Source organism: Bufo bufo, chromosome 5 (genome assembly GCF_905171765.1).
Source record: "Bufo bufo chromosome 5, aBufBuf1.1, whole genome shotgun sequence".
Lineage (NCBI taxonomy): Eukaryota > Metazoa > Chordata > Amphibia > Anura > Bufonidae > Bufo > Bufo bufo.
Genome location: NC_053393.1, coordinates 109,792,251 through 109,936,429, shown reverse-complemented (window position 1 = coordinate 109,936,429; position 144,179 = coordinate 109,792,251).

The following is a 144,179-nucleotide window of genomic DNA, read 5'->3' as shown; positions in this document are numbered from 1 at the left end:
TATGACGCTTGCTGATTGGCTGCTTTGCAGCCTTTCAAAAAGCGCCAAGAAAGCGCCGAACACCGAACCCGAACCTGGACTTTTATGAAAATGTTCGGATTCGGGTCCGTGTCACGGACACCCCAAAATTCGGTACAAACCCGAACTATACAGTTCGGGTTCGCTCATCCCTAGTAGTGAATATTGACAATAACTGATTGACTTGTGTCCAAACAACTGCAAAGCTAAATGCAACAGGTAATTGATGATTAGATGCTCTGTCTGCCTATGAGTATCGTCCAGGCTATTCCAACATTGATGCTGATGCGTTGTCCCACTTACCTGACAGAAACATAATATTGAAGAGGAAGAATGGATTGAAGTGCCTGCTGCAGGGATTTGGGGACTATGCCACGAAAACAGAGTAACCAAGCTTTTGAAAAGACAAAATGTGTCAGTTCATTAGGTGCATAGAAGAGACCATGCCCCCCATTACACTACTGGATGACTCAGATAGACATGGACTATAATCAATCAGGGTACTCCTATGTGTTTTCCACTTCTGGCTGACTTAGAGTCTCACTTTGACTCAGATACTCAGACTTCATGTACAATTCAGCCATATAACATTTTGAATATTTGTTGTTAGATGAGGATACTACTTACGCTTCAAAAGACCTCATGGTGCTTTCTTTACTTTATTTTTCACAACTAAAAAGTGTTGCATGGCTTTCAGGCCTGAGAGCCATGCAACACTTTTTAATTGTGAAAAATAAAGTAAAGAAAGTACCATGAGGTCTTCTGAAGCGTGAGTAGTATCCTTCTCATCTAACAACAAAATATTCAAAATGTTATATGGCTGAATTGTATATGAAGTCAGATGGACATGGACCAGCTTCCCAAACTTAGCTCACATGAGTTGTGAAATGCCCAGAAGGAGGACCCAGCCATTGTAAAAAGTGCAACAGGGTTTTGAGAGAGGCCACTGCCCACAGGTAAGGTACCACTCATCTCCACTACAAATAGGAAAAAGAGACTACAATTTGCACGAGCTCACCAAAATTGGACTGTTGAAGACTGGAAAAATGTTGCCTGGTCTGATGAGTCTCGATTTCTGTTGAGACATTCAAATGGTAGAGTCCAAATTTGGCGTAAACAGAATGAGAACATGTATCCATCCTCTGATGGCTACTTCCAGCAGGATAATGCACCATGTCACAAAGCTCGAATCATTTCAAATTGGTTTCTTGAACATGACAATGAGTTCACTGTACTAAAATGGCCCCCACAGTCACCAGATCTCAACCCAATAGAGCATCTTTGGGATGTGGTGGAACGGGAGCTTCGTGCCCTGGATGTGCATCCCTCATATCTCCATCAACTGCAAGATGCTATCCTATCAATATGGGCCAACATTTCTAAAGAATGCTATCAGCACCTTGTTGAATCAATGCCACGTAGAATTAAGGCACTTCTGAATGCAAAAGGGGGTCCAACACCGTATTAGTATGGTGTTCCTAATAATTCTTTAGGTGAGTGTATATAAATGCACAGGTCTTCTAATGTGTATTAAAAACATATAAGTATAACCCCTGTCCACCCAGTGGCGGATCCAGAGCCTGGTCTCGGGAGGGGCACTTCCTGATTATTTTCTGTCCGCCACCACAAAACAAAGGTGCTTCTAGAACAGACTACACAGTGTAGCGGTATACTGTATATTGTGTGGCACATTGTATGCTATGTGTGTATAACAAATATATTCTACATGAAAATGTACAATTACTTGGCCCTTGGGGATCTCGGACGCCACTTCGACACTTTGTTGTGCTTTATCCTAATGAGAAAGATTTCATAATAAGGATTTGGAGAAGGGGCAGAGGGATAGCAGAGAGGCTGGTGCTGCTAGGGGGTCATACCATGGGGGAGTAATAAAGCCCACCATAATGCCCCCCCAGTAGAAATAATTCTCCTTAAAATGTGACAGTGCAAAAAATACCCCCTTGTAATGCCCCAGTTGAGCTAATGTCCCCATAGTGCCCCCATAATGTGCAAGTATAAAATGCCCCATATATAGTGCCCCAGTAAATGCCCTCAGTGTCCCACATAATTTGCAAGTATAAAATACACCTTCTTAGTGCCCCCCGTAGATGACCCCATAGTACTCCTCTCCCCCCTTCCCCATAGTACCCACCATAATGTGTACCAGTTTAAAATGCTACTGTACAGAGCCCCCCATATAAAATACCCCTTCTTTGTGGCCTCAGTAGATGCCCCTATAGTGCCCATCAATAATGTGCCAGTAATAAGAGCCCCCCATCATGTGCCAGTAATAAGAGCCCCCCATCACGTGCCAGTAATAAGAGCCCCCCATCACATGCCAGTAATAAGAGCCCCCCATCACGTGCCAGTAACAAGAGCCCCCATCACGTGCCAGTAACAAAAGCCCCCCCATCATGTGCCAGTAATAAGAGCCCCCCATCACATGCCAGTAATAAGAACCCCCCATCACGTGCCAGTAACAAGAGCCCCCATCACGTGCCTGTAACAAGAGCCCCCATCACGTGCCAGTAACAAGAGCCCCCCATCATGTGCCAGTAGCAAGAGCCCCCCATCACGTGCCAGTAATAAGAGCCCCCCAATGTGCCAGTAATAAGAGCCCAGCCCCCCCATCACGTGCCAGTAATAAGAGCCCCCCATATACTGCCATCTCCTCCTGTCTCCTGACTCCTTTCCAGGCAATGGTCAGTGCCATTTGTCACACAGTCACACACTGCTGTGCCCACTGAAGGGTAAGTAAGGTATTTGATTTGAGATTGACCCTTTTGAATAATTAATTATTAAATTTTTGACACACATATAGTACTCATCACTTACTTACTAATACTGCCGGACCGGTACTACTGACTGACTGTCACCAGAGTCTACTCACAGTCTCAACTGACTCTCTCTCTCAAGTAACTTCAACTGACTCACGAGTCACTACAACTCATCTATCATCTAGTATAGACTGGCTTCTCCCACTCTCTGCTCCTCCCACTTTACTAATGAAGCAGGAGGTGCTTACGTGACGAAGTGAGTGACGTAGGTAGCTTACTCTTACACAGCCGCTCCCGGCCAGAGTCAGACCTGCCTGCTGCGCTGCAGCGCTAGTACTACTGAAATGAATGAATGAGTGAGAGTGAGTCTGAGTCAGTCGTGAGTAGTTAGTACAGACAGACGCACAGACTCCCATGACAGTACAGTGAAGTAGAGACCCGGCGCGGCCGGCGGAGGGGATTCTCGGGGGGGGGGGGGGGGGCAATTGCCCGTTGCCCCCCCCCTGGATCCGCCAATGTGTCCACCTTATAAATACAGCAAACTCATGTTTCATAACCCGATGTAATCGCTCTTCTTTCTGCCCAAGGGGCAGCGTTTCAGCTTCACTTGTGCCCAGCCAGCCGCGCCCCAACCGCCGTTTTGAAGCACCCCCCAGCTCATCAATATTCACTTCGCTGGGCGACTTCTGCTGTCCCCGATGTTCCGAGATCCCGTCATGCCCAGTAGAAAGCTATGTTTCACCGCCAGGGGGATCCCAAACCAGAGAGGTTCAATAGTGTAGTGTCCCACTAGGTAAAGGTGGGCACTGCACAAAAGGGGTTAATGTGTTTTTATTACCTGTAATGTTATGTGTATGCATTTTCCCTGTGTTAACTGGTGTCAGGCCTATTAGGGTGCAGTTTAGCCTCCCAGACGTTAGAGGGAGCCAGAGAGCCCTGGTCATATATAGGTAGGCCCAGACAGGGGAAGTTAGTTCATTCCAGGGGACTAGAGGAGTTACTTCGTCCACCTGAAGCTCCTGAGGCTAGGCTTAGCTCAGTAGAGACACCCCAGTTGCAGGACAGCACCTCCTGGGAGAAACCTGCAGCTTCCCAACCAAGCAAGGATAATACAGGCAAAGATAAGTAACACTGATAGGCAGATGCTTTAGGAAGAAAAGCAAGGATTTAATACGAGAGGAAGATATATATATACCAAGGATATAAGCCACCATTTAGGCATTTGGGCCTTGGGATTGAAACCAGACAGGAGTTCTAGAAAGGAACAGTGTACGCTATTCCTGAGGAAAGGTACAACCTGATTCTGAGTGCATTGTGGATTTACCCTCTGAGTATCTTGCATAACTTATACCTGCCATCTTGTGGAATAAGCCTGCTTGCAAGCTGTAATACAAAGGACTGTATAACTACCTTACTGTATAAAGTTGGACTGTTCAGTAAAGAAACGTTTGGTTCACTATACCATCTGTGTACCTCAATTATTCCCACTACAAATCGGTGTGCCACCGTTACAGGCACTGGCGTCACGAATCCAAAAGGGACCTTGCCCCAGGCACTCAAAATACCTGTAACATCCAGGGCACCTCATCCACCATCAGGCCTGGTCCCTACATACAGAGTGTGCCCCAGAGGAACTGTGTCTACCTCTCCTTCACTGCCGCATGCCTGCCCAGGGTTCTCCAATACAGTGAGCAACCCTCGATTGCCCAAAACCGTGACCTCACATCGCAATACCCTGCAGGTCTGGCGTGCTGCATAAATTGGCGTCACGAACAGGATTTACGGAACATTCCTGCGCCATTGCGGATATAAAACTGTGTGCTAAAGATTGCCTTAAAGTGACCAAGCCCTATTGTTTTATTCAAAATTGCTGGGCCAAAGAATTGAAAAGAATTAGCGGTGTGAAGATAACGTTTTTTGGACTGTTTGCTGCTTGTTTAAGCCACCGCTTGCTGTCAGTGAATAGACAGCCATTTTGCCACTTAAACCTGAGGTGGATTACAAGTGCGCCCGGTGAACTGTTTGGCGCGAAAAAGAGGACTTTGGCGCGAAAAGAACCAGGCGGAGTCATCACCCAGCCGGCGAGCAGGAAGAACGCCGCCCTGTCTGGAGAAAAAGGTGCCGCCTACCTGGGTCCCGGAGCTACGAGAGGCCGCGCCCACCTGCTGACGCTGTACGCAGGACGTCCGACGCTCGTAGCCGCGCATCTCGCGAGACTCGGAGCGAGCACCACCGGAGTGAGTACCAACTTAAAACTGTTGCCGGCTCTGCTATTTACCTTACCGGAACGTTCCCGACATCTGTCAGGGCACCGGAGGGAGCCCCGTTAGCGACAAAAGACTTTTCTGTGAAAAAAAAAAAAAAGTTATTATCATTGCCGCTCCGGCCCGCTCTGCTACATTTAAAGGGCCATACCCACCTAGCAACGCCATGTCCACACCTGAGGAAATCGGACAGGTGGCCCCAGTCGTGCCTTCTGGAGTATCCCCAGCCGACCCTAGGGCCCCTGCCGCCGCGGCACCTCCAAGCATGATGCCGCTAACTATGCCGTACTATTTTGGGGCCCCCTGGTTCCCACGTTATTCAGGGGAAGCCCATAAGTTAAAGGACTTTAGGGAACAGATACTGGCCTTGTTCCGGCTTTACCCCATAAATGCCGAACAGCAAATGGAGATCCTCCTAGCTCAGTTGGAAGGGGCCGCCCGCAGGGAAGTCATGTCGTGGCCCCGCTCTGAGAAAAGTAGCCTGGAACAGATCTTTGATCGCTTGGGCACCACATTTGAGGCCAGAACGGTGTCCGAAGTTAAAATGCGTTTCTTCAGCAGAAAGCAGCAGCCTGGAGAGTCGCTCCGCGATTTTGCCCTGTCCTTACAAGAGACACTGAGAGCTGTAGTCCAAGTGGATCCCAAAGAAGCTGAGGACCAGGACCGGACTCTTAGGGAGCAATTCATTGCGGGCGTAAGTAATGAGCATTTAAAGGGCCAGCTACGCATGTTGTCAGCTCAACACCCCCACTGTGCATTTCTGGACTTTAAAGAATTGGCCATCAGTATATTGGGCCAGAACCCTGCTCCAGGGCCGGCAGCCTCCTATGAACCCCAGGCTTGCCAACCAAAGACTGTTAATGTGGGACCTGCAGGAGTCAGTCAGGCGACCCAAGCTCCAGTTACAGACGTAGTGGCAGCCCTCATGGAGCAAGTGAACCATCTTACTCTAAGTCTAGAGAAGATGTGCAAAAAGATAGAGGAATGGGAGAGACCATTATTACTAGAAGATGAAAGTCCTCTTCCTCCAAGGCTCCCACCTGCATATGGAGACGTATATCCAAAAGAGCCTGATGGGCGACCAAGGTACCGGCCCAGAAGCAGAAAACAGCCTGTCTGTCACCACTGCAAGAAATATGGACATACTGAATCAATGTGCTGGCAGTTAAACGGGCAACCCCTGAGGCAGAGGACCGCCCCTCGGGAGGTAGAACAGTAGGTCCAAAGGATCCAAGCTGGATGCCTAAGTATGTAGGATCCCGTCCAAAAATTAATATATGCATCAACGGAGTACCCTTTGAAGCCCTCTTGGATACTGGGTCACAGGTCACCACCATTCAACGGCCTGCCTTTGACAAGTTCTGGGATCCAAGTCTTCTCACCCAGCCACCAGAGTCCTGGCTAGATATCATCGCCAGCAACGGTAAGCCAGTGGAAGTGCATGGGTATTGGGAACCTACCCTTCAAGTGGGAGAAGCCACCCTGCCACATCAAGGCGTGATTGTGGTACAAGCGGGAGATAAAGGAGGACACCCTGTGATATTAGGGACTAACGTCCTGAAAAATTGTTACTCTGAAGTGCTTGACGCATTAGATCAAACTTTATCTTCAGCCTCACCTGCTTCCAGAAGAGTTATCCAAAAGACTATTAGTGTGCTGTGTGCTCAACAAAAGTTCGCCAACAAGAAAGGAGAAATCTGCACTGTCCGGATCCGGGATAACCGACCGGTAATTCTGCCTCCAAATTCCCAGATCATCCTGTGGTGCCGTGCGGTGTTAGGGATCCAGGGCCAGGACTATCAAGCCCTAGTGGAACCTATTCCCTTTGAAAATCATCCCTTCATACGGACAGCCAAGAGCATGGTGACTGTGTCTCAAGGTAAAGTGCCTGTCCGCTTAATTAACTTTGGTGATCATCCCGTTACTCTCCTTAAACACTGCCCCGTTGCTCAGCTTTTTCAAGTGTCTTTCCAGGATGTGATCCGTCTGCCTGCCACGGAGGCGTTCCAGACCACACAGAGCAGCAGCACCCCTACGACATCCTGGTGGGAAGAACTACATGTGGGGAACGAATCCACCCCAAAAGAGCAAATAGAGGGAGTCCTGAAGCTGGTGAAGGAGCACCACCAGGCTTTCAGCAAGCACTCCACGGACTATGGAGAGGTCAGTGTAATCAAACACACCATACCCACCGGCTCTCATCCTCCTATTAAGGAGAGGCACAGACCCATACCACCTACTACCTATCAGTCTGTGAAAGAGATGATAAAAGAGATGAAAGACTCTAATATAATCCGGGACAGCCATAGTCCCTGGGCTGCGCCCCTAGTTCTTGCCCGAAAAAAAGATGGCAGCATAAGGTTCTGCGTGGATTACAGAAAAATTAATCAAATCACCCACAAAGATGCATATCCATTGCCACGCATTGAAGAGTCCTTGACTGCTCTGGGGTCATCAGCCTATTTCTCTACCTTGGACTTAACCAGTGGGTACTGGCAAGTACCCATGGCCCCAGAAGATCGAGAAAAGACTGCTTTCACTACACCTATGGGCCTGTTTGAATTCAATTATATGCCGTTTGGACTGTGTAACGCTCCAGGAACGTTCCAGAGGCTGATGGAACGTTGTTTAGGCCATAGGAATTTTGAGACTGTACTCTTGTATCTGGATGACGTCATTGTATACTCCAAAACGTATGAGGACCATCTAAAGCACCTGGGTGAGGTGTTTCAAGTTCTTGCTAAATATGGCCTCAAGATCAAGCCATCCAAGTGCCACCTACTGAAACCAGCAGTCAAATACCTTGGGCACGTTGTCAGTGCCGACGGAATACAGCCTGATCCTGATAAACTTGCTGCTGTCCGCAACTGGCCTACTCCAACGACTGTGAAAGAGGTGAGAAGCTTTCTCAGTTTTGCAGGGTACTACAGGCGTTTCATCCCGCACTTCGCACAAATTGCGGATCCCATCCAGGAACTGTTGAGGGGGCATCCAAAAAAGAGCCCGAAAACCCCTATTCCTGTTGAATGGAACCAAGAACGAGAAATTGCCTTTCAAATCCTAAAGAAGAAGTTGACTGAACCCCCTGTTCTGGGTTACCCAGATTATCAGAAGCCGTTCCTCCTCTACACGGATGCCAGTAAAAGAGGCCTGGGGGCCGTGTTGGCTCAAGTGCAAGACAACAAAGAAAGGGTAATTGCCTACGCCAGCAGATCCCTGAAGGGAGCCGAAAAGAATGATCAGAATTACAGTTCTTTCAAGCTGGAGTTTCTTGCCTTAGTGTGGGCTGTGACTGAAAAGTTCAAAGACTATCTCGCTGCCACACCGTTTGTTGCCTTCACGGACAATAATCCCCTGGCGCATCTGAACACGGCCAAGTTAGGGGCACTGGAGCAAAGATGGGCCTCCCGCCTTGCCAACTATGACTTTACTGTGAAGTACCGGGCAGGCCGCTCCAATGATAATGCTGATGCCCTGTCGCGGCTTCCCACTACAGAGGCCCCAGATGATCTAAAAGATGCCTGGGAAGAAGTGGAGATGCCTGCGTTCTACAATAAATTCGCCCAGCAGGATAATATCCGTACTGAAAATCTCCCTGCTGCTGATCCTCCCTCATCAGATGATCCTGAGTCTAGAGGTGATCAAGAAAGATGGATTAAGCTCCAGTCCGAAAGTAGAGTCCTCGGTGAACTGCTCGACTTCCTTACCAGTGGGAAAATCCCTGAGAGAATCCGCAGGAAGAGTGCAGACCCAGAACTAGTAAGACTGTGGAGACATCGCCACCAACTATTCCTTCAAAGAGGCCTGTTGCTCAGAAGGAGTCTGGATCCAGTGTCCTGTGATAGAGTCTACCAGATACTCCTGCCACGTCGGGATGCCAGCCTGGTACTGGACATGTACCACAACCAGTCCGGACACTTCGGGGTGCAAAAGACTGAGGCCACTATACGGAGGAGATTCTATTGGATTGGGATGAGAGAAGATATCGAGAAATGGTGCCGAGAATGCACTGCCTGTGCTGTGGGGCGGACGGAACGCCATGACCAGAGGGCGCCTCTCCATCCTATTGTAAGTACAGCTCCTCTAGAATTGGTCGCGATTGATCATGTGAAGTTGGAGCCAAGTCGCTCTGGATATACATATGCCATGACTATAATTGACCACTTCACCAAGTTTGTCGTAGCAGTGCCTGTGAAAGACCTGACAGCCAAGACTACAGCGGAGGCGTTCTGGAAACATTTCCTTCTGCCCTACGGCTGTCCGGAAAGGATCCTCACCGATCAAGGGTCTGCGTTTGAGTCACAGCTGTTCCATGAGATGTGCCTGCTGCACAACTGCCAGAAAGTCCGGACCACCGCCTATCATCCGCAAGGTAACGGACTCTGTGAAAAGATGAATAAGACTCTCATTGAAATGTTGAGAGCAGTACCCCCTGAGACAAGGGGTGATTGGCCTACTCTGTTGCCGCAGCTCATGTACACTTACAACAACACCATCCATTGTTCCACCGGTTACACCCCGTTCTATCTGATGTTTGGGCGACAAGGGAGATTACCTGCGGATCACTCCCTGGGGGTACAAGTGCCGGATGTGATCAACCCACTGCCCAGGACTGATTGGGTAGTGGAGCATCAAAGGCGTCTCCTCAATGCTAAGGAGATTGTCCAAGAACGGATGGAGATTGTTCGTGAGAGGCAGCAGAAGGACTATGACCAGACTGCCCATGCGGGACCCCTGGCTCTGGGAGACAAGGTATGGTTGAGAAACAACCACCGGACCAGCAAGTTGGACAGCAAATGGGAAAGGATTCCCTACCTGGTTACTGCCATACCTAATGCTGCAGCCCACATTTACCAGGTCCCCAGACGTTAGAGGGAGCCAGAGAGCCCTGGTCATATATAGGTAGGCCCAGACAGGGGAAGTTAGTTCATTCCAGGGGACTAGAGGAGTTACTTCGTCCACCTGAAGCTCCTGAGGCTAGGCTTAGCTCAGTAGAGACACCCCAGTTGCAGGACAGCACCTCCTGGGAGAAACCTGCAGCTTCCCAACCAAGCAAGGATAATACAGGCAAAGATAAGTAACACTGATAGGCAGATGCTTTAGGAAGAAAAGCAAGGATTTAATACGAGAGGAAGATATATATATACCAAGGATATAAGCCACCATTTAGGCATTTGGGCCTTGGGATTGAAACCAGACAGGAGTTCTAGAAAGGAACAGTGTACGCTATTCCTGAGGAAAGGTACAACCTGATTCTGAGTGCATTGTGGATTTACCCTCTGAGTATCTTGCATAACTTATACCTGCCATCTTGTGGAATAAGCCTGCTTGCAAGCTGTAATACAAAGGACTGTATAACTACCTTACTGTATAAAGTTGGACTGTTCAGTAAAGAAACGTTTGGTTCACTATACCATCTGTGTACCTCAATTATTCCCACTACAAATCGGTGTGCCACCGTTACAGGCACTGGCGTCACAAATCCAAAAGGGACCTTGCCCCAGGCACTCAAAATACCTGTAACATCCAGGGCACCTCATCCACCATCAGGCCTGGTCCCTACATACAGAGTGTGCCCCAGAGGAACTGTGTCTACCTCTCCTTCACTGCAGCATGCCTGCCCAGGGTTCTCCAATACAGTGAGCAACCCTCGATTGCCCAAAACCGTGACCTCACATCGCAATACCCTGCAGGTCTGGCGTGCTGCAATAGAACCCTGCTCAACATGATCGGCTCTTTGGACCCCAAAAAGAAAGGGCAGTGGAGAAAACATATAAGTTTGATTGTTTATGCCTATATTTGCATGAAGAATGAATCAACTGAGTTCTCACCCTACTACCTGATGTTTGGCAGAGAAGCTCGGCCTCCAGTGGATCTCGGTTTTGGGGTCAACTTTGATGACCAACAGGAGAGACCGTTTCTTCAGTATGTAGCTAAACTGAAGAAGGAACTAAAAGAAGCATACTGCTTTGTCGAAACAGCTGCAAAATCTGGAGCTAGAAATAAGACTCCATACGATGGATGATTTAGGGAACTCATTCTTGAGTGCGGTGATAGAGTACTGATTAGTGATGAGCGGCAGGGGCACTATTTGAATTTGCGATATTTCACAATTATTTCGTAGAAAATTTGTCATACATTCGCGAATTCGAGATTATATTCTTGATTGCAAAAATGGAGAAAATGGTTGGCACGGCAGAACATTAGAATAGATTTATATGCAGATAGAGTGCTCCAATATATTTGCACTTGCGAATTTTTGCCAATTAATGATGCACATATTTTTTCGCAATACTTGTGATATCACAGCACTATATCTGTAGCATGTATGTATGGACAGCAGGACCTATTACACTGCCTAACACCCTGCACTGGAACCTATCAGCTACACTATAGATCAATCTAACCTACACTGACTATCTCCCTCTAACAATCTGAATTATATATATAAGTTAACTGTCTAATGTAATACAACAAAGCTCAGTGCACAGCAATGACACTGCTGTCTCTTTCATAACTGCAATACATTTTAGAAAATAGCTGCAGGGGAGGTTTTTATATAGTAAGGGTTAGGCAACTTTTCTATTGGTTGCTAGGGCTGTTGCTAAGCTGTGACAAAGCCTTCTCATTGGCCCACAACCTAGAAGAAGAGAGGGATGATCACCTGATGTGTACTGTGTAAAAAATAAAAATATAAAAATATAAAAGAATATTCGTCATTACGAATATATAGCACTATATTCTAAATATTCGCAAATTCTCGCGATAAAAACTCGCTCTTTGAATATTTGCGCTCAACACTAGTACTGATCATGCAAATGGGTCTCCCTAGAAAACATAAGCTTGGTGTCCAGAAATTTTTGTTGGAATAAACAAGCTACCCAGTCTTGCAGTCTACTGTGTTAAACCAGAGTCGGGGATGGGACCATCCAAAACTACTACTTGATCCCTGAGACAGTCCTCTGTAACCACTCTCAAACTGGTTTTTGCCCAGTTAATTGATTAGCTTATTCATGGTTGAGAGGAAAGGATCACTCTGACTGGAAGGGATTCCTTTTGATCGCTGAAACAAAATAGGCGTCCTAACAACGCTTGGAGTAAGGGCAGTGCAACGGGCCTCCTCCCCCCAGGGCCCTTATATCGTGTCCCAGGTGTCGGAAATGGCAAGTGGTGTAGTGTGGTGTCAGGAAGACGGGGACGTCATCTTTTCCCGGGGTCGGAGGGTACGGCGTAGGGTACGAACCTCCCATCAGCCTGGCATGTCCACAGGCGTCCCAGCCGATAATGCGCTCATTTAGTCCTCAGCTGTGGACCTTGCTGGAGGAGGTTTCCCAGCCCACACACACACGCCTTCACCTGCTATTGGGCCACAGGAGAGGAAGCTTACTGGTGACATTGGAGACCAGGGGCAGACACACACACTCTCTGGCTATAAAAACCTGATCAAAGCCCTGGCTCAGTGCTGAGTTATTCCACCTCTTGGTGAGACATACTAAGCTCCCTAGATACCTTCCTTGTTGTTTCCTTCTGGCTTCCTGCCTCGACCTGGGATTTACCTGACTATTTTTGTTAAAGTGTCCTTGGTGCCTTGTTTACTGGCTGCTACCTGCCAGTGTGCTCCCTCCTTGTTGTTCTCTTTTAAGGCTCATGTGTCAGAGCTTGACATAATAACTCAGCCGTGACCATGGAACCCGCAGGAGCAGCAGACGCCATCATGGCCCTCTCTCAACAGATGAGACTGATGACACAAGCATTCCATGAGATACAGGAGAGTCACGAGCATCTAATCCAAAGGGTGGTCGCACAAGAGCAATGCAGCGCAGAAGTCATCGCGCTGCCACCCTCACCTCCGCCTACTCCAGCCCATGCTGTAGAAATGGTTGCCAGTAAACCCTCTCAGAGCGATCCGAAGAAGTACCGCTCATTTATCATCTCCTGTGCACTCCTCTTTGCCCTGAAGTCACGCATGTATCCCACTGATTATATCAAGGTACGCATGGCTATCTCTCTACTTTCAGGGCCTCCTCAGACCTGGGCACACCAGTTACTTCAGGCCGATGACCCGGTGCTCTCTACTTGGGAGTCCGTTGTCACTGCCATGCAGAGGCTATATTATGATCCACTACGGGCCTCCACCGCCAGGAGTACTCTGCGCAATCTCCGCCAAGGCAAACGTCCAAGGCAAAAGTGGAGGCCTATATTACCGAGGTCCATGAAATCGCCCCGGATACCAGACTAAACGAGATAGCTCTCACAGACCAGTTCTGGATTGTACTGTCGGAGCCCTTGAAGGATGAACTTGCTGCGTTGGAGTACCCGATATCCTAGAGGCCCTGATGCAGCAGGTCACCCACCTGGACCGACATTTCCGCGAGAGTAGTCAGGAGAGGCAACTGACACAACACCCACCGGTACGACGACCGGACCCCCTGCCTCTCCCAGTGCCAGTTCCTGCCCCCACAATCAGAGACTTCACCCGGGAAGAACCCATGCAGGGGTTGTTCGTGGCCCTCTTTCTGAGGTGGAAAAGATCAGACGGCGGGTACTGTGTCTGTGCCTATACTGCGCCAAGCTAGGCCACTTCTTGAAGGACTGCCCCACCAAAGCTCCGGAAGGTAGGCCAGACATATCTCCACCTTGTGTCACCCTGTCAGGGTCCAATCAGTCATCTCACCTAACCATCCCTGTTTTTCTACAGTTGGACAAGAATGGCATTGACCTCTCCGCCACTATCGACTCGGGCGCCAGCAGCTGTTTCATGGACGAGGACCTGGCCCTGCAGTTGGGAATTCCATTGCGCCTGAAGAGTAATCCATCCCAGCTACACATGGTGGATGGCAGCACCATCCAAACCGGTCCTATCGCCATGGAATCCCATCGATTGGTCCTTCGTATCCGCGAACACCACTCTGCAAAGGTCACTTGGGATATCGTGCCTCCTCCATTGTTCCCTGTTATCCTGGGTATCCCCTGGCTCCGGAGACACAATCCTCTGATTGACTGGGCCGCTGGATCCGGCACCTTCCGTTCCCCTCTCAGCTCAGTGGAGAGCGTTCTTTCCATCAACAAACCTTCTACGGCCCTGGGTACCCTTGAACACACCCTACCAGACAAATACCAGGAGTTTACGGATGTGTTTGAGAAAAAGGGTGCGGATACCTTGCCGCCCCACAGGCCTTATGATTGCCCTATAGACCTGCTCCCTGGGGCCCCGTTTCCATTTGGATGCCTGTATAATCTCTCAGAATCAGAGTCCAAGACCCTGAAGGAATGTATAGATGAGAACCTGGGAAAGGGGTTTATTCGCCCCTCTACTTCACCCGTCGGGGCCAGTATTTTTTTTGTGGGGAAAAAAGATGGGGGACTCCACCCCTGTGTGGATTACAGAGCTCTCAACGATATCACCAAAAAGAACCGGTACCCGCTCCCTCTCATTCCATACTTATTGGATAGGGTGAAGTACGCCAGGTCCTTCACCAAAATTGATCTCTGAGGGGCCTACAATCTTGTTCACATTCGGCAGGGCAATGAATGGAAGACGGCCTTTCGCTCACGATTTGGGCACTACGAGTATCTCGTAATGCCCTTTGGACTCTGTAATGCCCCAGCCACGTTTCAGCACTTCATCAAAGAAGTGTTACGTGACCTTCTTGACTCCCATGTGATGGTATATCTAGACGACATCATCATCTTCTCCCAGACATTTCCGCAACACGAAAAACACGCTAAGTCGGTCCTCCACCGCCTCCGGAGACACCAGCTCTACGGGAAACTAGAAAAAAGCACCTTTGAGGCAATGTCTATTGAGTTCCTTGGCTACATTCTATCCCCAGGACGGGTGGAAAGGGACCCTAAGAAGATCCAGGCTGTCCTGGAGTGGCCTGTCCCCCGTAACCGTCGGATGGTTCAACAATTCATTGGCTTTGCCAATTTCTATAGATGGTTCATCCGGGGATATTCGGCCATCTGTGCCCCCATCACCGCGACACCACGTTTAATGGACCCCGGAGGCCCACCAGGTGTTCCAATGTCTTAAACACCTGTTTACACAAGTTCCTATCTTGGCTCAGCCAGACACTGTTCACCCATTCTTTTTGGAGACAGATGCCTCCAAGGGGGCGGTCGGAGCAGTGCTCTCCCAGTGCCAAGGGGAGAAACAATTATTACACCCCATGGCCTTTTACTCCTGCAAACTCACCAGGGCTGAACGCAATTATGACGTCGGCGAACGGGAACTAGCGCTAAAGCGGTTCAGCTCTCGACAGGCCCGGTATGCCCTCTTTTTCTCTCGCTTCCCTCTTCAGATTATCTACAGGCCTGGGTCCAAAAACGGCAAGGCTGACGCCCTATCCCGAATGCATTGCTCCGAGACCAGGACTGTGCCTCCAGAGACTATCCTGCCAGCGACTTTCTTTCTAGCTACTCGCCATTCCCTAATTGAGGGAATCAGAAGGGCCAGTTCACCAGTTCCAGAGGAGGCTGCCCACCTACCACTCAAACAAGGACTGCGCTACCACCTCCAATGGATCTATGTCCCTGCATCCCAACGGGTACCTGTACTGCAACACTGCCACAACCACCTTACAGCAGGCCACAGGGGCCAGCGTAACACTCAGGAATATGTCCTACGCCACTTCTGGTGGCTATCCCTGGCAGCGGATGTATGCTCCTTTGTAGAAACCTGTCCTATTTGTGCAATCCACAAGCGTCCTACTACCCGACCTGTCGGCCTATTACATCCCTTGCCAATACCATCGGCACCTTGGAGGAATATTGCAATGGACTTTATCGTGGAGTTACCCTCTTCGCAATCTTGTACCACCACTTCATCCCACTTCATCCCAACCTCTAACCTCCCCACTGCCCAGGAGACTTCTAACCTCTTGCTACAACATGTGTTCCGGCTCCATGGGCTTCCAGATAACATCGTCTCTGATAGGGGTTCCCAATTCAAGTCCCGATTCTGGACCCATTTCTGCCGGAGTCTCCACTTAACCCACAGTCTATCTTCTGCATATCACCCACAGACCAATGGATAAACTGAGAGGACCAATCAATCACTGGAGCAATACCTCAGCTGTTACTCCTCATATCTGTAGGATGATTGGGTGAGTCATCTCCCCTTGGCTGAATTTAAATACAATAACCAATAACATTCATCCACGGGCCTCTCTCCATTTTTTGCCAACTACGACTATTATCCTATAACCCTTCCGGATCTACCTATTGACACCCCAGTACCAGAGGTGACCCAGTGGCTCCGGCACCTCCGAGAACTACAGCCGGCGCTCCTACGGCAGCTCCAAGTTACCCAACGGCACCAGAAGATACAAGCCGACCGCAGGAGGGTAGGATTCCTGCAGTACAAGAAGGGGGACAAAGTGTGGTTGTCCACCCACCACCTCTGGCTCTCCTGCCCTTCCAAGAAGTTGGGTCCCCATTACCTTGGTCCTTTTCCCATCATGGACATGGTCATCGAGGTTACTGCTAAGCTCCAGATACCCACATCCCTGGGCATCCAACCTGTGTTCCATGTATCCTTATTGAAGCCACACCATGCCAATCTGTTCCCAGACCGAGTACCCGCTCCTCCTCCTCCCATTCAGGTGAATAACGATGATGAATACAAAGTCCAGGAGATTGTAGACTCCTTCCGCCGGTGGGGGGTCCTTGAGTATCTCAACCACTGGAAGGGGTACGGTCCCGAGGAGCGTTCCTGGGAGCCCTCGGAAGGGGTTCATGTAGATGCCAAGGTACGGGCGTTCCATCAGGCCCATCTCAAAATATCTTTCCAAGGTCGCGTCCGGAGGCCACTCCTTGGTGGGGGGGCTCTGTCAGGAAGACAGGGACGTCATCTTTCCCTGGGGTCGGAGGGTATGGCATAGAGTACGACGCTACCATCAGCCTGGCAGATCAAAAGGCGTCCTAGCTGCTAATGCGCTCTCTTAGTCCTCAGCCATGGACCTTGCTGGAGGAGATTTCCCAGCCCACACACACACGCCTTTACCTGCTACTGGGCCATAGGAGAGGAAGCTTCCTGGTCACTTTGGAGACCAGGGACAGACAAAAACACCCTCTGGCTATAAAAACCTGATCGGAGCCCTGGCTCAGTGTTGATTTATTCCACCTCTTGGTGAGACATACTAAGCTCCCCAGATACCTTCCTTGTTGTTTCCATCTGGCTTCGTGCCTCGACCTGGGATTTACCTGACTATTTTTGTTGAAATGTCTTTGGTGCCTTGGTTACTGGCTGCTACTCGCCAGTGGGTTCCCTCCTTGCTGTTCTCATTTAAGGCTCATGTGTCAGAGCTTGAAGTGCGGCGTAAATGTCTCTTTATGTGTGTCACGGTGCTCTTACCTGGATACTGCTGGACCCCAAGCTTTGGCACCGAAGCAATAAAAAGGGAGAATAATTGAGGGATGGAGGAAAAATAACCTGAGTCCAGACCTTGAGATGAAGTTCAGTGGCAGCTTTACTTGAATAAACGTTTCTCCAAAACCGTTTTCAGGCTTTGTCTTGGTTCTAGCAGGCTTTAGCATAAACTGGCAGGCAAACTCAACTCTGCTTTATCTCTTTCTCTCTGCTGTACTGACAGGCTAGCTTAGTAACTTTGATTCCGTTGTTATGCTGCACTCCACTCTTTAGACTCACTTAGTTTCATCCGCGAAATAGGTTAGTCTCCTGTCAGCTCCAACATGGAGTCTAAACCGGAACAAACTAGAACTGCCACCCCTCCTTCTGGTAGCAAGCAGGACTCGCCAACTTCTGCCCCACAAGGGGGAGAATGGAATGGTGAGTATAGCTCTGCCAGAAACGCTGCCACCTGCTGTTGTACCAGGCATATTACATGTATAACAGTTGCATAACAATATTATAGATGCACATTGTGGTAAACCTGGAACAAAATTACACAGATGACATTTATGTTAGACCATTAAAGACAGCAGCAGGGTGCAGGAGTGGTAACACCACTCTGGGGTGTTACAGCAGCATCTGAGGCATCCTTCTGAGGGTTGGTTTCAAAGACAACTTCCTCTTGAGGCAAAGCAATATTCCATCGCCTTCCCTATTCCAGGGGCACAGAAATCACACCAGGAACACAGTCTTTATCTGGGGGACTATCAGCATTTATCAGCAAAGCTGTGTATCTTCTTAGTAGTTGAGTCTTCCGGTAAATTAACTTTGGGCTCATCACATCATATTGTTCCTGCATGATGTGTAGTATATCCTCATCAGATACAGCTAAGCATCTTTCAGTAGATACCCTTTTCCCCTCACACCAAGATAGCGCTTTTCCCCTATACAGTGTCATGCTATTATGAAAATGTTGTTCTGCTCATAATCTCGGCAATGTGTCACAGCCAGACAGCTGAGAAGCGCTCACAGGAGCTTCTCAGATCCTCCTCCTTGAATTTCTTTGTTTTGGTTTAGTTTCTCATCTCGTTAGTCTATCTCAGCTGTCATGCAGTTGGACTGATTGCTACCCTTTAAGTTCCTCCCCATAATGCAGTAGTGTGCGGCTGATACAACTTCCTGGAGTGTGTGTGCATGCAGTTCCCAGTTCCCAGTTCCCAGTCGTCAGTCGTCAGTCGTCAGTCGTCAGCAAGATAAGTGCTGTTTATGTATTTATGATTTTGTCTTTTCTGGATCCAGGTGACCCTGACTCACTCCGTGTCAGTGTAGGGAGCCGGTGGTCGTGTCCCTTCACTATTGTAGGGTCTTCAGGTAATAGATAGCCGAGGAACGTGGATATGCGGCCATCCACCTTTGGGGTGTTCGCATAGGCTGAGCAGTGAGGGAGAGCGGCAGGTCTATTGCAGGGGTCTCCCTTTGTTCCTTAGTTGTGGATCCAGAGAGACATTGTTTATATGGTATTGTCTTGTTTCCTGTACACCATCCGTGACATTATGCCTCCACTGTAACACTTGGATTCCTCAGTGCCCGTGTGTGTTTGGAAAATTTTACTTATTGTTTGTTGATACACTGCCTCCCCCAGAGTCTTGCTTGTAAGATGGGTAGTGGGAGATTCTTTCACCAGGGGTGACTCAGGGAACCCCTGACCAGCACTCTCTAAATAGTAATAACATAATATATTTATAGGTAAGTATCATAAAATAAAGAGACTTTTATTGCCATAGCACAGGTAGGAAGTACTGGTGGGCCTAGTGGACAGCACAAGTGCAAAGCACAAAAGGAAAGAAAATTAATCTACTAGACAGTAGATGAATTATAATAATAGTTGACTAACATGTAGTAAACAAAGTACAAGACTAATACAGTGTGTTTCGACAAACAAAGTAACAACAAAAATGTCACCTACCTTCACACCATGCTCATATGTCCACACACACCAGTAGCCTCAATCGACCAAACTAGCTCACTATCTCTGAGGTCTAAAGTTAAACACATAATAGTCCCCAATGTTGGCAGCTGCTGGTACCATTGGTTCACTTAATTTGGAGGGTAATTGTACAATGCCAAGTCCAGTCCACACAGCGGCTGAGAGTAGTCATAATACTACAGGTTTCTATTTACTCAGTGCTCGCCTCTTATCCACAGGCTGATGGTAGAGCAAAGGAATGTGGTCAGCCTATTGGGATCTAAGTCTCTCACAAAAAAGGGGCGGATTGAGTTCCCTTGCAGAGCACTCCTCTCTGCTGTCACAGACCTTTACCTCACGTGTGCCCCCCAATAGACTCTGGTAGTTTTGTCCCAGTTGCTGTAGAAATGCTAAGCACAGGGACTCAGAGGTTTCCCAGACCTGGATATGTAGTAGATAGTGTTGAGCGAACAGTTCGAGCATAGTTCGGGTCCGTACCGAATTTTGGGGTGTTCGTGACACGGACCCGAACCCGAACTTTTTCGTAAAAGTTCGGGTTCGGGTTCGTCGTTCGGCATGTATTTTGGCGCATTTTGAAAGGCTGCAAAGCAGCCAATCAACATGCATCATACTACTTGCCCTAAGATGCCATTGCAGCCATGCCTACTATTGGCAAGGCTGTGATTGGCCAAGTGCAGCATGTGACTCAGCCTCTTTATAAGCTTGTGCGCACGTCGGGACGTGCTCACTCCCGATGTGAATAGAACAGGGATAGACGCAGCTGATGCTAGGGCGAGAATAGGCAGGGATAATTGAATAACTGGAAGCAAATTTCTCTCCTCCACCTGTGATTCATCTGAACAACTGCAGCTGAGCTGCTTTTTTGATAGGGATTGGCTATTTTTAGAGTGGCCAGAGTGATTTTTCCATCCACATGTACCTGGGCTGACCGCCGGCCGCCATTTTGCGACTTGTAGTGCTGCAGCAGAAGCTGCCACAGTGTGCATTCCAAAGCTCCAAACAAGTCAGACATCTACACCTGGGATTCAGACCAATAGCGATTTAGCAGCACAGTCCAAGGCTATTTTTTTTAAAGGTTGTGCAGACCATTTTGTGGCACATGTTACTGGGCTGATAGGCGGCGGGCATCTTGGGACTAGTGCTGCAGCACAATCTCTCCCAACGTCCATTAATCACTTGTAATAGTGGTCTGTGCCATAGAAATCCTACATCAGGGACTTGGGTGTGCTTGTGTCACCCCTACTAATACCAGTCCACCTGTAATCCATACAGTGAAAAGCCATAAAGTATTCCAGTGAGGGAATTTTTTATTTATTTAAAAAAGGCCAAGTTAGTTTATCTGGCGTTCAATATACTAGATACAGTTAGGCCTGCGTTTCATACATCTGGAATTAGCAAACTAATGTGCTGGGGTTGGGAAAACATATATGTACCCATACTAGAATCTGTCAAAGAAAGCGGTACTCACATATAACAGTCATTCCATCTGTAATCCATACAGTCAAAAGACTGAAAGTATTCCAGTGAGGGAATTTTTTTTATTTAAAAAAGGCCAAGTTAGTTTATCTGGCGTTCAATATACTAGATACAGTTAGGCCTGCGTTTCATACATCTGGAAGTAGCAAACTAATGTGCTGGGGTTGGGAAAACATATATGTACCCATACTAGAATCTGTCAAAGAAAGCGGTACTCACATATAACAGTCATTCCATCTGTAATCCATACAGTCAAAAGACTGAAAGTATTCCAGTGAGGGGATTTTTTTTTTATTTAAAAAAGGCCAAGTTAGTTTATCTGGCGTTCAATATACTAGATACAGTTAGGCCTGCGTTTCATACATCTGGAATTAGCAAACTAATGTGCTGGGGTTGGGAAAACATATATGTACCCATACTAGAATCTGTCAAAGAAAGCGGTACTCACATATAACAGTCATTCCATCTGTAATCCATACAGTCAAAAGACTGAAAGTATTCCAGTGAGGGAATTTTTTTTTTATTTAAAAAAGGCCAAGTTAGTTTATCTGGCGTTCAATATACTAGATACAGTTAGGCCTGCGTTTCATACATCTGGAATTAGCAAACTAATGTGCTGGGGTTGGGAAAACATATATGTACCCATACTAGAATCTGTCAAAGAAAGCGGTACTCACATATAACAGTCATTCCATCTGTAATCCATACAGTCAAAAGACTGAAAGTATTCCAGTGAGGGAATTTTTTTTATTTAAAAAAGGCCAAGTTAGTTTATCTGGCGTTCAATATACTAGATACAGTTAGGCCTGCGTTTCATACATCTGGAATTAGCAAACTAATGTGCTGGGGTTGGGAAAACATATATGTACCCATACTAGAATCTGTCAAAGAAAGCGGTACTCACATATAACAGTCATTCCATCTGTAATCCATACAGTCAAAAGACTGAAAGTATTCCAGTGAGGGAATTTTTTTTATTTAAAAAAGGCCAAGTTAGTTTATCTGGCGTTCAATATACTAGATACAGTTAGGCCTGCGTTTCATACATCTGGAATTAGCAAACTAATGTGCTGGGGTTGGGAAAACATATATGTACCCATACTAGAATCTGTCAAAGAAAGCGGTACTCACATATAACAGTCATTCCATCTGTAATCCATACAGTCAAAAGACTGAAAGTATTCCAGTGAGGGAATTTTTTTTATTTAAAAAAGGCCAAGTTAGTTTATCTGGCGTTCAATATACTAGATACAGTTAGGCCTGCGTTTCATACATCTGGAATTAGCAAACTAATGTGCTGGGGTTGGGAAAACATATATGTACCCATACTAGAATCTGTCAAAGAAAGCGGTACTCACATATAACAGTCATTCCATCTGTAATCCATACAGTCAAAAGACTGAAAGTATTCCAGTGAGGGAATTTTTTTTATTTAAAAAAGGCCAAGTTAGTTTATCTGGCGTTCAATATACTAGATACAGTTAGGCCTGCGTTTCATACATCTGGAATTAGCAAACTAATGTGCTGGGGTTGGGAAAACATATATGTACCCATACTAGAATCTGTCAAAGAAAGCAGTACTCACATATAACAGTCATTCCATCTGTAATCCATACAGTCAAAAGACTGAAAGTATTCCAGTGAGGGAATTTTTTTTATTTAAAAAAGGCCAAGTTAGTTTATCTGGCGTTCAATATACTAGATACAGTTAGGCCTGCGTTTCATACATCTGGAATTAGCAAACTAATGTGCTGGGGTTGGGAAAACATATATGTACCCATACTAGAATCTGTCAAAGAAAGCGGTACTCACATATAACAGTCATTCCATCTGTAATCCATACAGTCAAAAGACTGAAAGTATTCCAGTGAGGGAATTTTTTTTATTTAAAAAAGGCCAAGTTAGTTTATCTGGCGTTCAATATACTAGATACAGTTAGGCCTGCGTTTGATACATCTGGAATTAGCAAACTAATGTGCTGGGGTTGGGAAAACATATATGTACCCATACTAGAATCTGTCAAAGAAAGCGGTACTCACATATAACAGTCATTCCATCTGTAATCCATACAGTCAAAAGACTGAAAGTATTCCAGTGAGGGAATTTTTTTTATTTAAAAAAGGCCAAGTTAGTTTATCTGGCGTTCAATATACTAGATACAGTTAGGCCTGCGTTTCATACATCTGGAATTAGCAAACTAATGTGATGGGGTTGGGAAAACATATATGTACCCATACTAGAATCTGTCAAAGAAAGCGGTACTCACATATAACAGTCATTCCATCTGTAATCCATACAGTCAAAAGACTGAAAGTATTCCAGTGAGGGGATTTTGCTTATAAAAAATAATATATTTCATTGTGGTGCGAGTTGAATCGCAACAATGAAGAAAAATACTATTAAGGGACGAGGACGCGGTCGTGGTGGTGTCCGTGGAGCCTCTGTTGCTGGTAGAGGACGTGGCCGTTCGGCCCCAGGCGCACACAGTAGGGAACGAACTCCCTCAACTAGCCGGCAGAATGTACCGCAATATCTCGTGGGGCCCAATGCCGCTCTTAGGATGGTAAGGCCTGAGCAGGTACAGGCATTAATCGATTGGGTGGCCGACAGTGCTTCCAGCACGTTCACCACATGGTCTTCCACCCAGTCTTCTGCGGAAAGCGCACAGGTGGCACCTGAAAACCAAGCCCATCAGTCTGTCACATCACCCCCAAGCATATCAGGGAAACGGTCTGAGCCACAAGTTATGCAGCAGTCTCTTCTTCTGTTTGAAGACTCTGCTTCCAGGGTTTCCCAGGGGCGTCCACCTAGCCCTTCCCCAGTGGAGGAAGACATACCATGCACTGACGCACAACCACTTATGTCTCCAGATGAAGAGGACATGGGAATACCACCACAGCAGAGTCACCGACTCTCTGATGATGACGAAACACAGGTGCCCACTGCCGCGTCTTTTTGCAGTGTGCAAACTGAACAGGAGGAGGTCAGGGAGGGAGACTGGGTGGAAGACGATGCAGAGGACGATGAGGTCTTAGACCCCACATGGACTGAAGGTCGTGGCGATGACTTTCACAGTTCAGAGGAAGAGGTAGTGGTGAGACCGAGACAACAGCGAAGCCAAAGAGGGAGCAGGGGGCCAAAGCAGACGAGCCGCCGCCCCCAGAGTTCGCCTGCTACTGGACATCGCCAACAGGGACCCAGCCCCACAAAGGCAGCTTCAAAGAGTTCCCTGGCATGGCACTTCTTTAAACAATGTCCTACCGACAAGACCCGAGTGACTTGCACGCTCTGCCATCAGAGCCTGAGGCGAGGCATTAACGTTCTGAACCTCAGCACAACCTGCATGACCAGGCATCTACATGCAAAGCATGAACTGCAGTGGGGTACACACCTTAAAAACCTGGCACTCGCTGAGGCTCCCCCTGCTCCCTCTACCGCTGCTGCCTCGGCTTCCGCCTCGAGAGGAATGTTGCCACCTGCCGAGCAGCAAACAGAGGATGTGCCACCGACACCACCACCACCGCCACCGTCAACTAGCGTCTCCACTATATCACACAGCAGCGTTCAGCTCTCAATATCTCAAACCTTAGAGAGGAAGCGCAAATTCCCCCCGAGTCACCCTCGAGCCCTTGGCCTGAACGCCAGCATTTCTAAACTGCTGGCCTTTGAAATGCTGTCATTCCGGCTGGTGGACACAGACAGCTTCAAACAGCTGATGGCCATGGCTGTCCCGCAGTATGTGGTTCCCAGCCGCCACTACTTCTCCAAGACAGCCGTGCCTTCCCTGCACATGCAAGTGTCCGATAAAATCAAGTGTGCACTGCGCAACGCCATTTGTGGCAAGGTCCACCTAACCACAGATACGTGGACCAGTAAGCACGGCCAGGGACGCTATATCTCACTAACTGCACACTGGATGAATGTAGTGGCGGCTGAACCCCCGGCGGACAGTTCCTTGGCGCACGTCCTTCCGCCCCCTAGGATCGCAGGGCATCATTCTCTGCCTCCTGTAGCCTCCTCCTCCTACTCGGCTTCCTCCTCCACTGCTTCCACCAGCTCATCCGGTCAGCCACACACCTTCACCACCAACTTCAGCACAGCCCGGGGTAAACGTCAGCAGGCCATTCTGAAACTCATATGTTTGGGGGACAGGCCCCACAGCGCAAAGGAGTTGTGGCGGGGTATTGAACAACAGACCGACGAGTGGTTTCTGCCGGTGGGCCTCAAGCCAGGCCTGGTGGTATGCGATAATGGGCGAAATCTCGTGGCAGCTCTGGGACTAGCCGGTTTGACGCACATCCCTTGCCTGGCGCATGTGCTGAACTTGGTGGTGCAGAGGTTCATTCACCACTACCCCAACATGTCAGAGCTGCTGCATAAAGTGCGGGCCGTCTGTGCGCGCTTCCGCCGTTCACATCCTGCCGCTGCTCGCCTGTCTGCGCTACAGCGGAACTTCGGCCTTCCCGCTCACCGCCTCATATGCGACGTGCCCACCCGGTGGAACTCCACCTTGCACATGCTGGAGAGACTGTGCGAGCAGCAGCAGGCCATAGTGGAGTTTCAGCTGCAGCACGCTCGCGTCAGTCGTACTGCTGAACAGCACCACTTCACCACCAATGATTGGGCCTCCATGCGAGACCTGTGTGCCCTGCTGCGCTGTTTCGAGTACTCCACCAACATGGCCAGTGGCGATGACACTGTTATCAGCGTTACAATACCACTTCTATGTCTCCTTGAGAAAACACTTAGGGCAATGATGTTAGAGGAGGTGGCCCAGGTGGAGGAGGAGGAGGAAGATGAGGGCTCGTTTCTAACACTTTCGGGCCAGTCTGTTCGAAGTGGCTCAGAGGGAGGTTTGTTTAAGCAGCAGAGGACAGGTTCACAAGTCGCCAGCCAAGGCACTGTACTGGAGGATGAGGAGGAGGAGGAGGTGGAGGGGGACGAGGATGACACAAGTTCACAGCGGGGTGGCAGCCCAGGCCCATCACTGGTGCGTGGCTGGGGGGATACGGTGGACGATGACGATACGCCCCCCACAGAGGACAGCTTGTCCTTACCCAAGGGTAGCCTGGCCCACATGAGCGAATATATGCTCCAATGCCTGCGCAACGACAGCAGAGTTGCCCACGTTTTAACGTGTGCAGACTACTGGGTGGCCACCCTGCTGGATCCCCGGTATAAAGACAATGTGCCCACTTTAATTCCTGAACTGGAGCGCGACCGTAAGATGCGCGAGTACAAGCGCACGCTGATAGAGGCGCTCTTGAGAGCATTCCCACATGTCACAGGGGAACAGGTGGAAGGTGAAGGCAGAGGAGTGGCAAGAGGTCGCCAACGCAGCTGTGTCACGGCCAGCTCATCTGAGGGCAGGGTTAGCATGGCAGAAATGTGGAAAAGTTTTGTCTCCACGCCACAGCTATCTGCACCGACACCTGATACGGAACGTGTTAGCAGGAGGCAGCATTTCACTAACATGGTTGAACAGTATGTCTGCACACCCCTCCACATCCTGACGGATGGTTCGGCCCCATTCAACTACTGGGTTTCGAAATTGTCCACGTGGCCAGAGTTAGCATGTTATGCCTTGGAGGTGCTTTCCTGCCCGGCGGCCAGCGTTTTATCTGAACGCGTATTCAGCACGGCAGGGGGCGTCATTACTGACAAGCGCAGCCGCCTGTCCACAGCCAACGTGGACAAGCTGACCTTCATAAAGATGAACCAGGCATGGATCCCACAGGACCTGTCCCTCCCTTGTGCAGAGTAGTCCTTATTAACTGCCTAAAACATGTCTTGTTGTGCTACGGGCCACTTCTTTATTTGATACAAATTTTATGAAACCCACAGTTGAATGAAACTCTTCTCTGTCTGGGCGCCGGGGCCTAACCAGATGAAAGTGGCCGGTTAAACTAACGGGTGACATGAAGCCATAACCTCTGCCATGCTACCTCTGTCTTCTGTCTGGGTGCTGAGGCCTAAGTCAAATAAAGCGGTCTTCTGCTGTGCTGGGGGATATGAAGCTAATCTCTGACCTCTCTCCTCTGTCTGGGTCCAAAGGCCTAAATCACTGAAAGAGGCCTTCTCCTGTGGTGTGTGATATGATGCCAGAATATGTGCTGTGGGGCCTCTCTCCTCTTCCTGGGTGCAGGGGTCAAATAAACTAAATTGTGGCCTACTCCTGTGGTGGTTGATATGATGCCTGATTCTCTGATGTGGAACCTCTCTCCTCTGTTTGGGTGAAGGGGTCAAAGTAACTAAATGGTGGCTTCTCCTGTGGTGGCTGATATGATGCCAGAATATGTGCTGTGGTGCCTCTCTCCTCTTCCTGGGTGCAGGGGTCAAAGTAACTAAATGGTGGCTTCTCCTGTGGTGGCTGATATGATGCCAGAATATGTGCTGTGGGGCCTCTCTCCTCTTCCTGGGTGCAGGGGTCAAAGTAACTCAATGGTGGCTTCTCCTGTGGTGGCTGATATGATGCCAGAATATGTGCTGTGGTGCCTCTCTCCTCTGTCTGGGTCCAAAGGCCTAAATCACTGAAAGAGGCCTTCTCCTGTGGTGTGTGATATGATGCCTGAATATGTGCTGTGGTGCCTCTCTCCTCTTCCTGGGTGCGGGGGTCAAAGTAACTCAATGGTGGCTTCTCCTGTGGTGGCTGATATGATGCCAGAATATGTGCTGTGGTGCCTCTCTCCTCTTCCTGGGTGCGGGGGTCAAAGTAACTCAATGGTGGCTTCTCCTGTGGTGGCTGATATGATGCCAGAATATGTGCTGTGGGGCCTCTCTCCTCTTCCTGGGTGCAGGGGTCAAAGTAACTCAATGGTGGCTTCTCCTGTGGTGGTTAGTATGATGCCAGAATATGTGCTGTGGGGCCTCTCTCCTCTTTCTGGGTGCAGGGGTCAAAGTAACTCAATGGTGGCTTCTCCTGTGGTGGTTAGTATGATGCCAGAATATGTGCTGTGGGGCCTCTCTCCTCTTCCTGGGTGCAGGGGTCAAAGTAACTCAATGGTGGCTTCTCCTGTGGTGGCTGATATGATGCCAGAATATGTGCTGTGGTGCCTCTCTCCTCTTCCTGGGTGCGGGGGTCAAAGTAACTCAATGGTGGCTTCTCCTGTGGTGGCTGATATGATGCCAGAATATGTGCTGTGGGGCCTCTCTCCTCTTCCTGGGTGCAGGGGTCAAAGTAACTCAATGGTGGCTTCTCCTGTGGTGGTTAGTATGATGCCAGAATATGTGCTGTGGGGCCTCTCTCCTCTTCCTGGGTGCAGGGGTCAAAGTAACTCAATGGTGGCTTCTCCTGTGGTGGCTGATATGATGCCAGAATATGTGCTGTGGTGCCTCTCTCCTCTTCCTGGGTGCAGGGGTCAAAGTAACTAAATGGTGGCTTCTCCTGTGGTGGTTGATATGATGCCTGATTCTCTGCTGTGAAACCTCTCTCCTCCATCTGGGTGTAGGGGTCAAAGTCTTTCAAAGTCGCCTTCTCCTGTGCTGATTGATATAAAGCTGATGGTTGTGCCATCTGACATGGTTGCCAGGGTCTGATTCAATGGGGGCCTACTCCTGTGGTGGGTGATCTAAATGCCTGATTCTCTGCTGTGAAACCTCTCTCCTCCGTCTGGGTGTAGGGGTCAAAGTCTTTCAAAGTCGCCTTCTCCTGTGCTGATTGATATGAAGCTGATGGTTGTGCCATCTGACATGGTTGCCGGGGTCCCATTAAATTGTGGCCTACTCCTGTGGTGGTTGATATGATGCCTGATTCTCTGATGTGGAACCTCTCTCCTCTGTTTGGGTGAAGGGGTCAAAGTAACTAAATGGTGGCTTCTCCTGTGGTGGCTGATATGATGCCAGAATATGTGCTGTGGGGCCTCTCTCCTCTTCCTGGGTGCAGGGGTCAAAGTAACTTAATGGTGGCTTCTCCTGTGGTGGCTGATATGATGCCAGAATATGTGCTGTGGTGCCTCTCTCCTCTTCCTGGGTGCGGGGGTCAAAGTAACTCAATGGTGGCTTCTCCTGTGGTGGCTGATATGATGCCAGAATATGTGCTGTGGTGCCTCTCTCCTCTTCCTGGGTGCGGGGGTCAAAGTAACTCAATGGTGGCTTCTCCTGTGGTGGCTGATATGATGCCAGAATATGTGCTGTGGTGCCTCTCTCCTCTTCCTGGGTGCAGGGGTCAAAGTAACTCAATGGTGGCTTCTCCTGTGGTGGTTGATATGATGCCTGATTCTCTGCTGTGAAACCTCTCTCCTCCATCTGGGTGTAGGGGTCAAAGTCTTTCAAAGTCGCCTTCTCCTGTGCTGATTGATATAAAGCTGATGGTTGTGCCATCTGACATGGTTGCCAGGGTCTGATTCAATGGGGGCCTACTCCTGTGGTGGGTGATCTAAATGCCTGATTCTCTGCTGTGAAACCTCTCTCCTCCGTCTGGGTGTAGGGGTCAAAGTCTTTCAAAGTCGCCTTCTCCTGTGCTGATTGATATGAAGCTGATGGTTGTGCCATCTGACATGGTTGCCGGGGTCCCATTAAATTGTGGCCTACTCCTGTGGTGGTTGATATGATGCCTGATTCTCTGATGTGGAACCTCTCTCCTCTGTTTGGGTGAAGGGGTCAAAGTAACTAAATGGTGGCTTCTCCTGTGGTGGCTGATATGATGCCAGAATATGTGCTGTGGGGCCTCTCTCCTCTTCCTGGGTGCAGGGGTCAAAGTAACTCAATGGTGGCTTCTCCTGTGGTGGCTGATATGATGCCAGAATATGTGCTGTGGTGCCTCTCTCCTCTTCCTGGGTGCGGGGGTCAAAGTAACTCAATGGTGGCTTCTCCTGTGGTGGCTGATATGATGCCAGAATATGTGCTGTGGTGCCTCTCTCCTCTTCCTGGGTGCGGGGGTCAAAGTAACTCAATGGTGGCTTCTCCTGTGGTGGCTGATATGATGCCAGAATATGTGCTGTGGTGCCTCTCTCCTCTTCCTGGGTGCAGGGGTCAAAGTAACTAAATGGTGGCTTCTCCTGTGGTGGTTGATATGATGCCTGATTCTCTGCTGTGAAACCTCTCTCCTCCATCTGGGTGTAGGGGTCAAAGTCTTTCAAAGTCGCCTTCTCCTGTGCTGATTGATATAAAGCTGATGGTTGTGCCATCTGACATGGTTGCCAGGGTCTGATTCAAGGGGGGCCTACTCCTGTGGTGGGTGATCTAAATGCCTGATTCTCTGCTGTGAAACCTCTCTCCTCCGTCTGGGTGTAGGGGTCAAAGTCTTTCAAAGTCGCCTTCTCCTGTGCTGATTGATATGAAGCTGATGGTTGTGCCATCTGACATGGTTGCCGGGGTCCCATTAAATTGGGGCCTACTCCTGTGGTGGGTGATCTAAATGCCTGATTCTCTGCTTTGAAACCTCTCTCCTCCGTCCGGGTGTAGGGGTCAAAGTCTGTCAAAGTCGCCTTCTCCTGTGCTGATTGATATAAAGCTTATGCTTGTGCCATCTGACATGGTTGCCGGGGTCTGATTCAATGGTGGCCTACTCCTGTGGTGGGTGATCTAAATGCCTGATTCTCTGCTGTGTAACCTCTCTCCTCCGTCTGGGTGTAGGGGTCAAAGTAACTAAATGGTGGCCTACTCCTGTGGTGGGTGATATGATGCCTGGTTCTCTGCTGTGGGACCTCTCTCCTTTGTCTGGGTGCTGTGGTCAAAATAATAGTAAGTGACCTTCTCCATTGGTGGGTGACTTGAAGCCTGATTCTGTGCTATGGGACCTCACTCCAATTAATATTGTTTAATTTTTATTTATTTTATGTTAACTCATCATTTCCCTATCTACATTTGTTTGCAGGGGATTTAACTACATTTTGCTGCCTTTTGCAGCCCTCTAGCCCTTTCCGGGTGTGTTTTACAGCCTTTTTAGTGCCCAAAAGTTCGGGTCCCCATTGACTTCTATGGGGTTCGGGTTCGGGATGAAGTTCGGGTCGAGTTCGGATCCCGAACCCGAACATTTTTCGAAAGTTCGGCCGAACTCGTCGAACCCGAACATCCAGGTGTTCGCTCAACTCTAGTAGTAGAGAGTCAGAGATTATGGACTCTCAGGCAGCCATGTCTCTAGTTGCCCTTCTTTATGTTGTATGTCTGTCTGGACAGACTGAATTTTGCACCTGGGCTAAGTAGTTCCCCTGACAGACTGTAGCTGGGTTCTCCCTCTCTCTCTCCCTCTTTCTCCCTCTGCCCCTGCCCTCAGTTCCCTGCTGCCCCACCCTCAGATCCCTGCTCCCCCCATTTTCTCTCCCTTTTCCCATATCTGGGTTCATCAGCTCCTTCCTTGTTTTATGTTGTGATGTGATCAGGAGTTTTTCTGGTCATGCCATTTACTCATATTCTCTCACAGTCTCCTGTTGTGTGGGAAAGCATCTATTCATGCTCCCAACATCAGCAGGCATTACACCTAATTGGTATCACTGTGTCTGTGACAACCTGAACTATAAAATTATGACATCATTTAACCTGCATGGTAAATGGTAATAATAATAATAATAATAATAATAATAATAATAATAATAATAATAATAATAAAAAAATAATGCCACAATTTATTTTATTAGTTCCACCTGTTGCTTAAAAAAAAAAATTATTAAAAAGCAATGAAAAAGTTAGGTGCTTCAAAATGGCACCAAATATATCTTGCAAAAAAAGAAAAAAAGGGGCTCAGACAGCTCTGACAAATAAAAAAAGCTTTAGCTCTCAGAATATGGTGACATAATAACATTTATTTAAGAAAGTGGCCACTAGGAGTCTCACTTTCATCTAATTTGCAGTCCACTGCCTGCTGTCAGACAAGATCTGTGCCTAGTCACAGAGACACAGAAGGTAAGTGCTAGCGTGTCAGAGATCCTGAGCTTGCTAAAAAGAACTACTTTCTACACTGCTTCTGAAGATCACAGTGTCCTGCTTTTCTTTAAATGTGATGGGCATCGCAGTGCGCATGCCCCGGCCAAGCAATGGATAGCACAGGCGCGGGATCTCGCTGCAGAGAAGGAGGACGCAAAGGAAGAGCGGGGCGGGCAGAGGAAGAGGCTGGGGCGGGGATATGACGAAAAGAGGCAGAACAGCCTGGGCTCCAAAGAGGTGAGCGCCGCCCTGGGCACTTGCGAGCCCAATTTACATATGAATAAAAGTCCGTTTTTGCCTTGGGGGAACTTCACAAGCAAACATCAAAGGTACCATTAGAATCATAGACCGCTATGCTAGAGCGCTATGTAAGTGGTCTATAGGGTCAAAATCTGGTGACAGACTCCCTTTAAGTAAGCTGAGAATGACTATAAACTAAGTATAAACTACAAATGAACCATGGGTTCAAGCTGAATATGCTTGGAAAGACATACCACAAGAGGATATCCAGAGTGGCAGCTTGCATGGCTGTAAGGGGAGAGGCCACCCTGCCTCAACATATATAGTGGATATAAAAAGTCTACACACCCCTGTTAAAATATCAGGTTTCTGTGATGTAAAAAAATGAGACAAAGATAAATCATTTCAGAACTTTTTCCACCTTTAATGTGACCTATAAACTGTACAACTCAATTGAAAAACAAACTGAAATCTTTTAGGTGGAGGGAAGAAAAAATATAAAAATAAAATAATATGGTTGCGTAAGTCTGCACACCCTTAAACTAATACTTTGTTAAAGCACCTTTTTATTTTATTACAGCACTCAGTCTTTTGGGGTATGAGTCTATCAGCATGGCACATTTTGAACTGGCAAGATTTGCCCACCCTTCTTTGCAAAAACACTCCAAATCTGTCAGATTGCGAGGGCATCTCCTGTGCACAGCCCTCTTCAGATCACCCCACAGATTTTCAATCGAATTCAGGTCTGGGCTCTGGCTGGGCCATTCCAAAACTTTAATCTTCTTCTAGTGAAGCCATTACTTTGTTGATTTGGATGTATGCTTTGAGTCGTTGTCATGCTGAGAGATGAAGTTCCTCTTCATGTTCAGCTTTCTAGCAGAAGCCTGAAGGTTTTGTGCCAATATTGACTGGAATTTGGAACTGTTCATAATTCCCTCTAGCTTAACTAAGGCCCCAGTTCCAGCTGAAGAAAAAAAGCCTCTTGGCATGATGCTGCCACCACCATGCTTCACTGTGGGTATGGTGTTCTTTTGGTGATGTGCAGTGTTGTTTTTGGGCCAAACATATCTTTTGGAATTATGGCCAAAAAGTTCAACCTTGGTTTCATCAGACCATAACACCTTTTCCCACATGCTTTTGGGAGACTTCAGATGTGTTTTTGCAAAATGTAGCCTGGCTGGGATGTTTTTTTTCGGAAGAAAAGGCTTTCGTCTTGCCACTCTACCCCATAGCTCAGACATATGAAGAATACGGGAGATTGTTGTCACATGTACCACACAGCCAGTACTTGCCAGATATTCCTGCAGCTCCTTTAATGTTGCTGTAGACCTCTTGGTAGCCTCCCAGACCAGTTTTCTTCTTGTCTTTTCATCAATTTTGGAGGGACGTCCAGTTCTTGGTAATGTCACTGTTGTGCCATATTTTCTCCACTTGATGATGACTGTCTTCACTGTGTTCCATGGTATATCTAATGCCTTGGAAAATCTTTTGTACCTTTCTCCTGACTGATACCTTAACAATGAGATCCCTCTGATGCTTTGGAAGCTCTCTGTGGACCATGGCTATTGCTGTGGCATGTGACTAAGAAAATTTCAGGAAAGACCAACTAGAGCAGCTGAACTTTATTTGGGGTTAATCAGAGGCACTTTAAATGATGGCAGGTGTATGCTGACTCCTATTTAACATGATTTTGAATGTGATTGCTTAATTCTGAACACAGCTACATCCCCAGTTATAAGAGGGTGTGCACACTTATGCAACCACATTATTTTAGCTTTTTTGTTTTCTTCCCTCCACCTAATAGATTTCAGTTTGTTTTTCAATTGAGTGGTACAGGTTATAGGTCACATTTAAGGTGTAAAAAGTTCTGAAATTATTTATCTTTGTCTCATACAGCACAGAAACCTGACATTTTAACAGGGGGGTGTAGACTTTTTATATCCACTGTACCTTGCTGCAGAACCCAAAATAAAGGGTGCACCACTTTAATTATGTGATCATTGAATAAGCACCACTTGCAGTTTTTATGCCTTGTCAATCTCAGCTCAATGCCATTCTTTTCCTTTTTTTTTTTTTTTTCATTTTCTAATAGTGTTTTTATGTGGATAGTAGCAACAATAATAATAAATACACAAAAATAGAATGTTTAAAAAAAAAATGATTTCAAAAATGCTGGACATGATGATACTGTACATAGTTGTTAAGAAAATATTTCAAGGGATGTCTCATCTTACGTAATTAAAGACAAATTATTGTATTATTAAAAGTTACATGACTTTCTAATAACTTGTTACAGTTCTTCATTTTTCAACAAATCTTCTTGCTGCCAGGACAATTGGAATATTTAGTTTTAACACAGAGGATGAAAACTGAGCCTAGTCCTGATCGAGTTCCTAACTCTCCATTAACAATAGTTAAAGGGGTTATTCCATGATTAGGGCTCACGCACACGACCGTTATATGTTTCCGCAAAACATGGATACCAGCCATGTACATTCCGTATTTTTCAGAATGGAACAGCTGGCCCCCAATAGAACAGTCCTATCCTTGTCCGTAATTCTATTTGATCTCGGAACAGCCATTGGGACATACGGAAATGGAATGCACACAATAATTTTATATTTGTTTTTTTTGCGGCTCCATTGAAGTTAATGGTTCCACATTTGGACCGCAAAAAATGGAATGGACATAGACAAAAAATACATTCATGTGCATGAGCCCTAAATGCAAAAATGAAAAACAGATATCATATAGTACGGGACAATCTCTAACAAGGCTAGAAACAGCCCTGTTCCTCAAATGGATCCAGAGCTTTCCCCATTCATTGCTATATTTATATCAGCTCAGGAGGCAGTTGAAGGATGGAACTGAACATTTATGGCCACATCAGCGGGGTGGAAAGAGAAATAATAAAATAAAAATAAATAAAAAAGAAAGTGGCGATATACAGATACATTTTATTGAATAACTCAGTCTCTATACTAAAATTTTAATTATATGCAATTACAAAAGTATTCAGTTCCAGGTGCTGACTTGAAAACTGCAGAATATTTTTTGTAGGACAACCCTTTTAAGCCCTGGAGTTGAAAAACGTGCAAAGAAAGGCAACTAAATTGATATGTGGCATGGAGATTCTTAGTCATGAGGAAAGATTTAAAAAAATTAAGTCTTAAGAAGAGACATCTAAGAGGGGACATGAATAACTGATATACATTTACAATTGGCCAGCACCAAACTAGTGAAAAGCAATTCCATGTAAAATACTTTTAAAAGATAAGGGGGCACTGCCTCCTCCAGGAGAAAAAAAAATTGTCTCTCCAGAGGTGACAAAGCTTCTTTACCAAAACAACTGTGTATTGGTGGTCTAATTACAGCCGGGGCAGTAGATACAAATCTTGTTTTAATGTTAATCCTGTCTGATCGGCTCTCAGGATCAAGAATTAAGGGGGTTTATTAAGACTGACATTATAGATAGTGATGGACGAACATCGGCCGGGACATTTCGCAAACGCGGATTCGCAATCAAATGTTCGCGAACCGCGTGTTCGTGGAGGGCCCCATTCACTTTGATGGCAGGCTAACCTGAAAAACTTTCAGGTCATATTTGCAGCCTTCAAATGCTTACTAGAAGTGCACAAATAGTTCCACAATATGGACAGTGACATACCAGAGGGGAATCAATGGCAAAAATTCTCACAAAAAATATGTATTTTAATCAGGGGCCATTTTTATGCATCTTAAAGGGAAACTCTCAAAAATGTGCCCTGCTGGAGCCTTGAAAAATTAGATTTTAGGCCACGGGAGTACAGGCCCCAAAAATTAGGCATTCACCGGATAGTAACATAGTAGTAACATAGTACATAAGGCCGAAAAAAGACATTTGTCCATCCAGTTCGGCCTGTCATCCTGCAAGTTGATCCAGAGGAAGGCAAAAAAACCCTGTGAGGTAGAAGCCAATTTTCCCCACTTTAGGGGAATAAAAAATTCCTTCCCGATTCCAATCAGGCAATCAGAATAACTCCCTGGATCAACGACCCCTCTCTAGTAGCTATAGCCTGTAATATTACTACTCTCCAGAAATACATCCAGGCCCCTCTTGAATTCTTTTATTGTACTCACCATCACCACCTCCTCAGGCAGAGAGTTCCATAGTCTCACTGCTCTTACCGTAAAGAATCCTTTTCTATGTTTGTGTACAAACCTTCTTTCCTCCAAACGCAGAGGATGTCCCCTCGTCACAGTCACAGTCCTGGAGATAAGTAGATGATGGGATAGATCTCTGTACTGACCCCTGATATATTTATACATAGTAATTAGATCTCCCCTCAGTCGTCTTTTTTCTAACGTGAATAACCCTAATTTTGATAATCTTTCAGTGTACTGTAGTTGCCCCATTCCAGTTATTACTTTAGTTGCCCTCCTCTGGACCCTCTCCAGCTCTGCTATGTCTGCCTTGTTCAGACATAGCAGTACAAGGCCAGTACAAGCCCCCAAAATTAGGCATTCACCGGACAGAAAAGAACAAGTGATTATGTGGCTGGAGGTATATTAGATGGTCACTGGATAACAATTTTACGGTAGGCCAGTACAGACTAGTGTTGAGCGCGAATATTCGAATATCGAATTTTTTTCGCGAATATCGTCACTTCGCTAATTCGCGAATATTTCGAATATAGTGATATAAATTCGATATTTCGAATATTCTTTTTTTTTTTTTTTTTTTTATTGTTATATTTTTTTCTTTCCCACTTCCCTAAAGTAGTTCTTACCTGTCCTTTGGATTCCTGGCTTCCTTGCTGCTCCAGTCAGTGCCCGTTGCCGCTTCTGCCAACTTCCGTGCTCATGGAGCGTCCCCATCACCATGGGAACGTCTCCATATACTAGAATGTACTGTCGGATTTGAGAATTACGTGAAAAATCGCAATTCGATTATTTCAAGTTATAATAATCGAATTTCGATTTTAATAGCCTAATATGGAATATAGCAGTGCTAAGTTAAAATCGAAATTCGATTATTATAACTTGAATTTTTATTTTTATTTTTTTATTGTTATATTTTTTTCTTTCCCACTTCCCTAAAGTAGTTCTTACCTGTCCTTAGGATTCCTGGCTTCCTGGCTGCTCCAGTCAGTGCCCGTTGCCGCTTCTGCCGACTTCCGTGCTCATGGAGCGTCCCCATCACCATGGGAACGTCTCCATATACTAGAATGTACTGTCGGATTTGAGAATTACGTGAAAAATCGCAATTCGATTATTTCAAGTTATAATAATCGAATTTCGATTTTAATAGCCTAATATGGAATATAGCAGTGCTAAGTTAAAATCGAAATTCGATTATTATAACTTGAATTTTTATTTTTATTTTTTTATTGTTATATTTTTTTCTTTCCCACTTCCCTAAAGTAGTTCTTACCTGTCCTTAGGATTCCTGGCTTCCTGGCTGCTCCAGTCAGTGCCCGTTGCCGCTTCTGCCGACTTCCGTGCTCATGGAGCGTCCCCATCACCATGGGAACGTCTCCATATACTAGAATGTACTGTCGGTTTTGAGAATTACGTGAAAAATCGCAATTCGATTATTTCAAGTTATAATAATCGAATTTCGATTTTAACTTAGCACTGCTATATTTAATTCTAGCCTAATATGGAATATAGCAGTGCTAAGTTAAATTCGAAATTCGATTATTATAACTTGAATTAATTGAATTGCGATTTCAACTTGGACCTGGTTTACTATGGTTGGCTTGGTAGAATTAGCGAATATGACGAATGTATTCGTCATATTCCACAAAACGAATATAACGAATGTATTCGTCATATTCCACAAAACGAAGATAACGAAGTATTCTGCATCTTCGTTTTAGCTACCTATTCATCAACTTCGCTAATTCTAGCAATCATATAGGAAAGTTTACTATAGAGACAGCTAAGTTTAATTCGCTATGCGATTATATGACTGCATTTTTTTTTAAAAAAAATAGAATAATTATAATACCTGATAATTATTATAATTATTCTATTTATAAAAAAAAGCAAAGTAATATAATTGCATAGCGAATTAAACTTAGCTGTCTCTATAGTAAACTTTCCTATATGATTGCTAGAATTAGCGAAGTTGATCAATAGGTAGCTAAAACGAAGATGCAGAATACTTCGTTATCTTCATTTTGTGGAATATGACGAATATAATAATCGAATTTCGATTTTAACTTAGCACTGCTATATTCCATATTAGGCTAGAATTAAATATAGCAGTGCTAAGTTAAAATCGAAATTCGATTATTATAACTTGAAATAATTGAATTGCGATTTTTCACGTAATTCTCAAATCCGACAGTACATTCTAGTATATGGAGACGTTCCCATGGTGATGGGGACGCTCCATGAGCACGGAAGTCGGCAGAAGCGGCAACGGGCACTGACTGGAGCAGCCAGGAAGCCAGGAATCCAAAGGACAGATAAGAACTACTTTAGGGAAGTGGGAAAGAAAAAAATATAACAATAAAAAAATAAAAATAAAAATAAAATCAAGTTCTAATAATCGAATTTCGATTTTAACTTAGCACTGCTATATTCCATATTAGGCTAGAATTAACGAATATGAAATATAGCAGTGCTAAGTTAAAATCGAAATTCGATTATTATAACTTGAATTAATCGCATTGCTATTTCAATAGGAGAGTAGCCTTTAAGTTAAAATCGCAATACGCGATTATTTAAATCGCATATTAATCGCGATAACAAGAATAATGACGAATATTCGATTTCGACGAATGTAAAACGAATATTCTATCGAATATTCGCGAATTTCGTCGAAATCGAATATGGCACCTGCCGCTCATCACTAGTACAGACCCCAAACATTAAGCATTCATCGGATAGAAAAGAAAAAATTATTATGCGGCTGGAGGTACATTAGGCGGTCACTGAATAACAATTTTACTGTAGGCCAGTTGAGTACAGGCCCCAAAAATTAGGCAATTATCTGACAGAAAAGAACATGTGATTATGTGGCTGGAGGTATATTAGACGGTCACTGGATAACAATTTTACTCAAGGCCAGTACAAGCCCCCAAAATTAGGCATTCACCGGACAGAAAAGAACAAGTGATTATGTGGCTGGAGGTATATTAGATGGTCACTGGATAACAATTTTACGGTAGGCCAGTACAGACCCCAAACATTAGGCATTCATCGGACAGAAAATAACAAGTGATTATATGGCTGGAGGTACATTAGGCGGTCACTGGATAACAATTTTACTGTAGGCCAGTACAGGCCCCAAAAATTAGGCATTCCCCTGACAGAAAAAAACAAGTGATTATGTGGCTGGAGGTACATTATGTGGTTACTGAATAACAATTTTACTGTTGGCCAGTGTAGTACAAGCCCCAAAAATTAGGCATTCACCAGACAGAAAAGAAAAAATGATTATGCGGCTGGAGGTACATTAGGCGGTCACTGGAAAACAATTTTACTGCAGGCCAGTGAAGTACAGGCCCCAAAAATGAGGCATTCACCTGACAGAAAAGAACAAGTGATTATGTGGCTGGAGGTACATTAGGTGGTTACTGGATAACAATTTTACTGTAGGCCAGTACAGGCCCCAAAAATTTGGCATTCACCTGACAGAAAAGAACAAGTCATTATGTGGCTGGAGGTATAGTAGACGGTCACTGGATAACAATTTTACTGTAGACCAGTACAGGCCCCAAAAATTAGGCATTCACCTAACAGAAAAGAACAAGTGATTATGTGGCTGGAGGTACATTAGGCAGTCACTGAATAACAATTTTACTATAGGCCAGTGGAGTACAGGCCCCAAACATTAGGAATTCACCAGACAGAAAAGAACAAGTGATTATGTGGCTGGAGGTATATTAGATGGTCACTGGATAACAATTTTACGGTAGGCCAGTACAGACCCCAAACATTAGGCATTCATCGGACAGAAAATAACAAGTGATTATATGGCTGGAGGTACATTAGGCGGTCACTGGATAACAATTTTACTGTAGGCCAGTACAGGCCCCAAAAATTAGGCATTCCCCTGACAGAAAAAAACAAGTGATTATGTGGCTGGAGGTACATTATGCGGTTACTGAATAACAATTTTACTGTTGGCCAGTGTAGTACAAGCCCCAAAAATTAGGCATTCACCAGACAGAAAAGAAAAAATGATTATGCGGCTGGAGGTACATTAGGCGGTCACTGGAAAACAATTTTACTGCAGGCCAGTGAAGTACAGGCCCCAAAAATGAGGCATTCACCTGACAGAAAAGAACAAGTGATTATGTGGCTGGAGGTACATTAGGCGGTTACTGGATAACAATTTTACTGTAGGCCAGTACAGGCCCCAAAAATTTGGCATTCACCTGACAGAAAAGAACAAGTCATTATGTGGCTGGAGGTATAGTAGACGGTCACTGGATAACAATTTTACTGTAGACCAGTACAGGCCCCAAAAATTAGGCATTCACCTAACAGAAAAGAACAAGTGATTATGTAGCTGGAGGTACATTAGGCAGTCACTGAATAACAATTTTACTATAGGCCAGTGGAGTACAGGCCCCAAACATTAGGAATTCACCAGACAGAAAAGAACAAGTGATTATGTGGCTGGAGGTATATTAGACGGTCACTGGATAACAATTTTACGGTAGGCCACTGGAGTAGAGGCCCCAAAAATTAGGCATTCACCTGACAGAAAAGGCCTTTTATGCCGCTGTATATACATAAGACAAGGACCATTCTTTGCTCTGTGTGGTGGCGGATATTTGTGGGCTGGCATGAATAAATTCAATTACACTTGGTCGTCACAGGTGTTGAATTCCTCTGAGATCAATGCCTCATTCATTTTTAGAAATGTGAGGTAGTCCACACTGTCATGAGCTAGGCGAGTGCGCTTATCGGTCACAATCTCCCCTGCTGCGCTGAATGTCCTTTCGGACAGGACACTCGACGAGATCCAAGCCAAGAGTTCCATGACAAATTGTGCCAACTCTGGCCACAGCTCAAGCCTGCACACCCAGTAGTCCAGGGGTTCCTTGCTTCTCGGAGCATCCACATCGGCCATTCAACCCAATGTAGTCGGACACCTGTCGGTCTAGGTGTTCCCTGAGGCTGGCACCGGAGGGAGGCTGTCGATGGGTTGGCTACAAGAATGATCTCATATCGGAAGTGACCAACAGATCTTCAAACCGCCGTCTTCTTGCAGGCGCGGTATGATTGGTACCCGCACCTGTTTCACTGTGGGTGGAAATACCTCTGCCAGCGCCCACGACTGCAGAGTGCAGCATCTCTCCCAGCAAGGCCTGGAAATACTGCATTCTGCAAGCCCTCTGTGATGCTGGTAACATGTTCGCCATTTTGTGTTTGTACTGGGTGTCTAAGTACGTTGCCACCCAGTACTTGTCCTTGCCCTTTATGCTTTTTATACTGGGATCCCTCTTCAAACACTGGAGCATTAAGGCCCCCATTTGCACTAAATTGGAAGCGGTGGAGCGCCCTGTCTCCTGCTCATCGCCCAGGAGAATGTCATCCTCGGTCTCCTCCCCCCATCCACTGACAACACCAGGGTTCCCTGAAAAGTTTAAAGCCTGCTCTTCTTTTTCCTCCTTCTCCTCCTCCCCCCAGACATCATCCTCCTAGCCTCCTCTTCAGACTCCTGATGACTTGTCTCAGATGGAGTAGCCCCCCTGGGAATTCATTCAGCATTGCGACTTCCTCATCTTCCTACTCCTGCTCCTGCTCCTCGACGGCTTGATCAATGACACGACGCAATGCACGCTCCAGAAAGAAGGTGTAAGGTACAATGTCACTGATGGCGCCCTGGCTGCGACTGACCAGTTTGGTGATCTCATCAAATGGCCGCAGAAGTCTGCATGCCTCGCGCATGAGCAGCCACTGGCGCGGTGAAAAAGAAACAAGCTCCCAGAACCTGTCCTGCCGCAGAGTTCGTACAGGTAGTCATTAACGGCACGTTGCAGCTGGAACAGCCTATCAAGCATATACAATGTAGAGTTCCAGCGCATCGGGCAGTCACAAATCAGACATCTGACAGGCAAGTGGTGTCACCGCTGAACGTCAGCAAGGCGAGCCATGGCCATGTAAGATTTTCTAAAATGGCCAGAGATTTTCCTGGCCTGCCGCAAGACGTTCTGGCAATGAATCGCTGCATGAGTAAGTTCGCGCACCACTTTACCATCTGTCAAATTGAGTTGGGTTATCCACTGATTGGCCTGTGACCGCATAGCTGAAAGCAGTGCAGGACCAGAGTGGCTCTTGGCTTCCAGACACAACAGCTGCAGCACAGCATGGCAAAATCTCACCTGGCACATCGAATATGTTTTGGGGAGCTTTGGGGTGTGCAGCTGAAGAGGCTGTAGCAGTGGAAAAGGTGGAGTTAGCCGAGGAGGAGACCGAGGATGGAGGAGGAGAAGAAGAGGCAGGCCTGCATGCAATCCATGGCAGTAACACCAAATCCACGCGGGTGCCACGGGTTACATGCTTGAAGGCCGTCAGAAGGTTCACACAGTGGGCAGTAAAAGTTATTTACGGTACCTTCCCTGCCCGTGTTTGCTAGACCACGTGTCTGTGGTCAGATGTTTCTTGCCACAGACACTGTGTGCCAGATATATATTTACTTGCCACTGAACATGGCCATATAGCTCTGGGATGCCCTTCTGGGAGAAATATTTCCTTCCGGGGACTTTCCATTGCTGTGTGCCAATGGGCACAAATTTTCCAAAGGCCTCCGAATCCACCAGTTTAAATGGCAGTAATTGGCGGGCAAGAGGGTTATCCGGCGTCATCAACTTTTTTCGCTCAAACATTTGGGCCACAGAAGCCTGCTTTATGCCAGATGCACATGACGGTGGCACGGTTGAAGGTGGAGTGGAGGACAAATGGGAGGAGAGAGGAGAAAGAGAAGAGGCAGGACATGGAGTGCCAGGAGTGTGACTTTGTAGGTTCTGACGGCGTTGCTCCTGCTGGACTCGGTGATGGGAGGCCAGGTGCCTTCTTAAGGCAGTCGTCCCTAGGTGAGTGTTGGGCTTACCGCGACTTATGCATTGACAGCACAGGCTGCAGATGGCAACACTATTGTCAGCAGCTGAGACATTAAAAAAAGGCCACACTGCGGAGCCATGTGCCGGAGTCCTGGGAGTCCCATATGTGACCGTGCATGGTGGATGGCTCGCTCCAGATACATTTGCAGTCTGCTTTTTGCCTCTTGTGCACTGAGAGTTCTGCCTGCTTCTCCTAGTTCTACCCCTATCTGCTGCTCCGTCTCTCCCATTGAACTTCCCTCCTCTTCCTCTCTTGTGGGCACCCACGTGACGTTCATCGACACGTCATCATCATCACCTTCACCACCACTGACATTAGAGATCTCAGAGTAGGCAGCAACAGCGGGGACCAACCTCCGTGGGCTGATCTGGGTACTGTCCTCAGACCACTGGGTGGAGGTCGTTTCTACCTTCTCTTCCTCATCCAATGCCAAGAATGGCTGCACATCGGTAAGGTCTGGGAATGGATGGGAAAATAATTCCTATTGAGTATAGGGGCTATGATGGTGGTGTCTTTGGGGGTGCACACAGCAGAGAGAGAGGAGGGTGCAGATACAGAGGATGAGGAGGGTGCAGAAGTGGAAGGCTGAGTGTGCCACTCAACCAACTCTTGTGCGTCCTTTGACGTAATCGAATGCACCTTCTCCAACTTCCCACTTAGGCTCTGGCCAGGTGCACCTGCCTGACCCCTACCACCCCTGCGGAACAGCCTGCCTTTTCCTCTGCCTGTCATTTTCAAAGTCCCTAGAGAAGAGCAGTATTTGTGGAAGCAGGTATATATCGCAGGCCTCAATCAGTATTTGGGGAAAAAGGGTACATAAATCCCCTTAATCAGTATTTTGTGGAAGCAGGTGTATCGCAGGCCTCAATCAATATTTGGTGGAAGCAGGTATATCGCATCCCTCAATCTGTAATTTGTGGAAGCAGGTATATTGCACCCCTCAATCAGTATTTTGTAGAAGCAGGTATATAGAACCCCTTAATCAATATTTGGTGGAAGCAGGTATATCTCACTACTCAATCAGTATTTTGTGTAAATAGGTATATCAAATCCCTTAATCAGTATTTTGTGAAAGCAGGTATATCGCACCCCATAATCAGTATTTTGTGGAAGCAGGTATCTCGCAGGCCTCAATCAGTATTTGGTGGAAGCAGGTATATAGAACCCCTTAATCAGTATTTTGTGGAAGCAGGTGTATCGCAGGCCTCAATCAGTATTTGGTGGAAGCATGTATATCAATCCCCTTAATCAGTATTTTGTGGAAGCAAGTATATTGCACCCCTCAATCAGTAGTTGGTGGAAACAGTTATACCAAACCCCTTAATCAGTATTTGGTGGAAGCAGGTATATCAAACCCCCTAATCAGTATTTTGTGGAAGCAGTTGTATCAATCCCCTCAATCGGTATCAATCCCCTGAAACCTTTAATTAGTATTTTGTGGAAACCGGTTATATTGCACCCCTCAATCAGTATTTTGTGGAAGCAGTTATATCGCACCCGTCAATCTGTATTTTGTGGAAACAGGTACAGTCAGGTCCAAAAATATTGGGACATCAACACAATTCTAAAATTTTTGCCTCTATGCACCACCACAATGGATTTGAAATGAAACAAACAAGATATGCTTTAACTGCAGACTGTCAGCTTTAATTTGAGGGTATTTACATCCAAATCAGGTGAACGGTGCAGAAATTACAGCAGTTTGCATATGTGCCTCCCATTTGTTAAGGGACCAAAAGTAATGGGACAGAATAATAATCATAAATCAAACTTTCACTTTTTAAAACTCGGTTGCAAATCCTTTGCAGTCAAATACAGCCTGAAGTCTGGAACGCATAGACATCACCAGACGCTGGGTTTCATCCCTGGTGATGCCCTGCCAGGCCTCTACTTCAAGTGTCTTCAGTTCCTGCTTGTTCTTGGGGCATTTTCCCTTCAGTTTTATCTTCAACAAGTGAAATGCATGCTCAATCGGATTCAGGTCAGGTTGTCGACTTGGCCATTGCATAACATTCCACTTCTTTCCCTTAAAAAACTCTTTGGTTGCTTTTGCAGTATGCTTTGGGTCATTGTCCATCTGCACTGTGAAGCGCCGTCCAATGAGTTCTGAAGAATTTGGCTGAATATGAGCAGATAATATTGCCCGAAACACTTAAGAATTCATCCTGCTGCTTTTGTCAGCAGTCACATCATCAATAAATACAAGAGAACCAGTTCCATTGGCAGCCATACATGCCCACGCCATGACACTACCACCACCATGCTTCACTGATGAGGTGGTATGCTTAGGATCATGAGCAGTTCCTTTCCTTCTCCATACTCTTTTCTTCCCATCACTCTGGTACAAGTTGATCTTGGTCTCATCTGTCCATAGGATGTTTTTCCAGAACTGTGAAGGCTTTTTCAGATGTCGTTTGGCAAACTCTAATCTGGCCTTCTTGTTTTTGAGGCTCACCAATGGTTTACATCTTGTGGTGAACCCTCTGTATTCACTCTGGTGAAGTCTTCTCTTGATTGTTGACTTTGACACACATACACCTACCTCCTGGAGAGTGTTCTTGATCTGGCCAACTATTGTAAAGGGTGTTTTCTTTACCAGGGAAAGAATTCTTCGGTCATCGACCACAGTTGTTTTCCGTGGTCTTCTGAGTCTTTTGGTGTTGCTGAGCTCACCGGTGCGTTCCTTCTTTTTAAGAATGTTCCAAACAGTTGTTTTGGCCACGCCTAATGTTTTTGCTATCTCTCTGATGGGTTTGTTGTGTTTTTTCAGCCTAATGATGGCTTGCTTCACTGATAGTGACAGCTCTTTAGATCTCATCCTGAGAGTTGTCAGCAACAGATTCCAAATGCAAATAGCACACTTGAAATGAACTCTGGGCCTTTTATCTGCTCATTGTAATTGGGATAATGAGGGAATAACATTTTTTCAATAGCCTTTGACCTCACAGTACATGTCAACGTTTTAACTTTACAGACTAGTGGTCACTATGGACCTATTTACGTTCTTGGATCAAGTACTGTTTTTTACTTTTTTTTTGTATAAAACCTCACTTTTATTCGATTATTTAAATGTACATTATACTTTTAATCTTATTTCATCCTATTACAATGCTAAAGACACATATTAAAACTTTCAGTTGTGTGGACTGGCTCTGTGTTCTTTTACTTATTCTGATATATACTTTTTGTGTTATAGTTATAGTTGTTATCACAGTTGCTGCTACCTTATTAGTATATGGGACTTCTTGTTTGAAACCCTTCTATTCCTATGACATAGGGGTAAGGGGAGAGCTAGAAAGGGGGGGGGGGGGAGAGGGAGGGAGGAGAAATAAAGAGATTAACCTGTTGGTTGGTATAATCTCTTATGGAGGCATAGATGACAATGTTCGTCACAGTCTATGCTTGATATCATACCTCTGGTATATCTCTAGTGTGTTTGTATCTATATCAGGCCTATTCCCTAATAGTGGCAACTTCTACTTGTGCTTTCAGTATGCTCCTCTTATCACCTCCTATCCACCTCTCTCCATAAATCACCTTCCCCTTGTAGCCACTGCCTTCAGTATTACTTTCTATTGGCTACTGGGTCCCTGTGGTACGCAGCTTCTGTGATAGTTGCTTTATTTGCTCATATATTTGAGCTTAGTCCACATCATACTGCCTAAAACCTAACACTCACACACCCTGCATCCCGACATGTTTCGCTGTATACCAGCGTCTTCAGGGGATGATGCAGGTGTGAGTGTTGGGAGCGGAGTCCAGCCTTTGAAGGTTCGTTTCCGATCACATGTTTAAAGACACCAATCATTTACTGATACATCGTATCAGTTTGTTCCTTTTGTTCACACCCACTGATCGTTGATTGGCCCCAGTCCGTCATGCACTGATGACTCACAGTTGCACGACGTATCTCTAGGGTCATTCACTCATGCGCCCGGGTTTGCCCATTCTTCACTGCGTTATTGCGGGACTGTTGTTATATTCGTGCATGCGCGAGAACTTATACTTTTTGCAGTCGTTCAGTTTATCACTATCAACTTAGCGCATGCGTGCGGGCTTTACATTGATTTGTCCACGCTCATACCTCACGGTCGCGTGACGTATCCCTGGGGTCATTTGCACATACTTCCGGATTTGCCCGTTCTCAACGGTGTCGTCGCGAGATTGTTGTTATATTCGCGCATGCGCGGGGACTTATACATTTTCAATCATTCGATTTTCCTATCAGCTTCGCGCATGCGCACGAACTTTAACGTTAGTTTATCCACGTCTGTGCTGTCGCGTCCTTCTAACTGGGACTTCATTTCACTCCTAGCAGAGCCTCCTTCATATATCACTCTACTTCAGCAGGGTACCTGTGTTGTGATGTACTTCCATATTTAGTTAGGTATCTACTCTTGTTCCTCAACCTATTATTTATTTTGATAATATTTTATTCTCATGGTGTGTATATATCTTTATACGTATACATATATATATGTATAAATATAGGGGCTAATTTTTTTCCTCAGGGGGAATTTTTGGTCAAATTTCTAAATATCTTCTATTAGAGAGGCAATATATTATGGCTTATTTTTTGTTTTTTCCGAACTCTTTATGCCTTTTTATTTTTTATTTTCATACCAGGTCATCAATCACTGGTCCATACACCCATCTCTAACTTCTCCCCCGATTCCAGACACCCCTCCCCACAGCCTGGGCTTCCCCATCACTGCCACGGTAAGTATTTTCTTCTTCTTTTATTTTTTAGAGGTATATACAGTTTTTCTACTATATTTTGGGGATTAAATTTTTCTCTTTTTTTAAGAGAGACATTTTCTCTCCCCACGTAAGTGGTCTACTCCGCCCCTCTCTAAATAATCTGTCTACTTAGCATTATTATTGCTAGTCTAGGAGTACTTTAATATATTATTATTTATGTCATTCTTTTTCTTTTTACTGCTAAATTGTTCTACAAAAATGGTAGAAAGGTAAACCCTTCATTTATTCCAATCGGTGACAGTGATTTAAGCCGATATATCCACTTTGCCTCCTCCTGTTGTAATTTGTTATCCACATCTCCTTGTCTCGGGCCTATTTTGACCCTCTGTATCTCCCAAATTTCTAGACCTGTTGGGCTCCCTTTGTGATATTTGTTGATATGTCTCACTAGGGGTGTATCATCGTCAGTATTGAGGGCACTCAGATGTCTCGAGATCCTCCTCCTCAGTTCCTGTATTGTTTTTCCCACGTAGATTTTGGGACATCTACATTGTATCGCGTAAACAACACCAGTGCTCTTACAGTTGATGTATTCTCTAATAGTATATTTCTTCCCATCATGGGGGTTTATAAACTCTTTCTTTGGCACCATATACTTACAGAATACGCATCCCCCACATGGGTATGACCCCTGTGTGGATAGCCAGTTCTTTTTTGTACTTATTTTATTCTGGAAGTGGCTATGAACCATGATATCTTTTAGGTTTTGTCCCCTCCTGTATGTCACTGACGGGTTATTAGGCAATACTTCCTTTAGATCTTTATCTGATGTTAAAATATGCCAATATTTTTTAAGAATACCATAGATTTTTTTGTGTTGGTAATCAAAGGTACCAATACAACGTATTGTTTTTTCATTTTTTAAAACCTTTCTTTTGAACAGACTCTCCCTCTCCATCCTCTTGACTCTATTATAGGCCCTATACAGCACCTTTCTAGGGTATCCCCTTTCCAGGAATGTTTGATACAGAACCTTACATTCTTCCTCAAAAGCTGTTTCATTTGTACAGTTTCTTTTCGCTCTTAAATATTGTGCGACCGGTATACCTTTCTTTAAAGGTTTAGGGTGACAGCTTTCCCAATGAAGGAGACTGTTACCAGCTGTAGCCTTCCTATATACTTCAGTGGTCACTTCACCATTAGTTTCTATATTGATCTTTAGGTCAAGAAAGTTTATACTTTTTTTATGAATCTCAGCTGTGAAATGCAAGCCGACGTCGTTCTTATTGAGGTCTTTAGTGAATGTCTCGAACTGTGATATAGTGCCGTTCCAAAAAATCAAAATGTCATCTATGTATCTAGCCCAATACATTATGTGCTCTGTGTAATGTGAATTCTGATCAATAAATACATATTTGTCTTCCCACCACCCCAAAAATAAATTAGCAAAACTAGGTGCACATACTGTCCCCATCGCGGTCCCAGTAATCTGTAAATAATATTGTCCGTTAAAAATAAAATAATTATGTGTAAGTAAAAACCGTAATAAAGTGATAACTAAATTATTGTGCTCATGAAATTGTGTTCCTTTGGTGTATGAATAATATTCTACCGCCTTAATCCCTAATTCGTGGTGTATACTGGTGTAGAGAGCCTCAACGTCTAGGCTTGCTATCAGAGTATCATCATTCACATGGATTTCTTGCAGTTTTATCACTGTATCACTCGTGTCCTTAAGATACGAGGGGAGAGTCTGCACAAAGGGTTTCAAAATGGCATCCACATAGGAACTTATACCCTCGCATATATTGTTGTTCCCTGAAACTATCGGTCTTCCAGGTATTGGTTCACGTTTTTTGTGAATTTTTGGCAACTCGTAAAACGTCGCTATCATTGGGTATGGTTTATACAGGATTTTATACTCATCTTTCGTAATCAGTTCTTTCCCTCTTGATAAAATAAGATTAAAAGTATAATGTACATTTAAATAATCGAATAAAAGTGAAGTTTTATACAAAAAAAAGTAAAAAACAGTACTTGATCCAAGAACGTAAATAGGTCCATAGTGACCACTAGTCTGTAATGAGGGAATAACACACACCTGGCCATGAAACAGCCGAGAAGCCAATTGTCCCATTACTTTTGATCCCTTAACAAGTGGGAGGCACATATGCAAACTGTTGTAATTCCTGCACCGTTCACCTGATTTGGATGTAAATACCCTCAAATTAAAGCTGACAGTCTGCAGTTAAAGCACATCTTGTTCGTTTCATTTCAAATCCATTGTGGTGGTGTATAGAGCCAAAAATTTTACAATTGTGTCGATGTCCCAATATTTATGGACCTGACTGTATATAGAACCCCTTAATCAATATTTGGTGGAAGCAGTTATATCGCACCCCTAAATCAGTATTTTGTGGAAGCAGGTATATTGCACCCCTCAATCAGTTTTTTTGGAGGCAACAGGTATATCACACCTGTTGCAAATAGTTGTTCCAATAGCACTTGTCCATCTATATACCTGCGGTATGGCAGCAGAACCGCACACAACTGCTGCACAATACAAATGCACTATATACTTTCTATGTTAGAAAGCATATTATAGGTATATCACACCCCTTAATTTCAATCAGTTTTTTGGGGGGCAACAGGTATATCACACCAGTTGCAATTAGTTACTCCAATAGCGTTTGTCCCTCTATATAGCTGCGGTATCGCAGCAGAACCGCAAACAACTGCTGAACAATACAAATGCACTATAATATACTTTCTATCACACCCCTCTGTATATCACACCTATCGATAGCACACCTATACCAGTCCTTAAAATGACTTTTGTGACCCTATTAGCTAGCGTTTGGTGTCCCTAACCGTCCGTCCCTGCTCCACAAAGCAACCTCTTTCTACACTGGCAAAACACAGAATGCAAAATGGCTGCCAGATTGGGTTCTGTTATAGGGTGGGGGTGTGTCCATGTGCTAAAACGTCTTAATTGGCTGTCCTGTCCCACCTGATGTGTGTGTGTCATGGGTCAAAGTTGGGAGCAATGCAAAAGAATATGGCGCAGGAGGACATCACCATATGTTCGCATGTTCGGCGAATCGCGAATGCGCAAAGTTTGCTGCAAAACGACCGCCGGGCGAACCGCAAGGCCACCTCTAATTGTAGACCCCTTGTGTTATGTAGAGGTGCTTACATATCCACCAACAGTTTAATTCTATAAAAGCTTCCTTGCTGTCTTAAATTTAGACGAGGCCTAAAAAATGATAAATGAGACGGGGTCTTACCTTCCAGTTCCGTTCCCTTCCCCGCCACACCCCTTTTTTTAGTCCTGGCGTGAGCAGGAGAAAAAAGTCGCAGATTGACACTCAAATACTCATTGCTCTGAAATCTGCGCCAGGCATATGCCAGAAAACTGGGGTATATCTGATAGTAAAATACCCCCTAAATGTTTCCTTTTTCGAACATGTTCATGCCATGCAGGGTTCTTTCCATCTTCTGGATCAACAGCCTCTATCAACCCTTGGTCAAATTTGGTGTGCATAGGTCTATTTTATTTTTTTTGTCAACTGTGCTATATAGCTATAAACTGTAAGGTTTTTTTAGGATAATAAACAAAACATAAATAATTTCCAGCTCTTATGCAACAAGTAATAACAAATAATGTCCAGCTCTTATGCAACAATCTAGAACACCCATGGCTTCCTAAAGCTATTAAGATGCATTTGCTAAATGAGAGAATGCATTAGTTACTAATTTAGTGAGTATTCACCTACACTAAGAGTGGAGGATCTATAATCCACTATAGACACATAAATGTGGGATAGATGTAATCACAGTCCCACTGAAACAGTTACTTATTATCAAATGTTTAAAAAATAGAAGCATAAATATTTATCACAATTACCTCATGGATGTTTAATGCTCTTCGAGAGATTCAGGGAGGGTATTAGTTTTAGTGCATCTTTGTGGAGGATTTAACTAATGTATTAGTGCTGGTGATGAATCAGCCTTGCGTTATTTCATTTTACTGTTTTTGACTGGTTGCTTGGATTTCACATTTGGATTAATCCTTTTAAGAAACAACTAGAAATGAGTGAACCATTCGAGATTCGTTTCGGGTCCGGTTCGCAGAATTTTTTAATTTGGACCCAAATAGATTCGTGCAGAACCAAAGTTGGTCCAGTTGCCATGAAAGTTGGCATATCCCCCACTCTATCCTCCTAGGACTCAGAATTCTTAGGAAAACTTGTTATCTCTTCATTTATTTTTTATGACTTTTTTTCCCCTCTTCCTAACCTGTGCAATGCAGTTGTAACGGGGAGATGGCGACGCGCTTCATTCTTCCTGAGCCGCTGGCATCCCGACTATGTGCAGCAGCGAGGACGTGGCCTCCTAGCTGATGTGTGAACTGAGCACCGATCGTGAGTAATCGGCGCTCAGATGCTTTGGGCTGGAGTTGGGTCAGGTGACGCTGGCCATGTTACGTGACTCACTTGTTTCTGCTATTTAAACAGGCAGCCTGCTGGTCACAGGTTGCCTGTGATTGGTCTAGTTACCCTCACCAGCTTTCTTTATATAATAAGACCTTGCTTGTTTTGACCTCGGCTTTGTTTGTGACCTCGACCTCGCTACCTCCATTTGTATTTGATGTGACCTCTTGGCTTCCGACTTGGGCTTTGTTTGTGACCTTGCTATTGTGTTTTTCCCTTTGTACTGCGTGACCTCCTGGTTTTTGACTTTTGCTTCCCTGACTCTGTTCACGGTTTTCCCTTTGCTTTTAGGCCCCTGCACGTATTTAAGCTAGGGACTGCCGCCAAGTTGTACGACGTCAGATAGGACAGGTCGTGCAAGTATGTAGGGACAGAGGTGTGAGTGGAGTCCAGGGCTGCACTCTTCCCTTCCTTCTGTGACAGCAATGACAGCAATAGAAAATGATGTCTGAATGACACTGACATACATAGCTACAGTATGGGTAAATGCACATTTGACGGTTTTAATATCCACCACGCCAGCATGTCTCATGCTTTTTCATATACCAAAGCTTCCAAAAATTGTCCCTTTTATAGAGGGCAGATGATGTTTAAACACCAGTGGCAAAAAATAGACATATTTTGTATTGCAGCATACATAACGACCGGCTCTATAAAAATATCTCATGATCTATACCATCGGGTGAATGGTGTAAAAAATAAATAGAAATTATGCCAAAACTGTGATTTTTTTTTGTCACCTCATCTCCCAAAAAACACAATATCAAGCAATCAAAAAGTCATATGTACTTCAAAATTGTACCAATGAAAACATCATCCTGCAAAAAATGAGATTTCACTCAAGACCATAGCCAGAAAAATTAAAAAAATATGTCTCTAAGAAAATGGAAACACAAAAGCATAAATTTTTTATCCAAAAAAAGCTGTTATTGTATATAAAAAAAAAAGAAATAGACATATTTGGTATCGACGTGTCCGTAACGACTAGTGTTGATCGAGCATGCTCGGCCGAACACCTGTTGGGCTTGAGCATCTCGATGCTCAGCACATGGCGGTACTCGGCTGAGTACCGTATGTGCTTAAACGCCATGCTCGAGACTCCTCCCCCCACGTTTCTTGGCTGTTACGTGGATTAATTTTTCAGAGCCCTGGGTCTGATTTATGATGATCCAGACCGGGTCTCTCTGGCCGAATCTAAGCTGCATAGCTTGAGTCAGGGAGAACGTTCTGCTGAGTCATATTGTTCTGAATTTAGAAGATGGGCGACTGACTCGGAGTGGAATGACCCAGCACTCCATAGTCAGTTCTGTCATGGGCTGTCTGAGAGACTAAAAGACGCCCTTGCATTTCATGAAACCCCGATTCTTTGGAGGCAGCCATGTCCCTAGCCATATGGATTGATAGACGCCTGAGAGAGTTGCAAGGTTCCCCTCAACCAGGATGCACTATCATGTGGGGAAACTATCCCTTCTGTCCCTTGGGGCACAGAGACACTTGAGGCAGTGTCTGGTGATGAGCCTATGCAGTTGGAGCAGGTCTCTCCTTGCCCTGGTAAAAGGAACTTTAGAGTTCAGAGAAGACTCTGTTTCTTCTGTGGCAAAGAATGTTTGTCCTTTTATTAAGCCTCAAGATGGAAAAGAAAGAAAAAAAGGGGTTCTTTCAAAAAAATCGAGTTTCTTTACTCTTGGTAGCGTGAATGGGGAGTCAGAAAAGGTATATTTGTCTTCTACCTGCAGTACCCTATTTCTCCTGCCTGCCATGGTGGCGCTAGACTCTGAAAATATTGAGTTTGTTGACAGTGGCGCAGGGGTTAACCTTATTGATTATCAATTCGTTCAGAGTCATGTTTTCAAAACAAGCGCATTAAGCAAAGGGATATCGGTGTTTGCTATTGATTCCGCTCCTCTCTTGCAAAAGTGTCTAACTCATATTGTGCAGGATATTCATTTGAGGGTGGTTGATTCTCATGTTCAGTCCATTTCTTGTTTTGTACTGAAGGGTTTGCCTGCTCCTCTGGTACTGGGTTTACCATGGTTGATCAAACATAATCCTACCATTGACTGGCAAACTAGACAGATCAGTAATTGGAGTGATTTTTGTGTAGACAACTGTCTTGGCGCATCTATTTCTGTGATATCCACTAAGGTGTTACCTCTGTTTCTTTCAGATTTTTCGGACGTATTCTCTGAGGGTGGAAATCAGGGGTTGCCCCCTCGCTGAGAGTATGATTGTCCGATCAATCTTATTCCCGGAGCTAAATTGCCAAAATCTTGGTTATATAATCTTTCCCAACCCGAAAGAGTAGCTATGCGAGAGTATATTGCCGAGAGTTTCGCAAAAGGACATATTAGGCCGTCAAAGTCACCTATGGCTGCCGCCTTCATTTTTGTTAAATAAAAGATGGGACCCTTAGATAGAGATGTCGCGAATTTCCGCAAATGTTCGCGAACGGGCGAACCGAGCGAACCGCCATAGACTTCAATAGGCAGGCGAATTTTAAAACCCACAGGGACTCTTCCTTGCCACAATAGTGATGGAAAAGTTGTTTCAAGGGGACTAACACCTGGACTGTGGCATGCGGGAGGGGGATCCATGGCAAAACTCCCATGGAAAATTACGTAGTTGACGCAGAGTCGGGTTTTAATCCATAAAGGGCATAAATCACCTAACATTCCTAAATTGTTTGGAATAACGTGCTTTAAAACATCCAGTGTGTGTATACGATCAGGTATGATGTTGTATCGATCAGGTAGTGTAAGGGTTACGCCCGCTTCACAGTGACAGACCAAACTCTGACAGACCAAACTCCCCGTTTAACGCACCGCAAACAACCGCAAACAGTCCATTTGCACAACCGCAAACTCCCCATTTGCACAAGGTTGGATACCAAGCTAGCCATGTCCCGTTCCTTGTCCTCACTGACGTCATTGAAGGTCTCTTCCTCCACCCAGCCACGTACAACACCAAGGGTCCCCGAAAGGTGACAACAAGCCCCCTGGGACGCCTGCTGTGGTTGGTCTTCCACCTCCTCAAAGCCACCTTCCTTCTCTGACTCCTCTTCTTCAGACTCCTCTCTCGGTGTTGCCGCAGGTCCAGCAATCGACGACGACGACAAGGCTGCTTCTGGTGGTGATGGTGACCACAACTTTTCCTCTTCATGCTAATCTACGGCCTGATCCAGCACTCTTCGCAGGGCACGCTCCAGAAAAAAAGCATATGGGATGAGGTCGATGATGTTGCCTTGGGTTTGACTGACCAGGTTTGTCACCTCCGCAAAAGGACGCATGCCATTGTGCATGAGCGTTCAGTAACGCGGCCAAAAAATACCCAGCTCCGCAGAGGCTGTCCTCTTTTTTTTTTTTTAATTAAAAAAATCTGTTCTTACCAGTTTAATCTCTGTTTTGTCCCCTATTAGGGGCTGGTGTATGGAATAGATTTTTTTGGAACCGGGAGATGGAAAAAAATGGTTGGTCGGTCCTCTTACTTCCAATTTGGGGCACTGCGCGTGCACCGTGCAATGTACTGTGCCACCCTATATAAGTGGTGTGTTAAGTAGTACTATTCCTATCAGTTTAATCCCTGTTACGTCCCCTATCAGGGGACGTGTATTGAATAGATTTTAGACAACCGCCAAGAGTTGTCAATAGTTAACACACTCATGACATAAATTGTATTCCTCTATGCATCAATCTTGGTGTAGTGATGACTGTGCTCGTGCGCACGTTTGGGAGATTGCAGGCGATGGGGATTTTTCAAAGCCTATGGTCGTGCTGAGGTAGTTCAGTGACAGTTAAGTGACCCAGAAAACAATGATTCTGCAGTGTGGGCCCATTGTTGGCCTAGTATGCTTTAATGATCACCTTAGATGATCACAAAGAAAATTAATGTTTTTTCTATGCAAAATTATCCAGCCGATCGCTTTTGGTCTGTTCACAATAAAGCAACGACCATATCATCTGGGGTGTGCCAACATTGCCAACACACTCATAGAGGTAATCGCTTCATTGTGATACGCAAGCCCCTTCACCACAACAAGGTAACGATCACGAAGGGGAATTGACACATGTACTTGTTTTGTTTTTGCAGCCACAGTGCAGCACCAGAGGCCAGAAAAATTAGGCATGTACACATGCCTCAAAAATTTGGTATTGTTGCAGCCGCTGTAGCAGCGGCCAGAAAAATTTATGTTTTCCAGGCAGAAAGTGCACTAAAACATTGCGGCTTGAACCCCAGTTGGTGGCGGAGAAGTCACGCAAGTCATCCAGCATGCAGAGATTAAATACAGCAGCGTGTGGACCATTTTTAGCCCAAGGCATCTCATCAGGCCTTTTTTAGTCAAATGCATCCCCCACTGTCAGTCCCTTCGGGATCCATGCCTCATTCATCTTAATAAAGGTGAGGTAATCTAGACTTTTTTGACCTAGGCGACTTCTCTTCTCAGTGACAATACCTCCTGCTGCGCTGAAGGTCCTTTCTGACAGGACACTTGAAGCGGGGCAGGCCAGAAGTTCTATCGCAAATTGGGATAGCTCAGGCCACAGGTCAAGCCTGCACACCCAGTAGTCAAGGGGTTCATCGCTCCTCAGAGTGTCGATATCTGCAGTTAAGATGAGATAGTCTGCTACTGTAGGTCGAGTCGTTCTCTGAGGGTGGACCCCGAAGGGCTGTGGCGATGCATAGGTCTTCCAAAAAGCTCTGCATGTCCTCCATCAACAACACGTCTGTAAAGCGTCCTGTCCTTGTCGGCATGGTCGTGGTAGGAGGAGGATTACTTTGACCTCTTCCCCTGTTAGATTCCCGTTGTGCTGTGACATCACCCTTATACGCTGTGTAAAGCATACTTTTTAACTTGTTTTGGAACTGCTGCATCCTTTCCGACTTTCTGTAATTCGGTAACATTTCAGCCACTTTCTGCTTATACCGGGGGTCTAGTAGCGTGGCCACCCAGTACAGGTCTTTCTCCTTCAGCCTTTTTATACGAAAGTCCCTCAACAGGCATGACAGCATGAAAGACCCCATTTGCACAAGGTTGGATGCCGAGCTACTCATGTCCCGTTTCTCGTCCTCACTGATCTCATTGAAGATCTGTTCTTCCCCCCAGCCACATACAACACAACGGGTACCAGATAGGTGACAACGAGCACCCTGGGATGCCTGCTGTGGTTGGTCTTTCTCCTCCTCAAAGCCACATTCCTCCTCTGACTCCTCTTCCTCAGACTCCTCTTCCAGCGTTGCCGCAGGTCCAGCAAGCGATGCTGATAAGGCTGTTTCTGGTGGTGATGGTGACCACAACTCTTCCTCTTCACGCTCATCTACGGCCTGATCCAGCACTCAACAAATGGGATGATGTCGCTGATGGTGCGACTGACTAGGTTTGTCACCTCCTCAAAAGGACGCATGAGCCTACAGGCATTGCGCATGAGCGTCCAGTAACGTGGCAAAAAAATACCCAGCTCTGCAGAGGCTGTCCTAGCACTCCGGTCATACAAATACTCGTTGACGGCTTTTTCTTGTTGGAGCAGGCAGTCGAACATTAGGAGTGTTGAATTCCAACGTGTCGGGCTGTTGCAAATCAAGCGCCTCACTGGCATGTTGTTTCGCCGCTGAATATCGGAAAAGTGCGCCATGGCCATGTAGGAACGCCTGAAATGGCCACACACCTTCCTGGCCTGCTTGAGGATGTCCTGTAAGCCTGGGTACTTATGCACAAAGCATTGTATGATCAGATTCAACACATGTGCCATGCACGGCACATGTGTCAATTTGCCCAAATTCAATGCCGCCAACAAATTGCTTCCGTTGTCACACACCACTTTTCCGATCTCTAGTTGGTGCGGGGTCAGCCACAGATCCACCTGTGCGCTCAGGGCGGACAGGAGTGCTGGTCCGGTGTGACTCTCTGCTTTCAGGCAAGTCAACCCCAAGACGGCGTGACACTGTCGTATCCGGTATGTGGAATAGCCCCTGGGGAGCTGGGGGGGTGCAGTTGATGTGGAGCAAGATGCAGCAGCAGAAGAGGACTCAGCCGAGGAGGTTAGCAAAGAGGATGGAGTAGGAGGAGTAGAGGAGGTGGCAGCAGGCCTGCCTGCAAGTCGTGGCGGTGTCACCAACTCCTCTGCAGAGCCACGCATTCCATGCTTGGCAGCCGTCAGCAGGTTTACCCAATGCGCAGTGTACGTGATAAAACTGCCCTGACCGTGCTTTGCAGACCAGGTATCAGTGGTTAGATGGACCCTTGCCCCAACACTGTGTGCCAGACATGCCATGACTTCCTTTTCCACAATAGAGTACAGGTAGGGGATTGCCTTTTGTGAAAAAAAAATTTGGCCGGGTACCTTCCACAAATTTTTTGAAAGCCTCAGACTCCACCAGCTTGTATGGTAAAAGCTGGCGGGCTAAGAGTTCCGACAAGCCAGCTGTCAGACGACGGGCAAGGGGGTGACTCTGTGACATTGGCTTCTTACGCTCAAACATTTCCTTGACAGACACCTGACTGTGGGCAGATGAGCAGGAACTGCAGAAGGTGAGAGGCGGAGTGGCGGGTGGTTGAGAGGGGGCAAGGAGGAGAGCAGTGGTTGACGTGGCTGAAGATGCTGGACCAGGAGGGTGATGGTGGCTTTGAGTTTGTGTGCTGCTTGCACTCATCATGTGTTGATCCCATAGGCGTTTGTGATGTGAGATCATGTGCCTTCACAAAGCAGTTGTACCTAGGTGGGTGTTGGACTTCCCACGACTCAGTTTCTTTTGGCACAGGTTGCAAATGGCATCGCTGATATAAGAGGCAGACACACAAAAAAAATGCCACACTGCTGAACTTTGCAATGATGGAATTCTGGTGGTGGCAACAGCATGCGTTGATTGGCATGCTGTCTGGCTGACCCCGGGTGCCGATGCATGCTGTCTGACTGTGCCACTAGCTCCTTGCGACGACCTCCCCCTGCTTCCAACTCGTCTCCTCCTCCTCTCTGTCTCCCCATCTGAACTTTCCCCCTGTTCTTCTTCTCTTCGAGCGGGCACCCACGTGACATCCACGGACACATCGTCATCATCAACCGCTTCACTTGTATCTGACAACTCAGCAAAGGAAGCAGCAGCGGGTACAACATCATCATCATCACACCATAAGTCCATGTGTGTAATGCTGCCTGGCTGAGACATATCCCTGTTATCTACATCCTCTGGCAATAATGGTTGCGCATCACTCATTTCTTCCAACTGATGTGTAAATAACTCCTCTGACAGATCAAGTGAAGCGGCTGTGGTGCTAGTGTTGGTGGTGGCGGCGGGCGGGCGAGTGGTAACTTGAGATGTGCCCGAAGCTGAGCTGGAGGAGGATGGTGCTTCAAGGTTTCGAGCGGAAGCTGTAGAAGATTGGGTGTCCTGTGTAAGCCAGTCAACTATGTCCTCAGAACTTTTCGAGTTCAGGGTACGTGGCCTCTGAACACTGGGCATTATTCTAGGGCCAAAGGAAATCACAGACCACGACGGCCCCTGCGGTGTGGCCTGCCTCTGCCTGTCATTTTTTTTTAGATTAGTGGTACTATGCGTGCAAGGTACTGTGCCACCCGATATGAGTGGTGGGCATTGGGCACAGTACAGTCTGTGGGCCTGACACTCACTGGCAGGCAACTGCAATTATATTACAAAGAAAAAATGTAATTGCTTTTTTATCTGCAAGGTACTGTGCCACCGGATATCAGTGGTGGGCATTGGGCACAGTACAGTCTGTGGGCCTGACACTCACTGGCAGGCAACTGCAATTATATTACAGAGAAAAAATGTAATTACTTTTTTAACTGCAAGGTACTGTGCCACCCGATATGAGTGGTGGGCAGTGGGCACAGTACTGTCTGTGGGCCTGACACTCACTGGCAGGCAACTGCAATTATATTACAGAGAAAAAATTAAATGACTTTTTTTATCTGCAAGGTACTGTGCCACCCGATATGAGTGGTGGGCAGTGGGCACAGTACAGTCTGTGGGCCTGTGGCCTCTCACACACGGGCAGGCAACTGCAATATATATACAAACCGGATTCCAAAAAAGTTGGGACACTATACAAATCGTGAATAAAAACTGAATGCAATGATGTGGAGGTGCCAACTTCTAATATTTTATTCAGAATAGAACATAAATCACGGAACAAAAGTTTAAACTGAGAAAATGTACCATTTTAAGGGAAAAATATGTTGAATCAGAATTTCATGGTGTCAACAAATCCCCAAAAAGTTGGGACAAGGCCATTTTCACCACTGTGTGGCATCTCCCCTTCTTCTTACAACACTCAACAGACGTCTGGGGACCGAGGAGACCAGTTTCTCAAGTTTAGAAATAGGAATGCTCTCCCATTCTTGTCTAATACAGGCCTCTAACTGTTCAATCGTCTTGGGCCTTCTTTGTTGCACCTTCCTCTTTATGATGCGTCAAATGTTCTCTATAGGTGAAAGATCTGGACTGCAGACTGGCCATTTCAGTACCCGGATCCTTCTCCTACGCAGCCATGATGTTGTGATTGATGCAGAATGTGGTCTGGCATTATCTTGTTGAAAAATGCAGGGTCTTCCCTGAAAGAGATGACGTCTGGATGGGAGCATATGTTGTTCTAGAACCTGAATATATTTTTCTGCATTGATGGTGCCTTTCCAGACATGCAAGCTGCCCATGCCACACGCACTCATGCAACCCCATACCATCAGAGATGCAGGCTTCTGAACTGAGCGTTGATAACAACTTGTGTTGTCCTTGTCCTCTTTGGTCCGGATGACATGGCGTCCCAGATTTCCAAAAAGAACTTCGAATCGTGACTCGTCTGACCACAGAACAGTCTTCCATTTTGCCACACTCCATTTTAAATGATACCTGGCCCAGTGAAAACGCCTGAGCTCGTGGATCTTGCTTAGAAATGGCTTCTTCTTTGCACTGTAGAGTTTCAGCTGGCAACGGTGGATGGCACGGTGGATTGTGTTCACTGACAATGGTTTCTGGAAGTATTCCTGAGCCCATTCTGTGATTTCCTTTACAGTAGCATTCCTGTTTGTGGTGCAGTGTCGTTTAAGGGCCCGGAGATCACGGGCATCCAGTATGGTTTTACGGCCTTGACCCTTACGCACAGAGATTGTTCCAGATTCTCTGAATCTTCGGATGATGTTATGCACACTTGATGATGATAGATGCAAAGTCTTTGCAATTTTTCGCTGGGTAACACCTTTCTGATATTGCTCCACTATCTTTCTGCGCAACATTGTGGGAATTGGTGATCCTCTACCCATCTTGGCTTCTGAGAGACACTGCCCCTCTGAGAAGCTCTTTTTATACCCAATCATGTTGCCAATTGACCTAATTAGTGTTAATTGGTCTTCCAGCTCTTCGTTATGCTCAAATTTACTTTTTCCAGCCTCTTATTGCTACTTGTCCCAACTTTTTTGGGATTTGTTGACACCGTGAAAATTGGAATCAACGTATTTTTCCTTTAAAATGATACATTTACTCGGATTAAACGTTTGATCTGTCATCTACGTTCTATTACAAATAAAATATTGACATTTGCCATCTCCACATCATTGCATTCAGTTTTTATTCACAATTTGTTTAGTGTCCCAACTTTTTTGGAATCCGGTTTGTATATATATATATATATATATATATATATAAAAAATAAAAAAAAGCAGACTAATGTACCAGCCCTAAAAAGGGCTTTTTGGGGTGCTGTCAGGACGCTGTCCTTACAGCAGAAGAGTCTTTGAGGACTGGAGTGGACACAGAACACTGGCCTAGCTAACGATTTCCCTATTAATTCAGCAGCAGCAGCACTCTCCCTGCTCTAACTACCACTGCAGCTTCAGAATGAATCTAAGATGGATGCTGTCCTTGCTTTTTGATAAGAGGTGGGAGGGTCTGGGAGGGAGGGTATGCTGATTGGCTGGAATGTGTCTGCTGACTGTGAGGTACAGTTTCAAAGTTTGCTCAATGATGACGTATAGGGGGCGGACCGAACATCGCACATGTTCACCCGCCGCGGCGAACGCGAACAATCGATGTTCGCCGGGAGCTGTTCGCCGGCGAATAGTTCGGGACATCTCTACCCTTAGACCATGTTTAGATTTCCAGGAACTGAATCTTATTACTGTCCGTGATCCTTATCCCCTTCCCTTGATCTCAGAGTTGTTTGATCAGATTGTCTTAGCCAAGGTGTTTTCTAAGTTGGATTTAAGAGGGGCTTATAATCTAATAAGAATCAGAGAAGGGGATGAATGGAAGACGGCCTTCAATAATCCTGAGGGCCACTTCGAAAACTTGGTCATGCCCTTTGGTTTGACTATTGCCCTGGTGGTCTTCCAGCACTTTATCAATTACATTTTTCATCATTTGGTGGGGAGGTTTGTTGTTATTTACCTCGATGACATACTACACTGCTCAAAAAAATAAAGGGAACACTTAAACAACACAATGTAACTCCAAGTCAATCACACTTCTGTGAAATCAAACTGTCCACTTAGGAAGCAACACTGAGTGACAATCAATTTCACATGCTGTTGTGCAAATGGGATAGACAACAGGTGGAAATTATAGGCAATTAGCAAGACACCACCAATAAAGGAGTGGTTCTGCAGGTGGTAACCACAGACCACTTCTCAGTTCCTATGCTTCCTGGCTGATGTTTTGGTCACTTTTGAATGCTGGCGGTGCTTTCACTCTAGTGGTAGCATGAGACGGAGTCTACAACCCACACAAGTGGCTCAGGTAGTGCAGCTTATCCAGGATGGCACATCAATGCGAGCTGTGGCAAGAAGGTTTGCTGTGTCTGTCAGCGTTGCGTTCAAGGCATGGAGGCGCTACCATCAGACAGGCCAGTACATCAGGAGACGTGGAGGAGGCCGTAGGAGGGCAACAACCCAGCATCAGGACCGCTTCCTCCGCCTTTGTGCAAGGAGGAACAGGAGGAGCACTGCCAGAGCCCTGCAAAATGACCTCCAGCAGGCCACAAATGTGCATGTGTCTGCTCAAACGGTCAGAAACAGACTCCATGAGGATGATATGAGGGCCCGACGTCCACAGGTGGGGGTTGTGCTTACAGCCCAACACCGTGCAGGACGTTTGGCATTTGCCAGAGAACACCAAGATTGGCAAATTCGCCACTGGCGCCCTGTGCTCTTCACAGATGAAAGCAGGTTCACACTGAGCACATGTGACAGATGTGACAGAGTCTGGAGACGCCGTGGAGAACGTTCTGCTGCCTGCAACATCTCCAGCATGACCGGTTTGGCATTGGGTCAGTAATGGTGTGGGGTGGCATTTCTTTGGAGGGCCGCACAACCCTCCATGTGCTCGCCAGAGGTAGCCTGACTGCCATTAGGTACCGAGATGAGATCCTCAGACCCCTTGTGAGACCATATGCTGGTGCGGTTGGCCCTGGGTTCCTCCTAATGCAAGACAATGCTAGACCTCATGTGGCTGGAGTGTGTCAGCAGTTCCTGCAAGACGAAGGCATTGATGCTATGGACTGGCCCGCCCGTTCCCCAGACCTGAATCCAATTGAGCACATCTGGGACATCATTTCTCGCTCTATCCACCAACGTCACGTTGCACCACAGACTGTCCAGGAGTTGGCACATTCTTTAGTCCAGGTCTGGGAGGAGATCCCTCAGGAGACCGTCCGCCACCTCATCAGGAGCATGCACAGGCGTTGTAGGGAGGTCATACAGGCACGTGGAGGCCACACACACTACTGAGCCTCATTTTGACTTGTTTTAAGGACATTACATCAAAGTTGGATCAGCCTGTAGTGTGTTTTTCCACTTTAATTTTGAGTGTGACTCCAAATCCAGACCTCCATGGGTTAAAAAATTTGATTTCCATTTTTTTTATTTTTGTGTGATTTTGTTGTCAGCACATTCAACTATGTAAAGAACAAAGTATTTCAGAAAAATATTTAATTAATTCAGATCTAGGATGTGTTATTTTTGTGTTCCCTTTATTTTTTTGAGCAGTGTAATTTACTCACCCGATCTGGAGACTCATCAGGATCATTTAAGACAAGTATTATTGATCCTTCGGGAGAGTAAATTGTATGCTAAGTTAAAAAATTGTGTGTTCAGGAGCTGCAGTTTCTGGGTTATTTACTTTCTGCCTCAAATTTTCGCATGGATCCCGAAAAGATCAGTGCGTTACTGGAATGGGATCGAACGAGAATCAGAAAGCTCTGATGCGGTTTTGGGCATTTACTATTTACTACTGAAAATTTATCCTGGATTATTCCACTATTGTCAAGCCTTTGACTGATATGACTAGGAAGGGTGTGGACTTCTCAGTCTGGTCGGAAGAGGCATTACAGGCTTTTTCTGCAATAAAGGTATGTTTTGCTTCCGCTCCCATTCTGGTGCAACCCGATGTGTCTCAACTCTTCATTGTGGAGGTTGACGTGTCAGAAGTGGGAGTCGGAGCAGTTTTTTTTTTTTTTTAATTGTATCTTTTTATTTATTAATTTAGCAAAAAGCATAACAAACACATCAAATACAGACAATCATCAATTGAGTCCAGTACAAATCAAATACATGGGATCAATCATAACAGTTCCTTATGACCCAAGTTCGGGACAGAAGAAAAAGATATCACTTTCAGGATGAACAGTACCCAACATATCAATCCTAAGGAAGATTCAAAGTACTGCACACACACACACACACACACACATTCACACCTGCCTTCATTGGTCAGAACAGTCTTTTAGTCATCTATGGTACTAGAGTCTGGGCTCCAATCCAGGGGTCCCATATCTTCATGAAACGATCAGGGGTCCCTCTTCTCTCAAACACAAACTTGTATAATTCAAGATCAGCATTAACTAGATGTACCCATTGTTGCACAGTAGGATTCTTAGGAGGTTTCCAGTTGAGAAGGATAGTTTTCCTAGCATAATATAAGAGTATTCTATACAGCTTCCTGCCAAATTTGGTTGGAACAATCTCGTTAGCTACTCCCAACAGACTAGTGAGCTCAGTACAGACGTTAGGAAAGCCTAGTTTGTCATTAAGATATTTATGGATTTCTTCCCAGAAGCCAAGAATAATCGGACACTGCCAAACCATGTGTATAAGACAACCGTTTTCATGTCCACATCTTGTGCAATGAGGGTTCGGCAATTTACCCATTTTAAATAGCCTCACAGGAGTATAATAAATCCTATGAAGCCACTTAACTTGAATCAACTGATCCCTAGCACTTACCACTGTAGATCTCCATGTACAGCTAGATTCTTTAACATGAACATCTTCCAAACCTTTAATGTCCCTTTTCCACCTAACAAATGCCCTGTCCAGGGGGGAGTCCTGCAACGCCATCAACGACGCATACAGGGTCGACACTGGTTTGACCAATGGAACCCTCCTAATCGCTGCCTCCACTGTACCACACTCCAGTTTCAAAGGTTCTCTACCAAACTGAGCCTGACAGGCATGCCTGAGTTGAAGATATCTATACAAACAACGCTGGGGCAAATTAAATTCCTGTTTCAAACTATTAAAGGTTCTAAATCGGCCTTTATCATATAGTTGGGTAAGGTAGCGCACCCCCCTCTGAGGCCAAAATTCAAACTCCAGTAATGAGAACAGCTCCGGAAGCACTCTGTTTCTCCACAAAGGCAAATACGGCGACCAAGTAATATCATTCTCATCAGGGTTACATTTCTGACCCCATTTGACCCACATCTGTACTGCAGCAGCCATCGATTGGGTGTAGTGTTCTGTAGACCTAGCCCCCCTCCTATATGCCAAGTTCGTAAGTGCCTCATAGGACCCCAATAAAGCTGCCTCCAACACTACCGCCGGGTTACCTGAGTCAGCCCGTACCCACCACGCCACATAGCTCAGCTGCACCGCTACATAATACATGTACAGGTTTGGCAAGGCAAGACCCCCCCGCAGGTAAGACGCCTGGAGGGTGGATCTCGCTATTCTGGGAGAAGACTTATTCCATAGAAAGGGAGTGATTATCCTATCCAAAGTAGCAAAATGTCTCTTGGGGAGTAACACTGGGGCAGCCCTATATAAGTATAGCAATTTTGGAAGAAGAATCATTTTTACCACATTGATACACCCATCCAGAGTTAAAGGAAGGTTTTCCCAAGCCTCTAGCTTTCGAGTAATGGATTGCATTGTAGGAGCAACATTCAAATCATAAAATTTTGCCACTTCTTTATGAACAATAATCCCCAAATACATAAATTGCTCCACTATCTGAAGCTTATTGTTCCCCGAAATGCGAGCTGGGTCAACATCATCAACCAGACATAGACTAGACTTAGCCCAGTTCACACGGAGACCCGAGAAACCCCCAAATTGATCAACAACACCTAAAAGGGTATCCAAGGATTTCCCTGAATCTGCTAGGTAAACCAGCATGTCATCAGCATATAATGAAAGCTTTTCTGATATTCCAGCTATTTCCCAACCTTCTATACCTGAGTTAGAGGATATGAGTATCGACAAAGGTTCCATGATTAATGCAAATAACAGGGGGGAGAGAGGGCAGCCTTATCTAGTGCCTCTACCCAAGGGGAAGGAGTCCGATGTGTACCCATTCACCCTGACTCTCGCCGAAGGGGATCTATAAAGCATTCGTAACCAGCACAAAAAATTCTCCGGAAAGCCCATTTGAGTCAGCACTGCCCACATAAACTCCCATTCTACTGAATCAAATGCTTTTTCATTGTCTAAGGACGCAAGAGCCCTCATACCTCTGTTATCATGTTTGACCTGAAGATTAGTGAACAATCGCCTTAAATTAATATCTGTGGTTTTCCCTGGCATAAAACCCGATTGATCTACCCCCACCAAGGAGAGAATTACCCCCCGCAATCTTAACGCCAGTACCTTCGCAAAGATTTTGACGTCAAGATTCAGAAGTGAGATAGGTCGATAAGAGCTACACTGGTCAGATGGCTTCCCCGACTTGTGAATCACTACTATCGTTGCCTCCAGAAAGGACGGTGGCACACGTGATCTTGGGGGCATACAATGTCTCATAATAGGAGGCAAACTGTCGGCAGACATCTCTGGGCTCCCATAGTATCTGGCATTGGTTCCCTGACGGAGCGCTTGGGCAGTTGGCTGGACAATATTCTCCAGCCACTGGTCAGGCGCACCCCAGGTTTCCTCAAAGACTCAGCTGATGTATTGCGAGCGATGTACAATTTTGTTTGGAGTGCCAATTACTGCTGGATTACAGCAGATGTAGTCTCTCTCTATCCATCTATTCCCCACGGGGTTGCTCTGCTGGCGATGGAATACCACCTCCATCGATATACAGGAATTGGCTCAGGCTATGTGGATTTTATATGTGAAGTAACTGCCTTCCTGCTGAATTATAATTATTTCATGTTTGATGGGGTGTACTACCTGCAGACCCGCGGTGTGTCAATGGGAGCCAAGTTCTCACCATCATTGGCAAATTTGACGTTGTCATATTGGGAAGAAAAATATATTTATGATCCAAATAATCCCTTTATGCCTGGTTTGGTCTGGTACGGCAGATACATCGACGACGTGCTTATGGTATGGTCGGGCGGTGTGTCTGCCGTCCCAGACCTCCAGGCTTATCTAAATAACAACAATTATAATTTACAATTTATATGCGCAGCACATTCTGTGCATACGAACTTCCTAGATTTGACACTCCGCGGGTCTCCAGGTGAGATAGTGCACACCATCACGTATAGAAAAGAAGTGGCAGGCAATTCCATACTAAATGCCAGGAGCCATCATCCTATTCATACCATCAGAGCAATCCCCGTGGGTGAATTTACACGTATAGCTAGAAATTGTAGTGAAAGAAATAAATTGGAAGAAGAGTTTAATAAGGTGGAGAAAAGACTGAGAGAGAGAAACTATCCAGGTTGGATGATTAGAAGGGGACGAGAGATAGCCTCAAAAAAGGACAGAAAAGATATGTTATTTGGAGGTTCAAAGCATAGATCAGCTAACAAATCGACCGCGGGCGGTGCCAGGGAAAGTGGAGACAGTGACCAGAACAGAATTCCAACTCTATCATTAACCTATAGTAGTGAATTCAATGCAATTAGTTCTGTCATACAGAAATGTCTACCTATACTATATGATGATCATATTTTATATCAATCCCTGAAATCAGGATGTAGAATTGTGTCTAGAAAAGCCACAACCCTGTCCTGCTCGCTGTCTCCATCCCTGTACACCGCCGGTGGCAAAGGAACTAATTTCAAACAGAATTGGCTTGTTTACAAGGGCTTTACAAAATGTGGAGGTAACCCTTGCAAAACCTGTGACTATGTGCTGCCTACCAAGTCATTTGAAAATTCAAGTCATACATACAAATATCCCATCCGTAGTTACATTAATTGTAACACGGAGGGTGTAATATATGTGATAAAATGTACGCATTGTGATCTAATGTATGTAGGCAGCACATCCCGCAGGTTCAAAAATCGCATTCTGGAACACTTGAATTATATTAACAACCCTAATATTTTAAATATATCGAATGCAGCCAAGCACTTTATATATAAACATTCACGCCAAGTGTCATCATTTCAAGCTTTTGCCATCGAGCGAGTACTGGCCCCCAGAAGAGGGGGGGATTATCGGAAAAAAATCCTTCTCAGAGAAGCCTACTGGATTTTTAGACTTGGTACTAGAACTCCAGTAGGTCTCAACCTGAAAAAAGAACTGACCTATGTCTATCAATAGATTATGAAATAAAACTGTTCATCTGTGCTAGTAACCCGGTATTATGGTTTAAATATACTTACTGATTTGTCTTGATAGACTGTCCCGAGGTCTGCGCACATCTCTGTTCATCAGTCCTCCAACATAGGATCACAGTCAGACGGTGCGTCTTTTCGGCCTTACATGAAGTGATTGAGAATCGGCCTCATCATGGCACTTGTGACCTATCACAGGTCACACGTGCACACACAGTGCTGACACCTGCATACTATGTTTAACGCAGAATGTCAGCATTTTTGTTATATGATGAATCAGACTAGGAATAATTTACTGACAATCTGTTTTGAACTATATATAACATTATCCAGTTGTCTAATACAATTTACCTAGATGCAACAATTTGTAACTGGGGGGAGTTCTGAAGGCCATTGTTTTCTTTGTTTTATTATTATTTTATTTTATGTAACATGTTAATAGGGAAGATAAATGTATTTTAAACAAGGACACATTCACACTATGCGGCTACTGATAGCAGGCAAATGCCACAGTGATCCTAGGGTTAATTTTCCTCTGGGCAGTGTTCGCATAGTGTGATAGCAATTATACTAACCATGATTGCAAGGTGTGCTGATGTGTGTGGCAACCTATGAAGTCGGAGAATCCCTTCCCTGTCATAGGGGGGAGTGCTCCTTGACTCTTTAAATAGGAATACCACACTTGACAAATTGTTACGACTAAGGGTGGTTACCCGAAACGCGTTAACGCTATGTCATGTGGAATGTGGTGATGTCTGTGAATTGATCAACTATTAAAGCAAAGCTGAAAGAGGAACCGCATATGTCTCCAGGACCGTTTTCTTTTACTTACCTGCAGCCTGTTACGGGAACACTCCCCCAGGGCCTCTGGAGCCGGGACCATATTTATTACGGAGGTGAGCTGGATAAAGTTTTTTCTATATCTCTGGGCTCCCTCAATAAGAGCCCCTGATCATTCAGAATTCCCGCCACCACCGTTTGTTGGGTCTCAGATCTAGTCAAGTACGCCAAGGCCCTGCCACATTTATCACCATCTGAAAAAATAGTTTGCCTCTGATTTAAAAGTTTCTTCTCAGTATATTCAGTTAAATGCAAAGTAAACCTACGCTGCGCCTCAAGCCACAAAGTCTGTTTCTCAGGGCAAGGATCTAGTATATATAACCTCTCCTTATCAGCTAGTTCCGTCTCTAGTTTTATCCGTTTGATATTCAGTTCCTTTCTATGAGTTGCAATAGCAGCAATCAATGCCCCCCTCATTACTGACTTGAAAGCATCCCATTCTACCAGAGGATTCGTAGACCCTTCATTTTCTGCCCAGTAATTCCCCATTGCATCTAGACTCTCGCTCACCACAGGTAATACCTCGAGCCACATAGGGTTTAACCGCCACTGCTTATCAGTCGAAGCCAGCGGCTGTGACAATATCAGAAAGAGGGGGGCATGGTCTGAAACCCCTCTCGGTAGATAATCACTGGACTTGATATAGGGGGATAAATCTCTGCTGACAAAGGCCATATCTATACGAGAGAGTGAGCCAGTAGAAGCTGAATAGCAAGAGAATTCCGCATCTGTGGGGTGGAAATAGCGCCACGTCTCTACTAAATCATAAGTATTAGCCCAATGTGATAGGACATTGTTGTGTGAGGCCTGGGGAACCCTTCTGTCCCGTATAGGATCTAAAGTGGCATTATAGTCACCCATAATAATATAAGGCATTGCTGGAAATCCTGCTATTTTAGCTGTAATTAAGTCTAGGACCTCTCTGCGGAATGGCGGAGGGATATATAATCCCACAAATACAGTAGGTACTGCAGACCTCTGACACAAGCATGTAAAATCACATACCTACCATAAGGGTCCAGCTGTACAGACAGTATTTGAAATGGAAGACTTTTAGCAATTAAAATAGACACGCCTCTAGCGTGATTTGAGTAAACCGCATGATATGTGGGGCCTATCCATGGGCGCCGCAAAGCTAGTACTTTCTGGCCCTGCAGGTGCGTTTCTTGCAATAACATTATGTCAGGGTTATACCTCTTCAGATAATTGAACACTAAAGACCGTTTAATCTTATCATTCAGACCCCGAACATTCCACGAAAGTAGCTTAATTACCGCCATTTATTCTTCCAAAGATAACATCTCCATAATCTCCGACCAATGAAGGCACATTCACGCACACATACAATCCACATCAAAGAACCCCTCAACAGAGAAACCCTCTCCAACCCACCCGCTCCCAACCTCCCCAACCCACCCTGCCCACACCTTCCTAACATGGTTGAGCCTGACACCCCAAACTAGTAACTCCTGGGTACGATAACCTACCCTAACTCATTAGAACATATATACCATATAGGTACGTTGGTGATAGGAAGCAAGTATATACGTCTACCCACAACAGTGCATAGTCATACAGGGTGTTGCCACCCAGCATACCAATATGGGGTTAAACACCTGATCAATAGACAAAGTCAAAGAACAGGGAATCTAACAGGAGTAATAATGGTGCATTTAAACCAGATACTCCCCCCCTCCCCCAACCATCTTGTCAGCAAAACAATTTAACATTTAATCATGCATTATTTGCTCCAGCTGCCAACACTATAGTATAGACCATCAGCGGTGAGGCCTTGCATTTAGATTTCTCTCAATCCATTCAGTAGCCTCTTCAGGAGTACTAAAAAAACGGACTGTTTCACCATCTTGCACCCTCAAGCGAGAAGGGTAGATCATGGCATATTTCACATTTTTGTCCCTCAGCCGCGCTCGGATCTCAGTGAACTGCTTCCTTTTCTTCTGGACCTCTGCAGTAAAGTCCGGGTAAAAGGACAAACGGACATTCTCATAGCTGACATTGCCCTTCTGCCGAGCAGCTAGCAAAATAGCGTCTCTGTCCCTGTAGTTCAGGATCTTCATGATGAAAGGTTAGCAGGGGATCCCGGCGGTAAGGGCCTGGTTGGAATCCGATGTGCCCTTTCTATAACAAAGCAACTGGAAAGTGAGATGGGATGTAATACTTCTTTTATGAGCTGTTCCGCAAAAATTTCCGGGGTAGACCCTTCTGTTCGCTCCGGTAAGCCCAGGATACGGACGTTGTTACGTCTATTGAGGTTCTCAGCGTCCTCCGCCCTGGCTTGCAGCATCTGTACCTGTTGCAGCAGCTGCCTGGTGTCATTTCCAGCTGCTCTGGATGCATCTTCAACATTACTCACTCTTTGCTCCACTGCAGATGTTCTTTAACGTATTTTGTCAAAATCGTGTCGCAAACAGCTAAGGTCAGACTGTAGATGGTCTATCTTTGATGTAAGAGCAGCTTGACAGGCAGCTATAGCTTTCATAATTTGAGAGGCTTCAGCAGAGGCACCAGGGACAGGAGACCCCTCACTTTCCTGTTCAGTTTTACTCATGGCGTCCATGAATCGTTTAACAGATGATGGAGCCACAGAAGAAGTTTAGCGGCCCATAGAAATAGTCCACAGACACTTTAAAGATCTGCTGGGGTTTGTCACTCATGCAGCAAAACAAGATAAGGCTTTGTTAAATTCAGCAAGTCCTTCCACACAGCCAAGTAGACTGCCAGATATCTTTACATTCCTCAGGGGGGAGGGGAATAAGTACAACAGCACCACCATTAAACTTTTACATAAACTGCGGTGAACTCTGCAGCTTTCATATATAAGGGCTCCTAAGAGGATTACCACTGCAGGACTTCAGGATAATAGTGGAAGTAGGGAAATACAGAGCGTTTCGCCGATCCGCTCCGTTTGCTGGGGCAGAGAGGAGCGCCGCTGCACATATACTTAACGGCAAGATGGCGCCCACCGCGCGGCTTCTTCCAGCCTCGGTCGCCGGGCTCAAGACTCCAGCAGGTAACGGCAGCAGTCCAAGGTAAGTTGTTAGCTACCTGCTCTGTGTACCTTGCGGCGGATCGTGCCCCGGCCTCACTCCACACTCTCCTCAGTTTGCGTCCCTCCGCTCCTCTCCCTCAATCCGTCGGCATCCACAGCGCCACAGCCAAAACTCAGCAATCCAGCACCAGGCAGAGTGTCCCTGAGTATGAAGGGATCCAATATATGATGAATGAGCTCAAGAAACCCCGATTATGCCAGGTGTATAAAGGATATTTCACAGGATTTTGTAGGAGCACTGCAATCCTGCTTCCTCACTCCATGCTGGCTCGGCCACGCCCCCGGAGCAGTTTTGTTGCAGGGTCCCTCTCCTGGCAAATGGCGCCCTTGTTCAAAGAAACTCTCTGCTGCCGAAAGAAATTATAATGTTGGGAATAAAGAGTTGCTGGCCATTAAATTGGCCTTTGAGGAATGGCATCATTGGCTAGAAGGAGCGATTCATCCGATTACGGTAATTACTGACCATAAAAAATCTGGCTTAACTGCAATCAGCAAAGCATCTGAACCCTAGGCAGGCCAGATGGTCATTGTTTTTTACCAGATTTAATTTTGTGGTCACTTATCGCAATGGGGCCAAAAACGTCAAAGCGGATGCTTTGCCGGGTTGCTATCCTGGGGGGGGGGGGGATTCGGAGGACCCCGCTCCAATTTTGGCTGATGGGGTGGTGGTATTCGCTCTTTATCCCGAACTGTAGGCCAAAGTGTTGGGGGCTCAAGGTGAGGTACCTGATTCCTGTCCTCCTGGGAAGTTGTTTGTTCCTTTAGGACTTCGACACAAGGTGTTCAAGGAACATCACGATACTGTCCTTGCGGGATACCCTGGGAGTAGATCCACTGTGGATCTTATTTCCCGGAGATTCTGGTGGCCAAGTTTATGTAAATGTGTTGAGGGCTATGTGGCAGCTTGTGAGACCTGTGCATGTGCTAAGGTGGCTTATACTCCGCCTTCAGGATCTCTTCTTCCTTTGTCCATCCCATCTCGTCCTTGGACGCATTTGTCCATGGACTTCATCACTGATTTACCAAGTTCCTCTGGGAAGACTGTGATTTTGGTGGTGGTGGACCGCTTCAGTAAGATGGCTCACTTTATACCATTATCAGGTTTGTCCAATGCTAAAACTCTCGCTCAAGTGTTTATTGATAACATTGTGAAATTACACGACATCCCCTCTGATGTGGTGTCTGATAGGGGGACACAACTTACTTCCAGGTTTTGGAAGGCGTTTTGTACACGTCTGGGTATTCAGTTGTCTTTCTCTTCGGCTTTCCATCCTCAGTCGAATGGACAAACTGAGCACATTAACCAGAGCCTGTAGATTTATTTGAGGTGTTTTGTCTCCGAGAATCAGGAAGAGTGGTCTTCGTTTTTGTTCTTGGCTGAGTTTGCCTTTAATAACCGTAGACAGGAGTCCACTGATAAGTCACCATTTTTTGGCGTATATGGTTTTCACCCTCAGTTTGGTACTTTTTCTGGGACTGAATCTTCTGGTATACCTGAAGAGGAGAGATTCTCTTCTTTGTTGTCTTCTATCTGGCGAAAAGGGGTGAAAGATATAAACGGATGGCTGACAAGAGACGTATGACTGGTCCGGACCTGTGTGTGGGTGATTTGGTGTGGTTGTCCACTAAGAACATTAATTTGAAATTACCTTCTTGGAAGTTGGGCCCTTACAAAATCTCAACAATTGTTAATCCGGTTGCGTTTCGTCTGGAACTTCCGCAGGCCTGGAAGATCTATAATGTGTTTCACAGGTCTTTGTTGAAGAAGTATGTTGAATCTCCTGAAGCCACCTCCCCTGTATTGGTAGCTGGTAATCTGGAGTTTCAGATCTCCAGAATGCTCAACTCATGTGTTCTTTGTTGCTCGCTTCAATACCTTGCGCATTGGAGGGGATACGGCCTTGAGGAAATAATGTGGGTTCCGTCTACCGATGTCAATGCTAGTCCATGTGAAGGCCTTTCACAGGGCACACCCGGATAAGGTTGGTCCTGGGTGCCCGGAGGTCACCCGTAGAAGGGGGGTACTGTCACACCCTGCGAGAGGCCTGAAAAGATCTGACAGACTTGCTGCACGTGAGTCTATTTGACAGATTGTTCTGTTTCTCTTTGTTGTGGTTTTGGGCCTCTCCACAGGTTCTGCTCATTAGCTATTTAGAGGTGCTATTTATACCCGCCTCTCACTATAGCCCTTGCGGTTTATATTTTCTCCTGGAGTTCTCAGCTAGTGTTTGGTGGCTCTCCTGCTCTCGGTCCATCTAAAGCTAAGTCCTTCTTCCTTCCCTTTTGTTGTGTGTTCTGGCTAGGCCTCAGGAAGACGCTGGTTCCTTCACAAGAGCAATGAACCGGTTGTCTTATCTCCAGCTCCCTAGCTGAGGGTTTGTTTCAGTGACAACAGGGCTTAGGTTCCAGCGTATGAGCACTTCCACCTTTAGAATTTGCTCATGCTGTCAGCAGTCAGGGAAAGGCTCAGGGATTGTCAGGTGGTGATCTTTCATCTTTCCCTCTTCCGTAGCTTTGGGGCCTAGCCTGGTGTTTTTGTTACTGTTGTTGTATTTGGTTTTCTTCCCTTCCCTCACTTACCGTGAAATGCATATAATGTTTTACATGGTCAGCTCACCAGCAGGCCCTCACCTACAATGTTTTACAGGGTCCGCTCACCAGCAGGCCCTCGCATATAATTTTTTAGAAGGTCAGCTCACCAGCAGGCCCTCGCCTATAATGTTTTACAGGGTCAGATCACCAGCAGGCCCTCACATATAATTTTTTAGAGGGTCAGCTCACCAGCAGGCCCTCGCATATAATGTTTTACAGGGTCAGCTCACCAGCAGGGCTTCACCTACAATCTTTTACAGGGTCAGCTCACCTGAAGGCCCTCACATATAATGTTTTAGAGGGTCAGGTCACCTGCAGGGCCTCACCTACAACCTTCTAAAAGGTCAGCTCATCAGCAGTCCTGCACCTAAAATCTTTTACAGAGTAAGCTCAGTCTTGGGCCTTTTCGCTGCCGGTGGGGGCACGGCCCCTCCGATCGGTGGAAGAATTTTTTGTAGCCCTGGGGCAGATATATGATGACCCGATTCATATTGCTCTGGCTGAGTCTTTTATGCCAGGGTAAATAGTCCGCAATGATATATTGTTCTGAATTTCGGAGATGGGCAGCTGATACTGGTTGGAATGATGCTGCACTCCGAAGTCAATTTTGCCATGGTCTTTCGGAAAGGTTGAAAGATGCATTTGCTTTTCATGAGAGACCAGCCTCGTTAGAATCTGCCATGTCTCTAGCTGTTCGTATTGACAGGCGTCTTAGAGAGAGAGAGGAGACTACTCCTTCCTGTCATATTCAGTCCAAGGACAGTGGGGCTGTCTCATTCAGTGCGCAGGGGTCTCAGTCTCTCTCAATCCCCTCTGAGGAGGAGGCCATGCAGCTGGGTTTGTTTGCCTCTGATAGTAGAGGATTCAGCTCTCAGAGGAGGGTTTGTTTCTGTTGTGGGGGTATAAATCATTTGGCTAATGTTTGCACCTCTAGGAGATTCATGGAGTTTTCTGAGGGTAATAAAATAAAAATAAAAATAAAAAACCCTCTAGCAACTTTCCATTTGCTACTATTGGCAAGGTTTATGCGGAAATTGAAGGTTTGCCGTTTACTTGTAGTTCCCGTTTTCTCCTACCTGCCAGGGTGGCGCTAGACAGCAAGAACATTGTTTGTGAGATTTTTGTAGATAGTGGAACAGCTGTCATTCTCATTGATAATCAATTTGCAACAACGAATGGTTTCCAGGTATGCACTTTGGAAAAGGATATACCTGTTTTTGCTATCGATTCCGCTCCACTTTCTCAAAGATCGTTAAAGGGCATAGTTCACAATATCCGTTTGACTGTGGGTGACGTTCATATTGAGGATATGTCATGTTTCGTCTTAAGCGGATTACCTACTCCTCTAGTGTTGGCGCTACCCTGGCTCACTAAACATAACCCCACCATTGATTGGCAAGCAAGGCAAATAAATGGTTGGAGTGAGTTTTGCAGAGAGAATTGCCTCACGGCGTCTCTTTCAGAGGTTTTTACCAAGACTGTGCCATCTTTTCTCTCTGAATTTTCGGATGTGTTTTCCGAGAGTGGAAAACTGCCCTATTAATCTCATCCCAAAAAATGTTGTGTCTGTAGCAGGAGTGGAATAAGGCGTGACACCCGCTATTTCTGTCCTGACTGTCCTGACCACCCTGCCCTATGCTTAGGCGAGTGTTTCCGGAAGTACCACACACAGGTACACCTAGCATAGGGATTGCATCTCACAGGACAGGCACACAGGGCTATTAGGGCCCTTTTACTCACAGCTGCTGCAAACCTCTCCTTTCACCTGGGATAAAGTGCATAACAGACTTCGCCACATCTTTGGGCGATTTGCTTTTTGCACATTGTCCCATGGGGAAGGAGAGGTTTGTTCTATAAAGGTAAAAAAAAACTAAACAAAAAAAAAATTACCGGTAAGTAAAAAAGTTAACGTTCAGTTAAAAAAGTTAAAAAAAGTTAATATTTTCTGTTCTAAAGTTAATAAATTTATTGCGTTGCGGCCTGGTTTTTTCTTTTTTGTTTTGTTTTTTTTACCTTCCAGGTGGACCAACCGATCGACTAGCTGCAGCACTGATGTGCATTCTGACAGAAGCATTGCGCTGCTGTCAGATTACACGCAAGTCGGTGTATGCGGCGCTGCAAGACGAGATTTCTCCTCTGCAGTAAAAGATACGTTTGCCGAGGCATATGAGCTGAGGAGGTGGCGGTGTTCATATACTTTGGCAAACACTTTGTATATATATAAAAAAAAAAATCCCGGCAATGATTTATTCATCCACATCGATTGATGTGAATGGAGAAATCTGGTTTGCCAGGGCATACGAGCTAAGTGGGTATGGATGTTGGGCGGAGCTCCTATGTCCTGGCAGACGCCTTTCCCCTCCTTTTTCTTTTTTTGGCAGAGATTTTTTCATCCACATTGATCGATGCGAATGAAGAAATCTGTGCCGTTCATTTTTTTCTTTCAGCCCAGAGGCTGAACGGAAAAAAAAATCTCATTACCCGTATGCTCAATATAAGGAGAATAGCAGAAACTCCTAATGCTGGGCATACATGTAATGATTGCGGAGACCCTCAAATGCCCGGGCAGTACAAACACCCCACAAATAACACCATTTTGGAAAGAAGACACCCCAAGGTATTCGCTGAGGGGCATATTGAGTCCATGAAAGATTTAAATTTTTGTCCCAAGTTAGCGGAAAGGGAGACTTTGTAAGAAAAAAATAAAAAAAATCAATTTCCGCTAACTTGTGCCAAATTTTTTTTTTTTATATGAACTCGCCATGCCCCTAATTGAATACCTTGGGGTGTCTTCTTTCCAAAATGGGGTCACATATGGGGTATTTATGCTGCCCTGGCATTTTAGGGGCCCCAAAGCGTGAGAAGAAGTCTGGTATCCAAATGTCTAAAAATGCCCTCCTAAAAGGAATTTGGGCCCCTTTGCCCACCTAGGCTGCAAAAAAGTGTCACACATGTGGTATCTCCGTATTCAGGAGAAGTTGGGGAATGTGTTTTGGGGTGTCATTTTACATATACCCATGCTGGGTGAGATAAATATCTTGGTCAAATGCCAACTTTGTATAAAAAAATGGGAAAAGTTGTCTTTTGCCAAGATATTTCTCTCACCCAGCATGGGTATATGTAAAATGACACCCCAAAACACATTCCCAAACGTCTCCTGAATACAGAGATACCACATGTGTGACACTTTTTTGCAGCCTAGGTGGGCAAAGGGGCCCACATTCCAACGAGCACCTTTCGGATTTCACTGGCCATTTTTTACAGAATTTGATTTCAAACTTCTTACCACACATTTGGGCCCCTAGAATGCCAGGGCAGTATAACTACCCCACAAGTGACCCCATTTTGGAAAGAAGACACCCCAAGGTATTCCGTGAGGGGCATGGCGAGTTCCTAGAATTTTTTATTTTTTGTCACAAGTTAGTGGAAAATGATGATTTTTATTTTTTTTTCTTACAAAGTCTCATATTCCACTAACTTGTGACAAAAAATAAAAACTTCCATGAACTCACTATGCCCCTCAGCGAATACCTTGGGGTGTCTTCTTTCCAAAATGGGGTCACTTGTGGGGTAGTTATACTGCCCTGGCATTCTAGGGGCCCAAATGTGTGGTAAGGAGTTTGAAATCAAATTCTGTAAAAAATGACCGGTGAAATCCGAAAAGTGCTCTTTGGAATATGGGCCACTTTGCCCACCTAGGCTGCAAAAAAGTGTCACACATGTGGTATCTCCGTATTCAGGAGAAGTTGGGGAATGTGTTTTGGGGTGTCATTTTACATATACCCATGCTGGGTGAGAGAAATATCTTGGCAAAAGACAACTTTTCCCATTTTTTTATACAAAGTTGGCATTTGACCAAGATATTTATCTCACCCAGCATGGGTATATGTAAAATGACACCCCAAAACACATTCCCCAACTTCTCCTGAATACGTAGATACCACATGTGTGACACTTTTTTGCAGCCTAGGTGGGCAAAGGGGCCCACATTCCAACGAGCACCTTTCGGATTTCACTGGCCATTTTTTACAGAATTTGATTTAAAACTCCTTACCACACATTTGGGCCCCTAGAATGCCAGGGCAGTATAACTACCCCACAAGTGACCCCATTTTGGAAAGAAGACACCCCAAGGTATTCCGTGAGGGGCATGGCGAGTTTCTAGAATTTTTTATTTTTTGTCACAAGTTAGTGGAAAATGATGATTTTTTTTTCTTGCAAAGTCTCATATTCCACTAACTTGTGACAAAAAATAAAAACTTCCATGAACTCACTATGCCTATCAGCAAATACCTTGGGGTGTCTTCTTTCCAAAATGGGGTCACTTAGGGGGTAGTTATACTGCCCTGGCATTCTAGGGGCCCAAATGTGTGGTAAGGAGTTTGAAATCAAATTCTGTAAAAAATGACCAGTGAAATCCGAAAGGTGCTCTTTGGAATATGGGCCCCTTTGCCCACCTAGGCTGCAAAAAAGTGTCACACATGTGGTATCTCCGTATTCAGGAGAAGTTGGGGAATGTGTTTTGGGGTGTCATTTTACATATACCCATGCTGGGTGAGAGAAATATCTTGGCAAAAGACAACTTTTCCCATTTTTTTATACAAAGTTGGCATTTGACCAAGATATTTATCTCACCCAGCATGGGTATATGTAAAATGACACCCCAAAACACATTCCCCAACTTCTCCTGAATACGGAGATACCACATGTGTGACACTTTTTTGCAGCCTAGGTGGGCAAAGGGGCCCACATTCCAAAGAGCACCTTTCGGATTTCACCGGCCATTTATTACAGAATTTGATTTCAAACTCCTTACCACACATTTGGGCCCCTAGAATGCCAGGGCAGTATAGCTACCCCACAAGTGACCCCATTTTGGAAAGAAGACACCCCAAGGTATTCGCTGATGGGCATAGTGAGTTCATAGAACTTTTTATTTTTTGTCACAAGTTAGTGGAATATGAGACTTTGTAAGAAAAATAAATAAAAAATCATCATTTTCCGCTAACTTGTGACAAAAAATAAAAAGTTCTATGAACTCACTATGCCCATCAGCGAATACCTTAGGGTGTCTACTTTCCGAAATGGGGTCATTTGTGGGGTGTTTGTACTGTCTGGCCATTGTAGAACCTCAGGAAACATGACAGGTGCTCAGAAAGTCAGAGCTGCTTCAAAAAGCGGAAATTCACATTTTTGTACCATAGTTTGTAAACGCTATAACTTTTACCCAAACCATTTTTTTTTTTACCCAAACATTTTTTTTTTTTATCAAAGACATGTAGAACAATAAATTTAGAGAAAAATTTATATATGTATGTCGTTTTTTTTGCAAAATTTTACAACTGAAAGTGAAAAATCTAATTTTTTGCAAAAAAATCGTTAAATTTCGATTAATAACAAAAAAAGTAAAAATGTCAGCAGCAATGAAATACCACCAAATGACAGCTCTATTAGTGAGAAGAAAAGGAGGTAAAATTCATTTGGGTGGTAAGTTGCATGAAGGAGCAACAAACGGTGAAAGTAGTGTAGGTCAGAAGTGTAAAAAGTGGCCTGGTCTTTCAGGGTGTTTAAGCTATAGGGGCTGAGGTGGTTAAGACCTTGTCTGGATTTCAGGGAGCTGAACCGTATCACGATTTGTGACCCATATCCGCTTCCTCTGATCCCGGACCTGTTTAACCAGATTGTTGGAGCTGAGGTTTTTTCTAAGTTGGATTTAAGAGGGGCATACAACCTAGTCAGGGTCAGGGAAGAGGACGAATGGAAGACGGCCTTCAATACCCCTGAGGGTCATTTCGAGAATTTGGTTATGCCCTTTGGTTTGATAAATGCTCCAGCCATCTTCCAACATTGTGTGAACAGCATTTTATATCATTTAATGGGGAAATTTGTATTGGTGTATCTAGATGACATTTAGATTTTTTCTCCTGATTTCAAGACTCATCGAGACTACCTACGTCAGGTCTTGCTGATTCTGCGGGAGAATAAATTGTACACTAAACTGGAAAAATGTGTGTTTGCGGTTCCGGAGTTTAAATTTTTTGGTTTTCTTCTCTCCGCTTCCGATTTTCGCATGGACCCTGAGAAGGTCAGCGCTGTGCTTGATTGGGAGCTTCCTGAGAATTAGAAGGCGCTGATGCGGTTTTTGGATTTTGCCAATTATTACAGAAAGTTCATTTTGAATTATTCCTCTGATGTTAAGCCACTCACTGATATGACTAAACAGGGGGTAGATTTTTCTTCGTGGTCGGTATATGCGCTTAAGGCCTTTTCTAGTATCAAAGAGAGTTTTGCTTCCGCTCCCATTTTGGTACAACCTGATGTCTCTCTACCTTTTATTGTTGAAGACCCGGGTCCCATTTTGGCTGAAGGGGTGGTCGTCTCTTTGTCCTGATTTGGAGGCAGAGATTCAGGCAGCCCAGGCAGAGGCTCCTGATCTTTGTCCCCCTGGGAGGTTGTTTTTGCCTCTCGCTTTACGACACAAGGTTTTTAGGGAGCACCACGATACTGTCCTTGCTAGGCACCCGGGGAGTAGAGCCACAGTGGATCTCATTGCTCGGAGATTCTGGTGGCCGGCTCTTTGTAAGACGGTTGAGGGTTTTGTGGCAGCCTGCAAGACCTGCGCTCGTGCCATTGTCCCTCATTCACGGCCATCAGGTTCTCTCCTCCCGTTACCCATTCCTTCCCATCCTTGGATGCATCTGTCCATGGATTTCATTACGGACCTGCCTCGTTCCTCGGGGAAGACTGTGATTTTGGTAGTAGTGGACCGTTTTAGCAAAATGGCACATTTCATTCCCTTTCCTGGGTTACCCAATGCTAAGACGCTGGCGCAAGCGTTTGTTGATCACATTGTTAAATTGCATGGCATTCCTTAAAACATCGTTTCTGATAGAGGCACGCAATTTGTTTCCAGATTCTGGAAGGCCTTCTGTTCTCGCTTGGGGGTTCGGTTGTCATTCTCTTCTGCTTTTCACCTGCAGTCGAATGGTCAGACCGAAAGCTTCAATCAGAATCTGGAGACATATCTGCGCTGTTTTGTGGCTGAGAATCAGGAGGATTGATGTTCTTTTTTGTCCCTTGCTGAGTTTGCTTTAAATAACCATCGCCAGGAGTCCTCTGATAAGTCACCATTTTTTGGTGCAAATGGGTTTCATCCGCAGTTTGGGACATTCTCTGGAGAGGGGTCTTCTGGTTTACCTGATGAAGAGAGATTTTCCTCATCTTTGTCATTTATTTGGCAAAAGATTCAGGGTAATCTGAAGAAGATGAGTGAGAGATATAAGCGTGTGGCGGATAAGAGACGTGTGCCTGGTCCGGACCTGAATGTGGGTGATCTGGTGTGGTTGTCTACAAAGAATATCAAACTGAAGGTTCCCTCCTGGAAGTTGGGTCCTAAGTTTATTGGGCCTTACAAGATCTTGTCCGTCATCAATCCCGTTGCCTTCCATCTTGATCTTCCTCAGACTTGGAAGATCCATAATGTTTTTCACAGGTCCCTATTAAAACCTTATGTCCAACCCTCTGTACTCTCCTCTTGGCCTCCTCCTCCAATTGTTGTTCATGGTAATCTTGAATTTCAGGTCTCTAGGATTGTGGATTCTCCCATTATCCGCGGTTCTCTCCAGTACCTCGTTCATTGGGAGGGTTATGGTCCTGAGGAGAGGATGTGGGTCCCAGTGGCGGACATTAAGGCCACTCGTCTCATCAGGGCTTTCCATAGGTCTCATCCTGAGAAGGTGGGCTCTGAGTGTCAGGAGTCCACCCGTAGAGGGAGGGGTACTGTCACCGCCAGTTCTGTGAGAAGGTCTGTTAGACATTCTTCTCTACCTCTTGCATGACGTTCTTTGTTTTGGTTTCACTTTGCCATCTCCTTTCCTTCTCCCAGCTGTCACCTATTTACACTAATTGTCTCCTTTTATATTCCCTCCCATACTGCCTCACTTTGCGGTTTATACTACTTCCTGGATGAGTTGTTCACTGCTGGAGGCTGCTACTGCTGATTCCTCAGATAAGTCTTTTTCCTTTATTTGTGTTTTCTTGTTGGCTTGATTCTCGGTGACCCTGACTCCGTCCGTATTAAGTGCAGGGAGCCAGTGGTCGTGTCCCCTCACTATTATAGGGTTTTCAGGTGTCACACAGTATTAGGTACATGGGCATGCAATCGTCTACCATAAAGACCTTTGCATGGGCATAGCAGTCAGGGAGAGCTCTAGGGGTTTTATAGGGCTCACCAATATGCTCCTTAGTTTGGGATCAAGCCAGTCGGATGTTTATTTATAAGTTCCAGCTTTCTGCAACACCACCCGTGACACAGGCCTGTAGCTAAAAAAATTTACAGGGTCAGCTCACCTGCAGGCCCACACCTAAAATATTTTACAGGGTCAGCTCCCCTGCAGGCCCGCACCTACAATCTTTTGTATCGTCAGCTCACCTGCAGGCTCTCACCTAATTATACCTAATAGGTAATTTGCGCGCATGCTGACTTGCTTGGATGTGGTAGCCATAGCTGTTTCTCAGGCTCCTTCTCTGGATCAAACCATGATTCCCCGTTACCCGTAGTCACCAGGGTTTGTGCTGAAAATAACATTGAAAGTTGATAGGGCAGACATCCGAATGGATCGTCGCCGTCACGGGGACGTGCGATCGGCCCCAGGTTATCTAGAGTCACCAAAGCGGCAGCAGGTCCTCGCCCATAATGTTTTAGATGTTAGATCAGCAGGCCCTTGCTCCAAATGTTTTTGAGGGTCAACAGCAGGCCATCAATCATAATTTTTCAAGGCTGTGTATGATGCCCTCCTTTATGTGTAACAAGGGGTGTGATGGAGTGCAGGGCTTAGGCTTTATGAGTGTAGGAGTCCGACTACAATTGTACCACAGTGTGAATGAGGCCCTCCTTTATGTGATATACAGGTTGTATCGGAGTGCCTCTTGCTTGTAATTTTTGGCAGCACTTGCAATTTATATACAAGTAAATATACAGTAAATTTTTCCTCTAAAATCGATTTTATCTTTGGTTTTGTGTGTATCATTGTCAGTCTGAAAAAAGTGGCGTACTACTCGGACAACATCGTTCCCAGCAGCGACCTGGGAATCCAAGATGCATCCAGACATCCTCCCCATGCTGTTCCCGAACCATTTTGGTGGTGTTTTCCTCAATTTCTGACCTTTTCCTATGAACCAGACACCCTCCCATCTTCAGAGCAGGGGGTGCTTGGTTTAATGCTCAGGTTCTCCCATTGACTTCCATTATACTCGGGTGCTCGGTAGAGCACCCAAGCATCCCGATGTGTTCGGCCAGAGCACCCGAGCACTTTGGTTCTCGATCAACACTAGTAACAACCTGTTCTATAAAAATATCACATGATCTACCCCATGAAGTGAATGCCATAAAAAATGTAATTACGCCAAAACATAATTTTTTTGTTACCTCGCCTCCCAAAAAACATAATATCAATTTATTAAAATATTTGACGTACTCGAAAATACAGATAAAAAGTACAGTCTGTATTGCAAATAACAAGCCCTCAGACATCAACGTTGGCAGAAAAATAAAAATGTTATGGATGTTAGTATATGGCGATGCAAAATATATCAGATTTTTAATAAAAGGGGATTTTATTATGCAAAAGTATAAAAACATGGAAAACAAACTATATTAATTTGGTATTGCCATAATTGTATCAATCTGCAGAACAAAGTTATCATATCATATATACCACATGATGAATCTCATAAAAAATAAAAAAAATACTGGTTTCAACTTTTCCAATTTTGCCCACCTCATCTTCCATAAATGAGATAAAAAGCAATCAGAAAGCCAAATGTACCCCAAAATGGTGCCAATAAAAACTACAACTTGTCCCTCAGAAAATAAAAAACCCTGCACACAGCAAAGTAAAAAAAAAAAAAAAGCTATGGCTCTTGAAAAACCCATTTAATCAAATACCATGTTGGAAAATCCAAATGCTGTTCCATCCCTTCTGAATCCTGGCATTACTGTATTCAGGAGAAAATAGGTAGCAAATTGTGGGGTATTATTTTCCACTGTAGGGGTACATCAAAGTCTCTTCCAATGCAACATGGTGCCCAAAAACCATTCTAGCAAACTCTGCTCTCCAAAATTTATATGGTGCTACTTGCCTTCTGAGCACTCCTGTATGCCCATACAGCAGTTTACGACTATATGTGGGGTATTTATGTAAACTGCAGAATCTCTATATATATAAAGAAGGACATATGTATGTACAGTGCCTTGCAAAAGTATTCACCCCCCCTTGACTTTTTTCATATTTTGTTACATTACATTCTTAAGTTCAATGTTTTTTTTTATCTGAATTTTATGGGAAGTTGGGGAAGTGAAATAATAAAATATATAAATAAAACTGTTGTTTAGAAATAGAAAACAGAAAATTGGCATGTGCATATGTATTCACCCCCTTTGTTAGAAAGACCATAAAAAGCTCTGATGCAACCAATTACCTTCAAAAGTTACATAATTAGTGAAATGATGTCCACCCATGTGCAATCTAAGTGTCACATGATCTGTCATTACATATATACACCTTTTTTGAAAGGCCCCAAAGGCTGCAACACCTAAGCAAGAGACATCACTAACAAAACACTGCCATGAAGACCAAGGAACTCTCCAAACAAGTAAGGGACAATGTTGTTGAGAAGTATAAGTCAGGGTTAGGTTATAAAAAAATAACAGGAGCACCATCATATGTATCATAACCAAATGGAAAGAATATGGCAAAACAGCAAACCTGCCAAGAGATGGCCACCCACCAAAACTCATGGACTGGGCAAGGAGGGCATTATTCAGAGAGGCAGCACACAGACCTAAGGTAACCCTGGAGGAGCTGTAGAGTTCCACAGAATAGACTGGAGTATCTGTACATAGGACAACAATAAGCCGTAAGCTCCATAGAGTTTGGCTTTATGGCAGAGTGGCCAGAAGAAAGCCATTACTTTCAGCTAAAAACAAAAAGGCACTTTGTGAGTTTGCGATAAGGCATGTGGGAGACTGCCAACATGTATGGAGGAAGGTGCTCTGGTCTGATGAGACTAAAATTGAACTTTTCGGACATCAAAGAAAACGCTGGAGCAAACCCAACACATCACATCACCCAAAGAACACCATCCCCACAGTGAAACATGGTGGTGGCATCATCATCCTGTGAGGTTGTTTTTCAGCAGCTGGGACTGGGAAACTGGTCAGAGTTGAGGGAAAGATGGATGGTGCTAAATACAGGGATATTCTTCAGCAAAACCTGTACCAGTCTGTGTGATTTTAGGCTAGGATGGAGGTTCCCCTTCCAGCAGGACAATGACCCCAAACACACTGCTAAATCAACACTTGAGTGGTTTAAGGGGAAACATGTAAATGTGTTGGAATGGCCTTGTCAAAGCCCAGAAATCAATCCAATAGAAAATCTGTGGTCAGACTTAAAGATTGCTGTTCACAAGCTCAACCCATCCAACTTGAAGCAGCTGGAGCAGCTTTGCAAGGAGGAATGGGCAAAAATCCAAATGGTAAGATGTGGCAAGCTCATAGAGACTTATCCAAAGCAACTTGGAGCTGTAATTGCCGCAAAAGGTGGTTCTACAAAGTATTGACTTTAGGGGGGTGAATAGTTATGCACATTGACTTTTTTCTGTTATTTTGTCCTATTTGTTGTTTGCTTCACAATAAAAAAATAAAAAATCTTCAAAGTTGTGGGCATGTTCTGTAAATTAAATGATGCAAATCCTCAAACAATCCATGTTAATTCCAGGTTGTGAGGCACCAAAATACGAAAAAAGTCAAGGGGGGTGAATACTTTTGCAAGGCACTGTATGTTCCGTGATCACTCACAAATGCAACCATCAAATTCAGCGAAACTTGGTATACACATCCCTTGCTACCTGGAAAGAACTCTTGTAGGGGTCACAGCTCTCTAGGACATACCAATCCTTAGATATTCCCAAACAAATTACCTGCATTAGCCAATACAAGTCTTTCTCTTCATATCCCAGCTGCCATACACACGGTCACATGTCCCTTATCAGCTAATAGAAGCTCGCAGGCCCTTAGTCTCCACATACACACAGTTTTACTCCAGGTTTCCATAACAACCCAGCCATTTTTCTTCACTGCTGTAGGTCAGCTTTAGGCTAGGGCTACACAACGACATGTGTCGAGCGACAATAAGTGCCCCCCCATATGACCCCCCCCCCCCCCCCCCGTATCGGCGATCGCAGCAAAACGCAGGTCCATTCAGACCGCGGGGATCAAACTTTAAAATGCCCCAAATAAAGTTTTTTTCACCCCCCCTGCACCCCTGAATGATTTTATGTCGGCGGGTGGTGCAGCGGGGGTGTTGCAGGCGGTGCGGGAGGCAGGCGGTACGGCAGGCGGGATCGCGATCCCCCGCCCACCTCCTCTTGAATATTCATTGGCGTCCAGTGGTATACCAGAGTGTCAGCACATTGCTGACACTCTGGTATAAACGGCTGACATCTGTGCTGTGATGTCAGCCGTTTAACCCTTTCCATACCGCGGTCCGTACGGACCGCTGTATGGAAAAGGTTAACAGTAACAGGGGGCTCCATCCCTCTCCCATTGGGGGGCTGCTGTGCACAGCAGCCCCCCGACAGGATGGGGTGACAGAGGGAGGGAGCCCCCCTCCTTACCCTTCCCCGTCTTCTCAGTTGTGGGCACAACTAAGCAAACGGGGAAGGTTCCCATGGCAACAGGACACCTTCTCAGGCATCCTGCTGTCCATGGTGCTAAACAGATCTGTGCTAAATGCATAGATCTGTTCAGACAAAGTGTAAGTAAAATACAGTACAATACACTATATAGTGTACTGTACTGTATTATACAGACATCAGACCCACTGGATCTTCAAGAACCAAGTGGGTCTGGGTCAAAAAAATGTAAAAAAAAGTGAAAAAAGTTAAGATTAAAAAAAACACATTTATCACTGAATAAAAAAATAAAAATAAAAATACACTACACATATTAGGTATCGCCGTGTCCGTAACGACCTGATCTATAAAACGGTCATGTTACTTTCCCCACTCGGTGAACGCCATAAAAATAAAAACTATGAGGAAATTGAAATTTTGCCCACCTTACTTCCCAAAAAAGGTAATAAAAGTGATCAAAAAAGTCGCATGTATGCCAAAATAGTACCAATCAAACCGGCATCTCATCCTGCAAAAATCATACCCTACCCAAGATAATCGCCCAAAAACTGGAAAAAAAATGGCTCTTAGACTATGGAAACACTAAAACATGATTTTTTTTGTTTCAAAAATGAAATCATTGTGTAAAACTTACATAAATAAATAAAAAGTATACATATTAGGTATCTCCGCGTCCGTATCGACCGGCTCTATAAAAATACCACATGATCTAACCTGTCAGATGAATGTTGTAAATAACAAAAAAAAAACGGTGCCAAAAAAGCTATTTCTTGTTACCTTGCCTCACAAAAAGTTTAATATAGAGCAACCAAAAATCATATGTACCCTAAACTAGTACCAACAAAACTTCCACCCTATCCCGTAGTTTCAAAAATGGGGTCACTTTTTTGGAGTTTCTACTCTAGGGGTATAAATATTATTATTAGAAAAAAAAACATTAAAATGGAAAATCTGCCAAAAAAGTGAAATTTTTTAATTGTATCTCTATTTTCCATTAAATCTTGTGCAACACCTAAAGGGTTAACAAAGTTTGTAAAATCAGTTTTGAATACCTTGAGGGGTGTAGTTTCTTAGATGGGGTCACTTTTATGGAGTTTCTACTCTAGGGGTGCATCAGTGAGGCTTCAAATGGGACATGGTGTAAAAAAAAAACAGTCCAGCAAAATCTGCCTTCCAAAAACCATACGGTGCACCTTTCCCTCTATGCCCTACTGTGTGCCCGTACAGTAGTTTATGGCCACATATGGGGTGTTTCTGCAAACTACAGAATCGGGGCAATAAATATAGCATTTTGTTTGGCTGTTAACCCTTGCTTTGTTACTGGAAAAAATTGATTAAAATGGAAAATTTGCCCAAAAATTGAAATTCTCAAATTTCATCTCCATTTTGCCAATAACTCTTGTGCAACACCTAAAGGGTTAACAAACTTTGTAAAATATGTTTTGAATACCTTGAGGGGTGTAGTTTCTAGAATGGGGTCAGTTTTGGGTGGTTTCTCATATGTAAGCCTCACAAAGTGACTTCAGACCTGAACTGGTCCCTAAAAAGTGGGTTTTTGAAAATTTCGGAAGAATTTCAAGATTTTCTTCTAAACTTCTAAGCCTTGTAACATCCCCCAAAAATAAAATATCATTCCCAAATTGATCCAAACATGAAGTAAACATATTGGGAATGTAAAGTAATAACTATTTTTGGAGGTATTACTATGTATTATAAAAGTAGAGAAAATGAAACTTGGAACTTTGCTATTTTTTTTAATTTTTTGGTAAATTTGGTATTTTTTTATAAATAAAAAAGAATTTTTTTGACTTCATTTTACCAGTGTCATGAAGTACAATATGTGAAGAAAAAACTATCTCAGAATGCCCTGGATAAGTCAAAGCGTTTTAAAGTTATCAGCACTTAAAGTGACACTGGTCAGATTTGCAAAAAATGGCTAAGTCTTTAAGGTGAAATAGGGCTGAGTCCTTAAGGGTTAAAGAGGTGTTCACTGTGGATGTTACTGTTAAGGGGGCGGGCCGCTGTGCAGGTCACTGTTAAAGGGGCGGACACTGTGGATGTCATTGTTAAGGGGGCAGGGGCCACTATTTAAGGAGCAATTGCTGTGAAGTGTTAAGGCAGCAGGGTACTGTGAAGGTCACTGTTAAGGCAGCGGGGTACTGTGTAGTTCAATGTTAAAGGGCGGCCCCTGAGGAGGTCACTGTCAAGGGAGTGGGGTGCTGTGAAACTCACTGTTAATAGGTTGGGTTGCTGTGAAGGTCAAAGTTAAGGGCATGGGCTGCTGTCGAGGTCCAATTTTAAAGTGGCAGGACACTGTAGGGGGGTCAGTGTTAAGGGGTGGGGGACTGTGTTCACTGTTTAAAGGGGCTGGTGCTGTAGAGGTCACTGTTATGGGGGATACTGTCAATATCTTTTAACGACACACACAAACATTAAATGAAATAGATGACATATACTCGTGCAAAGCCGGGTCCTTCTGCTAGTCAGGGTAATAAATATTGATGTTTGTGCAGATAACCCTTTATTTGTTACGGGACAAAATCTGTAATAGAAAATCTGCAAAAAAAGTTACCCCCATTTTGCTTTAATTCGTGTGAAATTACCTAAAGGGTTAACAACATTTCTAAAATCAGTTTTAAATAGTCTGAGGGTTGTAATTTCTAAAATGGCGTAATGTAAGGGTGGTTTCTATTATGTCAGTTCCTCAAAGTGACTTCAGAACTGTATTGGTCTATAAAAAATTGATTTAAAAACAAAAAATACTTGAAAATGTTAAAATTGCTTCTAAAATTCTAGACCTGTCCTAAGCAAATGAAATAATGTCACCAAAATGATGTTAACATAAAGAAGACATATGGTGAATGTTAATTACATCACAAAAAGTGTAATACCAAGCGATCAAAAAGTTACACAAACCCCAAAATAGTACAAATCAAACCGTCATCTTGTCCTGCAAAAAATTAGACCCTATCTAAGACAAACGACCAACAAATAAAAAAACTATGGCTCTAAGAATATGAAGACACTAAAACATGAATTTTTTTGGTTTCAAAAATGCTGTTATTGTGCAAAACTTAAATAGAAAAGTATACATATTTGGTATCGCTGCATCAGATACCTGCTGTATATAAATATCACAAGAACTAAACCCTCAGATGAACACCGTTCAAAAAAAAAAAAAACGGTGTAATAAAAGCTATTTTTTGTCACCTTACATCACAAAAAGTCTAATACCAAGCGATCAAAAAGCCCTATGCACCCCAAACTCACACCAATCAAACCGTCATCTCATCCTGCAAAAAATAAGACCTTACCTCAGACAATTTACCAAAAAATAAAAAAAACTATGACTCTCAGAATATGGAGACACTAAAACATGATTATTTTTTTTTGTTTTCAAAATGATATTATTGTGTAAAACATAAATAAATAAAAGAAAGTATACAAATTACGTATTGCCACATCTATAGCGACCTTATCTATTAAAATATCACATGAGCTAACCCCTCAGGTGAACATTGTAAAAATAAATAAAAAATGGGTCAAAAAAGAAATTTTTTTGTCACCTTACGTCACAAAAGTTTAATACCAAGCGATCATAAAGTCACACGCACCCCAAAATTATACTAATCAAACCGTCATCTCATCCTGCAAAAAATGAGACCCTACTTAAGACAATCGCCTATAAAATAAAATAAAATATGGCTCTCAGAATATGGAGATACTAAAACATGATTTTTTTTGTTTCAAAAATGCTGTTATTGTGTAAAACTTAAATAAATAAAAAAGTATACATATTAGGTATCGCTGCGTCCGTAAGAACCTGCTGTATAAAAATATCACATGTCCTAACCGCTCAGGTGAACACCGTAAAAAAATAAATAAGCCATTTTTTGTCACCTTATATCACACAAAGTATAATACCAAGCGATCAAAAAGTCATATGCACCCCAAAATAGTGCTACTCAAGCCATCTGAAAAAAATGAGCGCCTACATAAGACATTCGCCCCCGAAATTTTTTTATTTTTTTTTAAAATACTTTATTATGTAAAACTGAAACAAACAACAAAAAAAGTAGTCATATTTGGTATTGTCACATCCGTAACAACCTGCTCTATAAAAAAAACACATGATCAAACCTGTCAGATGAACTTTATGAATAACAAAAAATAAATACGGTGCCAAAACAGCTATTTTTTGTTACCTTGCCTCACAAAAAGTGTAATATAGAGCAACCAAAAATCATATGTACCCTAAAATGGTACCAACAAAACTGCCACCTTATCCCGTAGTTTCCAAAATGGGGTCACTTTTTTGGAGTTTCTACTCTAGGGGTGGCATCAGGGGGTCTTCAAATGTGACAGGACAACTTAAAATTATCCCAGTGAAATCTGCCTTCCAAAAGCCTTACGGCGTTCCTTTCTTTCTACGCCCTGCCCTGTGCCCGTACAGCAGTTTATGACCACATATGGTGTGTTTCTGTAAACTTCAGAATTAGGATAATAAATATTACGTTTTGTTTGGCTGTTCACCATTGCTTTGTTAGCGAAAAAAATGGATTGAAATGGAAATTCTGCCTAAAAAATTAAATTCTGAAATGTTATCTACATCTTCCTTTAATTCTTGTGGAACACCTAAATGGTTAAGAAAGTTTGTAAAATCTGTTTTGAATACCTGTAATGACCGGCGTTACGCAAAGGGAGGGAAATGGGAAGGCCCTGTCCAAGGGAGAGGGAAAGGTGGTGACCCCTGACTCACCTTGCGGCTGGCACCTGACTGCCCTGACGTCCCTAGACGGGTTCCTCACCCGTACGCCGATCACGTGCCTAAACCCTGGCTTTCCCTAAGATGAGCCCTGTGTAGTGAACAGGGCGGTGGGATCACTAGTCCGCACCACTGACACTAAGAGGAAAACACCAAGGAGAGGACAGACAATACAGACAAACATATAATCCCAGGTGGGCGACAACAGCAGACCACCAAGGCCCAACAGGGATCCGGAGGGTAACGTTCTGGAACAACAACCAGGGAACACAGCTACACAGCTCCAGTGGGTCAGTATAGAAGTCCAGGCAGGAAGCTCTATATCTGGCAACCAGAGAAGTGGGAGATGGGAATATAAGGAGGTTGGGATTGCTGGACAAGAAACAGCTGAGGAGGAGAAGCTACGGATCCCTGAGTGAGCCAAAAAGGATTGCAAGGCAAACACAGAAAGCTACCATTACGAAACAGCACTGCCTTTGCACATTGAACGCGCAGCCACCCGCTGCGACTTCCTGACCACGGGTATAACGGAGTCAGACGTGGCTCTTGACATCCTCGTGACAGTACCCCCCCTTCCACGAGGGGCCTCCGGACACTCAGGACTAGGTCTTTCAGGATGAGAGGCATGAAAAACCCAAACTAACCTGTCGGCGTTTACCTCAGACGCTGGAACCCACATTCTTTCCTCGGGACCGTAACCCCTCCAATGCACCAGATATTGAAGAGAACGGCGGACCCGACGAGAATCAGCAATTTTAGATATTTGAAACTCTAGATTACCATCCACAATAACAGGAGGGGGTGGCAGCGGTGATGGTTCTAGAGGTGGAACATACTTTTTGAGTAACGATTTATGGAAGACGTTATAAATTTTAAAAGTCTGAGGTAGCTCCAGGCGAAAAGCCACGGGGTTAATGATGGCTACTATTTTGTAAGGACCAATAAACCTAGGACCCAGTTTCCAAGAGGGAACCATTAATTTAATATTCCTAGTAGATAACCACACATAGTCATTCACTCCTAGGTCCGGACCTGGCGACCGTTTTTTATCAGCCATGCATTTATATTTACCTCCCATATTTTTCAAATTAGCTTGCACTTTCTGCCATACAGATGAAAGAGACGACGAAAACCGTTCCTCTTCGGGAACCCCAGAAGACCCCCCCTATTTGAAAGTACAGAATTGGGGATGAAAACCGTATGCACCAAGAAATGGTGACTTGCCAGTAGATTCCTGACGGCGATTATTTATGGCAAACTCGGCTAATGGTAAATATGATGACCACACCTCTTGGTTTTCAGACACAAAACATCTTAGATATGTCTCAAGGTTTTGGTTGGTACGCTCAGTCTGTCTATTCGACTGAGGATGGAAAGCTGAGTAAAAGGACAAGTGTACCCCCAAACGGGAACAAAAAGCTTTCCAAAATTTAGAAATAAACTGGGTTCCCCGATCCGAAACAACATCGGAAGGGACCCCGTGAAGCTTCACGATTTCACTGATGAATACCTGAGCAATAGTCTTAGCATTAGGTAGTGCGGGTAACGCAATGAAGTGTACCATTTTGCTAAACCTGTCCACTACTACCAAGATAACTGTTTTACCCGCAGACAAAGGTAAGTCAGTGATAAAATCCATTGACAGATGTGTCCATGGCCTATTGGGAATGACAAGTGGCAATAAAGACCCTACAGGACGTGTATGAGAGACTTTCGCGCGCACAAGTAGAACAAGAAGACACAAAATCCATCACATCCTGATGCAACCTTGGCCACCAAAAACGACGAGACAATAGCTCCAAGGTTGCTTTACTACCCGGGTGCCCAGCAAGTGCCGAATTATGATGTTCGAAACGCAGGTTCAACGGTACAAACCCTTTCTCTGAGGGGCAAGAGACCGGGGCGTCCCCCTGGGCCTCTAACACCTTCCCCTCCAGAACAGAGTGTACCGCAGAGACAACCACTCCTCTTTGTAGAATGGGTACCGGATCACTCACATTACCCCCTCCAGGGAAACAACGAGATAATGCATCTGCCTTGGTATTTTTTGCCCCAGGACGATAGGTAATAACAAAGTTAAACCTGGTAAAAAATAGCGACCACATAGCTTGTCTAGGGGTGAGACGCTTAGCTGATTCGAGGTACAGAAGGTTTTTGTGGTCCGTAATCACAGTGACGGGGTGGATTGCCTTCTCTAAAAAGTGACGACATTCTTCAAACGCTAGTTTAATAGCTAATAGTTCCCTATTGCCAATATCATAGTTCTTCTCTGCTGCAGATAGTTTTTTAGAAAAGAAAGCACAAGGACGCCATTTGCCAGGAGACGGACCCTGAGACAGCACAGCCCCCACTCCCACCTCTGACGCATCTACTTCAACAATAAAAGGCTGGGAGACATCAGGTTGGATTAGTACAGGTGCTGAGGTAAACTTCTCTTTTAGAGAGGAAAAAGCAATTTTAGCGGCGTCAGACCATTTAGAAAAATCAGTCCCCTTCCTAGTCATGTCAGTAAGGGGTTTTACAATCACCGAATAATTTTTTATGAATTTTCTATAGAAATTTGCGAAGCCCAAGAACCGTTGCAGTGCTTTGAGGTTCTCAGGAAGATCCCAATCTAAAATTGCCTGGACCTTCCTAGGATCCATACGGAAACCTGAAGCAGATAATAAATACCCTAGGAACTGTATTTCCTGAACAGCGAAAACGCACTTTTCAATTTTAGCATATAATTTATTCGTCCGTAGGACCTGCAGTACCTGTCTGACATGCACCTCATGTGTTTTCAGATCCGACAAATAAATTAAAATATCATCTAGGTATATCACCACAAACCTGCCGATAAGATGACTAAAAATGTCATTAACGAAATGTTGGAAGACAGCAGGAGCATTGGTCAGACCGAAAGGCATGACTAGCTTTTCATAATGCCCCTCAGGTGTGTTAAAAGCTGTCTTCCACTCATCCCCTTCCTTGATACGAATCAGATTGTAGGCCCCCCTAAGATCAAGTTTGGAGAACCACCTAGCACCCGCAATCTGATTAAACAGGTCAGGAATGAGAGGAAGAGGGTATGGGTCTCGGATGGTTATCCGGTTTAATTGGCAAAAATCTAGGCAAGGACGCAGGCCCCCATCTTTCTTTTTAACGAAGAAAAACCCTGCAGCCACGGGTGAAGAAGAGGGTCTGATGTGTTCCTTAGCCAAGCTCTCGGAGATATAATCTTTCATGGCTTGTCTCTCTGGACCCTAAAGATTATATAACCTGGTCTTGGGTAATTTTGCACCGGGAATCAGGTTAACCGGGCAATCATAAGGACGGTGAGGTGGTAACTTCTGACAACCCTTTTCAGAAAAAACGTCCTCAAAGTCCGAAACAAATGTGGGTAGGTTAGGTATGGAGGCGACTAAGCAATTGCTATTTAGGCAATTTTCTCTGCACTGCTCACTCCACTCCAATATCTCCCTGGCCTGCCAATCCACCACTGGATTGTGCGCTACCAACCAGGGAAGACCCAACACCACCGGAGTGGGAAGCCCCTCCAGAACATAACATGAAAGCAACTAGTTATGGTGGTCCCCTACCCGAAGGTGTAAGTTATGGACAATGTGAGTGAGGTTTCTCTGAGACAGAGGAGCAGAATCAATAGCGAATATGGGAATAGATCTCTGTAGCGTACAGAGAGACAAACCCATAGTGTGGGCAAAATGGGCATCTATCAAATTTACTCCTGCTCCACTGTCTAGAAAAAAAGAAATAGTCTCCGTCTTAACGCCAAAAACAACAACCGCTGGCAACACAAATTGCGATGTTCGTATGGAGGAAACGTATCCCCCTTGGCTGACATCCTCCACACAGCCTGGGGTTAGTAGTTTTCCGACGGTCTTTTGTTTTTGAGGAAGGAAGGACAGACATTAATAAAATGACCCCTCTCCCCACAGAAAAAGCAAACCCCACGCCTGCGGCGAGCCTCAGGAGGATGGCCCTGACGAGTAGTTCCTCCTAGCTGCATAGTCTCGTCTAAGTCCGTACAGACTAACTGCTGTTTGAGACGGGTTACCAATTGCTCCGGATTTTTCAATCTGTCCCTAAGACGTCTATCTATTCTGATAGAAAGGGACATCACCGCATCAAGGGAAAAGGGAGTCTCATACAGCGCAAGCGCATCCTTAATCCTTTCGGATAACCCAGAGCAGAACTGACTCCTGAGAGCCGGGTCGTTCCACTGGGTATCCGTAGCCCACCTACGGAACTCTGCGCAATACTCCTCTACTGGCCGCTCTCCCTGTAGGAGTCTCCGTAATTTTGATTCAGCCAGTGCGACTCGGTCAGGGTCGTCATATATGAGACCCAAGGCCCCAAAAAATTAATCCACTGACCGGAGAGCCTGGGAATCAGTGGGTAAAGAGAACGCCCAGGATTGCGGAAAACACCAAGGAGAGGACAGACAATACAGACAAACATATAATCCCAGGTGGGTGACAACTGCAGACCACCAAGGCCCAACAGGGATCCGGAGGGTAACGTTCTGGAACAACAACCAGGGAACACAGCTACACAGCTCCAGTGGGTCAGTATAGAAGTCCAGGCAGGAAGCTCTATATCTGGCAACCAGAGAAGTGGGAGATGGGAACATAAGGAGGTTGGGATTGCTGGACAAGAAACAGCTGAGGAGGAGAAGCTACGGATCCCTGAGTGAGCCAAAAAGGATTGCAAGGCAAACCCAGAAAGCTACCATTACGAAACAGCACTGTCTTTGTACATCGAACGCGCAGCCACCCGCTGCGACTTCCTGACCCCGGGTATAACAGAGTCAGACGTGGCTCTTGACACCCTCGTGACAATACCTTGAGGGGTGTAGTTTTTAAAATGGGGCCATTTTTTGGGTGGTTTCTATTTTGTAAGCCTTACAAAGTGACTTCAGACCTGAACTGGTCCTAAAAAAGTGGGTTTTGTAAATTTTCTAAAAAAATTTAAAGATTTGCTTCTAAGCCTTCTAACGTTCCCAAAAAAAGAAAATGTAATTTACAAAATGATCCAAACATGGAAAATGTAATTTACAAAATGATCCAAACATGGAAAATGTAAAGTTTTAGGAGGTATCACTATCTGTTTTAAAAACAGAGAAATTGAAATTTAGAAAATTGCAAATTTTTCTAAATTTTTGGTAAATTTGGTATTTTTTATAAATAAAAATGAAATATTTTGACTTAAATTTACAACTGTCATGAAATGCAGTATGTGACGAGAAAACAGTCTCAGAATGGCTTGGATAGGTTAAAGCATTTTAAAGTTATCACCACATAAACTGCCTGCCGGATCCTGAAGTCTGTGTGCAAAAGGATAGCATTTGTAGACGGATCCGGATGCAGATCCGTCTAACAAATGCATTGAAACACCGGATCCGTCTCTCCGGTGTCATCCGGAAAAACAGATCGGTATTTCTTTTTTTTTAATTTTTAAGGTCTGCGCATACCGGAAAACTGGATCCGTTTTGCCGGAACACTTTGTGCCGGATCCTGCATTAATGCATTTCAGGCAAGTGTTCCAGAAGTTTTTAAAATGGGGCCATTTTTTGGGTGGTTTCTATTTTGTAAGCCTTACAAAGTGACTTCAGACCTGAACTGGTCCTAAAAAAGTGGGTTTTGTAAATTTTCTAAAAAATTTAAAGATTTGCTTCTAAGCCTTCTAACGTTCCCAAAAAAAGAAAATGTCATTTACAAAATGATCCAAACATGGAAAATGTAAAGTTTTAGGAGGTATCACTATCTGTTTTAAAAACAGAGAAATTGAAATTTAGAAAATTGCAAATTTTTCAAAATTTTGGGTAAATTTGGTATTTTTATAAATAAAAATGAAATATTTTGACTTAAATTTACAACTGTCATGAAATGCAGTATGTGACGAGAAAACAGTCTTAGAATGGTTTGGATAGGTTAAAGCATTTTAAAGTTATCACCACATAAACTGCCTGCCGGATCCTGAAGTCTGTGTGCAAAAGGATAGCATTTGTAGACGGATCCGGATGCAGATCCGTCTAACAAATGCATTGAAACACCGGATCCGTCTCTCCGGTGTCATCCGGAAAAACAGATCGGTATTTCTTTTTTTTGCATTTTCAAGGTCTGCGCATACCGGAAAACTGGATCCGTTTTGCCGGAACACTTTGTGCCGGATCCTGCATTAATGCATTTCAGGCAAGTGTTCCAGAAGTTTTTAAAATGGGCAAAATACCGTAAGAGTGACTGAACTGAAGACCTCCTGATGCATAGGGACTGCTCTCCAATCAGAATGCATTAGGATAAAACTGATCATTTTTTTTCCGGTATTGAGCCCCTAGGACGGAACTCAATACCGGAAAACTTTAACGCAAGTGTGAAAGTACTCCAATTACCACATTAGGCTTGGTCAGATTCCTGGGAGGGACTGGAGAAGATCCAGCAGTCATGGTCCATATCAGAACACATGACAAAGTCAGAGGTAGGTAGAGAATCCTTAAAAATTATTTTAGGGATTTATTGTAAGTCACAAGTTTAGGGCAAGAACCTCAAAGGTAGTGTTTTACGAAATACTACCTTTACCATGAGCCACACAAGAGGCAGAAAGAAAGAAGAAAGAAAAGATATTAGGGAGGTAAAGAAGTGGCTCAAGAACTGGTGTAGCAAGGAGGGGTTTGGGTTCCTGGAGAACTGGCCTGACTTTTCTGTCAGCTACAGGCTCTATCAGAGGGATGGGATGCACCTCAATTGGGAAGGTGTAGCTGTTTTGGGGGGAGAAGATGGCTAGAAGGTTGGAGGAGTGTTTAAACTAGGGACTGGGGGGGAGGGAAATTACATTATAATAGGGGAAGATAGTGCAGATAGTGACCTGGGGCAAGGTAATGGAACTGGAGGAGGAATGGAAGGAGGAACTAGAACAGTTCAGAAGGAAAAGTGTAGGGTAAAAAATATACATAAACCTCTTAATTGTATGTACACTAATGCCAGGAGCCTGACTAATAAAACTGGGGAGCTGGAATTAGTGATGTGTGAGGAGAACTATGACAGTGGGAATAACTGAGATATGGCTGGATGATAGCTATGACTAGGCAGTTAGCGTACGAGGTTAAGGTCTGGAGAGGAGAGGGGTCTGCCTTTATGTAAAGTCCTGTCTAAAGCCCACACTCAGGGAAGATATAAGTGAGGGACATGAACATGTGGAGTCACTGTGGGTAGAAATACATGGAGGCAAAAAACAATAATAAAATACTAATAGGAGTTTATTATAAACCACCTAATATACCAGAGTCCAAAGAAAATCTACTACTCAACGAAATAGACGAGGCGGCAAATCATAATGAGGTCGTTATTATCGGGGACTTCAATTACCCAGATATAGACTGGGAAAATAAAACCTGTACATCTCATAAAGGAAACAGGTTCTTGGCAAGAACCAAATTACAATTACCTTTCCCAACTGGTTCAGGAACCGACTAGAGGGACAGCCATACTGGACTTAGTACTAATTAATTGACTGACAGAACAACAGATGTTCAGGTTGGGGGACACCTGGGAAATAGTGACCATAAAGTAATAACCTTCCAATTATCATCAAACAGTGGTTTTTCAGGGAGGAGCAAAAATACCAAACTTCATAAAAGCTAAATTTTTGTCACCTTAAATCACAAAAAGTGCAACTCCAAATGATCAAAAAGGCGTATGTCCCACAAAATGGTACCAATAAAACCGTCACTTCACCCCTCAAAAAATTAGCCCCTACATAAGAAAATCACTCAAAATATTAAATAAAAACTATAGCTCTCAGAACATGGTGACATTAAAACATAATTTTTTTGTTTCAAAAATGCTATTATTGTGGTAAAGTGAAATAAAAAAAAAAAGGTATACATACTAGGTATTGCCGCATCTGTAACAACCAGCTCTATAAAAATATCACATGACCTAACCCCTCAGGTGAGCACCGTAAAACAAAAGTGCCAAAAAAAGCTATTTTTGTCCCCTTACATCAAAAAAACACCTAGCGATCAAAAAGGCGTATGCCCCCCAAAATAGTACCAATAAAATCATCACCTCATCCCGCAAAAAATTAGACTCTACCTAAGAAGTTTTGTCAAAAAATATGAAAAATGACTTTCGGACAATGGAGACAGTAAAATATGTTTTATTTTGCTTTAAAACTGCTATTATTGTGTTATTTCCACATCTGAAACAACCAGCTCTATAAAAATATCACATTACCTAACCCTTCAGATGAACATCGTAAAAAATAAAAATAAAAAAACAGTGCCAAAAATGCCATTTTTTGTAATCTAACATCACATAAAGTGCAATACCAAGCGATCAAAAAGGCGCATGCCCCCCAAAATAGTACCAATCAAACCGTCACCTCATCCTGAAAAAAATGAGTCCCTAACTAAGACAATCGGTAAAAAAATAAAAAAGCTATGGCTCTCAGACTATGGAGACACTAAAGCATAATTTTTTTTGGTTTCAAAAATGCTATTATTGTGTAAAACTTTAATAAATAGGGGGGGCGGAGCTTGCCAATGGCTGAGTGAGACGCGTCTTGTGTGAGCTCCCGAAAGACTCCAGCAATTACACCTCCAGCAGGACTTTATCTACTCTCAAGACCCCATGGGAGGCCGAAGAAGAGGGGCCCCATCGACTCCTGCTCCTGCCCTGAGATCCACGAGAGCGATCATCTGCTTTTTCAGCACTCCTAGCCAGTCGAGTGCTCACGGCTGGAACAACGAGGGGCCTAAGATGGCGCAGGCTACGAGACAGGCAGCCGCTTCTTCCAGCAGTGCGCTGAACAACCCGGAACAGGACACTATACCTGGTAACGGGAACCCGCCGAGTAGTCACTCACCTACTTCATACGCAGCGGCGGTGAGTCAGTCCTCAGCTCCCTCGTCCTTTCCAGCCCTCTTCAAGATGGTGGACGCATCCATGAGCTCCTCACCACAGGTCCGCAGCTCTCCAGAAACTTCACCCAGGTCAGTGAGTCTGCGTGGCCTGCAAAATGATGGGGATGATTGGGACTGGAAAACTCATCTCAAGTCCTTCCCCACTAAACATGAGACGGATGGGCTATTCATGAGACTTGAGGCGTCTCACAAATAAGACATGGCGGAGATACAGCAAGACATACAACATGTCGGCAACTGGGGAGAGGAAATTGAGTCTGCCCAAGAGCAATTTCAGGCGACCATAGAATCGCACAGGCTGGTCTTACAAGATCATACTGACCAGATTCAAGATATCCTCTCCCATCTTGAGGACATTGAAAATCGTAACCGGAGGAATAATCTCAGGATACGGGGCCTCTCCGAGAAAATACTCCCTCAAGACCTGGAAGCCTGGGCCCTGTCCTTCTTCAGATCACTCCTACAAAAAAATCCTGATCAACATATTGAATTGGACAGGATCCATAGGGCACTGGGCCCCAAGCCAAGTGACCTAACATGTCCCCGTGACGTTATTTGCAGGGTGCACTTTTACAAGGATAAAGAAGCAATCCTGAAGGCCTACAGAAATACGGAACATGTCCGGTCTGAGGATAAAGAGATCCTCATCTTGCCAGACTTGGCCAGACGCACTTTGCTCCTGAGAAAGGCCCTAAAACCCCTTCTTTCTGAGCTACAGAAGCGTTCCATACCATATAGGTGGGGTTACCCTTTTCAACTAATCGCTAACAAGGATCGGAAGACGGGGTCATTCAAATCTATATTGGACCTTCCTAAATTTCTGGAGACCTTCGATCTACCTCATCTGGACGTGCCAGAGTGGCCTAGACCTCGAGAAATCTCGGGGGCCCCACGTCGCGAGCAATGGCAGAGTGTGGCGGCTAAACCAAAGAGACCACCCAGAAGTCCTCCTGCGATTTCCGATTAGTCTTTGTTATCTCACTTGCCACTTGTGTCTTTGAATTATATGCTATTCTTTTATAGTACAGAGGCTGCGCCATTGTCGCGATTGTACTACTCACCTAGTTTTTCTTTTCCTGTCAATTATACGGGTCTCATTGTGTATTTGATATGTCCTGCACTGTTATAAGTTCACTTTCTTATGTTGCTGGAGTCTAAGGTGGAGTCCACTTAGCTCTGGGCTTCTCCTTCTCCCACCTAGAGGTCTGCGGTACATAGTACTGCCTGTGACTGCAGTCATGACCTAAGTTCTTTCTTTTTGTTTTTCTAGTCCACTTTCCTTTTCCCTCCCCTCCCCCCCTTGAGTTTTTTTTTTCTTTTCTTCTGGCTGTCTTTGTCGGCCCTCAGTGTGTGTCTTGTCTAGTCCTATATTCAGTGTATTAGTCCCTAGATCCATTTGTCACATCCCCATCCTAGTGTTCCTCCCTACCCCTCTTCCCATACAGGTTTCTCTAGAGCTCCATAGAGATGGCACCTCTTTCTTTTTGTACCTACAATGTTAGGGGTTTCAATGTACCAGAAAAGAGGAGTCAGGTCCTGTACAGATTACATAGGAAAAGGGTATTGATCGCTATGTTGCAAGAATCGCACTTTAAAGCTAATGCTATCCCGAAATGTGAATCTAAATATTACTCGACCTGGTTTCATGCTCCTAATCCTGAGAGAAAAGCGGCCGGGGTGTCTATTGCTTTGCATAAACACCTCCGCCACTCAGTATTATCCTCTGAGGTGGATCCTAGGGGCAGATATCTCTTTCTTAAGATCTCGGTTGACCAATCTGTTATTTCTATTGCTAATGTTTATTTCCCCAACCAGGGTCATTCCGCATTCGGGACTAAAGTCTTGAGGAAAGTGGCTAAATTCGCGGATGGTTCCCCGATCATCGTAGGTGGCGACTTTAACTTAGTGATGGACCCGGCCCTAGACTCATACACTGGTAAGTCCTCAGTCTCCTCGGTGTCGGTACATCAGTTCCAAAAGGACTTAGGTGTCCTTGGTTTGGTGGATATGTGGCGGGTCCTGCACCCAGGCATCAGAGATTACACCCATTTTTCCCATAGTCATAATAGCTACGGCAGGCTGGACCATCTTTTCATATCACAGAAACTTCTTGACCTTGATCCCAAATGCTCCATAGACACTATCGTGTGGTCCGACCATGCCCCTGTATATGGTCTTCTGAAAGGTTCCACGCTAGGAAATAGGGCATCCTCATGGCGGCTAAACGACAATCTGCTGAACGATGGGGTGTGTATGGCTGACGTCAGGAAAGCCGTGGCAGATTTTTCTGTAAACCACGAATCCGACACTACTCCTCAACTGATAAAATGGGAAGCCCTCAAATGTGTGTTACGAGGCCTCTTTATCTCACACGGGTCGAGGTTGAAAAAAAGAGCGTACCTTGAAACTATCCAATCTTTTCTCTGAGCTTACTCGGGGTGAGGAACAGAATAAGCTGTCTCCTGCGGATTCCCTGAGGGCGGACATTTCTTCCCTTCATCAGCAGATTTTAAAGATATTAGATCAGAAATCCCTATGCGCCAGAGATAGAGTTAGGCATGGTTTTTATGAATATGGTGATAAAAGCAGGCGATGGTTAGCACGTGCCCTCCATCCCAAACCCCCAACGACACACGTGCATGCTATTAATACAAACACAAATGGCTTGGTCCATGCCCCTTCGGCGATCTCCACGGAATTAAAAAATTATTACTCTGCCCTTTATGACTTGCAGGCCTCCCGAGATATATCTTCGGCACTCCCGTCGGAGGACATACGTCAGTACATTACCTCCCACGGCCCCAAGCCCTTTGATTCTGTGACCTCTTCTGACCTGTAGAGCGATTTTTCCATCTCAGAAATTAAAGCATCAATCCAGGACCTGAAAATAGGGAAATGCCCGGGACCCGACGGGTTCACCCCCCGTTTTTACAAAGTCCTGACAGAGGTCTTAGCTCCAGTTCTAAATGTGACCTTTAATTCTATTTCTGCTGTATGCCCCTTTCCATATCAGGCCCTACAGGCACACATAGTAGTCATCCCTAAGCCGGGTAGAGATCCTACGGTTTGTGGAAACTATAGGCCCATTTCGATTCTTAATGTCAACCTGAAAATGTATGCTAAGATATTAGCCATGCGATTGCGCCCACACATCCCTGGCAGTGTTCATAAGGAACAGGTGGGATTCGTCCCCGGCCGAGAGGCCCGTGATAATACTCTGAAGTCTCTGGGTCTCATAGCCAGAGCTAGACAATATAAATCACCTTTATGTCTTCTATCGATTGATGCCGAGAAGGCATTTGACCGGGTGGACTGGAGGCTTCTATCTGAAACCCTAGCCCACCTAGGCCTTGGTGTCAAGATGCTCCAGCGTATCATAGCTCTTTATTCTACACCATCGGCATGTGTGCGGGTCAATGGCACGCTGTCCTCACCGTTTCAGATTAGAAACGGCACACGCCAAGGTTGCCCCTTGTCCCTGTTTTTATATATACTGACTATGGAGTCCCTGGCCAATGTCCTTAGGGCAAACACGGCAATCAAAGGTTTTCGGATCGGACAAACCGAACATAAGTTATCGTTGTTTGCAGACGACTTGCTTTTATACCTCACGCCCCCCAGAATAGGCCTTCCGTCCGTTCTCAAGGAATTTGGTATATTTGGACGCGTCAGTAACTTCAAAGTTAATGTACACAAGTCCGAAATTCTGAATATTAACCTTCCCCATAGGGAAGTGCAATCCCTTGGAGAATCCTTCTCCTTTAAATGGGCGGAAGATTCTATCAAATATTTGGGAGTTCACATACCTGCCAATCCCTCACACCTATTTAAAATGAATTATACTCCTCTCCTCAAATCCATTACAGAGAGCCTTCAAAAATGGACGCCCCTACGAATCTCTTGGTTTGGTAAAATTAATACCCTTAAAATGGACATATTACCGCGCCTGCTCTATTTATTTCAAACTATTCCATGTAAAATCCCCCTGATCTACTTTACTCGCCTCCGGCGCTTGGCTTCTCAATTCGTGTGGAATCAGTCCAGAGCTCGGCTTGGCCATAGTCTTTTGACTCGCCCTAAATTAGAGGGAGGGACAAGTCTACCTAACTTTTTGACATATTATAGGGCTGCAGTTATGAACTGCGTCTTAGATCTTTTTCATAATAAGGATACTAAGATGTGGGTAGAAATTGAGCATGTTACGAATCCCCACCTTGCAACAGGCATATTTTGGCTGCCCCCTAACTCCCTATGCAACCTCCCGCATGCCCAATCTGATATGCTCCTCCCTACTTTAGCCGCCTCGTGGATAAAGTTTGCACCTAAACTAAATTTGGCTAAGATCCCAGGTCCCCTCTCAATGCTCACTGATCATCCAGACTTACCTGTGGGACTTAAACAGGTGCCCGCCTTTCGAGTTAACCACACATCTACTGTCAGACTGAGAGACGTCTGTTCTTCTTCTGGGATACGCCCTCTCGAGAACTTATCGCACATACTCCCACCATCTCCTGGAAGATGGTTCCTCTATTTTCAGCTCAGGGGATTTGTTGGTTCTCTGATGCCTGGTTTGCAGTCCCACACATCTCTAACGGATTTTGAAAAGCTATGTGTTGCTCAGGCGGCCCCTGGCCATGCTATTTCCTTACTTTATGCCATACTGAACACCGGGGTGACCGAGGGCAGCCAATCTGGCGATTCCTACCCCAAACTCAAGTTTATGCTTGATTGGGAGACGGAATTGGGTGAAACCTTTACTGGGGATTAATGGAAACGTTCTTTGCTTCTTACGCATAAGATCTCTATATCGTGTAATTTACAAGAACTCAATTATAAAATACTTACCAGATGGTATCGGACACCGGAGAAATTGCATCGTTTCTACCCCTCGGTTTCTAATCTCTGTTGGCGATGCCATGGGGCTAGGGGGACCATGACCCATATATGGTGGGAATGTCCGAGGCTTAACCCATTATGGGTAGATGTATTCAAGCTTTATAATTTTCTATTCCGGGCCACCTTAGCATTCTCCCCTTCCATCGCTCTGCTATCTATTTTCCTGGGGCGGATCTCACATGTTAAAAAAGGGTCATTGCGGCTCTTTATGCTAGCCATGAGACAAATTATACAACGCAATTGGAAGTCAACTGAGAGTTTGAAAAGGATCACTTGGGCCTCTGCACTGGATGTGCTGATACACAGAGAAGAGATGTGTGCCTCTGATCACAATAAGATTCCGGCGTTTCTTAAGAGTTGGGAGCCATGGTCCAGGTTTAGAGCATCTACCTCGTTCTCGGTTTGGGTGGCATCTGGGGTACTCCCTGATTCTCCTCCTTAAAAGTACCTAGCTATTCTCTGGCTATGCCCTATGATTTCTCCCCTCCCCCCCACCTCCTCATGTGTGTCGTCTTGTCTTTTATGTCAAAGTTTGTCTAGAATTATTGGCCTATACATCATTTGTTTGAGGCCTTATTAAGCCCCTTCAGGGCCTTTGATTCCGCTGACTTTACGACAGCTGATTGTTTGTATTACAGATAAAGATACATGCTTATACCTTGTCCTTGATGCTATACTGCTGTTTACGATTGCATGTCGCAATGTATCCTTGTATGCAGTATTTATACTGCAATTTGTGATGTTTCTTTTATGATTGTAAAAGTTAATAAAATCTTATTGAACCATAAAAATTTAATAAATAAGAAAAAGTATACACATTAGGTATTGCCACGTCCGAAACAATCTGCTCTATAAAAATGTCACATGACCTAACCCCTCAGGTGAAAGCTGTAAAAATAAATAAATAAAAACTGTGCTAAAACAACAAATTTTTTGGTCACCTTGCTCCATAAAGTGTAATAATGAATGATCAAAAAATCATATGAACACAAAAAAGGTACCAATAAAAACATCAACTCTTCCTGCAAAAAACGAGCCCCTGCACAAGACGATCAGCAGAAAAATAAGAAAAATGGCGTTCAGAAAATGAATACACAAAAAGATAATAAAAAAAAGCTTTATTATGTAAAACTGAAACAAACAAACAAAGAAAGTACAGTCGTGGCCAAAAGTTTTGAGAATTACATAAATATTGGAAATTGGAAAAGTTGCTGCTTAAGTTTTTATAATAGCAATTTGCATATACTCCAGAATGTTATGAAGAGTGATCAGATGAATTGCATAGTCCTTCTTTGCCATGAAAATTAACTTAATCCCAAAAAAAACTTTCCACTGCATTTCATTGCTGTCATTAAAGGACCTGCTGAGATCATTTCAGTAATCATCTTGTTAACTCAGGTGAGAATGTTGACGAGCACAAGGCTGGAGATCATTATGTCAGGCTGATTGGGTTGAAATGGCAGACTTGACATGTTAAATATCAGGGTGATGCTTGAAATTATTGTTCTTCCATTGTTAACCATGGTGACCTGCAAAGAAACGCGTGCAGCCATCATTGCGTTGCATAAAAATGGCTTCACAGGCAAGGATATTGTGGCTACTAAGATTGCACCTCAATCAACAATTTATAGGATCATCAAGAACTTCAAGAAAAGAGGTTCAATTCTTGTTAAGAAGGCTTCAGGGCGTCCAAGAAAGTCCAGCAAGCTCCAGGATCGTCTCCTAAAGAGGATTCAGCTGCAGGATCGGAGTGCCACCAGGGCAGAGCTTGCTCAGGAATGGCAGCAGGCAGGTGTGAGCGCATCTGCACGCACAGTGAGGTGAAGACTTTTGGAAGATGGCCTGGTGTCAAGAAGGGCAGCAAAGAAGCCACTTCTCTCCAAAAAAAACATCAGGAAAAGATTGATCTTCTGCAGAAAGTATGGTGAATGGACTGCTGAGGACTGGGGCAAAATCATATTCTCAGATGAAGCCTCTTTCCGATTGTTTGGGGCATCTAGAAAAAGGCTTGTCCGGAGAAGAAAAGGTGAGCGCTACCATCAGTCCTGTGTCATGCCAACAGTAAAGCATCCTGAGACCATTCATGTGTGGGGTTGCTTCTCATCCAAGGGAGTGGGCTCACTCACAATTTTGCCCCAAAACACAGCCATGAATAAAGAATGGTACCAAAACACCCTCCAACAGCAACTTCTTCCAACAATCCAACAACAGTTTGGTGAAGAACAATGCATTTTCCAGCACGATGGAGCACCGTGCCATAAGGCAAAAGTGATAACTAAGTGGATCGGGGACCAAAACGTTGACATTTTGGGTCCATGGCCTGGAAACTCCCCAGATCTTAATCCCATTGAGAACTTGTGGTCAATCCTCAAGAGGCGAGTGGACAAACAAAAACCCACTAATTCTGACAAACTCCAAGAAGTGATTATGAAAGAATGGGTTGCTATCAGTCAGGAATTGGCCCAGAAGTTGATTGAGAGCATGCCCAGTCGAATTGCAGAGGTCCTGAGAAAGAAGGGCCAACACTGCAAATACTGGCTCTTTGCATAAATGTCATGTAATTATCGATAAAAGCCTTTGAAACGTATGAAGTGCGTGTAATTATATTTCACTACATCACAGAAACAACTGAAACAAAGATCTAAAAGCAGTTTAGCAGCAAACTTTGTGAAAACTAATATTTTTGTCATTCTCAAAACTTTTGGCCACGACTGTAGACATATTTGTTATCATTGCGTCCGTAACAACCTGCTCTATCAAAATAGCACATGATCTACCCTGTCAGATGAATATTGTAAAAAATAAAAACAGTGCCAAAACAGCCATTTTTTGGATACATTGCCTCACAAAAAACGTAATATTGAGCAATTAAAAATCATATGTACTCCAAAATAGTACCAATAAAACTGGCACCTTATCCCCTAGTTTCCAAAATGGGGTAACTTTTGGGGAGTTTCTACGGTAAGGGTGCATCAGGGCAGCTTCAAATGGGATATGGCATCTAAATACCAGTTCAGCAAAATCGGCTTCCAAAAACCATACGGCTCTTTTTTCTTCTGCGCCCTGCCATGTGCCCTTACATCAGTTTACGATCACATGTGGGGTGTTTCTGTAAACTGCAGAATCAGGGTAATAAATATTGAGTTGTGTTTGGCTGTTAACCCTCGATGTGTTAAAGAAGAAAATAGATTAAAATGGAAAATCTGTTAAAAATTTTAAATTTAGAAATGTCATCTCCATTTTCCTTTAATTCTTGTGGAACACCTAAAGGGTTAACAAAGTTTGTAAAATCAGTTTTGAGTAACTTGTGGGGTGTAGTTTGTAAAATGGTGTCATTTTTGGGTGGATACCTACAGGGAGTGCAGAATTATTAGGCAAGTTGTATTTTTGAGGATTAATTTTATTATTGAACAACAACCATGTTCTCAATGAACCCAAAAAACTCATTAATATCAAAGCTGAATATTTTTGGAAGTAGTTTTTAGTTTGTTTTTAGTTTTAGCTATTTTAGGGGGATATCTGTGTGTGCAGGTGACTATTACTGTGCATAATTATTAGGCAACTTAACAAAAAACAAATATATACCCATTTCAATTATTTATTTTTACCAGTGAAACGAATATAACATCTCAACATTCACAAATATACATTTCTGACATTCAAAAACAAAACAAAAACAAATCAGTGACCAATATAGCCACCTTTCTTTGCAAGGACACTCAAAAGCCTGCCATCCATGGATTCTGTCAGTGTTTTAATCTGTTCACCATCAACATTGCGTGCAGCAGCAACCACAGCCTCCCAGACACTGTTCAGAGAGGTGTACTGTTTTCCCTCCTTGTAAATCTCACATTTGATGATGGACCACAGGTTCTCAATGGGGTTCAGATCAGGTGAACAAGGAGGCCATGTCATTAGATTTTCTTCTTTTATACCCTTTCTTGCCAGCCACGCTGTGGAGTACTTGGACGCGTGTGATGGAGCATTGTCCTGCATGAAAATCATGTTTTTCTTGAAGGATGCAGACTTCTTCCTGTACCACTGCTTGAAGAAGGTGTCTTCCAGAAACTGGCAGTAGGACTGGGAGTTGAGCTTGACTCCATCCTCAACCCGAAAAGGCCCCACAAGCTCATCTTTGATGATACCAGCCCAAACCAGTACTCCACCTCCACTTTGCTGGCGTCTGAGTCGGACTGGAGCTCTCTGCCCTTTACCAATCCAGCCACGGGCCCATCCATCTGGCCCATCAAGACTCACTCTCATTTCATCAGTCCATAAAACCTTAGAAAAATCAGTCTTGAGATATTTCTTGGCCCAGTCTTGACGTTTCAGCTTGTGTGTCTTGTTCAGTGGTGGTCGTCTTTCAGCCTTTCTTACCTTGGCCATGTCTCTGAGTATTGCACACCTTGTGCTTTTGGGCACTCCAGTGATGTTGCAGCTCTGAAATATGGCCAAACTGGTGGCAAATGTCATCTTGGCAGCTGCACGCTTGACTTTTCTCAGTTCATGGGCAGTTATTTTGCGCCTTGGTTTTTCCACACGCTTCTTGCGACCCTGTTGACTATTTTGAATGAAACGCTTGATTGTTCGATGATCACGCTTCAGAAGCTTTGCAATTTTAAGAGTGCTGCATCCCTCTGCAAGATATCGCAGTATTTTTGACTTTTCTGAGCCTGTCAAGTCCTTCTTTTGACCCATTTTGCAAAAGGAAGTTGCCTAATAATTATGCACACCTAATATAGGGTGTTGATGTCATTAGACCACACCCCTTCTCATTACAGAGATGCACATCACCTAATATGCTTAATTGGTAGTAGGCTTTCGAGCCTATACAGCTTGGAGTAATACAACATGCATAAAGAGGATGATGTGGTTAAAATACTCATTTGCCTAATAATTCTGCACGCAGTGTATATTATACTTTCTATATAGTGCCTTTGTATTGTGCAGCAGTTGTGTGCAGTTCTGCTGCAATACCGCAGCTATACAGAGGGACAAATGCTATTGGATCAACTAATTGCAACTGGTGTGATATACCAGTTGCCCCCCCAAAAAACTGATTGAGGCAGGGGTGTGATATACCTATAATATGATTTCCATATAGTAGATTTATATTGTGCAGCAGTTGTGTGCGGTTCTGCTGACATACCACAGCTATACAGAGGGACAAACGCTATTGGAATAAATAATTGCAACTTGTGCGATATATCATTTGCCCCACCAAAAAACTGATTAAGGCAGGGGTGTGATATACCTAGAATATACTTTCCATTTGTATTGTGCAGCAATTGATTGCGGTTCTGCTGAGCTACCTCAGCTATACAGAGGGACAAACGCTATTGGAACAACTGCAACTGGTGTGACATAACATTTGCCCCCCAAAAAAACTAATTGAGGTGGTGGTGTGATATACCTATAATATAATTTCCATATAGTGCATTTGTATTGTGCAGCAGTTGTGTGTGGTTCTGCAGAAATACCGCAGCTATATAGAGGGAGAAACGTTATTGGAACAACTAATTGCACCTGGTGTGATATTCCAATTGCCCCCCAAAAAAACTATTGAGGCGGTGGTGTGATATACCTATAATATAATTTCCATATAGTGCATTTGTATTGTGTAGCAGTCGTGTGCGATTCTGCAGACATACCGCAGCTATATAGAGGGACAAACGTTATTGGAAAAACTAATTGCACCTGGTGTGATATATTAGTTGCCCCCCAAAAAACTGATTGAGGCAAGGGTGTTATATACCTAGAATATACTTTCCATATAGTGCATTTGTATTCTGCATCAGTTGTGTGCGGTTCTGCTGAGATACCGCAGCTATACAGAGGGACAAACGCTATTGGAACAACTAATTGCAACTGGTGCGATATACCATTTGCCCCCCAAAAATCTGATTAAGGCAGGGGTGTGATATACCTAGAATATACTTTCCATATAGTGCATTTGTATTCTGCAGCAGTTGTGTGCTGTTCTGCTGAGATACCTCAGCTATACAGAGGGACAAACGCTATTGGAACAACTAATTGCAACTGGTGTGATATACCATTTTCCCCCTAAAAAAACAACTGATTGATGCAGGGGTCTGATATACCTATAATTAGGGTTGAGCGAACCCGAACTGTAAAGTTCGGGTTCGTACCAAACTTTAGGATTTTTGGACCCCGGACCTAAACCCGAACATTTCAGTAAAAGTTTGGGTTCGGTGTTCGGCGATCTCTTAGCACTTTTTGAAAGGCTGCAGACCAGCCAATCAACAAGCGTTTAACTGTGTGACCTCTTAAGCCATCACTGCCATGCCTACTAATGGCATGGCTGTGATTGGCCAGTACAGCATGTGACCCAGCTTCTATATACAGTAAGCTGGAGTCACGTAGCGCTGCACGTCACTCTGCTGTGCTTAGTGTAGGGAAAGGATGATGCTGCTGCTGTGAGGGAGAGAATAGGACAGAATCTGTTATCAGAACTCCAATTGAATTTAGCAATCTACATAGATATAGTTGTGTGGGTGCAGTGCACAATCTTTTTACCCTGCCCTGAGCCAAGTGACAGAGAAAAATAACTTTTATCCATCTGATAGTTAGGTGGGAGGTGGCGGCCATTTTATGCAAGCTCAGTGCACCAGCAATGCATCTGTGTTTTTGTGACATTCAAATCCAAGCTTGAAATACTGCAATAATAATATGGCTTTGAAAAGACACCCATTTTGGCAATATCCAACATCTGGTGCCTTTGCAGGATTAGGCAGTGTGCAATTTAAGCTAGAAAAACAGCTATAATTTTCAGGGTTTTTAAAAACACCCTTTTTGGGCAAAATAGACTATTTTACAGCCCTTGCTGCATCTGCACGTGTGAAATTCAAGCGTTATATACTGCTGTCATATTCTGTTATTAAACAAACACTCATTTTGGGCAAAAAACTTGAATTGCTCCCTAGTCTGGATCTGTACGTGTGAGATACACACTTTAGATACTGTGGTTATATTCTTCTATTAATAAAACACCCTTTTTGGGCAAAATACACAATTTCACAGCCCTTGCTGCATCAGCACGTGTGAAATTCAAGGGTTATATACTGCTGTCATATTCTGTTATTAAACAAACACCCATTTTGGGCAAAAAAAACTTTAATTGCGGCCTAGTCTACATCTGTACATGTGAGATACACCCTTTACATACTGTGGTTCTTTTAGCTATTTGAAAAACAAACATTTTGGGCAAAAAACTTAAATTGCGGCCTAGTCTGGATCTGTACGTGTGAGATACACACTTTTTTTAACATGTCCGCTGCTGACAATAGTGTTGCCATCTGCAGCCTGTGCTGTCAACGCATAAGTCGCGGTAAGCCCAACACTCACCTAGGGACGACCGCCTTAAGAAGGCACCTGGCCTCCCATCACCGAGCCCAGTGGGAGCTACACCGTCAGAACCCACAAAGCCACACTCCCAGCGCTCCACGTCCTGCCTCTTCTCCTTCTCCTCTCTCCTCCCATTTGTCCTCCACTCCCCTCTTCCACCGTGCCGTTTTCGCGTTCATCTGTCAAAAGGCAAGCTTCCGTGGCCCAAATGTTCAAGCGTAAAAAGTTGATGATGCCGGATAACCCTCTTGCCCAACTGCTGAACGCCGACTTGTCGGAACTGCTAGCCGCCAACTACTGCCATATAAATTGGTGGACTCGGAGGCATTTAGAAAATTTGTGGCCATTGGCACACCGCAATGGAAGGTCCCCGGAAGGAAATATTTCTCCAAGAAGGCATACCAGAGCTTTATGGCCATGTTGAGCGGCAAGTGAATGTATCTCTGGCACACAGTGTCTGTGCCAAAATACATCTGACCACAGACACGTGGTCTAGCAAACACGGGCAGGGAAGGTCCAAAAATTTTACTACCCACTGGTTGAACCTTCTGACAGCTGTCAAGCATGCACCTGTGTGGCTTTGGTGTTACCGCCACGGAATGCATGCAGGCATGCATCTTCTTCTCCTCCTCCTACTCCATCCTCCGTCTCCTCCTTGGCTGACTCCTCCTTTTCCACTGCACCCCCCAGCTCCCCAGAATCTATTCAACGTGCCCGGTAAGATGTTGCCATGCTGTGCTGCGGCTGTTGTGCCTGGAAGCCAAGAGCTACACCGTTCCTGCACTCCTTTCAGCTCTGCGGTCACAGGCCAATTAGTGGCTAACCCTGCACAATTTGACAGTTGGTAAAGTGGTGTGCGACAACGGTACCAATCTGCTGAGTGCGCTGAAACAGGGCAAAATGACACATGTGTCGTAAAATTAGACGTGCAGCAATTCGTTGCCAAATACTCCCGGGTCCAGGACGTCTTGTGGAAGGCCAGGAAAATTTCTGGCCATTTTAGAAGATCTTACATGGTCATGGCTCGTCTTGCTGACGTTCAGCGGCAACACCACTTGTCCATCAGACGTCTGATTTGTGAATGCCCAACGTGCTGGAACTCCGACTTCTACAGTCAGGTCCATAAATATTGGGACATCTACACAATTATACAAATTTTGGCTCTATACACCACCACAGTGGATTTGAAATTAAATGAACAAGATGTGCTTTAACTGCAGACTGTCAGCTTTAATTTGAGGGTATTTACATCCAAATCAGGTGAACAGTGCAGGAATTACAACAGTTTGCATATGTGCCTCCCACTTGTTAAGGGGCCAAAAGTAATGGGACAGAATAATATTCATAAATCAAACTTTCACTTTTTAATACTTGGTTGCAAATCCTTTGCAGACAATTACAGCCTGAAGTCTGGAACGCATAGACATCACCAGACGGGTTTCATCCCTGGTGATGCTCTGCCGGCCTCTACTGCAGCTGTCTTCAGTACCTGCTTGTTCTTAGGGCATTTTGTCTTCAGCAAGTGAAATGCATGCTCAATCGGATTCAGGTCCGGTGATTGACTTGGCCATTGCATAACATTCCACTTCTTTCCCTTAAAAAACTCTTTGGTTGCTTTTGCAGTATGCTTTGGGTCATTGTCCATCTGCACTGTGAAGCGCCGTCCAATGAGTTCTGAAGCATTTGGCTGAATATGAGCAGATAATATTGCCCGAAACACTTCAGAATTCATCCTGCTGCTTTTGTCAGCAGTCACATTATCAATAAATAGAAGAGAACCAGTTCCATTGGCAGCCATACATGCCCACGCCATGACACTACCACCACCATGCTTCACTGATGAGGTGGTATGCTTAGGATCATGAGCAGTTCCTTTCCTTCTCCCTACTCTTCTCTTCCCATCACTCTGGTACAAGTTGATCTTGGTCTCATCTGTACACAGGATGTTGTTCCAGAACTGTGAAGGCTTTTTTGGATGTTGTTTGGCAAACTTGAATCTGGCCTTCCTGTTTTTGAGGCTCACCAATGGTTTACATCTTGTGGTGAACCCTCTGTATTCACTCTGGTGAAGTCTTCTCTTGATTGTTGACTTTGACACACATACACCTACCTCCTGGAGAGTGTTCTTGATCTGGCCAACTGTTGTGAAGGGTGTTTTCTTCACCAGGGAAAGAATTCTTTGATCATCCACCACAGATGTTTTCCGTGGTCTTCCGGGTCTTTTGGTGTTGCTGAGCTCACCGGTGTAATCCTCCTTTTTAAGAATGTTCCAAACAGTTGTTTTGGCCACGCCTAATGTTTTTGCTATCTCTCTGATGGGTTTGTTTTGTTTTTTTCAGCCTAATGATGGCTTGCTTCACTGATAGTGACAGCTCTTTGGATCTCATCTTGAGAGTTGACAGCAACAGATTCCAAATGCAAATAGAACACTTGATATGAACTCTGGACATTTTATCTGTTCATTGTAATTGGGATAATGAGGGAATAACACACACCTGGCCATGAAACAGATGAGAAGCCAATTGTCCCATTACTTTTGGTCCCTTAACAAGTGGGAGGCACACATGCAAACTGTTGTAATTCCTTCACCGTTCACCTGATTTGGATGTAAATACCCTCAAATTAAAGCTGACAGTCTGAAGTTAAAGCACATCTTGTTCGTTTCATTTAAAATCCATTGTGGTGGTGTATAGAGCCAAAAATGTTAGAATTGTGACGATGTCCCAATATTTATGGACCTGACTGTATATGCTTGATAGGCTGCTCCAGCAGCAACGAGTCGATAAGAATTACCTGTACGAACTCTGCAGCAGGACAGGTTCTGGGGAGCTTGTTTTTTTTTCAACGCCAGTGGCTGCTCATGCATGACAAATGCAGACTTCTGTGGCCATTTGATGAGATCACCAAACTGGTCAGTCGCAGTGCGTTGTGTCATTGATCAAGCCGTCAAGGAGCAGGAGCAGGAAGATGAGGAAGTCACAATGCTGAATGAATTCCCAGGTGGGCTACTCCATCTGAGACAAGTCATCAGGAGTCTGAAGAGTAGTCAGAGGAGGATGGTGGCAGGGGGGAGGAGGAGGAAGAGCAAGAAGAGCAGGTTTTAAACTTTTCTGGGATCCCTGGTGTTGTCCGTGGCTGGGGGGAGAAGACCAAGGACGACATTCTCCTGGACGATGAGCAAGAGCCAGGCTGCTCCACCACTTCCAAATTAGTGCAAACGGGGGCCTTCATGCTCCAGTGTTTGAAGAGGGACCCCGTCTAAAAAACATAAAGGGCAAGGACAAGTACTGAGTGGCAACGTACTTAGACCCCCGGTACAAATACAAAATGGTGGATATGTTACCATCATCACAGAGGGATGTTAGAATGCAGCACTTCCAGGCCTTGCTTCGAGAGATGCTGCATTCTGCTGTTGCGGGCACTGGCAGAGGAATTACCACCCACAGAGAAACAGTTGCGTACCAATCCTACAGCACATGCAAGAGGAGGACAGTTTGAAGATATGTTGGTCTCTTCGGATATGAGATCATTCTTTTGGCCAACTTATCGACAGCCGCCCTCCAGATCCAGCCTCAGGGAATGCCTTGACCAACAGGTGTCCGACTACTTCAGGTTAACGGCCGATGTGGACGCTCTGAGAAGCGAGGAACCCCTGGACTACTGGGTGTGTAGGCTTGACCTGTGGCCAGAGCTGGCACAATTTGCCATGGAACTCCTGGCTTTCCCCTTGTCGAGTGCCCTGTCCAAAAGGACGTTCAGCGCAGCAGGGGGGATCATGACCAATAAGCGCACTCGCCTAGCTCACGACAGTGTGGACTACCTCACATTTCTAAAATGAATGAGGCATGGATTTCGGAGGAATTCAACACCTGTGACGACCACGTTTAATTGAATTTCCTCATGCCAGCCCACACATATTCTACACCGCCCAGAACAAATAATGGTCCCTGTCTTATGTAAATACAGCGACATATAAGGCCTTTTCTGTCCGGTGAATGCCTAATGTTTGGGACCTCGGAGGAATTCAACACCTGTGATGACCACGTGTTATCGAATTTCAAATATTATCATTTGGGTTTTTTTCAAGAGGGGGGATTTCGTTAGCCATGTTTTTAATCCAATTTTATACTTTTAGTTCTTTTAAACATATCTATTTGACATGTATTTATACTGGCCTTCAGTAAAATTGATATCCATTGACTGTCTAATATACCTCCAGCCACATAATCACTTAATATTTTATGTACGGTGAATGCATTATTTTTGGGGCCTGTAGTCTAATTCTCCAGCAGTAAAATTGTTTTACGGTGACCACCTAATGTACCTCCAGCCACATTATCAATTGTTCTTTTCTGTCCAGTGAATGAATAATTTATGAGGCCTGTAGTCCACTGTCCTGCAGTAAAATTTATATCCAATGACCGTCTAATATACCTCCAGCCACATAATCACTTGAACTTTTCTGTTCAGTGAATGCCTAATGTTTGGGGCCTGAACTCCAAAGGCCTGTGGTAAAATTGATATCCAATGACGTCTAATATACCTCCAGCCACATAATTACGTGTTCTTTTCTGTCTAGTGAATGCCTAATGTTTTGGGCCTGAAGTCCACAGGCCTGCAGTAAAATTGATATCCAATGACCATCTAATTTACCTACAGAAACATAATTACTTGTTCTTTTCTGCCCGGTGAATGCCTAATGTTTGGGTCCTGAAGTCCACTGGCCTGCAGTAAAATTTATATCCAATGACCGTGTAATCTACCTCCAGCCACATAATTTCTTGTTCTTTTCTGTCTGGTGAATGCCTAATGTTTGGGGCCTGAAGTCCACTGGCATGCAGTAAAAATGATATTCAATGACCGTGTAATCTACCTCCAGCCACATAATTACTTGTTCTTTTCTGTCCGTGGAATGCCTAATGTTCGGGGCCTGTAGCCCAGTGGCCTGCAGTAAATTTGATATCCAATGATCGTCTAATTCACCTCCAGCCACATAATTACTTGTTCTTTTCTGTCCAGTGAATGCCTAATGTTTGGGGCCTGAAGTCCACTGGCCTGCAGTAAAATTGATATCCAATGATCGTCTAATCTACCTCCAGCCACATAATTACTTGTTCTTTTCTGTCCGGTGAATGCCTAATGTTTGGGGCCTGAAGTCCACTGGCCTGCAGAAAAATTGATATCCAATGACCGTCTAATATACCTCCAGCCACATAATCACTTGATCTTTTCTGTACGGTGAATGCCTAATTGTTGGGGCCTCGGAGGAATTAAACATCTGTGACGACAACGTGTTATCGAATGCAACCTATTATCATTTGGGGTTTATTCAAGAGAGGGAATTTCGCTAGTCATGTTTTTAATACAATTTAATATTTTTAATCTTTTAAACATATGTATTTGACATGTATTTGTACTGGCCTACAGTACAATTTTTATGCAGCGACCACCTAATGTACCTCCAGCCACATAATCACTTGATCTTTTCTGTCCGGTGAATGCCTAATGTTTGGGGCCTGTACTCCACTGGCCTGCAGTAAAATTGATATCCAATGACCATCTAATATACCTCCAGCCCCATAATTACTTGTTCTTTTCTGTCCGGTGAATGTCTAAAGTTTGGGGCCTGTACTCCAGTAGCCTACAGTACAATTTTAATCAATTGACCGCATAATGTACCTCGAGCCACATGATCAGAAATTCTTTTATCTCGGGAAAATGCCAAGTTTTTAAGGCCCGTACTCCCGTGGCCTAAAATAAAAAATTTCTAGGCTTCAGCAGGCACATTTCTCAGAATTTCCTTTAAGACGCATAAAAATGGCCACTGATTAAGATAGATATTTTTTGTGGGAATTTTTGTCATTGATCCCCCTCTAGTATGTCACTATTCATGTTGTGGGACTATTTGTGCACTTCTGCTAAGTATTTGGTGGCTGCAAATATGACCTGAAGGTTTTTCTGGTTCACCTGTCATTAAAGTGAATGGTTCCTGCCGCGAACTTGTGGTTCGCGAACATTTGATCACGTTTGCGCAATCGCGTTCGCAAATTGCCTCGGCCGATGTTCATCCATCACTACACAGCACACACAATTCTTCTTTGGAATTCTAGCCTTTCCCTTCACTGTCCCTGGCAATAAGCTTTATTGATTGCTTTTTGACTTGTAAATGCAGCTCTTCACCTTCACTAATGTGCAGGCAATTGTCAGGAACCTCCTTCACGACAATTGTGTTCTCGATCGCTGCAAGTAAATGCAGCATTTGCTATATGAGCACTTTTTTTAATTTATGAGCACCTTTTTTAATTTGCTGAATAAATTGTCATTTTTAATAGTACTATTTTGGGCTGCTTATACATTAGCATATAATGTTAAAGAGGTTGTCAGAACTGCAGATATTGATGAAGTATTCTCAGGACAGATCCTCAATATCAGATCGATGGGGATCCAATCCCTGACACCCTCTGTGATCGGCTGTTTGAAGAGGCCATGGCGTTTATGCTCTTCAGTGCTTCCCTGCATACCATCTACAGGATGCAGGGTAATAACAGCTTCCTTTCCCATTAACTTGAATGGGATGAACAGCTGTAATTGAATTGCACTGCCAGGTAAACTTTGAAGAGGAAGCAGCAGTTGCATGAACATTGTAGTCCCTTCAAACAGCACATTTTCATAGGTGTTGGGAGTGAGACCTGATCTGATCTCTGTCCTGAAGATAGGTCATTAATATCTGTAGCCCAGACAGCCACTTTAACTCCATTTTGTTGGATTAGGAAGAAGAAAAAAACAACTTCATATTTTTTTTTTCATGTTTGTCACTGTGTTCTGTAAAAAGCATAATTCCTGCATTACAAATATAGTGATTAGAGATGAGCAAATTTCTTAAAACGTACCTCCTCCATTTGTTCGCGACCATCTTGCTTGAAGATCTCAGCCGAAATTCTGAGCTGCACAACATTACGTCATCACGCAGGCTGGCCGCATGGAATTTCGGCAAAGATGTTCAAGCAAGGTGGAGGCTGGCGGCCCGTCACGAGCAAATGGTGGAGGTAAGTTTGAATTTTTTTGTTTTTAAACTATTTCTGGTTAAATCGATTTGCGGACATGAAGCACAAGGAAATTCAGCTTCTAGGCTAATTGAATTTATCCTGAAATTCAGATCAAATTCCACATTCGATTCGCTCATCTCTAATAGTGATACCAAATTTGTTAATTATTTATGTTTTATCACTTTCATTAAAAATTTATAAATATGAATACATTAAATGTGTTTATTCAGTGCTTTAATTACAGTACATTGGTCCCTCAAGTTTCAAAATTAATTGGTTCCAGGACGACCATTGTATGTTGAAACCATCGTAACTTGAGTAATTGGTTCCAAAGCCCCAAAATGTCATCCAAAATAAGTCAGAAATAGCTGCTATTAACTAATACAACTATATTACCATAGAAGTGGCCTTAATTGGTTGGATATGAGTCTGAGGCATTGTATTTTGAGTCTAGTTTTAACTTACGATGAGCCAGAAAAGACCATTGTATGTTGAAAATATTGCATCTTGAGGCCATTGTATCTTCAGGGATCACTGTGCATATATATTTTTTTCAAACATGCTATACAAGCATGATACTGTGCAGAAAGGGTTAATAAAAAAAAAAATTAGAAAGCGTACCTGTAGTTGACACCATCTATTTTCCTTTTGCTAATGCTTTAGAAATTTTGAAAAATTACAATTGAAAAGCTAAAAGCTGAGGACAGGACTTCAAATAAAAAAGTCCATGCAAATATGTAATACTTGTACTCATTTTCATAGGCATCAATGCTCTGTATACAGAACAGCTTGTCTTTCATCTCACATGGTAAGAGATGTCTATAGATCATAATTAGGGATGAGCGAACCCGAACTGTATAGTTCGGGTTCGTACCGAATTTTTGGGTGTCCGTGACACGGACCCGAACCCGAACATTTTCGTAAAAGTCTGGGTTCGGGTTCGGTGTTCGGCGCTTTCTTGGCGCTTTTTGAAAGGCTGCAAACCAGCCAATCAACAAGCGTCATACTACTTGCCCCAAGAGGCCATCACAGCCATGCCTACTATTGGAATGGCTGTGATTGGCCAGTGCAGCATGTGACCCAGCCTCTATATAAGCTTGGGTCACGTAGCGCTGCACGTCACTCTGCTGTTACAAGTGTAGGGAGAGGTTGCAGCTGCGACGTTAGGGCGAGATTAGATAGTGATTAACTCCTCCAAAACACTTAAGACAGTGATCGATCTACAGCTGTGGATCATTGAACTGCTGCTATTCAATTGCTCACTGTTTTTAGGCTGCCCAGAGTTTTTTTCAGTCACTTTTTTCTGGGGTGTTCGGCGGCCATTTTGTGGCTTGTGGTGCGCCAGCACAAGCTGCCACCAAGTCCATTTAACCACCAATAGTGTGGTTATTTTTTGGCTATATCCTACATCAAGGGCAAGCTGCCACCAAGTCCATTTAACCATCAATAGTGTGGTTATTTTTTGGCTATATCCTACATCAGGGGCAAGCTGCCACCAAGTCCATTTAACCATCAATAGTGTGGTTATTTAAATCTATCCCTAAAAGGGTATATTAGATTCAAGGTGCTGATAGGGTAATTCTCAATAACTTCACACACACGCTACTGTGCAATTCCAAGTCTAATTCTGTGTGTAAACGTATACCTGTCACCCAGCGCCTAAAAAATAGGCCTCAAATTTATATTCATCCAAATCTGTCATTATTGCTTTAGCTGGTCAAGTTATTTAGTGTCCGTCGAAGCACAGTTTTTGTTCTGGGTTGAAATACAATTCCCAATTTTGTAATTCTCTAAATTAGTGGTTTCTGCTGTATCAGGCCTACTTTAAATCTATCCCTAAAAGGGTATATAAGATTGAAGGTGCAGATAGGGTTATTCTCAATAACTTCACACACACGCTACTGTGCAATTCCAAGTCTAATTCTGTGTGTAAACGTATACCTGTCACCCAGCGCCTAAAAAATAGGCCTCAAATTTATATTTATCCAAATCTGTCATTATTGCTTTAGCTGGTCAAGTTATTTAGTGTCCGTCAAAGAACAGTTTTTGTTCTGGGTTGAAATACAATTCCCAATTTTGCAATTCTCTAAATTAGTGGTTTCTGCTGTATCAGGCCTACTTTAAATCTATCCCTAAAAGGGTATATTAGATTCAAGGTACTGATAGGGTAATTCTCAATAACTTCACACACACGCTACTGTGCAGATCCAAGTCTAATTCTGTCCGTAAACGTATACCTGTCACCCAGCGCCTAAATAATAGGCCTCAAATTTATATTCAGCTACATCTGTCATTACTGCTGTGCCTGTATTAGTGTAATACGGTACCTAAATAGATAGCCAGATAGTGTTAGGTGTCTGTAAGAAAAGGCCTGAATTTGAATTCAATACATTGGGCCAAATAATATTTTTCTTATTGTGGTGAACGGTAACAATGAGGAAAACATCTAGTAAGGGACGCGGACATGGTCGTGGTGGTGTTAGTGGACCTTCTGGTGCTGGGGGAGGACGTGGCCGTTCTGCCACAGCCACACGTCCTAGTGTACCAACTACCTCAGGTCCCAGTAGCCACCAGAATTTACAGCCATATTTGGTGGGGCCCAATGCCGTTCTAAGGATGGTAAGGCCTGAGCAGGTACAGGCATTAGTCAATTGGGTGGCCGACAGTGGATCCAGCACATTCAAATTATCTCCCACCCAGTCTTCTGCAGAAAGCGCACAGATGGCGCATGAAAACCAAGCCCATCAGTCTGTCACATCACCCCCATGCATATCAGGGAAACTGTCTGAGCCTCAAGTTATGTAGCAGTCTCTTATGCTGTTTGAAGACTCTGCTGGCAGGGTTTCCCAAGGGCATCCACCTAGACCTTCCCCAGCGATGGAAGACATAGAATGCACTAACGCACAACCACTTATGTTTCCTGATGATGAGGACATGGAAATACCACCTCAGCAGGTCTCTGATGATGATGAAACACAGGTTCCAACTGCTGCGTCTTTCTGCAGTGTGCAGACTGAACAGGAGGTCAGGGATGAAGATGATGCAGGGGACGATGAGGTCCTAGACCCCACATGGAATGAAGGTCGTGCCACTGACTTTCACAGTTCGGAGGAAGAGGCAGTGGTGAGACCGAGCCAACAGCGTAGCAAAAGACAAAGAGGGAGCAGTGGGCAAAAGCAGAACACCGCCAAGAGACTCCGCCTGCTACTGACCGCCGCCATCTGGGACCGAGCACCCCAAAGGCAGCTTCAAGGAGTTCCCTGGCATGGCACTTCTTCAAACAATGTGCTGACGACAAGACCCGAGTGGTTTGCACGCTGTGCCATCAGAGCCTGAAGCGAGGCATTAACGTTTTGAACCTTAGCACAACCTGCATGACCAGGCACCTGCATGCAAAGCATGAACTGCAGTGGAGTAAACACCTTAAAAACAAGGAAGTCACTCAGGCTCCCCCTGCTACCTCTTCTGCTGCTGCCGCCTCGGCCTCTTCCTCCGCCTCTGGAGGAACGTTGGCACCTGCCGCCCAGCAAACATGGAATGTACCACCAACACCACCACCTGCTTCACCAAGCATCTCAACCATGTCACACGGCAGCGTTCAGCTCTCCATATCACAAACATTTGAGAGAAAGCGTAAATTCCCACCTAGCCACCCTTGATCCCTAGCCCTGAATGCCAGCATTTCTAAACTACTGGCCTATGAAATGCTGTCATTTAGGCTGGTGGACACACACAGCTTCAAACAGCTCATGTCGCTTGCTGTCCCACAGTATGTTGTTCCCAGCCGGCACTACTTCTCCAAGAGAGCCGTGCCTTCCCTGCACAACCAAGTATCCGATAAAATCAAGTGTGCACTGCGCAACGCCATCTGTGGCAAGGTCCACCTAACCACACATACGTGGACCAGTAAGCACGGCCAGGGATGCTATATCTCCCTAACTGCACACTGGGTAAATGTAGTGGCGGCTGGGCCCCAGGCGGAGAGCTGTTTGGCGCACGTCCTTCCGCCGCCAAGGATCGCAGGGCAATATTCTTTGCCTCCTGTCTCCTCCTCCTCCTACTCAGCTTCCTCCTCCTCTTCTTCCACCTGCTCATCCAGTCAGCCACACACCTTCACCACCAACTTCAGCACAGCCCGGGGTAAACGTCAGCAGGCCATTCTGAAACTCATATGTTTGGGGGACAGGCCCCACACCGCACAGGAGTTGTGGCGGGGTATAGAACAACAGACCGACGAGTGGTTGCTGCCGGTGAGCCTCAAGCCCGGCCTGGTGGTGTGCGATAATGGGCGAAATCTCGTTGCAGCTCTGGGACTAGCCGATTTGACGCACATCCCTTGCCTGGCGCATGTGCTGAATTTGGTGGTGCAGAAGTTCATTCGCAACTACCCGACATGTCAGAGCTGCTGCATAAAGTGCGGGCCGTCTGTTCGCGCTTCCGGCGTTCACATCCTGCCGCTGTTTGCCTGTCTGCGCTACAGCGTAACTTCGGCCTTCCCGCTCACCGCCTCATATGCGACGTGCCCACCAGGTGGAACTCCCCCTTGCACATGCTGGACAGACTGTGTGAGCAGCAGCAGGCCATAGTGGAGTTTCAGCTGCAGCACGCACGGGTCAGTCACACTGCGGAACAGCACCACTTCACCACCAATGACTGGGCCTCCATGCGAGACCTGTGTGCCCTGTTGCGCTGTTTCGAGTACTCCACCAACATGGCCAGTGGCGATGACGTCGTTATCAGCGTTACAATACCACTTCTATGTCTCCTTGAGAAAACACTTAGGGCGATGATGGAAGAGGAGGTGGCCCAGGAGGAGGAGGAGGAGGAGGAAGAGGGGACATTTTTAGCACTTTCAGGCCAGTCTCTTCGAAGTGACTCAGAGGGAGGTTTTTTGCAACAGCAGAGGCCAGGTACAAATGTGGCCAGACAGGGCCCACTACTGGAGGACGAGGAGGACGAGGATGAGGAAGAGGTGGAGGAGGATAAGGATGAAGCATGTTCACAGCGGGGTGGCACCCAACGCAGCTCGGACCCATCACTGGTGCGTGGCTGGGGGGAAACGCAGGACGATGACGATACGCCTCCCACAGAGGACAGCTTGTCCTTACCTCTGGGCAGCCTGGCACAGATGAGCGACTACATGCTGCAGTGCCTGCGCAACGACAGCAGAGTTGCCCACATTTTAACGTGTGCGGACTACTGGGTTGCCACCCTGCTGGATCAGCGGTACAAAGACAATGTGCCCACCTTACTTCCTGCACTGGAGCGTGATAGGAAGATGTGCGAGTACAAGCGCACGTTGGTAGACACGCTACTGAGAGCATTCCCAAATGTCACAGGGGAACAAGTGGAAGCCCAAGGCGAAGGCAGAGGAGGAGCAAGAGGTCGCCAACGCAGCTGTGTCACGGCCAGCTCCTCTGAGGGCAGGGTTAGCATGGCAGAGATGTGGAAAAGTTTTGTCACCACGCCACAGCTAACTGCATCACCACCTGATACGGAACGTGTTAGCAGGAGGCAACATTTCACTAACATGGTGGAACAGTACCTGTGCACACCCCTCCACCTACTGACTGATGGTTCGGCCCCATTCAACTTCTGGGTCTCCAAATTGTCCACGTGGCCAGAGCTAGCCTTTTATGCCTTGGAGGTGCTTGCCTGCCCGGCGGCCAGCGTTTTGTCTGAACGTGTATTCAGCACGGCAGGGGGCGTCATTACAGACAAACGCAGCCGCCTGTCTACAGCCAATGTGGACAAGCTGACGTTCATAAAAATGAACCAGGCATGGATCCCACAGGACCTGTCCATTCCTTGTGCAGATTAGACATTAACTACCTCCCCTTAACCATATATTATTGTACTCCAGGGCACTTCCTCATTCAATCCTATTTTTATTTTCATTTTACCATTATATTGCGGGGCAACCCAAAGTTGAATGAACCTCTCCTCTGTCTGGGTGCCGGGGCCTAAAAATATCTGACAGTGGCATGTTCCAGTGGTGGGTGACATGAAGCCTGATTCTCTGCTATGACATGAAGACTGATTCTCTTCTGACATGAAGCCAGATTCTCTGCTATGGCACCTCTCTCCTCTGCCTGGGTGCCTGGGCCTAAATATCTGACAATGGACTGTTCCAGTGGTGGGTGACGTGAAGCCTGATTCTCTGCTATGACATGAAGACTGATTCTCTGCTGACATGAAGCCTGAATCTCTGTTATGGGACCTCTCTCCTCTGTCTGGGTGCTGGGGCCTAAAAATATCTGACAGTGGCCTGTTCCAGTGGTGGGTGACATGAAGCCTGATTCTCTGCTATGACATGAAGACTGATTCTCTGCTGACATGAAGCCAGATTCTCTGTTATGGGACCTCTCTCCTCTGCCTTGGTGCCTGGGCCTAAATATGTGACAATGGACTGTTCCAGTGGTGGGTGACATGAAGCCTGATTCTCTGCTATGACATGAAGACTGATTCTCTGCTGACATGAAGCCTGAATCTCTGTTATGGGACCTCTCTCCTCTGTCTGGGTGCCGGGGCCTAAAACTATCTGACAGTGGCCTGTTCCAGTGGTGGGTGACATGAAGCCTGATTCTCTGCTATGACATGAAGACTGATTCTCTGCTGACATGAAGCCTGAATCTGTGTTATGGAACCTCTCTCCTCTCTCTGGGTGCCGGGGCCTAAATTATATGACAATGGACTGCTCCAATGTTGGGTGACGTGAAGCATGATTCTCTGCTATGACATGAAGACTGATTCTCTGCTGACATGAAGCCTGAATCTCTGTTATGGGACCTCTCTTCTCTGTCAGGGTGCCGGGGCCTAAAAATATCTGACATTGGCCTGTTCCAGTGGTGGGTGACATGAAGCCTGATTCTCTGCTATGACATGAAGACTGATTCTCTGCTGACATGAAGCCTGAATCTCTGTTATGGGACCTCTCTCCTCTGTCTGGGTGCCGGGGCCTAAAAATATCTGACAGTGGCCTGTTCCAGTGGTGGGTGACATGAAGCCTGATCCTCTGCTATGACATGAAGACTGATTCTCTGCTGACATGAAGCCAGATTCTCTGCTATGGGACCTCTCTTCTCTGGCTGGGTGCCTGGGCCTAAATATCTGACAATGGACTGTTCCAGTGGTGGGTGACGTGAAGCCTGATTCTCTGCTATGACATGAAGCCTGATTCTCTGCTGACATGAAGCCAGATTCTATGTTATGGGACCTCTCTCCTCTGCCTGGGTGCCGGGGCCTAAATATCTGACAATGGACTGTTCCAGTTTTGGGTGACGTGAAGCCTGATTCTCTGCTATGACATGAAGACTGATTCTCTGCTATGGGACCTCTCTCCAATTGATATTGTTTAATTTTTATTTATTTTATTTTTATTTTTATTCATTTCCCTATCCACATTTGTTTGCAGGGGATTTAACTACATTTTGCTGCCTTTTGCAGCCCTCTAGCCCTTTCCTGGACTGTTTTACAGCCTTTTTAGTGCCGAAAAGTTCGGGTCCCATTGACTTCAATGGGGTTCGGGACGAAGTTCGGGTCGGGTTCGGATCCCGAACCCGAACATTTCCGGGAAGTTCGGCCGAACTTCTCGAACTCGAACATCCAGGTGTTCGCTCAACTCTACACACCAGTAGAAATTATTTGTTCCAATAGCGTTTGTCACTCTATGTAGCTGAGGTAATGCAGAAAAAACGCAAACAAATGCTGCACTATCTAAATGCACTATATAGAAAGTATATTATTGGTATATAACACCCCTGCTTCAATCAGTTTGTTTAGGGGGCAACTGGTAAATCACACCAGTAGAAATTATTTGCTCCAATAGCGTTTGGCAGTATCGCAGCAGAACCGCACACAACAATTCAATTGCACTATAATATAGTTTCTGTGGTAGAAAGTATATTATAAGTATATTACACCCCTCAGTAAGTCATACCTATCGATAGCACACCTATACCAATCCTTAAAAGGACTTTTGTGGCCCTATTGGCTAGCGTTTTGTGTCCCTAACAGTCTGTCCCTCCTCCACACAGCAACCTCTCCCTACACTGGCAAAAGACTGAGTGTAAAATGGCGTCCAGATCAGGTTTATTTATAAGGTAGGGGGTATGTCCATGTGCTGAAACGCCTCAATTGGCTGTCCTGTACCACCTGATAGATGCGTCATGGGTCAAAGTTCTTCATAATGTATAAGAATATGGCTGGCGCAAATATCGACATATGTTCGCCCATTCGGCGAACAGCGAACGAGCAAAGTTCGCCGCAAAACGACCGCCGGGCGAACCACAAGGCCTTCTCTATATGTGTACACAGTTATATCGCTCCAGATCGGAGCGCAAACAATATTGTACAGACCTACAGGGATAGCACAGCATATTATTCAATTTACTGGATGTAGCTGTTATTGTTAAAAAGTACATAGCAGATAATCACATATTTCTTCACAGAAAAGGTTTCAATTTTTTTGATCAATAAAGCAGGCATATGAAATATGATCATTTAAGCCTAGAGGTCGTGTTCAGCCTAAAGGTCCACTGGACTTCTATCGGGAGGACTCGTTGGCCAAAACTGCCTCCTCTCGGAGAGGGTCTTACGATCTCAATCCCTTGAAATAGGATTGATCGTACATCTTCAGTTATAAATCTATCTAATAGAACATTAACGGAAGCAGAAACCGAGATTCTTAAAAAAGGCCTTTGCTTTGTCCCTACCCATGCCTTTGATTTATTTGGATGGGTAAAAGACCTGAATCTCTTCGTGAGAAAACTTAAGTGGAAGAAATTCTTTATGTGTCATGAAAAATGTCTATGTGCTGAACTTAGCATTGGTATTACGGAAATGACAGATATGAGGAATCTAGCTGATCTATGCGAAAATGAGAAAATCCCAGGCGAGGGGCCCTTTACGGTCATTAAGATCTGTTCCCAAACCCCCCTTACCCATTGGTGACACTACACTGGTGGATGTTTTCCTAAAATTGGTGATTGAGGATCTGTCACAGTTGAAGGGGGCACATTGTAGAAACAATGTTACTAAAGACAAACTAGAGGGTCTGCTGTCACTTGAGAGAGATACATCTTTAGTAATCAAGGCGGCAGATAAAGGGGGTAATATTGTGGTTTGGGACATGACTGAGCAATACTATAAGATGTGTTTGGATATCTTAAAAGACAGGAATTGTTACAATCTCCTGTCAAATAATCCCACTGATCAATATGGGCTCATGTTGAAAAACATCCTTACCCCAGCCTTGGCAGCTAACCTCATTGATAAGGCTGAGTATCAAGCTCTTTTACCCAAATACCCAAAATTGGCCTGTTTTTACAGTTTGCCCAAATTTCAAAAGGGCCTACATCCTTTAAAGGGCAGGCCAATTGTTAAAGGGATGAATAGCCTCACACAGCAGATCAGCAACTACGTTGACGTCATACTTAGACCCTTCGTCCTAACTCTGTCCTCATATGTGAGGGATTCTATGGAGGTTGTTAACAAGTTGGATGGCCTCCACGTCGAGGGCAATACGTTGCTTGTCAGTCTTTACGTGAAGGCCTTCTATAGCTTCATTCCCCAGGGGGGTGGAATAGAGGCGGTACGGTATTTTTTAAAGCAAAGAGGGACAGATTTTTTTTCCACATAATGAGTTTGTTATCAACCTCCTTAGGTTCATTCTCTATCACAATGTGTTTTTATTCAATCGCCATTCCTACCACCAGCTCGCCTACCATCTTATGCCAATCTGTAACTGGGCTGGTGGGAGAAGGAAATAGTGTTTGGAGATGAACTTTTGCCATAGTCCTCTTATATCTCGATGTGGCTTATGTACATCGATGATGTGCTGATTCTCTGGACAGGGACAGTGGAACAATACAGTGAATTTGTCAAGGCCCTAAATACTAACAAATGTGGCTTGTTTTTCACTTCGGAGATTAATCCCTCTCAAATAACCTTTCTCGATTTGAATATTATGAAGACTGAGGATGGTAAAATTCATACCAGTCTATTTGGCAAACAAACAGCAACTAACAGCCTGCCACCCTCTTCCTTTAAAGAGAGGGATACCAAAGGGGCAGTATCTCAGGGTTAGACACAATTGTTCTTCCATCTCAGATTTTCGCATTAAAAGCTAAAGACCTAGAGACTAGGTTTTTGAGATGTGGATACCCCCACAAGGTTCTTGCATCTGCTTACCAACACTCGGTCGCATGCGTCGTCCCTCCTTATTCCAAGAAAGAGACAGGGGGATGATGAACGGATTCACCTTATAGCAACTTTTGATGCAGCTAACAGTGTGGTCTGGGACATCTTACAAAAACACTGGGGTATCCTTAAAATGGATACTGACATTGCACATCTTGTGGGTGATCGGCCAACTGTAACTTATCGTAGGGGGCGAAATTTGAGGGATAGACTAGTTCATAGCTTCTGTCAGACTCCGCGTCCAGATACTTGGCTGACCAACCCCGTGCAAGGGACTTTCCGTTGTAGTGGCTGTGTGGCATGTGACTCAATTAATCCAGGCCGCTCTTTTATGAGTACGACCACCTCCAGATCCTACAGTATTAAATGTTTTGTAAACTGCAGATCCTCTGGCCTTATGTACTTGTCCACATGTATTTGTGGCTTGCAATACGTTGAAAAAACAATCCGTGAATTTCGCCGGAGGATTGGCGAACATGTAAATGATATTAAGAAAAATTCAGATACTCTTATAGCTCGCCATATCAATTTACATCACTCTGGAGATGTACGATCGATCCTATTTCAAGGGATTGAGATCGTAAGACCATCTCCGAGAGTAGGCAGTTTTGACCAACGCGTCCTCCGGAAAGAAGCCCAGTGGAACTTTAAGCTGAACATGGTGCAACCTCTAGGCTTAAATGATCTTATTTCATTTGCCTGCTTTATTGATCAATAGATTGATATATTTTCTGTGAAGAAATATGTGATTATCTGCTATGTAGGATCATATATGGCTCATTTACATACTTTGTGGGTTTGCTGATATTGTTACTTTTTAACAATAACAGCTACATCAAGTGAATGGAATAATATGTTGTTCTATCCCTGTAGGTCTGTACAATATTGTTTGCGCTCCGATCTGGAGCACCATATCTGTATACACATATATACGTGCACCTGCCTGCTTGTACTATTTTGATACCTAGATATATCCCGGCTTTGTGACATGTCCTGCCTATTATATTGCCCTCTATCTATGTAAGGCGGGTGGGCATTCTCATCTTTGTGGGACCATGATATGCAGGCGGATGAACGTTCCCGCCTGCTAAGTTTTCATTGGTCCCATGCCTGCCCAGCCTCCTGGGGGTGTATTCTTTCCCCTATATAAGGCAGCGCTTGGACCGGCCGTTCACGGCTGTCACAGCGCTGATTACTCTGCCACACACCACCAGTGTGGCGGTGTCCTCGCTATTGTACTTCACATGCACTTTATCTTGCTCCTGATGACTCTTGATAGAAGAAACACGTCGAGCATCATTTGAGATGATGTATGGGAGTTATAGCTTAGTTTGGGGGAGGGAGTTAGGTCTGTGAAAAGCGCTTGATATCTGGGTGGTCATAAGTTACATATGACTAACCCAGAACAAACTGGTCTGTTTAGCCCTATGTAAGCTGGTTACACTGCAGTTAGAGGCATACAATGACCAGCGTTTTACAGACTACATACACTATTTCCTCCACCCATTTTTGTTTGTTTTTTAGTGACCATATAGACTCTTTCATTTTTATGGTGACATTCATTTGTCACCTATGGGCTGTTTGATTTATTTGTGGCACTTCATTACACATTCACTGGCTGGGACATTTGATCAAGTGCATCTTGGGAAGGACATGATTCTTTTTAGCGCTCTTTCCTTGATGCCCCTAGCTCTGAATGGATTAAAACAATTTGTGGATTTTTGACACAACTACCCCTCTTCCTTTTTAAGTGATTAATAATAAAGTACAAGCTTTCAGCATTTTCCTTTCCGTGATAAATCTGACTAATAAAAGCGCACACCTTTTTGTTACTGGTTTAAATAGTGAGACGATTTGTCACGGAAGGCAGCCATGATGCCTAAGGAAGGCATTGGGCTGCCTTACCTGCCATAGGGTCACCATCACAGCAGCGCGGGGACCCGATGGAAGCTCTCTCCCTCCCTCCACACATCGCACGTGCCACGGTCAGCGCTGACCGTGGCACATCAAGGGTTAATGTGCCGACATCAGTGAAATCACTGATGCCGGCGCATGCAGCAGGGGTCCGGCTATCAGTGACCGCCGGACCCCTGCCGCGGATCGGGCAGGTGCCTCTCCTGGTACTTAAGTCACGGACAGCTGCGCCGTACATGTACGGTGCAGGTCCTTAAGGGGTTAAAGATGTTCCAAATTTATCAAACAGCTATGATATGTTTGTTAAATTTGGTGCAAATTTCAGCAATGTAGATTCAAGCATAACTGAGTTGAAAAATTCCCCTCATGAGAAATATCCCTGAGTGATCTTTTAAATAGTATGAATGCCTATGAATTTATGTTTTTAATGATCCATTTTGTTGTGGTATAACTGAAGCTAAACTGTATGATATATGGGGAAGGAAGACGCCCTGTTGTTGAATATACTGCAGAATTGCGTTGCTGATACCACATGGCATCCAGCAACCCAGAAGAGCCAGTTTAAGTGAGGGCATTGAGAGAGACTGAATGATGAACTCGCAGAGTGTTAAACCCAAGATAATTTAGAGGACTTAATTCAATTGTGAATTCAAATTGATCAGTGACTTACTGAAAGAAGAAGGGAAGGACTGCGGGAAATTCTTAAAAATAATACTTCTCAGCAATAAAGACATAGCAAAGTACTGAAACTATACGTAAACCTATGCAGAATTATGCCAATTTGAAAACTCTTACTACAGCGGAAAAAGAGAAAATGACATGCAGAAAATTTGTACCTTCTATTGCATTTTACTATCCTAATAAGATCCAAAAAACCACAGCCTTTACTAGTGCTAACATTTAAAGAAATCTTTCTCTGTCTAAGCAGGTGGACAGATGCAGACCATACCATCTTTGATAAAGATAAGATGTATTCATCAACCTTTCATGTTTTCATGCCCACACAAGTTGTAATTGGAGATTGTAAAATTTGTAAGGTACAATGCTCTGACATGTTAGATTCTGGGGCAGTAGGAAATTTCAGGGATTTCATTTTGATTTGACAACGGTACTGAGAATAGGACTAAATTCATGCCTATTGATATGCAAACTGTGGAAGGGCCTCTGGATCTTTCAGTCTCTTAACTCAGGAGGCAACTGCCTCCTTATTGCTCTCATAATTGTCCGATTTAATTGATATCAGGAGCACCTATACCTTTTGGCAAATGTATTGGCTCTTTTAAAGGGACACTTCCATCAAACGGGGGTATTTTTTTTAACTCACTAGTTATATAAAGCTTTTTTTGGCTGGTTTTTCATTTTTAGCAGTACTACTGAATATTATGTTACTGGGAATTAAATATAGAATATTGTCCATCTGTAGTAGTCAACACTGAGATAAAACTCATATACAGAGTAGCCCATTGGTAGCCCTCAGTACCAAAGCCGACTTTGGAACCAAGTTTTAAAGTTGTTTTCAAGCTAAAAAAATCAAAACCCTAAGTTATTCACCGAAGTCCTGTAACTCACTTTGCCTTACCGGAGTGCATACATTTTAATGCTGTATGGAGATGGATGCAGCATTAAATCGAAGTTTGGAGCAAAGATACTTTGGATCTTTGATCCGAAGCTGGCTTCGCTCATCCCTAACTATGACTGATGGCATAGGGTATGCCATCACTCCTGATTGATAGGATTAGACTGCTAGGACAGCTGCACAGTCCAATTCTTGTAAGCAGGGGACCAGTACCTGTCTGTTTCTAGAGGGAGCCTATTTATTCCAGGTCTTTTGTCACTGTGCACTGACAATGTTGCTATGAAACTGTTATGTTCATGTAATGTGCCTGGTTCACCAGCAGGTGGCAGCGGGTATATGGCAGAGACATATTTAGATAGAATGGAACTTGCCATTCCATTTCCCCCCTCTTGGGCAGAAGTGGGCTAACCCTGCGTCCTGACAAGGGAGAGGCTGTAGGAAGTTCTAGTTCAGTAGTTTGAAGCTAGCGTTGGATGCAGATGTGTGAAGATGTAGCTCCCCTCCTGGACAAGGAGTCTATCCAGAGGGAAGCAGCTCATAGAGCACCATGACTCCTTATCGATTTACAGACAGAATATTGAAAGGGGGTCAACAGCCAAAGGCACCCCACTCCAGTGGTACCAGAACAGTCCTAAAGTCCAGCTGGCAGAAAAAAATTTTTTTTAGCACAGCAGAGAGAGATATAAAGCAGAATACTCAAGGTTGCCTGCCAGTTTATGCCAAACCCTTCTGGAACCAAGAGAAAGCCTGAAAATTGCCTGGATGCAAGTTTATTCAAGTAAAGCTGTTGAACGGTATAAAATCTGAACTCGACTTATTCTCCACAAGTGTTGAGCGCGAATATTCAAAAAGCTAATTTTTATCGCGAATATCAGCACTTTGAGAATTTGTGAATATTTAGAATATAGTAATATATATTCGTAATGATGAATATTTTTATATTTTTTTTTTAACACAGTACACATTGGTGATCATCCCTCCCTTCTTCTAGCTTGTGGGCCAATGAAAAAGGCTTTCTCACAGCTTGGCAACATCCCTAGCAACTAATAGAAAAGTTGCCTGCCCCTTACTATACAAGTTGCACGTATTGCGAAAAAATATGCGCATCATTAATTGCCGAAAATTCGCAAGCGCAAATATATTGGAGAACTCTATCTGCATATAAAGCTATTCTAATGTTAACCTTTTTCTCCAGTCTCAGGAAACTTATACCAGCTTGAAAAATGTTGCATAAGTAACCCATGCCAGTATTTTGCGCACATTACGCGAATAATACATTGCCGATTTTCGCAATCAAGAATATAATATTGAATTTGCGAATATATGACGAATATTCTACAAAATATTAGCGAAATATTGCGAATTTGAATATTGCCCCTGCCACTATTCTCCATCTCCACTCCATGGAGCCAAACCCTGGGAATTGATGGTATCCAGGTAAGAGCACCTTGACACACACAGAGACTATTAAGGCCACACCACTCAGCATTCCTATAGACCTGGGACACGATCACCCCTAGGGGACAGCATGTTGCAACAGCAGCACAAAGACTGTTTCAAACCAACAGGCTCTTTAGTGTGAAAGGCGATGAAGAGTATGGCAAGTGTAATATGAGCTAACAGGCTTGTAGACTGAGTGACTGTGACTAAGCTGCAGCTGCATCATACCAATAACATGGCAGACAAGATCTCTAGTATAAATGGGTGAGCGGTAAAGGAAAGGCTTCTCATAAGACTGCACACAAAGAGTACTGTGAAGTTATTTTTGTCTTTTTTGTGTTTTTATTTTTTACTTGAAGAATGCTTTAGAGCAGGGGTAATCAACTAGAGGACCGCAGTCTGGATTCGGTTTCCAGCTGTCCAGACTAGTGATGAGCGGGAGGTGTCATATTCGATTTCACGATATTTCGCGAATATTCGATCGAATATTCGATAGAATATTCGTCGAAATCGAATATTCGTCATTATTCTATTTATCGCGAATAATATACAATTTAATTATTCGCGTATTGCGATTTTTCTTTTGACAGTATAAGGCAACGTTCCTATGACTATGGATAAGCTAATATGTGTATTTTACGAATATTCTATATATAGCTATAACTTCGTCTTTTAGAATATTACGAATATTCTAAAACACGAAGTTAGAGCAATATTACGAATATTTGTAAAATACACATATAGACTGTAAATTTGCTAATGTAGTGCTATAATCTTTTTTTTTTTAGTCTAATTTTTTTTGCCTAATATTCTAAAAGACGAAGTTATAGCAATAGAGCGAATAAATTCGTTATTTCGAATATTCGTCTTTTTTTTCCCCCAATGTGTACTGTTATTGCACTTTGGCATACTGCTCCCCGACAAGCGTCCCCGTAATCATGGGAACGCCTGTGGGTTAGAATATACCATCGGATCTGAGTTTTCACGATCTCAGGGTAAACTCAGATCCGATGGTATTTTCTAACTCACAGGCGTTCCCATGGTGACGGGGACGCTTGTCGGGGAGGAGTATGCGAACAACTGTACAGATAGGAAAAAAATAATGCCAAAATTCTAAATAACGAATATATTCACTATATTGCTATGTATTTGTTTTTTAGAATATTGGTCATTTCATTTTCCATATGAAAACATGATTCCCCCTGCTTAAGTTGCTTGTGGGCCAATGGCTTATTGACCTACAAGAAAGAAGCAGGGAGGAATCATGTTTTCAGATGTTAAAAATGACGAATATTCGATATAACGAATATATAGCACTATATTCGTAATATTCGCGAATTTACGAAGTTACGATATTCGCTATTCGAATATTCCAGCTCAACACTAGTCCAGACCCCTGCATGCAGTGGTGTGCTAAGTGGGGGGGAGGTTCGCCCCAGGTGCCGGCTCTCAGAGGGTGCCAGAGTCCAGAAGTAATGAGCGCTTCCATCAATACAGAGGGAAGCGCTCATTGCTGGAGAGCAGGGAGCTGATGTCCTGTCATTCACCACTCAGCTCCCTGTGCTGCTCCCCTTCTTCAGACCAGTAGTGCTCTGAATGGTGAAGCAGGAAGACTTCTCCCTGCTCCACTTTTCAGCCTGCAGGCACAGATCGCACTGCCGGCCTGTGTGGGCGGATCCCGCAGACCGGAAATCTGCATAAGCTCCGACCACAAAGTGCTACAGAGCGATCTGTGTCTGTAGGGGAGAGAGAACTGTGAGCTTCAGGAAAGGGACAATGTGAGCAGTTACTGTGTTTTTTTGTGTTTGTTTTTTGTTTTGTTTTTTAACACAGAGGGGGCACAATGGGCATTTCTATTCTGGAAGGGGCACAATGGGCATTGCAAATGTGAAAGGGGCACAATGGACATTTTTACTCTGGAGGGGGCACAATGGGTATTTATAATCTGGAGGGGACACAATGGGCATTGCTAATGTGAAGGGAGCACAGAGGGCATTTCTACTATGGAGGGGCCACAATAGGCATGTCTATTATGAAGGGGGCACAGGGGGCATTGCTAAGGTGAAGGGGGCACAATGGGCATTTATACTATGGAGGGGGTACAGTGCACAGAGGGCATTACTGCTATGAAGGGCCATAGAGGGCATTCTTACTGTGAAGGGGGAACAATGGGCATTACTAGCACAGAGGGCATTACTACTATTAGAGGGGCACAATTGGGATTTTTACTATTGAAGAGGCACAGAGGGCATTATTACTGTGAAGGGGACACAAGGGGCATTATTACTGTAAGGGGGCACAAAGGGCATTACCACTATTAAGGGGGCACAATGGGCATTATTGCTTTGAAGGGGGTACAATAAGCATTACTACTATTAAGGGGCATTATTACTGTGAAGGAGGCACAATGGGGATTATTACTATGAAGGTGGAACAATGGGGATTATTACTATGAAGGTGGAACAATGGGGATTATTACTATGAAGGGGCACAATGGGGATTATTACTGTAAAGGGAGCACAATGGGGATTATTACTGTGAAGGGGGCACAATGGGGATTATTACTGTGAAGGGGGCACAATAGGGATTATTACTGTGAAGGGGAAATGAAGAGGGCATTACAACTGTGAAGGGGCACAGATAGGGCATTACTACTGTGAAGGGGGCACAATGAGGGCATAACTACTGTGAAGGGGCACAATGAAGGGATAAGTACTTTAAGGGGGTACAATGTGGCATACTGTTAGGGGGCACACATATGTGCAAAACTACTGTGATGGTTGTAGTATGAGGGCAAGAGAAAGGACCCAAACAACCTAAGTACGCCACTGCCTGCATGTCCCACTTTCAACTCTATCCTGTGTCCTGAGGACACAGATCCAGTTGACTAGAATGGTAAAGTAGAGAGCAGTTAGCTTCCTGCTTCACCATTCCCGTGCTGCTCGTAGTCCAGTGCATGCAGGTGCGATGTACTAACATTATCAAGCCTGCTATGCTCTGCCACAAACAGCAGAGCACAGAGCGGAGCACCTCTGTTGGTCAGAGGAACATATGATAGGTGAGTTTTTACACCGGAGGCACTACTCTGTGAGGGGGGAGCTACATAACCCTGAGGGGGGCAGTAAAGGGTGCATAACTGTGTGTGCGTGTCGGGGGGGCATATAAGGTGGCATAATCCTTTGAAGGAGGACATCTAAGTGGCAAAACAGTGAGGGGGCCACTATAGGGGACATAACTCTGTGGGAGGGACACTTAACTGTGTGGGGGTGGGACATCTAACCATAACTTGGTGGGGGGCCACCTAAGCTACATAACTGTGATGGGGAACTAAAAGGGGCATCATTATGCGTGGAGGCACTGGAGAGGGCAGCACTGTGGGTGCATAACTTTGTGGGAAGGCGTCTAAAGGTGTATAACTCTGTGGGGGTCCACTAAAGGGGCATAACGGTTTGGGGGGCCATCTGGGGGCATAACTGGGTGGGGAGCTGGGCAAAGCTCTGTGAAGAGGACCACCAATAGGTTCATAATTATTAGGCAGGCATCAATGTTGGGGTCGTCTAAAGGGGCATAATCTATGAGGGGGGCATCACTGTGTGTGGGGCTACTTAACCACCTCCGGACTGCCTAACGCAGGATTGCGTTCCGGAGGTGGCAGCGCTGCGCAGAGTCACGCATATACGCGTCATCTCGCGAGACGCGAGATTTCGCTCAAAGCCGGCCCGCGCATGCGCATCGCGGGCCGGCAAAATTAAAAGAAGTATTTCGTCACCAGCCTGCCACCCACGATCATTGGCTGGCAGGCTGGCGATTTTCAAAAAATCCAATCCAAAGTCATATAACAGATCATATTAGTAAATATGATCTGTTATATGGCTTGTCTGCTCCTGTGCTGGTCCTTTTCGTCGGTTGGATCCAGCACAGGAGCAGACTGAACTGTGAGTACACCAACACTACACCTTAGCCCCAGATCACCCACCTGCACCCCAATTAACCCTTTGATCACCCCTTTGATCGCCCCTGTCAATCACTAGTGAAAGGAAAAAAAGTGATCAGTGTAAACTGTCACTTTTTTTTTTTCACTGGTATTGGCTGTTAGGTTTTAGGGATAGTTTAGGCCCCTTGGTTAGGTAGTTAGCGTCAGTTAGCGCCCACCCCACCGCACCGCAGTCACTTTTATTCGCTGTTTAGCGTATCGCTAATCAGCATTTGTACTTTTATAGTATCTGTAAGTGATCAAAACTGATCACGGTCAGATCTATAATAGTATTAGTGTCACCTTAGCTCGCCCTCCACCCAAAACGCAGTGTTTGCCCGATCAGGCCTGATCGGTCGCCCACACGTGCGTTCACCCACGCCCGCCCCACCGCAGTGACAAAAAATATATATTTTTTGATCACTGCACATTCATTTTACACGCACTGCGGCGATAAAAAAATCAGTTTTGATATTTTTTATCAACCGCAGCAGCCTCCGGTACTTCGCTAGCCTCCCCTTTGTAAGACAGGTTTGCTTTTTTTCTTGGGTAGTCTCAGGAAATACCCCTAAATTTAGTAGTCCAAAATGTCAAACAGGGGGTATTCTTCTGAAGAGGCCTACAGGATTCTGACCCAGTCGGATGAGGAGTGGGAACCCTCATCTGACGAATCTAGCGGGTCAGAATATGAACCTGTGGAAAGCAGTGGCTCTCTGACCCAAAGTTTGGACGAGGAGGTGGAGGTCCCTGGCAGCACCAGGCGTACCCGGCCCCATGTCGCTAGACCACAGGTTACGCAGGATCCGCTTCAAGAGCAGCAGAGTGGGGCTGTCGCTGCCGGATCACGTGGTGAGGCATACACCAGCAGCGCAGCCCTTCCTGGACCTAGTACCAGCACTGCCGTACAACCTGGTGAAGTAGCGAGCACCAGAAGGGCAGTTGAAGCTGGTACGGTGGCACGTGCACTAGTTACCCCGTCGCAGCCACCGCACAGACAGGCCCGTAGAGCCCCTAGAGTCCCTGAGGTGCTGGCAAATCCTGATTGGCAGTCACCAACTTCAGCCGCACCAGTAGTTCCCCCTTTCACCGCCCAGTCTGGAGTTCGGGTTGAGACGGCTCAAATCGGTTCGGCCCTGGGATTTTTTGAGCTGTTCTTGACTGCGGAGCTCTTGGACTTAGTCGTGGCAGAGACCAACCAGTATGCCACACAATTTATAACCGCAAACCCGGGAAGCTATTATGCCCAGCCTTTCCGGTGGAAACCAGTCCAAGTTTCCGAACTTAAAATTTTTTTGGGCCTTCTCCTCAACATGGGCCTGACAAAAAAGCATGAATTGCGGTCATATTGGTCAACGCACCCAATTCATCACATGCCCATGTTCTCTGCTGCTATGTCCAGGACACGATTTGAGACCATCCTCCGTTTTCTGCATTTTAGCGACAACACCACCTCCCGTCCCAGAGGCCACCCTGCTTTTGACCGGCTCCACAAAATTCGGCCCCTCATAGACCATTTCAACCTGAAATTTGCAGATTTGTATACCCCTGAGCAAAACATCTGCGTAGACGAGTCCCTAATACATTTTACCGGGCGCCTTGGCTTCAAACAATACATCCCAAGCAAGCGTGCCCGGTATGGGGTCAAATTGTATAAGCTCTGTGAAAGGGCCACAGGCTATACCCACAAATTTCGGATCTATGAGGGAAAAGATCAGACCCTGGAGCCGGTCGGTTGCCCTGACTACCTGGGGAGCAGTGGGAAGACAGTCTGGGACTTGGTGTCACCCTTATTCGGCAAGGGGTACCATCTTTATGTGGACAATTTCTACACAAGTGTGGCCCTCTTTAGGCATTTGTTTCTAGAACGGATTTGCGCCTGTGGCACCGCGCGAACTAGTCGCGTGGGCTTCCCCCAACGGCTTGTAACCACCCGTCTTGCAAGGGGGCAGAGGGCTGCCTTGTGTAACGAAGAACTGCTCGCGGTGAAATGGAGAGACAAGCGTGACGTTTACATGCTCTCCTCCATTCACGCAGACACGACAATCCAAATTGAGCGAGCAACCCGTGTCATTAAAAAGCCCCTCTGTGTCCACGACTATAATGCGCTCATGGGAGGGGTGGACTTCAATGACCAGATGTTGTCTCCGTATTTAGTTTCCCGCAGAACCAGACGCTGGTATAAGAAGGTGTCTGTATATTTGATTCAATTGGCGCTGTACAATAGTTTTGTTCTCTACAGTAAGGCTGGGAGAACAGGATCCTTCCTCAAATTCCAGGAAGAGATCATCGAGAACCTCCTTTACCCAGGAGGTTCCGTGGACCCATCCACCAGTGTAGTTAGCCGTCTACACGAGCGACATTTCCCCAGTGTCGTTCCTGGTACCTCAACCCAACCGTCACCCCGAAAAAGATGTCGTGTCTGTAGCAGGAGTGGAATAAGGCGTGACACCCGCTATTTCTGTCCTGACTGTGCTGACCACCCTGCCCTATGCTATGGAGAGTGTTTCCGGAAGTACCACACACAGGTACACCTAGCATAGGGATCACATCTCACCAGGACAGGCACACAGGGCTATTAGGGCCCATTCACTCACAGCTGCTGCAAACCTCTCCTTTCACCTGGGATAAAGTGCATAACGTACTTCGCCACATCTTTGGGCGATTTGCGCTTTGCACATTGTCCCATGGGGAAGGAGAGGTTTGTTCTATAAAGGTAAAAAAAACTAAACAAAAAAAAAAATACCGGTAAGTAAAAAAGTTAAACGTTCAGTTAAAAAAGTTTAAAAAAAGTTTCTATGTTCTGTTCAACAGTTAATAAAGTTATTGCTTTGCGGCCTGGTTTTTTCTTTTTTTTTTACCTTTCAGGTGGACCAACCGATCGACTAGCTGCAGCACTGATGTGCATTCGGACAGAAGCATTGCGCTGCTGTCAGATTACACGCAAGTCGGTGTATGCGGCGCTGCAAGGCGAGATTTCTCCTCTGCAGTAAAAGATACGTTTGCCGAGGCATATGAGCTGAGGAGGTGGCGGTGTTCATATACTTTGGCAAACACTTTGGGCCAGATTTATCATTCCTCTGACAGCTCACTCCACTTTCACATATGGCTAAAGTCAGTTTTAGCCAAATCAGATTTATGATCGGCCCTTTAAGACTGTAATAAATCTGGTTTGACGGTAGCAGTTTATCCGTCAGTAAGCAGCTTTACAAAAGTCGCACAGCTTTACGAAAAAGTCGCACGTTTTTATGAAAAAGTCGCATGTTCTATTAAAAAGTCTCATAAGATAAGCATGGTCCTCACTGGAGTGAAATTGGGACTTTTTTGCGACTTTTTTGCGACTTTTTTAAATAGTCCCAATAGTAAATCTGTCTAGAGATTCATTTACATAAGAAAACACGCCCACTTTCAGAAAACTGGTGAGCATAGTGCAGAGCAGAAAAAAGTCGCAAATTTGTGCGCAGTTTTAGCGTTTGGGACTTTTTTGGGACTTTTTCACTCCATTATTCTGACTTGAGCTAATGTTAAATCTGGCCCTTTGTGTATATATATAAAAAAAAATCCCGGCAATGATTTATTCATCCACATCGATTGATGTGAATGGAGAAATCTAGTTTGCCAGGGCATACGAGCTGAAGTGGGTATGGATGTTGGGCGGAGCTCCTATGTCCTGGCAGACGCCTTTCCCCTCCTTTTTCTTTTTTTGGCAGAGATTTTTTCATCCACATTGATCGATGCGAATGAAGAAATCTGTGCCGTTCATTTTTTTCTTTCAGCCCAGAGGCTGAACGGAAAAAAAAAATCTCATTACCCGTATGCTCAATATAAGGAGAATAGCAGAAACTCCTAATGCTGGGCATACATGTAATGATTGCGGAGACCCTCAAATGCCAGGGCAGTACAAACACCCCACAAATAA